Genomic DNA, 132,521 nt, shown 5'->3' on the forward strand with positions numbered 1-132,521 from the left:
CTTCCCACATTCTTCGGATTGTGGCCCCTTATTCCATCTTCAAAGGGCATTACTCCAAGTTCTGCTTCACTGTCCCCTCTCCTTTTTCCACCTTCAACTTTCTTTTCTTTTCTTTTTTTTTTTTTTTTTTTTTTTTTTTTTTGAGACAGAGTCTCGCTCTGTCATCCAGGCTGGAGTGCGATGGCACGATCTCAGCTCACTGCAACCTCTGCCTCCCGGGTTTAAGCAATTCTCCTGTCTCCACCTCCCAAGTAGTTGGGACTACAGGTGCACACCACCATGCCCAAATATTTTCTTTCGTATTTTAGTAGAGACAGGGTTTCATTGTGTTGCCCAGGCTGGTCTTGAACTCCTGAGCTCAGGCAATCCACCCACCTCAGCCTCCCAAAGTGCTAAGATTTCAGTCGTGTGCCACCGCACACAGCCAACTTTCTTACCTACCTCTTATAAGGACCACATTGGACCCACCCAGCTGATAATCCAGGATAATATTTCCATCTCAAGATCCTTAATCACATCTGCAAAGTTTCTTTTGCCAGGTAATGGAACATAGTCACAGGTGTCAGAGATTAGGACATGGACATCTTTTGGAGGCCATTATTCTGGCTAACATAGACTGCAGGTTTTGGGGCTGCCATTGACTATGACAGCCATGTTAAGAAGGCTTGACTGTAGGGTATGGGGTGACTAGAAAGAAAAAAAATAATAAGAGAGAGGGAGAGAGCAAGAGAGAGAGAGAGACAACAGCACCTTTGAACTTCTAGATTCCAATTGTCCCCGAGAGAACAACAGAGTGGGAATTCTGGGCTGCAACAGGGAGAAAGCCTGGCTAAGAGATGGAGAGAGATATGTTTATGGCCTTTAACCCAGCTTTGCCCACAGCCAATTGCACTCTCAGATATCCAGTTGCATTTTGTCACGAGGAATTAAAAGTGAAAAAGTACCATGCTTTAGTCAAGAGGGAGGTGTGACTACTAAGAATAGATACTGATTTTCTTTTAGTGAAAAGTAACTGACCCTAAAGCTGCTCCTCAAAGACAAGTACTAGAGTGAGCAATAAAATAAGTACATAGGTTTTGGGAAAGGCATCTGGCATCTCCAGATAACTGTAAGAAAACAGTGCTCATTTCAAAAGGTATGTATACTTGTAATTTTTCAAATAATTTAATGTTTTATAGAACAGACACTCATTGTTTCTTCTCCTACCCTTAATTCATCCTTAGAAAATGCATCCATGATTTATTCTCAAAGAACCACACAATAAGATCACTGTTGATTGGGTCAGGGGCTGATACCCAACCTAACCTGAACCAGTTTAATTCTCTCCAGGCATTTGAAATTGGAACTCAGAGCTACTAGTTATAATTAAATGATGCTTACCCAGAAAGTCAGAGAAAGGTGGCCTCTACAGAAAGGAACCATGTGAATACACAGAGAAACAAAGGCGGGAGGCCAAGGAGAGAGAAAGAGAAAGCAAGCAAATATTTAAATAATAATAATAACAATAATAACATTTAGGAAATCTGGGTGAAGTGTATCTTGGAATTCTTGGTATTATTCATGCAACTTTTCTCTAAGTCTGAAATTACGTTTGTTTATTTATTTATTTATTTTGAGACAAAAGTCTCACTCTGTCGCCCAGGCTGGAGTTCAGTGGTATGATCTCAGCTCACTTCAACCTCTACCTTTCGGTTTCAAGCGATTCTCCTGCTTCAGCCTCCTGAGTAGCTAGGATTACAGGAGCATGCCACCACACCTGGCTAATTTTTGTATTTTTACTATAGACAGAGTTTCACCATGTTGGCCAGGCTAGTCTTGAACTCCTGACCTCAAGTGATCTGCCTCCCAAAGTGCTGCAATTATAGGCATGAGCCACCACACCCAGCCTAAAATTTTTAAAGTTTCAATGAATAATGTAAACAATATAAACACTTCAAGTAAAAGACATTGTTAAGAAAATTAAAAGATGAGTGCAGACTAGAAAATATTTTTAAAACATGTATCTAATAAAGAACTTACATCCAAAATATATAAAGAACTCATCTAAATAATAAAGAGATTAACTCCAACTTTAAAAGTGGACAATTTGAACAGTTGCTTCACCAAAGAAGATAAACAAAAAAAGATGCTCAATATCTTTATTCATTAGAAATATGTAAATTAAAACCACCTTGAGATACACTTACATGCTCACTAGAATGGCTAAAATTAAAGACTGATAATACCAAGAGTTGTCAAGGATGTGGGACAACTGAAACTGTCATACATGATGCTGGGAATGCAAAATGGTACAGCCATTTTGTAAAAGTTTTATAGTTTCTTATAAAATGGGACATGCACTTACTCTACAGCCCAGAAATTCTACTTATAGGTATTTACCCATGAGATAAGGAAACCTAAGTTCACACAAAGGCATGCGCTTTATTCAGAAATGAAACCCAAATATGTATCAACTGCTGAACAGATAAATTGTGGTATACCTATACAACAGAATACTACTCAGCAATAAAAAGGAAGAACTACTGATACATGTGAGAGCATGAACAGCTCTCAAAAGTATTATACAAAGTGAAAGAAGTCAGACACCAACAGATACTGTAGAGTCCATTTCTATGAAATCTTCACAAAGCAAAACAGTGACAGAAAGCAGATCAGTGATACCAGCGGCCCAGGTGTTGGGAGGGGACTGGCTGCAAAGGGGCTCATGGGGGTGATGAAATGATCTCTTTCATGATTGTGGTGGTCGTTACACAACTGTGTATCTTTGTCAAAGCACATCAAATTACAGTTTTTGAACTGATACATTTTAGAGTATGAAACTGATATTTAAAGTTGACTTTTAAAAATTCTCTTCTCCCTCAAAGCAAAGAATACATCAGGCCTTCAAAATAAGAAGCTAGTCTTTCACCAGCCTTTTGAGAGAAGGAAGGAGAAAACACCTAATTTCTCTACCAGGTCATCCTGCCTCACTTATAAAGCATCTCCCTTTACTTTCATAAGTACATTGATTTCTCCTACTTGCAACCAAAAGAGCCCTAAGATATTTCTGATGGAAAGAAAATTAAGTTTCTTAACTAACTCAGGGAGTCCAAACTACCTAGAAACATAATGTCATAAAATCTTCTAATATTGTATGCAGATGGCTTTATCCCTTCTGGAATGCTAATTTTCAGCTTCCTGTCTTCCTAACATCACTCCAGGCATGTTCAGTGCAGTTCACCACCCGACTTGTACAACATCTATTCCAGGACTAAACTCATCATCCTGGTGGAATGGTCTCAACGTTCATTATTCTTAGGGATGGAACAATTTAAAGTTCAATTATCTGCAATTGCTCTGTTGAAGGAATAATCTCCATATAGATGAAGGCAGCCCAGTGCCACCCTTGCTTGGACTATAGCATTCTCAAAGCTCTGTGTTTCCAGCAAAGGGGGAAATGGCAGAGCCCCAGGTCCCATCTAACTCCCAAGGACTCCTGAGCCAGTAGCTCTTGCCTCCTAGTCCTTGGGCCCCTGTGACAGCTCCATGGAAAATACAACTTCCTTCCAGTTATGAGCCCCTGTTGCACATGCTGAGAACAACAGCACTGCCAGGCAGCAAGTGTCGCACAGGGACTACCCTTGGCCACAGCATAATGGCTCGTCATGGCATTACAATTCCATCTGATGCTGGGAGTTTCATCCAAGACCAGCAGCCAAATATTTAAGGGTTTGTATCACGACAAATATAATTATGAGACAGAAAGGGCCTATTAGTTCTACAATGCAATTTTAAATCTCAAACTGTCAAAAAAAATACACATACACACACACACACACACAAAACCCTCTTCATCTTCTCATTTGAGAAGGCTGTCATTATTCCAGGGTCCCTAACAGCTCCCTCAATGGCTGGTTAAGCACCGCTTCTTAGCTGACAAGACCTCATTCCACGTTGGTTCAGATTAGATGCAGGAGGCTGGGCCAGATGACCTGAGGAAGTTCTTGGATTCCATAAGCTTGAGTGTGGGATGCTGGATAGAAGAACATGCCTTCCTTATTTGTTTTTAATTAGGAAATTGAAATTGCCACTAACAGGTTTCTGCACATGTGGGTCCAAGTGTGCACACACTGGCATTTGTGTGAATGCATGAGTCTCCAGGGACATGTGTGTGATCATCCATGACCGATTATCCGAATGCTTTTCTCTAAGTGTAGAGTGTCTCAGGGCATGAGGACACCCTTCACAGCCTAGGCCTCCCTGCCAGCTCTGTCTCCACACTCTTATCCACTCAGTGCTGCATATGCACAGCCTTATGGGTCCTGGTGATGGAAAGGAAACTGACCTGGGCAGCAGGCCAGTCCTCCAGCACTAGGTCAGCACTAGGCAAATTGATTTACCTCTCTGATGTATCCCTATTTCTCTCTCTGCAAAATAAAGACAAGAATATTTAATCCCTAGGGTTCATGGGAGGATTTGATGAGCAAACACGTGCAGAAGCATGTTGTCAGCATGTTTATTGTGTAGTCATAATAATAATGGAATAGGAGAGTATGATGCAGCAACGGTGCTTGTCTTAGTTTGCATTCTTACACAAGTAGACTCTGTGATAAGGATTCAAGGTCAAGTAGTTTGTTTGGGGTGGGTAGTCGGAAGGAGACAGAGAAGAGAAGTCAGCCAGTAAAGGGCCTTGCCAAACCAGCCACCTTTATGGGTGACAGGAGCTTATCCCACAGGAACACTGTGGACAGTGGTATGGAATACACTCCTCAATGTTACCCTTGCCTGAGGGAAATGATGGAGTTGCACAGCAGCTCTGCCCCGGCCAGGATCTGGTGGACAGTTAGTTTCTTGGCACTTGCAGTCTGCTGTACACAAGGGCCAAGAGCTGCAGACCCTAGTATTTGGAATGTGGCCAGTTCCTGCTGAACCCCAGAGCGGAGGGCCAGGAGCACAGGCTTGGCAGCAGCTGCTTCAAGTTGGATCGTTGACACTGCAGAGCCATGTTTCACAAGCAAGGAACTAAGCTCGGGGCAGACTTGGATTCCAAAACAAGAAGTGCAAAAAGGGCAATTTCAGGAGGAAGATGAGCCAAAAAGGGAGATTTTTCAGGCCTCATGGCATTTGTGCCTCTTCACAAAAATAATTATTTTTCTGCTCTATGTAAACCTTGAACTAAGTGCTGCAGATACAATGCTGACCAAGACAGAATCTGCCCTGCCCTCCTGGAGTTCTAGTGGGAATGCCTGCCTTAAACCATCACAAAAGCAAATAAGCAATTACAAATAGTAATGAATGATAAGTACATGCGAGTGTAAGTTGAATTGTGGATGAGGGTGAGGGGATGTCAGGGAAGACATCTCTGAGTGACATTTGAGCTCAGACCTGAAGGATGAGTAGGGGTGGTGAGGTGAAGGGGAGGGAAATTCCAAGCAGAAGGCTTAGCATGTGCAAGGGCCCAGAGGCAAGAATGAGCTTGGCACTCTCCCTGCACTGGTGAAGAGAGCTGGAGCCTGGTGAGAGGGAGGGAAGGGAAATGAGGCTGGAGAAGTAGGGAGGGGTCAAACCAGACAGCCTAGAGGCATGAGAAAGACAGTGGATTTTATCCTAAGTGCTGAGGGGCCAATGAAGCATTTAAAGCAAGGGAGTGACCTGATCAAACTCAAATCCGAGAGAGCGCCTTTGTGGAAACAGGATCCCTGGAGCAGCTCTGATCATCAAATGCTCTCTGAGCCCAGCTTCATGTGGAGTGTTGGGGGTGACCACACTCCGGGAGTTCTGGTTGGCATAGTGCATGGTAGACATGCTGAATTCTATAAGACAGGTCCAAAGAAAAAGGCTCAGAGGAGTTGAGGAGGGGGATCCAAAGAGCCCTGTGGGGGGAAATGGCATCTGAGCCACGGTGAGAGTGTGGGTGATGCTGGACCTGAGTGTTCGTGTGGAGAGGGTATTCCAGGCAGAGGCGCCAGAGTGAATAAAGGTGAAGCTGACCACGCAGTTGTCCTCTCTGCTCCTCCTAGGCAGGTGGGGTCCAGGTAGGAGGTAGCCTGAAGGGGCACAGCTCCTCCACTCACTTGGCCACCATTTTCAGCTTCTTCGCTGCCAGCGCAGGTCCCAGTGATGGCTTAAACACCTGGACTGGCTGCTCTGATCCCTGTGGGGCATATGGTCACTCAGGCTGGGCTGGAGATCCAAGATACCTGAGAGACAGCAGGAAGCCACCCAAGGGCATAGTTGGGCATTGGTTGGGAAGGCTGAGTGGTGGGGTCATTTACCTTCTAAGTCAAACTCACCCTAGCCACAGTCAAACCCAATGCAACAAGCAAAAAAACGACAACTCGTTTTCTGTTGGAGAATTTCAGCAAACCTCTGTGTGTGTGTGTGTGTGTGTGTGTGTGTGTGTGTGTGTGCGCGCGCATGTATGCACGTATGTGTGTCATTGTGACTATGCATTTGGAGGGGTTTGTGAATGTGCTCCCATGTCAATGTGCATGTAAATGACGAACAGCTCACGTTCACTGAGCTAACCACATGCTCTATGTTCTCACCTGAATCCCTCTATTTAATCTCTACCTTATTAGAAGAGAACATTGTTGTCCCCACTTACAGATGAGGAAACTGCATGTTAGATTAGCTTTCAAAGTGGGATGTGAGCTAGACTCCTATGTGCCAAATGACTTTTTGCTCCTAGAATTCTAAATCATGCATCAACTCTTAGCTGGAAAGAGATTTTCACCTTTCCTCAAGGTCGTGTGGCAGAGATAAGAACCCACTTCTTTCCTGTAAAGCCCTTCAAAACACTGGCTCTGAAATAAAAAGCATAACATTTTCTAATGCAGTCTATTATCAGACAACTGCCACAAATATTAGGAAGGTGCACACAGTCCACTCCAGAGAAAGAAAAGTACTCTGGTACAACACAGCATTAAATGGCACGTCTCCTGACTCCTCTGTTTTCTAATAAAGGAGGTGATGACTCTGATCTCTGAAGACATCTGTTCTAAACCCACCATGTGACTTACCTCTTTAAAACACAAACAAATAGCATTTAATTTGCTTGTAAAGAATATCATTTTTAGGTTTCCAATGTATTAAAAAATTGTAGGTAAAAGCATTCAAATCATCTTGGCTTTCCAATCTCTTAAATCATTTCAGGTTTAGGTCTGGCATTTGACAACCCAAACTGACTTATAAAGTGCTCATGTTAATTAACATGGAGGAATTGTGTATCCGTGTGTGTGTGTGTGTGTCTGAGTGTTTGTATGTGTGCCTGTGCGTGTGTATGTGAAGTTACTGGCATTCCCTTTGTGCTGACTCCAAATAAAGCCCTGAAAGGCTTTGGAAGTCTTCCCTGCCCCTTACTCTTTTCTCTTCTTTCCTGAGAATTCTTGAAGCCTTCAGAGCAGGTCCTGGCACACAGTAAGCATCAGAAAGTGTCAGCTACTGGTCTAATGACTGTGATGGTCGGCACCATCACCACCACACCCTTTGCTCCTGTTCCTACTGGGAAACCTGCATCCCCTCAGCCCACAGTAGGAAAGAGCCTCCCATGGCCCTGCACACCCTGTATTTTATCCTAGAAGCCAGCAGAGTCCCTTCTCACCATGGCCCCCTGCATCTCTCCACATCCACCACCTTGGCCTTCCCTGACTCCCTCAAATTTGCTTCTCCCTCCCATGATAGACCCTGCACCCTCTGTTCCCAGCCTGCACACCCTTCCTCCTCTCTTCTCCCGGTTAACTCTGGCTCATCCTTCAGATGGCTGCATCAGCATCATCTCCCCAGGAAGCCTGCTTCCGTCTCCCCGACTTAGTCCACTCCCGCTATAACGGACCTTCATCACACCATGTCCTGCTCCTTCAGAGTGTGTGTCACAGGGAAAGTTCACACTTGTCTGGTGATGACCTGCCCCTCTCTAGAGCATCGCCCCTGTTAGACTGAAATTCCAACAAGGCAGAGCCATGGAGCCCCAGAGCCGAGCACAGCTGATCTGGAATGTAATCGGCACTCAGTAACATTAGTTGCATGATTTTACAGAAAGGGGTTTGAAGTAACAGTGCGAGAAGGAAGGGACTAGAAGAAGAGTGACAGTGAAGGGAGAGAGAACAAGGCCAGATGCTTGCATTGGCTCTCCTTCATCCACCCTCTAGGCCTCTCCACCCCTCAGCCTGCCTCCTGTCCCAGCCAGGAGATGCAGATCCGTTCTGGGAGCTTCACAGCCCATCTGGCTGCAGCACGGTCACTTTGCTCTGAGCTCTAAGGATGCACCTGGTACATCTCCAGTGACAAAGTGATTCCAAATAATACCCAGGCCCTCTGTCCAACCCTCCTCTCTCCGCTCCCTGCCCTGAAGGGGAGTCTCATCACATTCCAGTGCCATCTGCTTGGGCACAGTGTGCCAGGCCCTGGCTGAGGGCCCCTGCTGGCAGCAGGGGTTCCTGGGCCACCATGGAACCAGCACCCACAGGAGGCAGGCAGTGTCCAGACACATGATCTGGGTCAGGCACACAGTGCCAGCTGCTGAGTCTCACAGAGGACAAGGGGGGCGAGATGGAAGTGTCTGTGGGTGGCACAATGGTAGAACAGCCAGCTCTAGGTGAATCTGCCCTAAATTCAAAACTGTCACACAACAACGAAGGATGGCATCCTGCTGGCAAAGGTGTGCCCTAAATCCAAAGGATCAAATTAAGGAAGGAATCCAAGAATGGCAAGGTGGGGAGTCTGGCTGAGCATCCTAAGGCCCAGCCTGGCTGGAGAAAAGTGGCCTTATCGTGGTCCTCATGTACCCACTGGGGACAGGCTCACAGGTCCCACTAGCACAAGCGGACACAGGGGACATCATTCAGACAAGGATAGTGGCCACCAACAACGAATCCAGGGTGTGTGAGTCCACAGCACTGCCCACTGCAGCAAGGTCCTTGGTGTTAGGATGAGGCTACTGCCATCTGCTCTGCTCCGGGCTCACTGGCGGCCACTCCCTGGGTGCAAGAGTTGAGCTGGAATTCGCACCTCCCAGATGTGGGTGCGAATTCCAGCTCAACCCTAACCAGTAACCTTTACTGTGTGACCTCAGGTCAGTCAATGAACTCCTCTGAGCCTCCACATTCATAAAATGGGAACTATAAATCAGCCTCAGGTGGTGGAGAGGAAGAGTTGTTTAGTCAAAGCCTACTATGTGCCCAGTGGTGAGGAAGGCTCTGGAGATATCACTGTAAGCAACACCAGGCATGGCACCTGCACTGGTGGGGCATACAGCCTAATGACAAAGATGGATGTTAAGCATCTCATCGTGGAAATAAACGTTTCATCACAAACTGCAATAAACTGTAAGAATAAAAAGCACCAGATGCTGGAAAGTGTTTAACAGGAGGCCTTGACCTAGTATAGGAAAAGGAGGTAGCCAGCAGTCTTCCTGGAGGAAGTGACAAGTAAGCAGAGCTCTGATAGTGGGAGGGGGTCACCCACTGTGTCTGAGGGCGAAGGGGCCGGGGAGCATTCTAGGAGAGCAAGGAACACATGCAGCAGCTTCTGGATGGACTGAGATGAGAGAAGGCCACAGAATGCAGCCAGCAAGGCAGAAAGCAGAATCCCGGAGGGCACTGCCAACTTGACAGGACTTGGTGATGAGCATCCCAGGGCTGGCTTAGCAGCCACCAGAATGACAGCACCCAGCATTACCCACAAAAGAGCATCCTAGTTAGAAACCAGGCCCAGCAACTGACCCTTCCCGGGATGCTTTCTAGGTTATTCAGATGTTCCTTCGTGAGCATAGAGCAGCCTTAGTTCCAAAATCTTGATCCCTTTACCCCCAAATCAGGCCTTCATCCCAGAATGCCTCTCTACTATTTCTCCCGGGAAGCCCAGCACATGATTCTCAGGAAAATGGGGTTCCGGGGAGCCTGTGTCAAGATGCCAGGATTCTCAGAGTAAGTGTGCAGTGAAGGGAGGCACCTGGTCCACCTGTCCACCCCACGGGATAAGCACAGTATTCATATGTAGAAATCTCTTTGTCAAAAGACCAGCAGGGATCTCTCTTTTTTTTTGTTCATGGAATGCTTCACAAATTTGCATGTCATCCTTGCAAAGGGGCCATGCTCATCTCTGTATCGGTACAATTTTGGTATCTGTGCTGTCGAAGCAAGCATGGAACTCATTATTCAATCCTTAAGCTCCTCCTTCAAGAACCCTTTTTTCTGAGCCACTGCCCATGAACTCCAAAGGTACAGCTTCATAAAAAGGTAAACACAATACAGCGGTTTCCCATCTCTCACCTACTCTAAACCTCTGCATCTTCAGTCTCTCCCTCTGTCTGCGTCACCTCTTTTAGAGTGCATAATTAAGCAAAAAGAGCCTGAAAAATCCCTTCTAATCAATAATTCAAAATGTTGGTCTCCTGTGACTTTTTTTCATTACAATTGTCCAGGTCAGGCATTCATGAATTCTCCAGGATAGAGTTCCCTCCTGGGACACCAAAGTAGAATTTATGTTGTTTTGGGGTAATTATGCGTTTTTTAATTATCCATCTTTTTCTTTTCCTAAACAGCCAGAAAGAATTGTTTATAAATAAAGAAAAATGTTATGGTCTCACAAGTTGGGCATTTGTAAAGAAGGAGATTCAAATGAGTATACAAATTAGAGTAACAGGAAACACTTTAGGTATTTGCTGAGTCAAGAAAGACGCATTCAGAAAGAGGTGAAAATAGTTCAAGCACCGTTTAAAAACTGCTGACATGACATTTCAGCTTTACAATGAGCACCACTGAGGCATCAGTGGCCTTGCTCTCTATTTTTTTTTTTTTTTTTGAGACAAAGTCTCCCTCTGTCATTCAGACTGGAGTGCAGTGGCGCAATCTCAGCGCACTGCAAGCTCCGCCTCCCGGGTTCATGCCATTCTCCTGCTTCAGCCTCCCGAGTAGCAGGGAACACAGGCGCCTGCCACCATGCCTGGCTACTTTTTTTTTTTTTTTTTTTTTTTTTGTATTTTAAGTAGAGACGGGGTTTCACCCTAATAGCCAGGATGGTCTCGATTTCCTGACCTCATGATCTGCCCGCCTCAGCCTCCCGAAGTGCTGGGATTACAGGCGTGAGCCACCGCGCCCAGCCTTTTTTTTTTTTTAAGATGGAATCTCACTCTGTCACCCAGGCTGGAGTGCAGTGGTGCGATCTCAGCTCACTGCAACCTCCGCCTCCCAGGTTCAGGTGATTCTCCTGCCTCAGCCTTGCAAGTAGCTGGGACTATAGGCGTGTGCCGCCACACCCAGTTAACTTTTTTATTTTTAGTAGAGATGGGTTTTCACAATGTTGGCCAGGCTGGTCTCAAACTGACCTCAGGTGATCCACCCGCTTTGGCCTGCCAAAGTGCTGGGATTACAGGCATGAGCCACCACCACCGACCCTTACTCTTTCTTATGCTCTGCTTCCTCCTCTCCTGAACCCCCAGCCCATTACTCTTTCTTCCTAGCTGCAGCAGACACTGCTAGTGACTTAGCTAATACCCATCTCTCCTTCTCTCCATATTCTATTCCAACAATAGGACTCTGATTTTGTTCAGCATGGCAATATGTCCAATTAAAAATACCTCTCCAGTTCTCTGCAGCTAGACTAGGTGAACCCATCCAGCAAATGAGATGCAAACAGAAGTTTACTGTGTGAGAACTTAGGAAAACAAAACCGACTCAGCTGGCATGGTCTGTGCCTTTGCCTTTCTATCTTCTTTCTGCCTGGAATGTGAAAGTGAAGGCTGGAAGAACAGCAGCCATTTTGCAACCATGAAGATAAAACTCACACATTAAGAATGGCAAAGCAGAGAGCCAAATGAAACCTGGACAATTGGACTTTTGGTTTTTCCTTTAAGGAACTGAACCAGTCCTGAACAGCCTTCTTTAGTATTCTTGTTACATGTGAAAAACCAACTTTTGTGTGATTACACCACAGTTAGATGAGTTTTCTGTCATATGCAACCAATGCAAGCCCTAAATGACATACATTTCTATATATCAGGACACTCACAGAGCCAACTATCATCCCAACTATCATCCCAATTTGCATAAGCATCCCTCTTTTGGACCCAACAATTTTGCTGACCTTCTGTTCCAGAAAGAGGTTTTAGCAAGGCCTAATATGGAACCTCATGGAAAACTGTCCTCCACCCACTTAAAACAGGAAAGGACAATGGGCACTTCTGCAGGTTCCATCAACCTGCAGACAGGGAATGCATAATTGAATGATACAGTTTCTGAAAGCAGTAACCTCAGTGCTACAATGAAAACCGTCCATGATGGTTCAAGCTCACCTCACACTTGCTGGAGCCCCAGCTCCTCAAATCCTTTCTGCACCAGCACAGCATCTAGGTGACCCAAGCTACCTGAATTCACCTGGCCTCATAGCTCCCCTGACACAGGTGGCCACCCCATCCTTCTTGAAGCAGCTCCTTCTCTGGGCTTCTACAGGACCACTCTCCCGCTTCCCCAAACTGCAATGGCTTTTCTCTCCCTCTTCTCCCCCACCTCTATTTGGTTGATTTCCACAGGACCCACTCTGGGTGCTCTCCTTTAACTCTCTCAGTGGCCTCCTCCAGGCCCTGCACAATCACTTATGTGCTGGTGACATGAACATTAACCTCTAACCCTACCTTTCTTTAGAACTCCAGCCTCTGACATCCAACTGTCTGTCTGACACCTCCACTGGGATGTCTCACAAGAATCTCAAGCCCAGCATGTCAAAACTTAAATTTGTATTTCATGTAAGTCAAAACCTCAGTGAGGCACCATCTCACAACCATTAAAATGACTATTATTTAAAAATGAATGTTGAAAAGGGTATAAAAAATTGCAACACTTGTGCACTGTTGCTGGGAATGTAAATGGTGTAGTTGCTATGGAAACAATATGGTTTCTCAAAAAGTTAAACACACAATTCTCCTATAGTCCAGGAATTCCACTTCCGAAAAGTGAAAGCAGGAACTTCAGCCCTTATTTGTACATCAATGTTTATAGCAGCACTATTCACAGTAGTCAATAAGTGGAAGCAACCCAAGTGTTCATTGAGAGATGAGTAGATAAATGAAATGTGGTATATCTATACAATGGAATATTACTCAGCCTTGAAAAGGAAGGAAATTCTGACACATGCTATAACATGGAAGAATACTGAAGATATAATGCTAAGTGAAATAAGTCAATCACAAAAAGATAAATACTGTATGATTCCACTTATACAAGGTCCTAGAGTAGTCAAATTCATAGAAACAGAAAATGGCATAGTGGTTGCCAAGGGCAGGAGGGGGGTCAGAGAATGAAGAGTTACTGATTAATGGACACATAGTTTCAGAGTGAGATGATGGAAAAATTATGGAGATGGGTGATGGTGATGACTGTACAATAATGTGAATGTACTTAATGTCACTGAACTGTATACTTTAAAATGGTTAGGATGATAAATTTTATGTTATATATGTTTAACTACAATAAAAAATTCATTTCACCCTGTCTTTCTGCCAATCTTCTCTAGTACATACATAGCAGAGGCACCCACCTGCCCCAAACCTGACAGTCATCCTTGACTCCTCCTTTTCCATTTTCCTCTACAATCAAACCCTCAGCAAGCACTAACAATACTGCCTTCAAAATATATCTTCAGTATCCACCCACTTATTTTCACAACAATCACTTGACCCAAGGTGCCCTCATGTCTTACTGGGATGACTGCAAGGGCCTCTTGCCTTATCTCCTCACATTCTCTCCTGCCCTCCTACCAATCACTCTCCACCAGCAACCAAAGCAGCCACTTCCCTGCTTAACACCTTTCCATGGCTGTCCAATGTACCCAATGCATAAAATCCTAACCGTTTAGCCCTGCAGCCTTGCATAATCCATCCTGTGACTCTCTCTCCAAGTTTACACCACATTTTCCATGGCTCACTCTTCTCCACCCAAACTGGACTGGAAAAAACCAGGGCCTTTATCAAGCTGTTCCCTGCCTCGGATGCGCTTCCCACTGGTCCTAGCATAAATCTACTTTTCTTATTTTTCAGGTCTCATCTTAAAAGTCATTTTCTCAGAGAGGCTTTCTATGGCCCCCTAACTAAAGTAGGTCCCCTCTGTTATTTTCGATCATAGCATCCATTTGTAACTCTGTGTCTGCTGATTTGTGTAATGTCTATCTCTACTGCTAGACTGGGAACTCCAGAAAGGGAGCAACAATCTTTGTCTTGGTGACCACTGCATTCCAGCCAGTGCCAGGCACCACAGTAGGTACTTAATAAGTGTTTGCTAACTGAATAAAAATATGGAGACTGCTAAATTCTAGTATTTCCATCAGGGGTCAGCAGCTTCTAACCAGGGACAAAGTGGCTTATCTCCCTATTATCCTTAGATATCTACTAACAAAAGTTACACTTTTCATCCCAATGACGTTAGGCTCTGTACCTAGAGGTCTCACAACCACAGGGAAGAATGTTTCCACCAGGGGACACACCAGTGGTTCCACTGACCTGGATGCGGAGTCTGCCACCCAGCCACTCTGAGCCCCTCTTGTCATTGAGTCATCAGGCAAAAGGGGTCACTGCACTAGTGGGAATGATTGATCCTGACTCTCACGAGTGAAATGGGTTGGTCCTATGTAATAGGGTAAGGAGGAGCATGTCTGGGATTCAGGAAATACTCTGGGGTGCCTTTTAGTACTCCCTTGTTCTATGACTAAAGTTAATGTAAAACTAAAATACAATCCAATTCAGGCAGGACTGCTCATGGCCGTGGCCAGTGATCAGCAAACTATAGCCCACAGGCCAAATCCAGCTTGGTAAATCCTGTTTTTGTAAATAAAGTTATTGTTGTAACACAGCTATTCCCAGTTGAGTAGTTGTGATGGAGACTGAATGGTCCTCAAAGCCTACATTTTAATATATGACCCTTTACAAAAAACGTTTTCTGATTCCTGGCCTAGACCTACAACCTGCCATTCTTGCTGAAGGCAAAGGAAATGTTGAATGAACAATGAATAAAGGTGGTTGTAAATACCAGCTATGACCATGTGACCAGTTGCAGAAATAAGGATTATAATATTTGTGAGTATGTCTTTCTAATTTTTATATACATGTTCATATATATGAACCACATGTGTTTCCACCTCTGCCATTCCTTTATCATCTACATAGATGGGGTTAGTAGCAACTGCATGTGTATCTCAGGATTTAAGTTACATGTATCAAAGGGGGAGTGTGAAGCAGCTAAGACAAGAGTAGACTTACTCCAAGACAAAAAGGGGTTTTCCACCCTCTTCTGGGGAAAGGGTGAGAAAGTGTTTGGCTCTGTGTGCATTGGTTGTGTCATGTTATGCAGAAGCATGACTCTGCTCTTGTCTTTATTTGGAGAGTGGTTGAAGGCGATCCATGTGGGTGTCAAGTTGACAGAAGTGGACCACAGTGACTTTCTAATGTGACAACTTGGTTAAGATGAACTACATTTCCCAGAACTCCCTCTCCTGTAGGTTTCCCATTAGGGCAGGGCCCAAGGGAGATCCTTATGGGAGATTTGCAGAGAAGAGAAGCAGCAGCCTTTTGCTCCCGCATGCTGCCACTGATCTGACTTGCAGCCAGGCCTGCAACTGCTCCAGCTTCCCCTGCATCCTGCTTCAGCTTCTCCAACTCCCAGGCCAGGAACACATGCTTGGTTGCAGGATGAGGGGCCCCGGCTTTTGTAGAACACCTATACCATCAAGGTCAGAGGCAAAAGAAGCAACCCAGGACCCAGTCCATCCCATGGTCTCCAACTTGTGCTTGGGGGTTCCAGCACTCTCTCGCTCTCCCCTACTTCACCTCCATCTTCTCTACCCAACAACCTGGTATGTGGACTTCAAGCTCTAGCACAAGATGCAAAAGCCAAATTCCTCTAACAAATCCTATAACAAAACCTGATATGTATTAATACATGCAGGACCTCCTGGTGGTTCTGCTTCTCTGATTGAACCCTGATTGATACACCAAGTAGCTACTAAATGCAAGGTACACTTGAAGTGGTGGCAAAGAGGAACAGACATAAAACCATAAGCTCACGTTATGATGGAAGGAAAATGGGCTGAAATCGCTCAAATAAAAGGGAAGAAAAGGATAAAGCTACAATACAGGCATAAACAATGTGCTCCAGGGACATGGAAGAGGCAAACACTTTGGTGATAGCCAGACCTGAATTATAATCCTGGCACCACCTGTTTGGACGAACGGAGGCAAGATGGTGCACTTCCGGGTTCTTCTTCACCAACTTTTCCCGCGTGCGCGAAAATGCAGCCAGCACCCAGGGAGGGTGCAGACCAACCGGGCATGCGCCAGGTGACATCAATCCGAAGAGACCAAGATTTACCTGGCCGCACCTGCGGAACGCCCCCCCCCCCCGACACGCCCATGCCCCGCCTATTGCCCGCCCACTCCTAGAAAAGCCACTCCGGACGGACGCCACGCGCGGCATTCCTCAGTCCTCCACTCCTGTCGGGATGTCGGGACTGCAGGAACTCCGTCGGAGAGCCCCACCGAGGGACTCTGTCGATCTTCTTTGCTGGAGGCCGACAGACCTCTTCCCCACACCTTAGGTGACCAAAATAACTTGCAGTTTTGCTCCTACACTTGCCTACTCGCTGGTTCTTTTGTGCCCGCTCTGGTGGTCTTAGAAAAACAAATCACCACCCACCACCAGCTGTGTGACCTTGGTAAATGTCACGCAGGAGTTGCGTTTGCTCCTTCCACTTTCCTCTCTCTGAAAGGGAACTTCTAGGAAACAGAGATTGTTTTTGACAGTGGGGAACACGTCAGGAAAGATTTTATATTAAAAGCTGTCATGTTTCACCTTGCAGGAGCATGGTTCGGCAAAGCATTTTTCCATCTTGTGCAGAAGGAGTTAATGCATTTTCATGGGATAGTGTGGGAAAAGGTCATCCTGCAAATATTCAAAAGCAATTTCATGAAACAGTGGGCTCTCATCCATCTGCTGTAACAAACTGGCTGGGCGCTGTGGAGCCTTAAGCACTATAGATTCAGCGAAATTATGAGTCCCACTGGGGATATATCGTATTTTTTTCAAGGCTGAAATGAAAAGATATACAGGGTACTGTATACATAGGCCTATTATGCTGGGGAAAATATCAGAGCCAGTTTTTGCTGTTTATGGAAGATCAATAATAAATCAACCTGTATAATCTGCAACTGACTGTTTCATTTGTTCTTTAATGTTCCACTGATCTTTTGGAAATGAAGGAACTTCACATAAAACATGTAGTTTGATGAACTTTAATCTTACCCATAATTGGATAATAAAATTGGGTACGTGCAGTAATTAAAAGGATTGTGATGAAAGAGTCGATCTGCAGTTTCACATTGAGCTTCTTCCATAAACCAAGGAGTTCAGTTCAGGGCATATTAGGAATCAAAAAACAGCCCCGTGGGCTAGAAAGCTACATTTTTATCGTTGTTATTAGAGGGAAAGGTATTTATTGAGAGGATAGAGACCATGTCAGTGAGGGCTAATATTATCACCTGGGGAGCTCTGAGATAAGGACATCAGTTTTAAAGATTAGGCTTCGACCTGCTAGTGAGCAGGAAGTAAACTGCTTGGTTTTTACTTAAGTGAGTTCATTTTTCCAGGCTATCTTTAGATTGGTCCATCTATTACACATTTTCCTTTGCTGTCTATTTTACAGAAATGCAGACTTGCAATTTGCACGTAAGCCTGCATGTGCCAAATCCTTGTTTCTGGGCTCTCCAGTAATGCCTGTCATGCCTGCTCACAGCCTTAAAAATGTCTCTCCTTTGCCCAGCTAAGCCCTATGGGGCTGGCTCCCACTGTTTTCTTGAGGCCTCCAAGTACTGGTATCTGACCCCCAGGAGCCTGAGCTGAACCTCCAGCAAAGCTACCATTCCTAGAGCATCCCCTCAACCTGGAGCAGTTCTCTCAATGACTGTTTTCTGTTTTTCAACACTTTTCCTAGGCTATTTCAGTCCTGGCCTTGATCTGCTCCCAACGCCCCAATCCTCAACTACTAACTGACCCCAGACCCAACCTTGTGGATCATCTGCCCTCCAGACCAGCTGTGACTCAGCCACTGCACCAGGTCATTAGCCAGGCTACTCTAGTTCCTTCAAATGCTTGCCCTCCAATGACCCTTAAAAAACCTTTCTTTGTATCACAGTACATGAAAATAAGGTGAGTTTCTCCACTGGAGAGGAGCCTGCAGGGGTAAGAAAGGGTTCCAGAGATGAGGGTCAGAACTACACTCTAGTCCTACTACTGGTAGCTGGAAAAGAACCGAATTTGGAGATACCCAATTATCAAGTGATGGTAAAATAGCCAACAGCCCACAGAGTGCTTATCTACAAGGCACAGATGTGAGATCAAAGTAAAACAAGGGTTAGCAAAGGGACTGGTAAACCACTGAACAGACATGAATACTGCTACACAGGGCCAGATCTGCTTTAGATGAGGAAACTGCCCATCAAAAGAGCTGAGGTGACCTGCCCAAAGCCTCACAGAGAACAAGAGGCAAATTCAGGACTAGAATGCAGGCCGGCCAGTCTTCCTACATGCCAGGAATTTTTGTTTTCTTCTTCTCTTTTTTAATAATCATATTACTTAGATTTTTGTGTATGATAAAATACACAAGACAGACATAGTAACATTTTGCGTCCATTGATCTTTTTTCTATGCTGGTTCCTCCCCACCAAAATGCAATTATTATGATACACTGTTTTTATTTTATTTTTTTTAAAAAAAGAGTGTGAACATTCCTCCTCTTTAAATATTTGTGTATGATGTTTTTAATGACAATAGAGTGTACAACTGGCATGAATGTAGCAACCCCTTATTATTGTATGGTTATATTTCGCTGGGTAGCAGCAGTCATCACTATTACAATAAAACAGCCTCATGCTGATATACTCGTCTATAATGCTTTGCAGATCACATACATTATTTCACTGGGATGAATTCCTTAAAGTAGAATGACAGATTCAAAAGTCATAGAAAATTATAAGACTTTTGTTATATTCTGCCAATTTTCTCCCCAGAAAGACTAAAAAGCATGCACTTCTCCCAGCAGTATGAGTGTCCATTTCCCTGCATCATAGCCAAAACTTGACTTGTCTGATAATTTTTTACTACTCACATGGTTTCAGCTTGCATTTCTTTGATGAAATGTGAAATTAAATAGTTCTTATATTTGTGGCTATCTGTGTCTCCTCCTGTGTGAATTACCTGTTTATGTCCTTTGCCCCTTTACCACTGGGCACACTTCATTGTTTTCCTACTGATTTAAGTAGCACTTACTGGGCAGCCATGGACTAGGACAATCATAGACCTCCAAAGTGGGAAGCATCCCCACATGAGCCAGAGAGAACCACAGGAACTGGTCTTGCTAGATAGCCCTGAGAAAAGGAATTGGACCATTTTGGCCTCCTGCATGAGCTCTGCTTCTGCTGACAGCTGGTCCTAGAGAAGGCTGAAGCAGTTGAGGGAGGTCCACAAGAGGATACTACAGCCTCTGTTCTGATTTTGGAATGGGGGAAACAAGATTGGGGTGGAGGTGAGGAGAAGAGAAGGGAAGGACAAGAGAAGAAAAGGAGAAAAGAAGGTGGGCGAGAGACGAAGGGGAGGGAGTTGGTGCAGGACAGTGGGGAATCCACTGGAGAGGAGCCAGCAGGAGTGAGAAAGGGTTCCAGAGATGAGGATCAGAACTGCACTCTAGTCCTACCACTGGTAGGTGGAAAAGAACCTAATTTGGAGATACCCTCAAGCAGGCAAAGGAAACTTACATTAGTGGAGGGAGGAAAGGAAGGGGCAAGTGACTACTACAATTCCCGAGCCAAGTACCCTGGGCTTATGCCTGATCCCCAGAATCCAAGTCCCTGTCCACAATATCCCTCTGCCTTCTGCATGAAAGCCATTGCAAATTAATGTACCTCTAAGAGGCAAATAACTTCCTCTTAGATTGAACTGCTAGCAAAAGAGCAGTCATTTTTCATCTCTGATTAAAATGTCCATGGAAAAAATTAGAAATAATTCAGCAAAGAGAGCTACCACTCATGGAGTTAGAGAATGCAAAATAAAGTCGAAGGCGGTGGTAAAGGCATGCCCCTCTGCATATCAGAATAACCAGGCTCTTTCCTGCCACTATATATACAGGGTTCATTGCATGGGTGGGGTCACTAGGGTCACCAGAATATGCTTAGGCAACCATAGCAAAAAGGACTCTAAAGAGCCACTTATTCAGTGCTTCTCAAGTGTGCCTTTGTGAGAAGCACTTGCTAGCACAACAAATCAGTCTTTTTTTTTTTCTGGAAATTCTGGTTCAGTACGTCTAGGATAATACCAGAAAAATCAACATTTTTAAACAACAGCCTAAGGTGGTTCTTATGATGTGGCAAGGAGTTGATTTTGTCCAGTGCATCTTACGTTCAAATCACCTGAAGAGATTAAAAACCATTATCACGGAGTTCCATTTCTGCCTTTGATAGGCTAACATATTCAGATCAACTCTACTACCAAGAACAAATAGAAATGCCCTGTTTGAACACATCAGAGAGCTATCAAATGTGGTGAGGTCTTAAGGCACCAAGATCTCAGAGAGAAAGAAAGCACAGAACTGAACCTGATACTTGGCACAGCTTTTTGCCTCAAAGTATTTGTTGATTCTTAAGAAAAACTTAAAAGCTGAGAAGTTGTGCTTGTAGGAACTGATCAGTGAAGCCAAGAGGAGAAATGAAGTAGAAACTGGCAGCTAGGAGGCTACAAAGCTAAGCAGAGCTTTGCTGCCCCACCATCCTGGGGAAACAAAAATAGTTCAGCCATCGCCAAAAAGGAGCAGCCCTGGTATACAACCCAAGCTTTCAGAAGGAACTCCTAAAGACTGGGAATAAGCACTAACCCAAAATAAGCCAGTATTCACAAAGACTAAAGCCTGGCTCCAAATCTGCTCAATCTCAGACTGGATTATAACAATCTGCCCCTATCCTAACTTCCAAAAGCAGAAGTAAATGCTCTAAGGGGAAAATAGCATCATCCAGATGCTCGAATTCTCTCTTCAGTTTTTCATACACAATGCCTGACATTCAATAAAAAGTTACAAAAATAAGACCAGGTGTGGTGGCTCTCACGTTTGTAATCCCAGCACTTTGGGAGGCCGAGGTGGGCAGATCACAAGGTCAGGAGATCAAGACCATCCTGGATAACATGGTGAAACCCTGCCTCAACTAAAAATACAAAAAAAAAAAAATTAGCCGGGTGTGGTGGCATGCGCCTGTAGGCCCAGATACTTGGGAGGCTGAGGCAGGAAAATCACTTGAACCTGGGAGGTGAAGGTTGCAGTGAGCTGAGAGATTGCGCCACTGCACTCCAGCCTGAGCAACAGAGTGAGACTCCATCTAAAACAAAACAAAACAAAACAAAATTTAAAAACAAAAAAACTTTTTTAAATAAATGAATTATAAAGCATATTGGGAGATGTGAAAGGCCAGAAACCAAGAGAAAAAATAGACGTAGAAAGAAAAAGCTCTAAGGAGACTCTGATGTTGGAATGATCACACAAAGACTTTCAAAATAACTGATTAATATTTCCAAGAGAAAATTAATTTTAGCAAAGAGTTAAAATCTATTTTAAAAAATCAAATGAAAATTCTAGAACTGAAAAATACAATAATTAAAACTAAGAACTCAATAGATGGGTTTAATAGCAAACTAGACACAGCTGATAAAAAGATCAGTGAATTCAGAGATAGGTCAATAGAAAATATCCACACTGAAAGAATGAGAGGAAAAAAGGAATGGAAAATACAGGTGGTAGTAGAAGGGTAAGTATGGGACATAATGGGACATGGCAAGTAGGTCCAACATACATGTAATTGGAGTCCCAGAGAGGAAAACAATAAATGGGTCAGAAACAATTTTTACAGAGAAGATGATTGAGAATTTTCCAACACTGACAAAACATATCAAATCACAGATTCTAGAAGTGTTATGAACCCTAGAGGAGTTCAAAGAAAACCACATTTAGGCACATGTAGTAAAACTGCTAAAAACAAACACGAAAATCTTAAAAACAACCAAAGTTAAAAAGTAAATCAATTTTTAATTTATTAATCCATTATTTACTTTCATTATGTATTAATGGTCAATTATATCAGAATCTCTGAGAGTTAGGCCAGGGCATGGGCAAGTGGAGAGGACTTTTTACAAATATACATTCTAGAGCAACATTAGAGTTTGTGACTGAGCCAATGTGGGGCAAGGCCCATGAATCAACATTTTCAGCCATCAACAATGGAGTTGATTCTGATGTAGAAGTTCACACACTACACTTCCTCAAACCTAGCTCTGTCCTTCTCCCTTTATAACTAAGGAAACAGAGGCCCAGCCAGGTAAGACTGAGGTCAGCTCAAGGTTATACTGTGAATCAACGGCAGGGCCACAGATAGCACATTGTACAGTCACAGGGCAATTCTAAGAAGTAGTTCTCCTAACCTGGTACCTACAGGCATCCTAGTCCACAGCAGGGAAGGCAAGGGCCCCAAGTGCCTGTAAGGATTCTTAGCCACAGGAAAGATATCAGGAAGGGATTGAAAATACTTGCTCACCTCTACAGGACAGACATTTGTGAGGCACTTTTACAAATCTCTTTTGATTCCAAAAGTGGGCCCAACTCTATACCGTTTATCCAACTTACTATACTTTATTAAATGCTTGATCCATTATCTCTTTTAACATTTACCACAAGCCTGTGAGGTAGATACTATTATCATTCCTCATTTTATAGAGGCACAGAGAAGTTAAGTGACATACACAAGGTCACACAGATAAGTGGGGGAGTCAGGAAATGAACCTATTTCGAGTATACATTACTCCTCTGTTCTATTGCCCAAACCTGACTCCCCTATCCCACCCACCCACCAATTCTCACACGCTTACCCTGCAGGTCAAAGGGTGGTTTCTTTATCATCTCCGGCTCTAGACTGTTTTTGGTGATGGGATAGCCCAATGGAGCAAAAGGAGCACAGGAACTGGAACTGGACCCCTAGGTAATCACCCTAGCACTGCCACTCCACTCTGTGGATTCACCAATGTTCCTTCCCTCCCATGGTGGTCAATTTCTTCATTTGGAAAAGAGGGGTTTTCATACCTATCTCATGATTGTGGTGAGATTAAATACCTTTGAAAGCATGTCACTACTCCAAATGTGAGCTCCAGAGTATGGCTGACATGGGAGGGGATAAGTGTGGGCTCTACTGTTCTTGGAAAGACCTGGGCACCGTGTCCCATGGTGGCTGGCTGCACTGTGGATGGTTCCCAAGAAGCTGGGAGGCTCAGCCTGCAGAGTGACGCTGTGCTGCCGGCCCGCAGTGTTCATTTCCGCAAGATCCTATGCCTTCCCGAGGTGAGCTCATGCTCTGTCCACTATCTGCACAGCCGACAGTTCCCACATTATTAAATGGCTCGCCTGGCTGCACTTGTTTTATAAAATAGCATGAGCAGCCATGCAGTTATCTATAGGTTTTTCAATAAACTTAGAAATCTGATCATCTCCGTCTCTGAAATTTCCCTTCTGGTGGCTGATGTTGATGAGATTTTTTTCCCCACTTTTATCTAGGCTTTAATAAAAGTCTGACAGATTAAATGGTATGAAAAAAATGCTTTTACAAGTGATAATAATACAGACAGGGATAATTCTGGGCAAAACTGTCAAGAAAATAAAATGAATGAAAATAAAATACCCTCCCCTCTCCTTTTGTTAACTTTCGTCTCCCTGGGGATTGGGGCTGTTACCCACCTTCACCCTGAGCTCAGCGTCCTCAGGTAATTTTCTACGATATTTGGAAATCCTTTATAGCCCCTTTGCCCCTAGAAGAAAACTCCTATTGTGCTGCCTTCTACTAGATAACATGTTGGGGATTTAATAATCACGTGACAAAGATCTTTCCTTTGCAGACAGGCCTATCTCCCTGGGGTTCAAGGGGAAGGATTAAGGAGGAAGAGAGGGGAAGGTCAAGAAGAAGGTCGGGGGTGAGCAATAAGAAGAGAGAAGGAAGAAGAGACAGAAGGATAAAGGGAGAGAGGAAGAGGAAGATGGGTATGGAGGGGGAGAAGGGGGATGTGTAGTAGTTGGAACATCTGCAGAGACTGAAAAAGCAAGAAATATAACAACTTGGTGAATGACACAAAGGCTTGTAAGGAAATCAAGAGAAAAGCCAGGCTTGGGGAAAATGTCAGAGTCCAACAAAATAGACTGGCCAGCTGGGGATGGGTTGAGTCTTGGGCCTTCATAACCAGAGAGAATTAAGCCTAAAGGGCATGCCTAAGCTAATAGAGACCCCGGCGGGCCCAGCCCTTCCTTGGAAGGAGCTGATTACTGCAGACCTGTCCTGAAGGGCTGAGCTAAAGCAGCTGCTCTTGCCCTGGCCCAGTGTATCCTGGTGGGAGGCAAGGTGAGGACTTTGTGGCAGCCTCTTTGGCCATGTGAGGACAGCCTGGTCTAGCAAGCAGGTATAGGTCCTGCAGGGGAGACCAAAGCTAAGCACCACAGGAAAGGAGCCCTACTCCCAGCCTTCCTGGTACGGGCCCAGTGTTTACCCCTTCAAATCTGTCACATTCCCACAGAAGCCTTTATGGACTCAGGCACATGAGGTAACTCAAGCAACCAAGCCCAAAGTGAGCTGGCAGCTTCAGGACCCCTGTGAGGGCTGGAGAAGAGAGCCAGGAGTCCTCCCCTTCCCCTGCACTCCAAATGAGGAGCAGGTAAAGGGCACTGAAAAGAACATGGGCTTTCAGATCAGAGGACATTTGGTTCCTTGGTTCAAATCCCAAGCCAGCACTTCCTTGGAAGACGGCCTTGGCCTGTTTCCTGTTCTATAAAATGGGGACAGTGATACTTCAGAGTGTTGTGAAACTAGATATGCTAGTACATGTAAATATATGGAAAGTAGCTGTTCCAGACTTCCACTTCCCCAGCTCCACGTGCGCACATGGAAGAACCAGAGCAACACACCTATCCTTTCCCTTCTCCCCTCACTCCTGCTCACTCTGGGTGGTGAGTTTTACAGAAGGAGCAGAGCATGTTGGATTCAGCCCCATCTGGTTTCTTTCTTTTGGATCTGACCCCCCACAGGAAGAGTGCTCTATGCCATGCGCTGAGCGCCTGCCCTAATGAGAAAGCCTACGGTGTCTGGCCAGTTCTTCTCGTGACTGGTTTGAGAATGGATGTGTCTGATGCAGGAGTCTAGTACAAGGATGTAGCTGTATATCCAGGCTACATCCACCAATCCATTATCAATCAAGCTGATCTTCTGATCTAGCCCCATATGACCCCTGTGTCTGTCTGTCAGGTGGTTCTGAACTCACAGGAGGAACAGTGTTATTTGGCGGCTTTCTGATACATAGAAAGTACTTATTAGAAACGGCTACATATGCATCCCCAGAGGCAGGGTCCTTCCCCTAAATCTTCTGGTGACCCTCAGTCCACCTGAAGGGACACTTATCCCCCTATATAAAGTAACTCCAAATAAGCAAGAATTGGTCAGCAAGCCATAGTCTTCCATTTCAGTTGTATGATGGACCTTGGGAAAAACATCAAGAGTTTTATTTCTAACTTGCCTCTGTCCCAGAATCTTGACACCACTCTGCTCTTTGTCAATGTGTGATCTTAAATGAGCCACCACATCCTCTGCTTAGAGCTCCCATCCTCAACCCACATATTTATTTGACTTCCTCCAAGAAAACTTCAGATACCATGGTCTGGAAGACACAGGTTGCTTCTCTTTCCTCTCCACTACCCCAGGTAGTTCTGATCACAGGGCCCTGATTCCCAGCCCAAACAAGGCCAATCAGAGGCTTCCTTCCAGGGATTTAAATATGGAGCAGAGATACCCTGGTGGTACCCTAAGAGGTTTAAGAGGTTTAAAAGTTTCTACCACTAAGATCTCTGGGGCTCCCCTGCTTTGTGTCCTTCCTGCTGCCTATGTTTAGTTTGATTTTGCAAACTCCCCAGTATCATTCTGTTGTAGTTCAAGTTCCCCAGGAAACAGACTGAGCTGGTGCTTTGTGTGCAGAAAGATTACTGGAAAGTGCTTTCAACAACAACACCTGTGAGGGAGGAAAGGAAGCGGGATTGAGCAGAGACTAGGACCTGAAATGAAATTGTGCACTGCACATAGGCCTCAGCCAATTCCTGGGGAGCTGGAGCTAGGATGGCCCTTCAGAGGTATCCTGCCTTGAAGCAATGGAGGCTTTGCACCTCCAAAATGACCAGGTATTGGATGTAGGCTGCCACCAAGAAGGGGCTGTAACCTTGGCAAGGTGGCCCTCTTTAGCCAAGGACAATTGCAGGGGAGGCCTCAGCTCAGAGCTACCTCCAGCAAACATCCTGGGGGCTGGAGGAGAGCATACCTCAGTCCTAATGAGGAATCGGGAGGCATGCCACAGCATCTACTACTCCTTCCAATAGCCCTCTTTTTTTCTTAGTCTTTGCTTGAAGCAAAGAACCATAACTAATATAGACAAAGTAATCTTAGACTACAGACTCCAATTTAGAGACTATAGACTCCTGATCTTAGAGACCCTCTTCAACATCTAAATCAAGGTTTATCTGTCCACCTCACATTACCCCCCATTCAAAAACCAGAACAAGAACTCACATCAACAGGAACGCTGTGCAAGCTGTTAAGCAGCGTGGGGTTCTGCTTGGCAATCAGTCTATGACTGTCAGCTTTCCATTTCCAATGGATGTTAGGTGGGACTTCTCCTTTGGTCTAGAGTTTTCCACAAAGCAAGGACAATAAATGACAAGCATCCCCATATTCTAAAGAGAGGTAATGAACATGTTGTTTTAGACTGGGTCCCCAAAAAAGCAGTGCCTAGGACAAGGAATTGCATGCACAAAGTATTTTGGGAAATGATCCCCAAAAAACAGGAGTGGGGACTGGGAAGAGGGAAACAGAGGGAAGGCCAATTTGAGGGTGAATTATCTACCTGGTTGCCACCATGGGCACAGAAGTTCGCTGCAACTAGCCTGACAATCCTCTCAGGAATGATGGAGAATACACCTCGGAATTGTCTGCCTAAGGGTTGGAAGAGAAGATAATTTATCCACTGGCTTCTAATTCACACCAGCCAAGCATTCATTACCCCTTGAGGTGTTAACTACCACACATTTCCAGGTTTGTACATGCACCAGAATGACTGAGAAGGTCCTTGCAAGGGTCTCATTCAGATGTGACATTCCAGGGTTGAAAATCACGCAGGTGAGAAGTGCTGTCTGGCTTCACCTGTATGCAGCCAGTCTGCTGTACCCAATGGCTAGAGGGAAAAAAGTGGTCTGAAAGGATGTAGGTGCAGGATAAGGGATGTCCAACATATACATCCATGTAGGATTTACCAACAGAGAGCCAGAATGACTCTTTTGTCACTGCCACCATCCTTCTCCAGGCTGTATTAGAAAAAAAGAGATTAAGCAGACTCTTTAAAGAAAGAGGACTTATAAGGGTGCTGTGACATTTTCCTTCCCCTCCCCACGATTCCCTGCCATGACTCCAAGCCAAGTAAAGGCTGCTTCAGAGCATGGAAGTGTTTGCCAAAAGAGGTATCTCCCTCCTGGCAGAATCAGACACCCTAGTGCTACTATCAGTTCTGGGAGGAGAGCAGCAACAGTTCCTGGGAGAATGTGACATGTGACTTCCAGCACTTGGGGAAGTAGCAGAACTCTGATAGTTGTGGACTGTCTGGAGCAGCCCTCAAGAGTAGCATGAGAGCAGCTGACACTTCCAGTCTGATGGGGCAAGTATGCAGCCAATTACCTATTTAGCCAAGTAGTCACCTTAAGTGGAGCTATTAATAGACTCAAGTCATCCTGAAAGGACTTGGTCAAGAGGGCTGACAGTTGGGCTAGGGAACTTCAGGGGTGTGCTTCTGCAGGGCAAGATCTGAGCAGAGACTGTCAGAAGTAAGCTAGAGAATGGTGCAATACACACAGTGCCAGCAGAGGTTCTCCACAAAACCCACAAAGGAACTGGAAGAAAATCAGCTGGGCATTTGACGTGTAGAAGGCACTGATGGCCTGGTTATACTAGCATTGATTCAGGCCGGCTTTGCCTTTCTCCTTGACTGTCAGAACCTTCAAAGTCCGAAGAAAGGGTGTGGAGCAAGGAAAATGAAATTCTACACCAAGACTACATCGGAGCTGGGAGAGGAGGGGGACATAGAAGAAAGAAACAAGCATAAAGCTGGATAAGAAAATGAAATTTTGATTTAAGATTGGGCTGAACTTTTTGATCCCTGAAAATGGAACTTCTTTTCATATCTGAAATGTGGCAAAAAAAAAATAAAAAGATTTTCCCAAAATATGTTCCTGGGCAGGAAAGGCAGATCCAATCGATCTGAAAAAGGATAATTTGATTGTACCTTCCAGGATTGGGAGTCATCCTTAAAACCAGATGCAGGCTGTGGTCCTCACCAGATGTTAGCACCTGGAGAACCAGAAGGCGTATGAGACCAGAGAATATACCGGGGACCAGCTACACACCTGCAGAATACCACTGGCTTGAGGGCTATGCTTCCTCCACCCTATGTGGTTTTTTTTTTTTTTGAGATGGGGTCTTGCTCTGATGCCCAGGCTGGAGTGCAGTGATACAATCTCAGTTCACTGCAGCCTTGACCTCCCAGGCTCAAGTGATCCTCCCACCTCAGCATCCTGAGTAGCTGGGACTATAGGCACATGCCACCATGCCCAACTAATTGTTTAACTTTGTAGAGACAAGATCTCACTATGTTGCCCAGGCTGCCTATATAGCATTGGTGTCAGAAATCATCTCTGCCAGACAAAACCTGAGGCACCTGTAGACAACTAGATATGATTCTCATGACTGGCAAGAGGGTATTCCAATTTAAGCTGAGCTGCCCCATGTCTGTCTGTGATATCTGCCTATTCTCACATTAAATTGACCTCTGGATAGCAGATTTTAGATCCCCTATAGAAGTGTTCCTCTAATTTTAACATGCAGAAGGCACCCTGGAGTGTATGTAAAACGCAAATTTCCAACCCCCGTTCCCAGAGATTCTGATTTAAGAGGTAGTCTGTAGAAAACAGTTTGAAAAATAGTGCTCTAGAAAACAGTGCTGTCCAACAGAACTTTCTACAATGACAGAAATAGAGCACTATTCAATATGGTAGACACTAGCCAAATGAGCCTATGTAGCAGTTAAGATGTGGCTACCATCTTAACTGCTTACCAGGGAAGTAAGTTTTAAATTTTATTTAATTTTAATCAATTTAAGTTCAAATTGCCGCATGTGACTAGGGCTTCCACATCGGACAGTGTAGCCTAGAATCTTGTTACTCAAAGTGGGCAGCAAACAACAAGCAGCAGCAGCAGCACCCAAGATTTGTCAGAAATGCAGAATTTCAGGCCCCACCCTAGACACCTCAGACCTACTGATTCAGTATCTGCATTTTATCAAGATCCCCAGGTGATTCACGTGCCAATAAAGGTGAATACTCACTTTCTAGAATATTTTGGTGGTTCACTGACTCTTCCATTCCCGAACCATCCACTATCTGTTAACACACTTTTCTTATTCTAGACTAATTATCATATTCAATTGTATAAATCTAGTTCTTACTCCGCATTGTTGGTACCTAGCATTATTGGTCTGAAGGGTATAAAAAGTATGTGTGTGCGTGTGCGCGCACATGGAGGAGGGTGAGGAGAAATCGGGATGGGGAGAGAGAGAGAGATAACGCAAGGTTGTAGCCAGGTTGGAAAGGGCCCTATCTGTAAGCTAAGGGTTTGGACTTTATTCCTTGGGCAATAGAGAACCATCAAAAGCTGTTAAGCAGGTAGGTGGCTTGGGCAGAGTTATGTTTTATGAAGATAATCGTGGAAGTATGGAGGAGGGCCTGGAGGAGATGGCCACACTGATAACTAATCTCTACTGTCCACTGGTTCTTACATTACCTACAGGGAGCAGGACTTGCTATCTTATCTTACCGCTAGATTTGAGGAACAGCAAGTACTTAGGACTTACAGCAATGTATCCATTCTACATGGTCAACATCTACAGTATCCCAACCCAGATCTTCAGAATAATATAGTATTCTTTATCTCTAAGCTTGGGAAGAAATAACATTTTTTGCATTTCAATCCTGAAGAGATTATTCCTCAGTGATAAACCAAATATTTGCCATTTATAGTAGTGAACTCTTTGGGATCTGACTCACCATTGAAACAACAATTTGCTTTGAAAGTGTACTTTTTAAACATACTATTTTAAGACTAAAAGGATAAATACGACATTCACGGGACACATAATAAAGCAATAAAATACAATAGGTTTTCCTTCAGATATCTTTTTCACTGGCAATGATGTGGTCTGTTGTCATCATAAGCCTCAATATTAAAATGGTGGCCAGGCATGGTGGTTCACGCCTGTAATCACAGCATTTTGGGAGGCTGAGGCGGGCAGATTACCTGAGGTCAGGAGTTCGAGACCAGCCTGACCAACACGGAGAAACCCTGTCTCTACTAAAAACACAAAATTAGCCTGGCATGGTGGCGCATGCCTGTAATCCCAGCTACTTGGGAGGTTGAGGCAGGAGAATCACTTAAATCCAGGAGGCAGAGGTTGTAGTGAGCTGAACTCACACCATTGCACTCCAGCCTGGGCAACAAGAGTGAAACTCTGCCTCAAAAATAAATAAATAAATAAATACATAAAATTAAAAAAACGGTTGCAACTGGTGATGGGAAGAGGGAGAAAATGGAAAGGCGAAGAGTAGGGGGCTTAAAAAGTATTTCTAGTTTTTAATCTAGTCTTGGAAATCCTTTGATATACTCAGAGATAGATCCTGGCAGCCAGGGGAAGTCTGAAAGGGAAAGACCCACAGGAAAGGGATCTGTTGTTTCCTAGGTGACAGGGGTCTTAAAGGCACTCTGTTCTTAAAAGAATAACTTAAAGAAGTTATTCCACTCAAATACTGCGGGCAAAATAACAGCCCCAACCAGAGCACTCAGACAGAAGACAAAAAGGCTTGTATTGGGATACAAGTGGACCAGAAAGATGAAGAAATCACGGGGAGGCCAGTACCAGCAAGAGGCTACACACATACACACAGTCAGCACACACAACAGAGGAGGGACTGATGGAGTTCATGACTCTGTAGCTCAAGCAGAGCCACTAAGTGGAGTGACCAGTGAACCTAACCCATTGGGTTTTGGGAAGAAGACATTAGAACCTCTACTAATATTTACTTTTCATCTTGAAAAGACAAAAAATTGCATTTTGCTAAAAGTTAAAATTTAGATTGACATCAGCCCCTCCCTCCACTTGCAAATCAGAAGGTCCTATGTCAGGTACAATATACAAGCTGTGGTGGGAGATGGCAGGGGTGCAGGAGTTAGATAATGTGGGAGGGGTGTTTAGTTGATTTCAGCATATTGAGATGTACTGCAGTTCCTTGGTATCTGCCCAGACACAAGGGCTTACCTATTAGGTAGTTTTCACTAAACAAAGCCACTGGACAAGTAGCTTAAAAAGATTCTTGCAAAGAAACAGCAGACCAAGGATAATTGTAATACAGGTTGAACATCCCAAGTCAAAAAGCCAAAATCTGAAATGCTCCAAAATCCAAAACTTTTTGAGTACCAACATAAGGCCTAAAGGAAATGTCCTTGGGAGCATTTCAGATTTCAGACTTTCAGTTAGGGATGCTTACCCAGTAAGTATATAATGCATATATTCCGAAATCCAAAAAAAAATCCCAAATCCAAAACACTTCTGGTCCCAAGATTTCGGAGAGGAGATATTCAGCCTGTAACTGCAAGCAAAAATGACAACACTAGCTGATACTTCTGTTCCTGGTGCATGCTATTCATCAGCCAGGAAAAGAAAACATTAAGTTTTACCAAGAAGTCAGCCAAAAAAAATTGAAATTATCACAAAGATTTTTTAAAGTAGGTATCTGTGTTAACCATCGTTAATGATGGACCTCACTCTTCAGATACACACAATGAAAAGTGTGAAGCCATCACAATTAGCAGAAGCTACAGATCCAGAAGATGAGACGAACCTCCACAATGTGTTCAGCAATACTTAACATCGCGAGATACTAATTCCAATACTTGTTGAGCAATGCTCACTAAATATAGCCATAAATGTTTATAAACTTTTCAAAAGTTTTCTCACTTAATAGCAAAAGACAAAAAGTAACATACCATTTAAAAAATACTTGTTCTTCATGTCATGGAAATATGGATGAAATACTGGTGAAGCAATTTAGGGGGAAAAAAGTTCTCATGCATCTTTTTGTCAGGAAGTACTATTGGATGACAAGTAGAAAACACTGCTGACAATCTGAAGAAATAAGTACAGGAATAAATTTTTCAGGGCGTGAGGTTGAGTAGGAGAGATGTTTCCAACATGTCTCCTCTTACAGTACCACTGCAGGAAGAAAGACATTAAGGTAGCGATGAAGTGGTGAGGATATATTTCTCAAAATTAATCTACCTTAAAAAAAAAAAAAAGTTTATTTTATGAGCAAACTAAGTCTAATCCCTGATGGAATGGCTACTTTGACTGAAATGTTTTTTTAAATTTGAGATGGGGCTGGGCACAGTGGCTCACACTTGTAATCCCAGCTCTCTGGAAGGCCGAGGTGGGCAGATCACTTGAGGCCAGGAGCTCAATACCAGCCTGAGAAACATGGCAAAACCCCATCTCCACTAAAAATACAAAAATTAGCTGGGTATAATGGCACACTCCTGTAATCCCGGCTACACGGGTGGCTGAGGTAGGAGAATTGCTTGAACCCAGGAGGTGGAGGTTGCAGGGAGTCAAGATCACGCAACTGCATTCCAGCCTGGACAACAGACGGAGGCTCTGTCTGTAAATATATATATATATATATATATGTGAGATAGTAGATTCCACATTAAGAATTGAGCAATAGCATTACTAAATAATTCACAGGCAAGATGTCCCATGTGCTGAGGGTATCACTGATGTGAAGTTTATAAAATTAAGACCTTTAACATATAGTAGAATATTTACAACTCTTTGAGATGCAATAGGAAGTACCCACAAACAATCTTTGATTCACTTAAATTTCTCTGATCATCTCAAGCTAAAATACTTTTAAAAGAGCTATAAACTGGCCAGGCGTGATAGCTCACGCCTATAATCCCAGCACTCTGGGAGGCCGAGGCGGGCGGATCACGAGGTCAGGAGTTCAAGACCAGCCTGGCCAACATAGTGAAATCCCGTCTCTACTAAAAGTACAAAAATTAGCTGGGCGTGGTGGCGGGCACCTGTAGTTCCAGCTACTTGGAAGGCTGAGGCAGGAGAATCGCTTGAACCCGGGAGGCAAAGGTTGCAGTGAGCCAAGATTATACCACTGCACTCCAGTAGGAGGGGGGGACAGAGAGACTCTTGTCTCAAAAAATAAATAAATAAATAAAGCTGTAACTTAAATATTAGTTTTATGTGTATTTTTTGCACAAAGAGCAAGTATTCCACATTTTCTGACCTTTCTGAGATTGTAAATGGCTACTAGTAAACTTCAAATAAATAAATAAATACATCTCATTTGAATTTTCAGAGTGAAAGTTGTATTTCATCACTGAGACAGAAAGGAACTACTTTCAGAGACTCATAGTATGGAGAGTGCATATAAAAATGGCTATTTGGAAATATTTTCATCATTATATGACTGTGTTGTCAAAACCTATTAATAGTGTGACACCTACAAACATTTTCACATCTACACAACTAAAAAACTTGTAAGCAGAACTTTTCTAACTTGATTTAAAATCTTTGAAAGAATTTCAATAAGCTTCAAACCTATTTGTTTTTTTATGTGTTTTTGTTGTTGTTTGGGGTCTTGCTCTGTCACCAGGCTGGAGTTCAGTGCCGCAATCACAGCTCATTGTAACCTCGAACTCCAGCCCTCACTTATTAACAAAGTAAATGTACAGCACCTTCTGATTAACATGCAAAAATTACATATTCACATCAAGAAATTGGATATTTACCAGCCAGATTTAAATTAAAAAAATTTATCTTTGGAAAATTGGTAAATAGGATTGAAAATTTTAGTAGGTATAGTTTCCCTTCCATCTGAACCTGCTTCTCTAGAAGGTATCTTTTTCAGCTCTAACAGCCCTTAAGACCAAATATTGAAATAAACTGAAGTCAGAACCAGAATTTTGAATCATTCAAAAGGTGTTAAAATAAGTTTTCAAAAATAGTAAATGTCCAAAAAATTTTATTTAAAAAATATTGCTTTTTTAAAAAGTTCATTATAAATTATATATAATATATTCTACTTCAACATCATCTCATGCTGCTCTTGATCATATCGCTGTTTTTAAAAATGAGTATATTATACTTATTTGTATGTATAAAATATACACAAGTATATTATATATCATATATCCTATGTCAACATTATCTCATACTTCTTGTGTGTATATTTTATGTGTATGTTATTACTCAGAAAAAATTATTATTACTTTAAGCATATAAATAAACATATTTGGGTGGGTGCTTATAGGGATTGGAAACTACCATTAAAGGGCAGGAGGTCTATGACCATCCAGGAATAGGGAAGACGACAACCATAAAAAGCAAACGAGAGAGCACTAAGAAGGAAAAGTAGCACAGACAATGCGACACACATACATGGACTGCCCAACACAATGCAACGCAGTAATAGAAAACTTGTTCTGGAATAATCCAAGCCTGAGACAATGCCAAGGGGACAGAATCTCAGCAGCAAACAGCAACCAACATAAAAACGAGCAAGCGCACAGCACAGACAGGGCAATATTCAAACTGGTTCATTCCTTCATCAGGAATTTATTGGCTCTTCGACATTCCTGAAGAAGAATTAGGAAGGAGGCTTACCCTCGTAGCCATCAAGACTTAAAACTGTGAGAACTAAAGCAATCTGGGACTGGTGCTGAGACAGAAAAACATAGCAAAGGGACAATGAATAAGCCAGCAAACAGATTCACATATATTGGAGAACTTAATCTATAACTGATAAAGTTACATATTCAATAAATGTTGCTGGAACAATTAAAAAAAGAATTTGTTGGCTCTTTATTTTGCGTGTCTGTGGTAGATACTGGAATAAACCATGAACTTGGCAGAGAATTTGCCTTTGAGGAGATCGTAGGGTAGTGGAGAAATTAAGCATGTAAATATACGACTAAACAGCAGTGTGATCAACTGAATTTCAATGATCTCTGTAGGGAAAAAAAAAAAACTGCGACCAAGAACTGAGCTTCTGTAGCAAGACACTCATGCCTAGACACATTTATCAATCTCCTAGTTAGTAAGACTTTGTGATTAAATGTGTAATGCTCTTGACTAGAACTTTATATAGTTTACTTTCTAATTAAATTAAGCACAGTTCTGTAGTATATACAGCAAGCACAGACCTATGTTGGGGCCCTGATATATTTCCAATTTCCCAATACTTGAAATTGTTTTTGTTCAGATCTAGTTGCTATTTCTCTTCTACTCAGATTGTCCCCTCATCTGAGACGCTCACCATTCTTGCTTCATGTTAGCCTGTACTGAAGTGCTTGCCTCCTGAGTCTAAGGCCTTGTCTTCAGCCTCTGTGTATGCCCTAATCAGAGTTACAGTGTTGTCATCACCTGCATCATAGGGGCATTTTCTCCCTTCCAATACCCTCTGCACAAATACTGTGCATTACTGATCACGAGGGAGTGCTTTTCTTTCCAGGCCAGAGACCCCATGGCCCTCTGACTTTCTTGAATCTCAGCACCCTGCATTTTCTGGCCAGTTAACTCGGCATTCTGTCTGCACTTGAGGAGCTGGTAGAGTGGTTTTTAAATGCTCTCATTTAATAGAAGAATAACATAGACTGAGTTCAACAATACGAAACTTTCTAGACCTGCAGTAGGTCAGGAATTTTACTGCTCAACCATTTCAGACCAACAGTCATGTCAGCTACATTAACATTCATTTTAACCTTATAGTCAAAATAATACTTACCAATATTTTTAACCAGTACAACAATGTGACTTCATAGCTTGTACGAATTCAGTTTCCTTCCCATTTCTCATCGTAAATATTATATTGTACAAATCCATATTTAGCCTAATATGGGTTTTTCAAATGTATTTTTCAAATGTTTTTACTTTTGCGCATAAAACATCAAATCTATGCTATTATCCAAAGAATAATGAATGAGTGTTTTGAATGAAACACTTCCAATGTATTCAATTATTTCATTAAAAAATTATCACACACACACACTATATGTCTAGTTGTCTACTAAGCATAAGAAGTATAAAGATCACTTCTCTTCTTTGGAGCTCACAGTATGGTAAAGGGGACAGATATGACAACAAATAATTTGATACCTAAGACAACATGATAAGCAGATCAATGGCCAGGGCCATTCAGACAAGGGAAAGAACACTCACTCTGCTTGGGAAAGTAGCAGAGGACTTCACAGAAGAGATGATGTTATGGCTGAGTTTTTAAGGGTAAACAGCCTTCTAGATGAACAAAAGAAAGAGCATTTCAGACAGAGAGAAATGCATGCTTACAATGTGCAAAGGGCAGAAGAAGCCTGCAGTGCTCAGTGTTACAGAAGGAGAAGATGAGAGTGGGGAGACAAGAGGCTAGAAAAAGTAGATGAGGAGACCTCTCTTAAGGGGCTTTGTATACAACAGAAGCCATCTGTTTGCTACCCAGGAGGCTCTGAACAGCCACTGAAAGACCTTAGTCAGGGGTGCTGCACGATTAGATTCGTGTTTTCTAAGATCAGTTTGACCACAGCTTGAGAAATAAACTGGAAGAGGCAAGATGGAAGGCAAGGGAAGCAGGTGTGACACTCTTGCCTAGTCCAGCTTAGAAATGCTAAAAGGCTGGACAAAAAGAGTGACAGGACAATCAAAAGGAGAGAATAGATTTAAGAGGCATTTCAGAGGCAAAATCAACAAGACCTGGTGACAGGATGGACGTGGGGTGTGAGTAAAAGAGCCGTGTCTATTAAGATTCCTGGGTTTCTGGAGATGACCAAATCATCCCCACAACAAAATTATTGCTCCCTAGCTGTGGTGCCATCTGCCAACTTTCAACTCACAGCAAATTTCATTTCCAAAGCAGAAACCATGAGTAAACAGAAATAATTTCTAACTTATAAGATACCAGATCTTAAACTCATCAGGGGCTGATACATGCCGTAATGGTAACCAATAAGTGGAGTGAAAGTATTTAAATCATAAAAGGTTTCCCTCTACTAACCACCAAAAGCTAAAAAGTGTCCAACATAAAATTCTAGAGTGAGTAAAGGAAGTCATGATGAAGTGAGATAATATTCTTAGGGAATTCTGTATCCAAAGCAAATACCAACAAATCAATTAATAGTCCCCAAGTCTCCATGCGTGATCAGGTCACGACAGGACATAATGAAATACAGTGTCCACTCCCAGTGAGCTTACCTTCCTCTCGCACTCAGTCGGAGCACAGTTCCTCATAAATATTTAACTTAAATTGCCAAGTAGACAGATCAACTTGTCACATTAACACCAGGAGGTTAAGCTGAAAATCACTAGGCTGATAGCCTCCATTTTAATTAATATTCTATTATTCACACTTCTATTGGTTTTTAAACATAGTTTTATATAAGGTATTTTATAATTACAATTTTAAAATGCAGTCTGTATTCACATTAATGTACAATTTCAACTAATTTTTGACACAGGAAAAATACACATACTTTGCTTTACTCTCATATAAAACACTGATTATTTGGCTGTAGTAATCCAGATTTAAGATGCTGATGAGTCTTCGTAAAGGACTTCATCTACTTTCATGTCATTTTCATTCACTGGGACCTGCAGGCAAATCTGTTCTTTGAAAGCCAATGCTAGGGTGTAGGGTTTCACTTCCTGATGCTGCAAACAGCGCTTCAAGTAGGTATCATAGTAGCCCTTGCCCCTCCCCAGTCGGTTGCCATGTTTGTCAAACCCAAGGCCTGGCATGAAGATGAGATCGAGTCCCCCTGCAGAAAAAAGGAACAAATTTAAGAGGATTAACTGTTTCTGAAAGATCATTTCAGGATGTGTTTTTTGTTTTGTAATGACATCTATTCTTTCTCTGATTTCTAAAAACAATTTGTGACCATTAATAGCCAAAAAGCACAGAGTTGGACAAAAAAGGAAATAAAACTTACTCAGCAACTCAGTTAAGTCTCTTATTCATCCTTCCAATAGATATTTTACATATATCTGTACAAAAGTGCCAGATTCCCAGGCCTCATTCATAACTAGTTAAATAAAGAGAATCTCCAGAGATAGATAGGGTCCTCTTTTTCTAGCATCCTGGTGATTCTCCATACCTGTCAGGTTTGGAAATCAATGCCCCAGGATAATGACAGTTAGAGGGCGGGAGAGGGTCGAGGAGGAGCCATAAAGGACAGAGCTGTTCTCAGGGTCAGTGAGCAGAAAAAGTCCACTGTCAGGCATACCAAGCAGTTCAGACAGCCTACTCCCTCCTCATTTCCCCTCCCATTGGAGAGGCAAGGTCAGGCTGCCGGGCTTCCCCAGATTCATGTGAGAGCAGGCTTTGACCTACTCAGAGACATTCCAAAGGTACAAGATGGGGACCCACAACTAATCCTCTAGCTAGAACCCTCTCAAGTAACACAAAAACCAGAACTGGCTATGACATTATCAGGACAGAATGCTGAAGCTCAGGGTGGGAGACAGGGTCCTGGAGGCTGTAAAAACCCAACTGCAGGAAGGGTGTGTGGGGATTCCCATGAAGATGGCAATAAAGGTCACTAGGTGAAGGACCTCCATGAGGGAATGGTACCACAGCCTCTGGCAAGAAACATGGGGTACCAGTGTTAGCACCAGAGTCACATTACACGTGCAACCCAGTGGTCCGCCCTGTGGCCTCCTTGTACTGAGTCTTGGCCTCCTGACAGCTGTCCTGGGAGCTTCTGGGTGACCTATAGCTTAGTTGTGGACTAACCATTCATAGAGCATTGCTGGCAAGATATACCAGGGTTGGAAGCCATGAATTCTCTGGAGCAGGGTGTTCAGAGTAGAGAAGATCAGACTGCTAGCACGGCTGGCCCCCGCTATCAGCAGATATTCTGACTACCTGCAGAACTGTGAGGTGAACTCAGCTTCTCTCTGGCTCCCAGCATACACCAGTCACCCCTGCCTGCCAAAATCCAGCAAAGCATGCCTCAGATTATAGTAATGACCTTCCCCTGTAAACCTGCTTGTCCATTTCAATCCCAACTTGCTAAAAAGATCCTAGTCACTGACTTTTGTCTTTCCTCCCTGCCCCATCCAGATCATTGATAGTGGACTGTGAATTTGGACTTTACTCCCTCGTGTCCTCTTTCTGTTGCCAGAGCACTATCAGGCTTGAAGTTCAGTTCTGTCTTCCACACCTAGAACACACAATGCGCACACCTTTCTTTTTATTTTTTCTTTTTTTTTTTTGAGACGGACTCTCGCTCTGTCGCCCAGGCTGGAGTGCAGTGGCCGGATCTCAGCTCACTGTAAGCTCCGCCTCCCAGGTTCACGCCATTCTCCTGCCTCAGCCTCCTGAGTGGCTGGGACTACAGGCGCCCGCCACCTCGCCCGGCTAGTTTTTTGTATTTTTTAGTAGAGACGGGGTTTCACCGTGTTAGCCAGATGGTCTCGATCTCCTGACCTCGTGATCGACCTGTCTCGGCCTCCCAAAGTGCTGGGATTACAGGCTTGAGCCACCGCGCCAGGGCCAATGCGCACACCTTTCTAAGGATTCCTGCCTCTTTACAGTATGACAAGGTGCTCTGTAAGGTCCTCTGGAGGACACACAGTCTCTTCCCTTCATGAGGTGGCAGTTCAGTTAGTACAAAATATACTCACATGTAATATCCATTCCAATGCACAGCAGCAGTCTCTGCCAAATGCCTCAAAAGCAACAGAGACAAATACTAGAGACCTCAGCAGCGGGAGAGCAAATACTGGGTGGTCAGGGAAGAATTCATGAAAAACTCAACTTGACCTGGATTTTTAAGATGTGTCAGAGTTGGGTCTAAATATCTTTCAGAAACCAAAAGAAGGGTGGCAAGAGCCGAGTGAGGGAATAGGAAGTGGGGAGCAGTTTACTTGCTGGGACAGAAGGATCAAGCTGAGGAGTAGCAGAAGATGTAAGTGTAGAGTTCACCAGGTACAGGCATGGAGATTTGGGGTCAAAGGCACAGAGACCCCCTAGAACACAATAGCAAAAAACCAAATAACCCAATAAAAACTGGGCAAAAGACTTAAACAGGCTGGGCACAGTGGCTCATGCTTGTAATCCCAGCACTTTGAAAGGCCGAGGCGGGTGGATCATGAGGTCAGGAGATAGAGATCATCCTGGCTAACACAGTGAAATCCCATCTCTACTAAAAATACAAAATATTAGCCAGGCGTGGTGATGGGTGCCTATAGTCCCAGCTACTCAGGAGACTGAGGCAGGAGAATGGCGTGAACCCGGGAGGTGGAGCTATCGCACCACAGAACTCCAGCCTGGGTGACAGAGTGAGACTCTGTCTCAAAAACAAAAAAGACTTAAACATACATTTGTCCAAAGAAGACATACAAATGGCCAACAGGCATATGAAAATATACTCAACATCACTGATCATCAGGGAAATACAAATCAAAACTTCAATGAAACATCACCCCACACTCACGAGGATGTCCAATATCCAAAAAATAGAAAACCACAAATGTTGGCAAGGATGTGGAGAAATTAGAACCCTTGTACACTGCTGGTGGGGATGTAAAATAATGCACCCATTAAAGAAAAGAGTATACGGGTTCCTCAACAAATTAAAAGCAGAACTACCATATGGCTCCGCAATCCCACTTCTGGGTATCTATCCAAAAGGATTGCAAGTCAGGGTCTTGAAGAGATATTTGCACTCCCACGTTCACTGCACCATTATTCCCCAGAGTCAACATATGGAAACAACCTAAGTATGCATCGATGGATGAACGAACAAACAAAATGTGGTACATATATTCAATCAATATTATTCAGCCATATTAAAGAAGGAAATTCTGCAATATGTAACCCATGGATGAGCCTGGAGGATATTATGCCAAGTGAAATCAGTCGGTCACAAAAAGACAAATACTTTATGATGCCACTTACATGTGCTATCTAGAGTAGTCAAAATCTTAGAAAGCAGAACGATGGTTACCAGGCACAGGAGAAAGCGGGAGACAGACAGTTGCCATTCAACGGGTACAGAGTTTCATTCATGCAAGATGAAAAAGTTCTAGAGATCTGCTGTACAACTGTGCTTACAGTTAACAATACTTTCCCAGACACTTACAACTTTCAGGAGGGTAGATCTCACATTATATGTTATTTACCACAATAAAAAATTTTAAAAAGCAAAGAGACCAAAAGAGAAGCCAGGAGAATAGTCAGGATTCCCACCAGAGTCAATACACAAGAAAGAAAAGGCAGAATTTTGGAACATCCACATTTAGGCAGTTGGAGGAAAAGAATGAAGAAATGAAACAGAGATAAGAAAACAACGTTCTCAAATCCCTTGAGCAAGAGTTAATCTTACTGCCTCTTTTCTTGTTACTCCCTGTACTTTGATCACAGCTCTCACTGAAGTCTACCTTGTACCACAGTTGATGGTACACATCTCTGTCTCCCTCACCAGACAGAAAATTTCTTTGAGTGCCATAATTTTTCCAAGTCCTCTTTCATCCTTGGATTTTAATAGAATTTTAGGCCAAAGAAACCCTGAAAAATGAGTATTTGGCTTGCAGAATGGATCAATCCCAGCATGACATCCCCTATTTTAGTAATTCCAAAGTACATAAATTTAGCTCAAAGAGGCAAAAAAATAAAATAAAATAATAAAAATACAACTTTGTATGGTTGCTTTTTCAAAATGAGTTTTACACTTGAGAAGCAAGAGAAGAATGGTTTTTGGATTCCCAGGTAACCAAAGCTCAGAAAAGGCCCTTCCTACGTGGAGGTCCTTGCATCATACATGGGGTGTTGTTGTTGTAGCCCTGCCCACAGAACTGTTCCTGCTGCTCCTTTCAACCACAGGGATCACAGGTTGCTCCTGGCCTCAGGTCCTTAAGATATACTTCCTAGTCTGCTCCCACTTCTGCTACTTGGTAAATCCAAGTGTTCTCCCTGAAACACACTGTGTATTCTTTGTTTGACTTTATTTGTTGTCACCCTTGAAGCTCTTCCTGTGCCTTACCACCATCCCCACATGCATCACCTACCCACCACACACACCCCTGCGGGTCCTCACACTTTGGGAACACTATGCTGGATGTTTTTCCTCCTCAAAGGTGACGGCTCAGTGGGGCTTAAAAATCATGCAGAGGCTCAACAAGCTTCCCTCACACACACTGGTCCCACTAATAGAGGTAGACACCAGAGACACCTTCACACACCACCAGGTTAGAATTCAATAGGGGAGACAGAAGAAAAAACTTAGTCCATGCACAGTTCATATGCCTCTGGTATGGCTCTATTTTCAAATCACCAAGGGCTCATTAATAGTGTCCACTGACAGCGCAATGTGCAAGAGCCAACCTGCTCTAATTTTAATTCTGTGTGCACTTACTTCACACTCTGTGCTAGTGGGCACAGAGCTCTCTAGATGTCACAAGATTGTTCTGCAGAGTCATGGTTTGTTGAGTGTTTTTCTCCAGGTTTCACTAGCTTTCTAATGTGATCTTGCATTCCAAAACTGCAAAGGTAACCTTTGGAAAACTCACCCAACCCCACACACACTGCATTTATTTGCTCAAAAATGTCTTCTGTCTTTTCATTTGGTGCTGGCTCTGAAACAGCAGTGCCCTCTGGAGTCAGTCTGATGTGGTGATTAGGGGCATGGGCCCTCAGGCTATTTCTTAGCTGTGTGATCACAAGCAAGCTACTGCAATCTCTGTGCTTCCATTTGTTTTCTTATCTGTAAAACGGAGGTGGTCATGAAAACTGTATTAGATAATGCAGCGTTATCTGTTCACAACAATTGTATTTATTAGGATAACTTTCTATTTTTTTTTAAAGACATCTTAGGCACTATTTCTTGAACCAGGTAGCAGGGAAACGGGTATAGTTTCTCCAATACTTCAAGTATTTTTTGACCAGAGCTTTTATAATCTTACCTTAGAACTGGCTCTTACATGTTCCCTCAGCAAAGGGGTTCAGCAGAGCAAAAAAAAGGAGGAAGAAAACCAGGGGAGAATGAAGGTATAGGATGCAGATGAGCAAATTTTTCCTACAAAGGACCAGAGAATCAATAATTTAGGCTTTGCAGGCTTTAGGGTCTCTGTTGGAACAACATAACTCTGCTGTGTAGTATGAAAGCAGCCAAAGACAAATGTAAATGAATGAGCTTGGCTGTGTTCTGATAAAATTTTATTTACAAAAACAGATAGTGGGCCAGATTTGGCCCGTGGGGCTGCAGTGTGATAACCCCCATCATAGAACATAAGGAAAGAGAGTTTCAGGGACAGAGAAGTAGACACAGTGTCAAATGTGGCAGAATGGACAAGTAAGGTAAGGACACAAAAATATCTAATAGATTTGGCAACTAGGGAATCAACGGGGCAAGGATAATATAAGTGGAGAGAGGGGGACAGATGCTGAGCTGCAGAATCTTCGTTGACCAGGAAAAAAGCCTAGGTAGTAGGCCTTGAAAAAAAATGAAGAAGTAAGATTCTATAAATGCCTCTACTTCCTGAGACAGAAGTATTAGGTTCTGAGGATTCAGTTCACCTTCACAAAACATTCTTATTAATTCTGGCAGCAAGGCAGCCTGGGCCCCTGACACCTCCTAAGATGTCCTGAACTCAGACTCCCTGTCCTGAGCTTTGCAGAATATAATCAGTTCAGCCAGTGGACTGTCTTTACTGTAATACTGAAGAGAAGGCTGAAAATAAGTGTTAGAGCCCATGAGGTATGTGGGCACCTTCCTACCTGCAAACCTTTGCTCCTGTGATGCTGTTCTTCATTCCTGTAAGGGCCTTCTACTCTTTTTGTTAACTTATTTATCATAACAATTATAATATCACAAATCTTAAACTTCCATTGAGTCTGCCCAGTCCATGCAGTTTGGTGTGACCAGCTCTTATCCTATACTGTAAGAATGCCTGTTTTAAACAGCAGGAATCCTTCTCCCTTCCTTCTGGGAGCAGAGCTTTTGTCTTTCCCCAGAGAATTTGAGCTCAATTCTATTTACTGTGAAAAAAAGAATGACAGTGAAGGATGTAAGGGCTATAATGAGTAGTCCCCTTGTTATATTTATTTTAGCTTCCTGACTATATCCAAGGAGTGACTTGTTCAGATTACCCCATGAGACACCTAACTCTTAACCAAAGTCCTGCTTCTAAAAGAGAAGGACAGCACAGAAACTAACATTTGTACAGTGCCTACAATGTGTCGGGCAAGATGCCATACCCTGGAAAGAGAAGGATAAATAAAACCAGCTGGTCAGTACATCTACCTAGGGAGGCAGGAGGGTGGGAACTATTATCCCCATTTCACAAAAGAATAAACTGATGCTCAGAGAGGTCAAATTACTCCCTAAAGTCATTCAACTCATAAGAGACTCAGCTTATAAGAGATGAAGCTGAGGGCTTGCTGTTCCAAATGGATAATGATTCAACAATATACATGGCTTCTATTGCCAAAAGATACAAATGAGATTAAGTAAAGATATGGAGGAAACACACAAGGCCAAGCATCTTGGAGGCAGTAGAGGAGAGGGGTTTAAGTGTGTAGGATTCTAGACAGCTGCCTGGGTCTGAATCCAGCACTACCACTTAATAGCTATGAAACATCAGTCAAAATTACCTTCACCCAAAATCTAGAATGGATAAGCATATTAAGATGTAAAGAGTCTCTAAGCTATTAATACCAAATGTCAACTTAATCAACTGCTGCATGCCTACTCCTCAGGCCACATGGCTGATTACAGAGAGACACAGGCACTTCCATCAGACATGCTTCTAAAACATGAAGAAGCTGAAATCCTAAAATAAAATACAGAACCAATAATTCATGATAGCTCTTAAGGCAGAACTGTCAAAAATCAATACCTTATGTTTTGAACTCATTATGATTGCCTTAGAAAGAACAGACTGAAGCACAACCTCCTTGAAACACTCTTCATATAAAACAGTACAGCACATAGAAGGTAATAAAACCTTTTACATTACGGCAGCAATAAAATATATTCAACTTCTGATTATATATAAAAATTGAGTTTTAAAAATATATGGTTCCCTGCAAATCTATAACATACTTAAGGAGGAGTTAACTCAGCCACCTATTATAGACCGCTAATTTTTTAAAATTACATTGTAAACACACTTTCACTCTTTCTGCTATGAATGGTCACAACCTATTTTGGTCATCTGGGAATATTCACACCGAATGAAACACATTGTAGTAAGAATCATCTATTAAAGACATGATCATCATAATTGATCACTTCTGCATTGTTACTATAAAATTCTTTCTTTTAACTCGGATACTAACATTTGCACCAGAATATAGGGACATCTGTCACAAAAGCATTAGAAATAAGTACCAACCCCATGTAAGATAGCCCTTCTCCTAGTATCCCTGGGTGACACAGGTCATTCTGCTAATCAGTTAATGAGGTATTCAGAATATAAGACAATCTGTGTGTGTCTTATATTTAAAACCTAAGTGTATTATGGGTTCAAGGCTTTCACTCAACCTTATGAACACTACGTGTTTAAATGAAGGAAATAGGAGGTGACAGGAATTTAGACTCTTCTAAGTAAAGCTGAAAAAGCAAATAAGAAATGTGAATAATATTTAGCGACTTGGCTGCTGAAGATCTCACAGCAGCACTCTCCTCCTACCTAGTCCAAAGAGCCTAGAAAAATATCAAGGACAACAGCCAGAAGTCAAGATAAAACGGGTTACAGAAACCAATCCTTCTATCCATAATACACGTTCACCCCTTTAAGGATACCACAGGAAGGATATGAAAGAAGAGTGGCTACCTCTGAAACAAGGTATTAAGTAACAGGAGACTTGGATGGGAAGAATATTTTACACTTTCACAGTACTCTTCTGTATGGTTTAAATTTTTATCATGTGCATATGGAATCAAATTTTAAAAAATATCATCCTTATAGCACATCAAGGACAAGAGCCTTGGAGGCAGTCCTGCACAGCAGTTTATCTGTGCAGGCTTCTACAGAGACTGCCTGGGTTTGAATCCCATAACTACCATTACTAGGTAAGAAACATTAGTAAAGTTACTGAATTAGTAAAGTTACTCTCTTTGAAACCCAATTTCTTCTCCTTCAGACAAAAATAATGCTATCTATTTTATAGGGACTAAATAAAGGAGGTAAAACTCTAGTAAGTGTTCAATAAATTATAGCTGTATTATACTTGGGGATATGAATAATGCCTATCCTCTTCCTGTTGACTCTGAAAGTTATTTCTTGAGTCATAATACTAACACTCCAAGAGCTATCTTGCAGATTTCCTATCAGCCCAAACCATGGGCAAGGGTTGGCCTAGCTCTCTACTGCCACCTCCTGTCAGCTAGAAACATGCAGGTGAGAGCAGTCCGTAAGAAACTGCTCAAGCCTTAGGCAGAGCAGGAGCCGTAATGGCTCACTGAAATACAGTCTCCGAAACAGGTGTGATAGGAAAGCATTCCTCTGTTAGAAATAGCCTTTCTCTTTTAAAGGATCCTTTGAGGTGTATCTGTTTACAAACCAAGAAAAATGAAGTTGCTCTTTTACAATCCCTTTCAGCACATTCAGCTGTGTGCTAGACACTGTGCTAAGCTCTTTGCAAACATGACTTAATTTAATCTTACCAACAGTTCTGTGAGGTATATATTGTTATCCCCTTTTTTCAAATGAGAAAATCAAGATGATGTAATTTGCCCAAAGTCATACAGCTAGGATGTGCAGGCATGGGAATGTGAATGGTGGTGTAGCTCTAGTGAAGTGTGGAAACTTTGTTCTTTGCCTATGAAATTAAAGCAGACAGGGAAAGCTCTGCTTATTTGCCTTGCTGGCGGAATCAGTCAAACTGGATGCAGCAGCTGTACCAGTCAGGTCAGGACCATGGTGAGGGACAGATGGCACACTCAAACCAAGAAAACGAGAAAAGATTAATAAAGAGATGGAGATGCTTAGAGAAAGCAAGAGAGATGGTACAGTCCCTGGGGTAGCTGACCGTACCATCAGCTTGGCCTGAAGGTGCAAGGGGCAGGAATGCGGAGGGCATGGTTATAAGAACCCGCAGAACTGCGATGAGAAGGCTGCCTGACTGGAGTGTGGATGTACACTGGGGGTGAGGGGTAACACCCTGCAGCCTCTGGTCTTCATTGCTGCCTGCTGATGTAGTCCACAGAGGCTGGTCTTCCCCACCACTGAGCAAGTAGAAAAGATAGACAATGGATCTAGAGGAGGCCAAGCAAAATCACCTAGCAAAAGCCCGAAATGTGGTTATTATCAGTGGTTACTCTTGGCTTGGATATTTGGGTTTATTTTTAATTTATTCTTTATGTCTTATCTTTATAATAAGAACAAAGTTATTTCCTTTAGAAAAAAAATTTTTTATCAATACTCAGAAAAATTTCCAGTCTTCTTTTTGAAGATGTACTTCAAACATGCTAGCTATTTTCTTATGTTTTTTATATCTTAAGCCTACTACATTGTCTAGAAAATAACTCTAAAATTATATCAACAGATAATAATAATTTGATTTATATTATTTTCTTAGTCAACATCATCATCACCATCACCATAAACAACTACAATTGTATATGAAAGAAGCAAGCTAGGTTACTGCAGACTGAAAAGTGGGAATGGTGTCCCAATACTTTACCACTGGGGTTTGCAAACTATAGCCTGCAAGTCAAACCTGGTCCACTGTATGATTTTATAAATAAAGTTTCAATGGGACACAGACATGCTCTGTCTTCACACTAAAACAGCAGAACTGAATCACTGCAACAGACACTGTATGGACCATGAAGCCCCAAATATTTACTATCTGGCCCTCTACAGAAAAAGCACCCTGCCAATCCCTACTTTACAGTTTCTGCCATAAGGTTTTTAACAACAACAAAAAAAATCTATGTATCAGCTTATCCTATCTTAGCAGATATTGACAAAAATAAATCTTACTAAAAAAATATAATTTAAACTCTCTTTACTGCAGATATGTAAAAATGCTCTGCAGAAAATAGGATCCACATCAGCACTAGTTTAATCTAAATGGCATTTCTAAATGTTATATTTATTTGGCATCTGAGTTGTTGATAATCAGATGGACCTAAAAATGAAACGGAGAAGACATTACAAAACTTCCTATAATTTTTCACTAACTGTAGGCAACCCCTGCTCGTCTGATTTTACTCATCTGTAAAATGGGTGGATGGAACTTTTCAATATCTTTTTTATTAACTTTCATATTAGGTTCAGGGGTACATGTGCAGGTTTGTTATACAAGTAAACTCATGTCATGGGGGTTTGGTGTACAGACTATTTCATCACCCAAGTACTAAGTATAGTACCCATTAGGTACTTTTCCTGATCCTTTCCCTTCTCCCACTCCCCACCCTCAAGGAGGCCTCAGTGTCTGTTGTTCCCCTCTTTGTTCCATGCGTTCTCATCATTTAGCTCCCACATATAAGTGAGAACATGCGGTATTTGGTTTTCTGTTCTTGTGTTGGTTTGCTTAGGATAATAGCCTCCAGCTCCATTCATGTTGCCACAAAGGACATGATCTCATTCTTTTCTATGGTTGCATGATATTCCATGATATATATGCACCACATTTTCTTTATTCAGTCCACTATTGATGAGCATTTAGGCTGATTCCATATCTTTGCTATTATGAATAGTACTGCAATGAACATATGTGTGTATGTGTCTTTATGATTGAATGATTTATATTCCTTTGGGTATAGACTCAATACTGGGATTGCTGGGTCGAATGGTAATTCTGTCTTTAGTTCTCTGTGGAATCGCCACACTGCTTCCCACAGTGGCTGAACCAATTCACACTCCTACCAGCAATGCATAAGCATTCCCTTTTCTCTGCAACCTCACCAGCATCTGTTATTTTTTGACTCTTTAACAATAGCCATTCTGACTGGTATGAGATGGTAACTCACTGTGGTTTCGATTTGTATTTCTCTAATGGTGAAAAAATTTGAGCATTTTTTCATATGCTTGTTAGCTATGTATATGTCCTCTTTCAAAAAGTATCTGTACGTGTCTTTGCCTACTTTTTTAATGTGTTTGTTTGTTTTCTTCTTGTAAATTTGTTTATTTATAGATTCAATATCTCAGATCTCTTTAGAATCAAAGCTTAGTGACTCTGAGAATTTAAGGAAAATTCCTTGTTTATCTGTGTGACTCAATCAAGAAATAAATTAAGCCAGTCACACACACAAAAAAATTATATGATCCTAATTAAATGAAGTCTTGAAAGTAGTCAAACTCACAGATTCAGAAAGTAGAATGGACCAGAGGCTGAAGAAAGGGGGGAAAGAAGAACTGTTTAATGGGTATAGAGTTTCAGATATGCAATATGACAAATTCTGGAGATCTGTTGCACAGCAATGTCAATATACTTAACACTCCTGAACTGTACCTTTAAAATGGTTAAGATGGTAAATTTTGTTATGTGTTTCCTTACGAAAGAAAGAAAGAAAGAAAGAAAGAAAGAAAGAAAGAAAGAAAGAAAGAAAGAAAGAAAGAAAGAAAGAAAGAAAGAAAGAAAGAAAGAAAGAAGGAAAGAAAGAGAAATTAGGCATTGAGGGAAGAGTCTAAAGGGCAGTCCATCCTATGCTCATGTTCATGTGAGGGTGTACTCAAGAAAGAAAAGTCTCTTGAAAGCAGTGAAGAACAATTTCTTCAGATACAGAAATACAAGGGTATTTTGGGAGCTATTTCTGTTTTTCTCAGTTTTTAGAAGATGAGCTCTCAAAGTCACTTTTTTTTTTTTTTTTTTTTTTTGAGAGAGTTTCACTCTTGTTGCCCAGGCTAGAGTGCAGTAGCGCAATCTCGGCTCACTGCAACCTCCACCTCCCAGGTTCAAGCCATTCTCCTGCCTCAGCCTCCCAAGTAGCTGGGATTACGGGCATGCACCACCACACCCAGCTAATTTTTGTATTTTTTTAGTAGAGACAGGGTTTCATCATGTTGGCCAGGCTGGTCTCGAACTCCTGATCCTCAGGTGATCCACTCACCTCGGCTTCCCAAAGTGCTGCGATTACAGGTGTGAGCCACCGTGCCTGGCCCACTATTCTTAATTAGTTATTGTATCATATGATTTCCAAGCCTTAAGAGTTTAGTAAAATGGAAACTTCTGTCTGCCTTTCACCATTTTGTTTTTTACTGAACTGTTAAATGAACACTTGAAAGTCCTGCAACCTCTCTGGTTCAGTACATTTAACTAAAATAAAATTACACAGTACATTATATTTCTTCAGCTTGCTCTCTTCCTGCACACCTAAGAGGACTCATAGTTCAGCTAACATGAGTCTTGTGCCATCTAGAACAAATTCTATTACAGCAAGTCTATGATAAAGTAACCTATTACTTTGAAATAATAGTACCTGGATTTTATACAATGTCCTTTTCCAGTGAGTTCCAAGTGTCTTTTTCACTGCAACTAGGCTTGTTATCTGCTTCAGTAAGTCTTCTTCTGGTGGCGGAGAAACTTGCTCTTAAAACCCAGAATCTGGGCCGGGCGCGGTGGCTCAAGCCTGTAATCCCAGCACTTTGGGAGGCCGAGACGGGTGGATCACGAGGTCAGGAGATCGAGACCATCCTGGCCAATACGGTGAAACCCCGTCTCTACTAAAAAATACAAAAAACTAGCCGGGCGAGGTGGCGGGCGCCTGTAGTCCCAGCTACTTGGGAGGCTGAGGCAGGAGAATGGCATGAACCCAGGAGGCGGAGCTTGCAGTGAGCTGAGATCTGGCCACTGCACTCCAGCCTGGGCGACAGAGCGAGACTCTGTCTCAAAAAAAAAAAAAAAAAAAAAAAAAAAAAAAAAAAAAAAAAAAAAAAACCCAGAATCTGGTAGGGCACAGTGGCTCACGCCTGTAATCCCAGCACTTGGGAGGCCAAGGCAGGCAGATCATGAGGTCAGGAGTTCGAGATCAGCCAGACCAACATGGTGAAACCCCCGTCTCTACTAAAAATACAAAAATTAGCTGGGTGTGGTGGCGTGTGCCTGTAATCCCAGCTACTCAGGAGGCTGACACAGGAGAATCGCTTTAACTCAGGAGGCAGAGGTTGAAGTGAGCCGAGATCGTGCCACTGCACTCCAGTCTGCGTGACACAGCGAGACTCCATCTAAAAAAAACCAAAAACATAATCCTCCCTAAAACCTTCTAAAACAGCTTGACAGGAAAAAAGAAGCAGAAAAAAGTTTCTAACGACTGGTACCTCAATCAAAATTTAATGGATTCAAATCAATAAATAGTCATTACTAATACCTCACTTTATGGAAGGCCATGCCCAAGGAACTACAGAGAACACAGAGATAAGTTGCTATCAATGTCCTCTAGGACCTAAACACCTGGTCAGCTAAAAATGCATCTAATCTGTTGTCTGTAAAGAGATAATTAAATAATTGTAATAAGGGGTAGAGTAGTACAAGTTCCAAGGTAATAGGTACAAAGGAAGAAAGCTGTATTCCTTTGAGAAGGGAGAAACACAGGAAAACCTCTCTAGGAAGGTGGCCTGTTATATCAACCATGAAAGGATGAGTCTTTTAGAGAGGAAAAGTCTTTTGGAAACAAGAACATCTGGGTTTTATCCCTTCTCTGTTTGACTGTGTGACTGCAAACAAGTCATTTCTCACCTAGACCCATTCTCTTATCTACAAAATGAAAAATTGACTTAGATGATCTTCAAATCCCTTCCAATTCAGATAATCCCCTGTGCCAATTAAATAACTAAAGGATATACAAATTGGGAGACTGCAGACAAATCCATCGCCTTGGACTAACAATAAATTTGTCAAACACTGACATCTGCTGGAAATTGAGAAAACTACTTAATCCATCTCATAAATAGCCTTTAAAACCCTAGTCTTGGAGGGCGGAGCAAGATGGCCGAATAGGAACAGCTCCAGTCTCCAACTCCCAGCGCAAGCGACACAGAAGACCGGTGATTTCTGCATTTTCAACTGAGGTACTGGGGTCATCTCACTAGGGAGTGCCGGACAATCGGTGCTGGTCAGCTGCTGCAGCCTGACCAGCGAGAGCTGAAGCAGGGCGAGGCATCGCCTCACCTGGAAGCGCAAGGGGGAAGGGGATCCGTTTTCCTAGCCAGGGGAACTGAGACACACAACACCTGGAAAATCGGGTAACTCCCACCCCAATACTGCGCTGTAAGCATACAGGCACACCAGAATATATCCCAATCCTGGCCGGGAGGGTCCCACGCCCACGAAGCCTCCCTCACTGCTAACACAGCAGTCTGCCACGATCTATCCGCAAGGCAGCAGCGAGGCTGGGGGAGGGGCGTCCGCCATTGCTGAGGCTTAAGTAGGTAAACAAAGCCGCTGGGAAGCTCGAACTGGGTGGAGCTCACAGCAGCTCAAGGAAGCCTGCCTGTCTCTGTAGTCTCCACCTCTGGGGACAGCGCACAGCTGAAGACCAACAGGGGAAGTAGCAGGAGCCGGTGCAGACGCGAACGACTCTGTCTGACAGCTTTGGGGAGAGCCGAGGATCTCCCAACGCGGAGGTTGAGATCTGAGAACGGACAGACTGCCTGCTCAGGTGTGTCCCTGACCCCTGAGTAGCCTAGCTGGGAGAAATCCCCCACTAGGGGCAGTCTGACACCCCACACCTCACAGGGTGGAGTACACCCCTGAGAGGAAACTTCCAAAGGAAGAATCAGACAGGTACACTCGCTGTTCAGCAATATTCTATCTTCGGCAACCTCTGCTGCTGATACCCAGGCAAACAGGGTCTGGAGTGGACCTCAAGCAATCTCCAACAGACCAACAGACAGTCCTTCTGACTGTCAGAAGGAAAACTATCAAACAGGAAGGACACCTATACCAAAACCCCATCAGTACGTCACCACCATCAAAGACCAGAGACAGATAAAACCACAAAGATGGGGAAGAAGCAGGGCAGAAAAGCTGGAAATTCAAAAAATAAGAGCGCATCTCCCCCTGCAAAGGAGCGCAGCCCATCGCCAGCAACGGATCAAAGCTGGTCAGAGAATGACTTGGACGAGAGGAGAGAAGAAGGCTTCAGTCTATCAAACTTATCAGAGCTAAAGGAGGAATTACGTACCCAGCGCAAAGAAACTAAAAATCTTGAAAAAGAGTGGAAGAATTGACAGCTAGACTAATTAATGCAGAGAAGATCATAAACGAAATGACAGAGATGAAAACCATGACACGAGAAATACGTGACAAATGCACAAGCTTCAGTAACCGACTCGATCAACTGGAAGAAAGAGTATCAGCGATTGAAGATCAAATGAATGAAATGAAGCGAGAAGAGAAACCAAAAGAAAAAAGAAGAAAAAGAAATGAGCAAAGCCTGCAAGAAGTATGGGATTACGTAAAAAGACCAAATCTACGCCTGATTGGGGTGCCTGAAAGTGAGGGGGAAAATGGAACCAAGTTGGAAAACACTCTTCAGGAAATCATCCAGGAGAACTTCCCCAACCTAGTAGGGCAGGCCAACATTCAAATTCAGGAAATACAGAGAACGCCACAAAGATACTCCTCCAGAAGAGCAACTCCAAGACACATAATTGCCAGATTCACCAAAGTTGAAATGAAGGAAAAAATCTTAAGGGCAGCCAGAGAGAAAGGTCGGGTTACCCACAAAGGGAAGCCCATCAGACTAACAGCAGATCTCTCGGCAGAAACTCTACAAGCCAGAAGAGAGTGGGGGCCAATATTCAACGTTCTTAAAGAAAAGAATTTTAAACCCAGAATTTCATATCCAGCCAAACTAAGTTTCATAAGTGAAGGAGAAATAAAATCCTTTACAGATAAGCAAATGCTTAGAGATTTTGTCACCACCAGGCCTGCCTTACAAGAGACCCTGAAGGAAGCCCTAAACATGGAAAGGAACAACCGGTACCAGCCATCGCAAAAACATGCCAAAATGTAAAGACCATCGAGGCTAGGAAGAAACTGCATCAGCTAACGAGCAAAATAACCAGTTAATATCTAATGGCAGGATCAAGTTCACACATAACAATATTAACCTTAAATGTTAATGGACTAAATGCTCCAATTAAAAGACACAGACTGGCAAACTGGATAAAGAGTCAAGACCCATCAGTCTGCTGTATTCAGGAGACCCATCTCACATGCAGAGACATACATAGGCTCAAAATAAAGGGATGGAGGAAGATCTACCAAGCAAATGGAGAACAAAAAAAAGCAGGGGTTGCAATCCTTGTCTCTGATAAAACAGACTTTAAACCATCAAAGATCAAAAGAGACAAAGAAGGCCATTACATAATGGTAAAGGGATCAATTCAACAGGAAGAGCTAACTCTCCTAAATATATATGCACCCAATACAGGAGCACCCAGATTCATAAAGCAAGTCCTTAGGGACTTACAAAGAGACTTAGACTCCCATACAATAATAATGGGAGACTTCAACACACCGCTGTCAACATTAGACAGATCAACGAGACAGAAAGTTAACAAGGATATCCAGGAATTGAACTCATCTCTGCACCAAGCGGACCTAATAGACATCTATAGAACTCTCCACCCCAAATCAACAGAATATACATTCTTCTCAGCACCACATCGCACTTATTCCAAAATTGACCACATAATTGGAAGTAAAGCACTCCTCAGCAAATGTAAAAGAACAGAAATTATAACAAACTGTCTCTCAGACCACAGTGCAATCAAACTAGAACTCAGGACTAAGAAACTCAATCAAAACCGCTCAACTACATGGAAACTGAACAACCTGCTCCTGAATGACTACTGGGTACATAACGAAATGAAAGCGGAAATAAAGATGTTCTTTGAAACCAATGAGAACAAAGATACAACATACCAGAATCTCTGGGACACATTTAAAGCAGTGTGTAGAGGGAAATTTATAGCACTAAATGCCCACAAGAGAAAGCAGGAAAGATCTAAAATTGACACTCTAACATCACAATTAAAAGAACTAGAGAGGCAAGAGCAAACACATTCAAAAGCTAGCAGGAGGCAAGAAATAACTAAGATCAGAGCCGAACTGAAGGAGATAGAGACACAAAAAACCCTCCAAAAAATCAATGAATCCAGGAGTTGGTTTTTTGAAAAGGTCAACAAAATTGACAGACCGCTAGCAAGGCTAATAAAGAAGAAAAGAGAGAGGAATCAAATAGATGCAATAAAAAATGATAAAGGGGATATCACCACTGACCCCACAGAAATACAAACTACCATCAGAGAATACTATAAACGCCTCTACGCAAATCAACTAGAAAATCTAGAAGAAATGGATAATTTCCTGGACACTTACACTCTCCCAAGGCTAAACCAGGAAGAAGTTGAATCCCTGAATAGACCAATAGCAGGCTCTGAAATTGAGGCAATTATTAATAGCATACCAACCAAAAAAAGTCCAGGACCAGATGGATTCACAGCTGAATTCTACCAGAGGTACAAGGAGGAGCTGGTACCATTCCTTCTGAAACTATTCCAATCAATAGAAAAAGAGGGAATCCTCCCTAACTCATTTTATGAGGCCAACATCATCCTGATACCAAAGCCTGGCAGAGACACAACAAAAAAATAGAATTTTAGACCAATATCCCTGATGAACATTGATGCAAAAATTCTCAATAAAATACTGGCAAACCGGATTCAGCAGCACATCAAAAAGCTTATCCACCATGATCAAGTGGGCTTCATCCCTGGGATGCAAGGCTGGTTCAACATTCGCAAATCAATAAACGTAATCCAGCATATAAACAGAACCAAAGACAAGAACCACATGATTGTCTCAATAGATGCAGAAAAGGCTTTTGACAAAATTCAACAGCCCTTCATGCTAAAAACGCTCAATAAATTCGGTATTGATGGAACGTATCTCAAAATAATAAGAGCCATTTATGACAAACCCACAGCTAATATCATACTGAATGGGCAAAAACTGGAAAAATTCCCTTTGAAAACTGGCACAAGACAGGGATGCCCTCTCTCACCACTCCTATTCAACATAGTGTTGGAAGTTCTGGCTAGGGCAATCAGGCAAGAGAAAGAAATCAAGGGTATCCAGTTAGGAAAAGAAGAAGTCAAATTGTCCCTGTTTGCAGATGACATGATTGTATATTTAGAAAACCCCATCGTCTCAGCCCAAAATCTCCTTAAGCTGATAAGCAACTTCAGCAAAGTCTCAGGATACAAAATTAATGTGCAAAAATCACAAGCATTCTTATACACCAGTAACAGACAAGCAGAGAGCCAAATCAGGAATGAACTTCCATTCACAATTGCTTCAAAGAGAATCAAATACCTAGGAATCCAGCTTACAAGGGATGTAAAGGACCTCTTCAAGGAGAACTACAAACCACTGCTCAGTGAAATCAAAGAGGACACAAACAAATGGAAGAACATACCATGCTCATGGATAGGAAGAATCAATATCGTGAAAATGGCCATACTGCCCAAGGTTATTTATAGATTCAATGCCATCCCCATCAAGCTACCAATGAGTTTCTTCACAGAATTGGAAAAAAACTGCTTTAAAGTTCATATGGAACCAAAAAAGAGCCCGCATTGCCAAGACAATCCTAAGTCAAAAGGACAAAGCTGGAGGCGTCACGCTACCTGACTTCAAACTATACTACAAGGCTACAGTAACCAAAACAGCATGGTACTGGTACCAAAACAGAGCTATAGACCAATGGAACAGAACAGAGTCCTCAGAAATAATACCGCACATCTACAGCCATCTGATCTTTGACAAACCTGAGAGAAACAAGAAATGGGGAAAGGATTCCCTATTTAATAAATGGTGCTGGGAAAATTGGCTAGCCATAAGTAGAAAGCTGAAACTGGATCCTTTCCTTACCCCTTATACGAAGATTAATTCAAGATGGATTAGAGACTTAAATGTTAGACCTAATACCATAAAAACCCTAGAAGAAAATCTAGGTAGTACCATTCAGGACATAGGCATGGGCAAGGACTTCATGTCTAAAACGCCAAAAGCAACGGCAGCAAAAGCAAAAATTGACAAATGGGATCTAATTAAACTAAAGAGCTTTTGCACAGCAAAAGAAACTACCATCAGAGTGAACAGGCAACCTACAGAATGGGAGAAAATTTTTGCAACCTACTCATCTGACAAAGGGCTAATATCCAGAATCTACAAAGAACTCAAACAAATATACGAGAAAAAAACAAACAACCCCATCAAAAAGTGGGGAAAGGATATGAACAGACATTTCTCAAAAGAAGATATTCATACAGCCAACAGACACATGAAAAAATGCTCATCGTCACTCGCCATCAGAGAAATGCAAATCAAAACCACAATGAGATACCATCTCACACCAGTTAGAATGGCAATCATTAAGAAGTCAGGAAACAACAGGTGTTGGAGAGGATGTGGAGAAATAGGAACACTTTTACACTGTTGGTGGGATTGTAAACTAGTTCAACCATTATGGAAAACAGTATGGCAATTCCTCAAGGATCTAGAACTAGATGTACCATATGACCCAGCCATCCCACTACTGGGTATATACCCAAAGGATTATAAATTATTCTACTACAAAGACACATGCACACGTATGTTTATTGCAGCACTATTCACAATAGCAAAGACTTGGAATCAACCCAAATGTCCATCTGTGACAGACTGGATTAAGAAAATGTGGCACATATACACCATGGAATACTATGCAGCCATAAAAAAGGATGAGTTTGCGTCCTTTGTAGGGACATGGATGCAGCTGGAAACAATCATTCTTAGCAAACTATCACAAGAACAGAAAACCAAACACCGCATGTTCTCACTCATAGGTGGGAACTGAACAATGAGATCACTTGGACTCGGGAAGGGGAACGTCACGCACTGGGGCCTATCATGGGGAGGGGGGAGGGGGGAGGAGGGAGGGATTGCATTGGGGAGTTATACATGATATAAATGATGAATTGATAAAAAAAAATAAAATAAAATAAAAATAAAAATAAAAAAATAAAAAAAATAAAAAAAAAAACCCTAGTCTTGAATACTCTGTTTTGAAAACACATTATCAAAGATCCAAGTTTCTTATGAAATTAAATCTTTTAATATTATTTTATCAAACTTAAGAAAATTTTGAAGAAAATAACTTTAAAATTACTTCAGAAACGTCTGTTTCCATTTGGAAATCTGGGCCTGTGCTCCTATGCTTTCCTGTGACAAAAATAACCAGCTTAACAACACATTGTGACAAACTTCTATTCATAAGAACAACAAATATAAACTGATCCGGAATACACTTAACCAAGCTGTCAAGGGGATTTTGGAAGAGAAACTAACAAAATTCTTTTAAAGTTAATCTTAAAAAATACACGTAGAAGAGTCAGCTAAATTTTTCAAATTAGAATAATGGGGCAGGACTCATCCTGCCAGGTATTAAAATCCATTGAACAGCCATTATACATCTGTATTAATCAAAATACTATGGCAGTAGCGCCAAAATAGGCAGATTCCAGAGATAGGTGGAAAAGACAAAAACAGCCAGATACAGGCCCAAACATATGTAAGAATTTTGTTCATGAAAATGGTGAATCTCAAGCCAGCAGAGAAAGGGTAGATTACTCTTTAAATGTGTTCAGACACCTGGCTAACATTTATTCATAAAACATATTCTTGGTCGGGTGCGATGGCTCATGCCTGTAATCTCAGCACTTTGGGAGGCCAAGGCAGGCGGATCACCTGAGGTCAGAAGTTCAAGACCAGCTTGGCCAACAGGGTGAAGCCCTGTCTCTTAAAAAAATACAAAAATTAGCCAGGCATGATGGCGGGAGCCTGTAATCCCAGCTACTTGGGAGACTGAGGCAGGAGAATAGCTTGAACCCAGGAGGCAGACATTGCAGTGAGCCAAGATCTTGCCACTGCACTCCAGGCTGGGTGACAGAGCGAGATTCCATGTCAAAAAAAAAAAAAAAAAATCTTATATTCTCTCCCTATATACATAGGGATTCAATTATAAATTCAAAAAGGATTAAGACTTTAATATTTAAAAACACAAAATACTAAGATAAAACGATGATTTATATAAACTCAAGAGAAGTAAGACTTCCTAAAAATAAAACCAAAGGCAAAAATCCTAAAAGAAAGGATTAATAGACTTTACTAATAACACTTTAAAACATCTCTATCCTCCCCCACAAAATACAAAAAATTAAGAAAAAGGTTTAAAAATGAATACAAATTGACCGGGCACAGCGGCTCACGCCTGTAATCCTAGCACTTTGGGAGGCCAAGGTGGGCGGATCATGGGGTCAGGAAATCGAGATCATCCTGGCTAACATGGTGAAATCCTGTCTCTACTAAAAATACAAAAACTTAGCTGGGCTTGGTGGCGGGTGCCTGTAGTCCCAGTTACTGGGGAGGCTGAGGCGGGAGAATGGCGTGAACCCAGGAGGCAGAGCTTGCAGTGAGCCGAGATCACGCCACTGCACTCCAGCCTGGGCAACAGAGCGAGACTTCATCTCAAATTAAAAAAAAAAAAAATGGATACAAATTATTTGCAGCATACATGACAGACTAATGGTTAATCTTTTAATATGTAAAGAATTGTTACAAAATAAATGAATACCAAAAGAAAGATAAATTTCTGGAAAGAAATGGGGCAAAGAACAGCACTTTACAAAAGATGAATTAGAAAGGTTAAAAAACATTTTAGAAAGCTTAGTATATATTTTGAAACTTTCATAAGGAGTATATTTTAACCATTGTAACTTTTAAAAGAAGTAAGGAGAAATTAAAATTTAAGGATTTTTTTTTTTATTAGTACTTCAAAACTGATAAGACAAAATTAAGTTACTTCCAAGGCTTGAAAATTCACACAACAGGATTATAAGATGCCCCAAATGAATTTCTTCTGAGAATAATTTTTTCAATATATTAATGAGGTTTCCTGTTACAGTGTACTTTCTTGAGAGACTTATTAAAAGGGGTATATTTCCTTCAGGATACAACCTCATGGAAAACTACTATTCAAAATTAAAGACTTGACTTAATTATCACTTCCTTCTGAAGCCTTCTCAAGCATTTTAGGCAGAGAACTCTGCATTCCTGGGTCCCCTGGAGCACTCTAGGCACATCCCAATGGGATCCTTAGCACCAGGATTGAAACCACTAGTTCACGTGGAATAGTCATCGGCGTCATCATCATAATCAAGCACTTATATGCAGTGGCATTATACTAAAAGCTTTATGTAAATTTCCTATTTAATCTTCAGAACAATCCAGTGAAGCAGATATTATTATCCTCATTTTCAAATTATTGGAGGTTTAGGTGAAGGGGTTTACTCATGTCACTCAGCAGGATGCAGCAGAATCAGTAACTAAACTCAACTCTACCTGAGACCAAAACCTTGATCCTAACCACTCCTTATCCATCATCCCCTCCATACACCTGTCTTCCCCAACGAAGTGTGAACTCCTGTGGCCAGACACCACTGCCCCTTATTTATCTTTTTGTTTCCAGGGCATCATATGGAGGCTGCCACACCATTGGTAGCCATTAGTGTATGTTCATTAGTTATTTCGGCCATTCATTCACTCAGGGAAAGGTCAACATACTCTCATGTGTTAGTGATGAGTATGTAAAGTGGCATAACCTTATTTGGTAAGCAATACAGAAACATCTATAAAAATTTAGAATTCACAGCCATTGCATGGATAGAAGTTGATCCCATGGACTTACTTGCATAACTATGCAGAAACATATCTATCAGGATGTTCTTTTTTATTTTTATTTGTAATATCTAAAAAACAAAAGCAACCCAACTAGCTATTAACAAAAGACTGGTTAAATAACTTAGAGCACCTCAATGCTATGTAACCATTTAAAACACTATGCTAAATCTATATGTGTTGCTATGAAAAGAGTTCTACAGTTTATTAACAAGTGAAAAAGCAGGATGCAAAACAAAATGTGAAGTCCGATCTTATCTGTATAAATTTTTTAAAAGGATACAAATATATGCATCTGGAAGGATACCCAAGTATGTTAACAGTGGTCACATCTGGGGAATAGGCTGGGAAGAAGAGGGGTGGGACTTTTTCTTTTATACCCTTCTAAACCATTTAAATGATTTACCATGTAATTAGTTAGACTGGCATGTAATTACTTTTATGAATGAATGAATTGTTGCTCTACTGTTTGGGTTTTTTTTTTTTCCTTTTTGTTGTTTTTAACACCAACAAAGACTAAGATGAAGTACAGTTAACTTGGGTTGGCCAAGATGGCTAGCTGTGAATCCATCCTCTCATATTCCTGCTTTTTCATTCAAAGACTATATCCTTATCTTAAAGATATGGCAGCTTGTGCATACATATCCCTCCTTCCCACCCCCAAAAAACTAACACACTCTATAAGTAACATCAACCTTTCCCTCAAATTTTATTTGTTAAACCTTCAAAGGGTACATGAGAAAGGCAAGTCTTACCTGTGGTCAGCCAATTAAATCTGTTTTATTTATGGTTTATCACTAACTAAACATACAGCTAAAAGTACAAAGTTAATTACTACTCTTGAAAGGAGAAACTGAAAATGCTGATGGGTGAGCAGCAGGACAATTCTTGTATTTCTAATGTCTTACTCTCATTGATCATATCAGCACTCACAAAAGACTGTCTTGCCTAAAGTTACCATTCCTTATTCCAGCATCCCTTTTTCATTTTATTCTGCCCTTTCTACAGCAAAAAGAGTTACCAAAAAAGAACTATCTTTACCTGTAGTCTCTTAATTCTAGCAAATTATTATCAATTTCTATATATTTGAAGATTCTGCTATTTTCTCCTTTTAGCTAATCCCTTCCAAATTTATATTTATAGTTTCTCTCTACTTTTATAAATTATACTAGGCTACAAAATAGTTTCAAAAACATTTCACCTAGAAAACCTCATCTAGAAAGGCAAATTGATCTTGGTCTGTCTACATTTGCCATGGCCTCATCCCCTAGCCACTAAGATCACTGTTTGTAATCTCAGGTCTCACCCCAAGACCATACTCTGGCAAGTCCTGAATCAATATCTCTTATGTCCTGACCTCCAGAGCTATATATCCAACTAGCTATCCACCAGCATTTCTGGGAGGTCCCAGAGCAACCTCAAATGGGATTCACTATGTGTCCCCCAACCCCCACATCTCCTCTCTCTTCTGCATTCTTTGCCTAGGTTAAGAGCATCACATGCAGATGGCAAAGCCAGACTGTCCTTCAACAGCCTCAAGTGGCCTGGAGACTCTACATTCTGCATATGTCAGAACTTGTTCCATCCTCTCCATTTCTAAAAGTGGTCATCATTTCTCATCCATTCGAATCCATCAGATTCCCAAGGGATGGCCCACACCTCATTTCTTTGGCCTTCATCTCACCTAGCCTGCCCTCCTTATTTCTCGCAGAAAAACCTTTCACAAACGTAGAACTAGTCATGTCACTCCTATGATTAAAGTCTTTCAATAACAGCACCTACAAAATAAAGTTCAAATCCCAGATGCCTGACATACAATACCCTTCACAATGTGGGCCTCCAGCCTCAGCTCAGGCCATGACACCAACCGAATCACAACCTGTCTTGAGCTGAGTGCAGCAGAGGCTGCTGGTTGCCCATCTGGACATCATTCTCTCTTTCTCCCTAGTAGTACAAAACAAACTTTATTCAGGAGGCCATGAATCCCACTGCAACACCACATTTCTCACCTTCCCTGGTAGTTATGTATGACCTTGTGCCTAAGTTCTGACAAATGGGACTTTCAAGGTAAAGGATGCTCTTTTTCCCCCATCACCCTCTCTTTCCTCCTGCTGACTAGAATTCAGAGTTGACAGCTGAAGCTTGAGATGCCAGGCAGGACCATATGGCAGATGTGGCAGATTTGTCCCTGATGACTGTGGGGCCTCTACAACAGCCACAGACTATAAATACAACTCCCAGACTTCTCTCCCAAGCATCTCACTGATATTTTGCAGTCTTCACTGATATTTTGGAGTTTTCTGCTATATACAACCAAATCTGATTTTAACTGATAAGCTGAGCATGCCCTCCTTTTACCCACCTCCACAGCACATGACGGCAGCAAGGAAAGGCACTGTGTGCCATGCCACAAACTGCATGCCTTTGGGGAAAGCAGACCTGGCAGGAAGACCTGGCTCTGCCTTTTAACTGTGGCATGTCCATAAATAATGCTCTCTCTGAGACTTACTTTCTGCAACTGAGAGAATAAGAATCTAGAAATTCTTACAAGATAATAATATAGTCATGATGATAAGCTTACATATGTAAGAGCACTTAGCATAAAGCTTAGCACTTAGTAGACAAAGGGTAGCTACTAATAATTTACCCGTATCACTGTCTCTGTACAAAAACTCCTTGGGGCCAGGTACGGCTGCTCACACCTGTGATCCCAGTACTCCGGGAGGCTGAGGTGGGTGAAACACCAGACGTCAGGAATTTGAGAACAGCCTGGCCAACATGGTGAAACCCCATCTCTACTAAAAATTTAAAAACTAGCTGAGTGTGGTGGTGCGCGCCCATAGTCCCAGCTCAGGAGGCTGAGGCAGGAGAATCACTTGAACCCGGGAGGTGGAAGTTGTAGTGAGCCTAGATCGTGCCATCACACTCCAGCTTGGGCGACAGAGTGAGACTCCGTTTCCAAAAAAAAAAAAAAGTCCTTGAGAGTAAATGTCCAGAAACTGAGCTTTCATAGTCCTGTACACACTTTCTGGTGCTTCAATACAGTGTAAGAAACTTGAGTCCTAAGCAGGGTCCAGGCTCATGACAAATTAGTACCCCCATGCTTGGCACAGTGTCACACACAGTAGGACCCTCAGAATATTTGTTACACAAGTGAGTGAACCAATACAACACTTTAGAAAGGAAAAGAAAAAGGCAGAGTGTACATAATTGATCACTGGGTTCAGCTCCTGATTTTCATTTGCCTAATTCTGATTTCTTTTTGGCCTTAGGCAGATAGAATAGAGAGTATTTTTATACTAGCATTTACACTTTTTTAAACAACAAAAACTGGTTTTTAAAAAGTCAAAAAGAAAACACTCAAAAAAATAAACGTTCACTCCAGGCAAACTTCCAAATATTGTGATATGTTTTCCCTTTGTTTTAGGGGAGAGGTTCACAATGAAACAAAATATTACAGCAACCTTTTGCAGATTCAAAAGGTTAAATTCAAAATGTTATCAATAATGTAACTCCCACTGTTTTTACAAAGAAAATCTTGATCCATAAAGATACATAATTTCTATTACAAGAAGACGAAGTGGAAATGTACCTGAACTTGTAAAACTGTCATTACTTAAATATCAGTCTTAAAATTCAAGATAAAGACCTTGGCACAAATACTTGACTTTCTACTTTCATTTCCAGTGAACTGAACAAAGGGAAACAAACTTGAGAAAAATGTCTATTATGATTAGAAACCAGGGAAGAATGCCATACCTAAGTCGGAAACTTTGAGGTATTTCTGCAAGATATAATTTAGGAAAAAGGGAATTTGATAATGAAGTACATGTTAAAGAAAAGGCTGCCTTGGGAAGAGCCAGAAGGAAACCAACGTGGAACTGCAGTCAAGCCCCGAGCCAGGAGAAGCAGGTATATATATTGTAACAATGGGTCTCTGGACAGCAAGCTGCTAAAAAGCAAATCTTGACCCTTCTTGGGCCTCAGATACCTAGTGCAAAGCAGATTTAATGAGGAAGACCAACTCAGCCCTCATCCTTGCTTACCCTCAGCAGTGTAGCACACTGTGGCAAAATGTGGGTATGGCCATGACTCCTAACAAAGGCTCCATGTTTGGATCTTCTGCCCCTGTAAGTATTGGGCTATGCTGAAAACAAACAACTATAGAGAACAGTGGCAAAGCTCCCTCCAGCAGGTGCCTACAATAATTGCGTATTCCCTTCCTCCCCTCAGTTTACTGCATCTTTCTCAAGCAAAACGAAATGTAGCAAATTTAAATTATTCCCTTCTTTCTTTCTCTATCTGGGCCTGAACACCAACCATACAATCTCTAACAGAGCCCATCAGAACTACCAATAGCAGGCAAACCTAAACTTCTTTAAGGTGAGAAGAGAGAAAACAGTCACTGCAGTTTGAAATTTTATACTTTTTTTTTTGTACTCAATGGAGTAAAATCAATATGCTCTTTCTAAGGAAATAAGACCACGTAGCAAAAAAAAAAAAAAAAGGGACAATGAAGTTTCCTTTAGGCCTCTGTATGTATATTACCATATGTCACATATGACAAATTTATCCCATTTTCACTCATTATTGTCTAAGTATTTTTCTTGTAATCCAGCTAAATCTTTATTCTCTTGTAGCTTGTTATAACTATCAAATTCTGAAATATTTCCAAACATTTTTAAATGTAGATAAATGAAAAAAATAGAAAAAAATAGAATGATGATCATAAAAAACAATCAAGTTTTCCAAACACATTTCTTAACAATGCCTTAGTCACAGGTAAATTACTAGAGCTAGTATACATGAGACACAAATTTCTTATTAACGTACTAAGATAATTTTTTAGAGAAAGTTTCTATCAGAAATCTAAAAAGGACAATTTTCTAAATATACAGATAAAGAATCAGCACTAAAAATCTAAAGTTCTTTTTTAAATCTTCAACTTGGAAGAATATCTCCAGTCAATACAGAGACCTACAATCTACTGGGATCATAGAAGAATGAGCACTGAAGCTTTGAGTGGTGTGTGTGTGTGTGTGTGTGTGTGTGTGTGTGTGTGCGCGCGCGCGTGTGTGTGTGAGCAAAAGTACGAGCGAGAGAATGAGAGAGATCACACACATGTGAGAGTGAGCCCAACAATCCAACGTTGGTATAGACCATGCTAATATTTTTGATTTTTTATTTCGAGCGAGGTCCGAATTTTCTCTAAATATTTGGCAGTCTGTAGCACAGTGCTAGCAGACAGTAAAAGTGATAGCCAAGGTGTTGCATGCAAAATCAAGTATCTAGCTTGTTTTAAGCAGACTAAACTTAAATAGGAATTTCCAATGAATAAAGCAGATTAGGGAGAAGCACAAAATATGTAACAGCTTTTACTTTATATTAACTTTTTCTTTCCCATTTCAATGCAGCATTCAATATACAATAGTGAATTTTCTGCAACTTCTAATATAATTTCATGATGTTGAAAATAAGTCATTATTGAAAGAACTCTGTATCAGGTTTCTGTGTGGAGCAGATTATTTCTTCATAGAAGATAATCTTCTTAGATTCAAAGTGAAATACCGCACATACTATGAAGAGTTTGGGGAAAGGAGAGGTATTTCTTGGTGTGATGGTTACTTTTATGCATCAACTTGATTGGGCCAAGGGGTGCCCAGACCAAATATTATTTCTGTGTGTGTCTATGAGAGTGTTTCAGGATGAGATTAACATTTGAATGAGTGGACTCAGTAAAGTGGACAGCCCATCTCAATGTGGGGTGGCCTGAACAGAATAAAAGGCAGAAGAAGGAATTTGTCCCTTCTTTCTTGCCTAACTGCATGAGCTAGGCCATCTCATCACATTTCCTGCACAAGGACTAGAATTTACACTATAGGGTCCCCTGGTTCTCAGTCCTTCAGACTTTGAGTAAAAACATCACCACCTTTCCTGGGTCTCTAGCTTACAGACAGCAGACTTTGAGACTTCTAGGCCTCCATAATTACATGAGCAAATTCATTATAATAAAGCTCCTAAAAGTATAGATAGAGATGTATATAGATGCATACACACACGCACAAACATAAAACTTACTGGTTCTGGGAACCCTGACTATACACTAGGTACATTTTTTTTAATGTAAAACTTTTCATGAAAAATGAAAAAACAGTGAATGTTGGTAGCTTATTTGATAATACATACAGTACTTTGGGGTACTATGGCTACATCAGGTCATAAGTAATAAAAGTAAATATGTATTTATGCCACCAGCATTTAATAAAATATACAAAAGAAAGGAAAGCAGACTCTTGACAAACAAAGTATTTTTAGTCACTGTACTTACTTAAAGAGAAAACAACCTCACAAGTATCCTTACTTTGTTGTGGTATTTAATTACTATTTTAAAAGTTAAATTCTATATCTCTCACAATAAAGATGGGGGAAGGACCAGTCTCAAGAATCAGTGCAAATATTTCCCATTAAAATAGACATATTTCAGGACAAAGCTTTTAACAATCAGATTTGAGAATATGCTGCATCTATAATATAAAACTAGAAAACACAGTCACACAAAAGAATAATCTGAGATTTGTAATAATTGCTTAGAGGTTCTTTTGAGTTTTTGTTTTATTTTTTTGAGACAGAGTCTTACTCTGTTGCCCAGGTGGGAGTGCAAGCATAGCTCTCTGCAACCTGGACCTCTTGGGCTCAGGAAATCCTCTCACCTCAGCCTCCCGAGTAGCTAGGACTACAGGCACATGCCAACACAGCCAGCTAATTTTAAATATTTTGTAAGGATGGGGTCTCACTGTGTTTCCCAAGCTAGTCTTGAATTCCTGGGCTCAAATGATCCTCCCACCTCGGCCTCCAAAAGTGCTGAGATAACAGGCATGAGCCACTGTGCCTGGTCCACTTAAGACATTTTTTTTAAAGATTAATAATTTTAAAATTTTAATGATGGCAAAGGAATAACAGGATAGACAGAAGAATAACCCAAATCAATAAAATAGACAAGATAGAGAAATTCTGTTAGAAATCCAAATGATTTTGAAAGTGATGGGCATAAAAAGATGAGAGAAATATATTATAGATCCAGAAGAACCAAAGTAACTATAATAATAATTTCAAAAACAGATGAAAGAAGGCATTATCAAAAAAGATAGTTGAAAATACTTCCCTGGAGTCAAAAAAGACATGAAACTTTAGGATGAAAGAGACGACTAAATACCAATTAATTCACAAAATTAATGAATATTAAATTTGGAAATTTCAAAAATAATAAAAATTCCTAAAAGAAGCCAAGCAATGAAAAACCAAGTTTCTTACAAAGGAAAAAACAAATATGACATCAGACATCACCTACAATACTAACCACCACAAAACAACAGACTAGTTGTCTAGAACACAGGTCACAAACTATAGCCCTAAGACTAAATCTGGTCTGTTGCTTGATTTTGTAAATAAAGTTGTATTGGAACATTGTCTGTTTTGGTACTGTCTGTGGTTTCTTTCATATTGCAGTGGTACAGGTGAATTATTGTCAAAGATTCCATGGCCTGAAAAGCCTAAAATATTTACTATCTGGCACTTGACAGAAAATAATTGCCAAATCCTGGGCTAGAATTCTGGGTGGACAAAAGAAACAAAAACAAAAAGTTGCGACCTGAGAATTCTATCCTATTCAAGAATTCACTGATGCATACAAAGACAGCCTCAAAAATAAAAGCATTGTGAAAACATACCACTCCATGGTCCATGCTGAAAAAATTACTTAAAGGAATATTCCATCTGACCAAGAAATTAATCAAAATATATAAATCAAGAATAAGGAAGATATGCTATAACAGCAGGAACAAGGAACCATGATGGACCCAGGAAATTTAGAGTTCAGTTTAAATGACTGTTCTCTATAATATAGTAAGAAAATAATCAAATGTCAATGAAAAATATTCCTTAAAGAATATACACATCTTTAAACTACTATTAATTTTAAACACCAGTTTGTGGTGACAAAAGCTAGAAAGAAAAAGCACATTGGCTGGGTGTGGTGGCTTACGCTTGTAATCCCAGCACTTTGGGAGGCCGAAGCAGGTGGATCACCTGAAGTCAGGAGTTTGAGACCAGCCTGGTCAATATGGTGAGACCTGTTTCTACTAAAAACATAAAAAATTAGCTGGGTGTGGTGGTACATGACTGTAATCCCAGTCACTGGGGAGGCAGAGGCAGGAGAATTACTTGAACCTGAGAGGTGGAAGTTGCAGTGAGCCAAGACTGCTCCATTCAACTCAGCCTAGGCAACAGAGCGAGACTACGTCTGAAAAACCAACAAGAACATTGGGAAAAATGGCCAAAATCAACTTTTTGAAACTCTAGAAATTAGCCAAAGGCTTACAACAATCCAAATGTTTATTCTCTGTAAGAACAGTGAGCTTTGTGTCTTTTCAACTTGTCCCATTCCCATCCCCCTCTCCCCAGCTTCATGGTAAACTTGAAAATCAGCAGCCTCACAACTAAAGTACCTGGGACAACCACCAACAGCCTGGCAGCCAATGGAGGGGCAGAACAGGTTTGGAGCTCAACAAAAGCTCCATCCCAGAAAACTGTCACTAATTAATCTGTCTGGCAGTTCCCCAAAAAAATGCATTGTCAGGTCTTATCTTTACTTGATCTGACTCATAGCTCTCTCTGTGCAAAAAGCCCTATCCCTAGGACATTTATTTTAAAAATCAATGGCAATTGTTTAATATCACAGCTGTCTGGGGCAGCAATCCAGTTAGAGCTAACAAGAGGCTAACCAAAAAACTTAAAAGGAAAAACTGGGGAAGAAGATGTCCTGAGGAGGCTTTGAAAAGCTCCGACATATTCCAGGGAATCTAGAAGGCTGTCTATGCAAATATGCATGGCTGTGTGAATGCCCATAGAACCTTAAAAGACCCTAATCTCTGATCTCTGGCTGACCTTGAAGTTCTATGCAAGCAGGAAGTGAAAGTTAAGGCAAAGTTGTTAACTTACCTTTAAAAATGGTGAAAGTAGACCCCAAACAGAGGCCCTCTAAAAACAATGAGAGATTGGCTCAAGGCATTTAAGGAAATCTCTCACTGATTAGCTGAAAATTAACCTTAACAAGCACAAATGGCAACGGCTACACATAAAGAATACCGACTTCACAAAATTGATCCAAGAAAATCACTCAACAGGTGGCTGAGAGCAGTGGCTCATGCCTGAATCCTAGCACTTTGGGAGGCCAAGGTGAGCGGAAAGCTTGAGCTCAGGAGTTGAAGACCAGCCAAGGCAACATGGCAAAAACTCATCTCTACAAAAAATACAAAAATTAGCCAGGCATGGTGGCATGCACCTGTAGTCTCAGCTACTAGGGAGGCTAAGGTAGGAGGATTGCCTGAGCCTGGGAGGTTAAGGCTACAGTGAGTCATGATCACACCACTGCACTCCAGCCTAGGCAAAAGGGTGAGACTCTGTCTCATTAAAAAAAAAAACTAAACAAATAACAACAACAAACAGCAACAACCAACAACTATAATAGGATAAAGGGATCTCACAGCCCTGCCACGTTTGAATACTTTTGTCCCCTCCAAAATTCATATTGAAACTTAATCTCCAGTGCAACAGTTTGGGGAGAAGTGCCCTTTGGGAGGTGACTGATTCATGATTCTTGAATGGATTAGGGCCTTTATAAAAGGGCTGGATGAAGGGAGTTTTTCCCTTTTTCCCCTTCCACTTTCTGCCATGTGAGGACATAGCATTTCTTCCCTCCAGAGAACACAGAGTTGGAGACATCATCTTGGAAACAGAGACTAAACTCTCATCAGACAATAAACTTGCTACTGCCTTAATCTTAGACTTCCCAGCCTTCAGAACAGAGAAAATAAATTTCTGTTGTTTATAAATTACTCCATCTGTGGTATTTTGTTATAGCAGCACACAGGAAAAAAATTGGAATTACCAAACAAAGAATTTAAATTAGCTCTTGCAAATATGTTCAAAGAACTAAAGGAAAGTGTGTATGAAGAATTTTTTTAAAGTATGAGAATAATGTATCACCAAATGGATAATATCAACAAAGAGATGGAAATTGTTTGTTAAAAGAAGGAAAAGAAGAACCACCACCACCAAATAGATATTCTGGAATTCAAAAGTGTAATAACCAAAGTGAAAAGTTCACTAGAGACACTCAAGAGCAGATGTAAACTGGCCAAAGGAAGAATAAGTAAACCTGAAGGTAGGTAAATTAAGACAATCCATTCTGAGAAACATTAAGAAAAAAGACTGAAGAAAAACAAACAGATCCTCAGAGACTTGTAGAACACCAACAGGTATACCATAATACATAACAGATAACACATACGAAAACAAGTAAGACATACATGTGCTGGAAGTCACAGAATAAAAGCAAGAAGGAAAAGAGGAAGAAGTATGTTTGAATAAATAATAGCTAACAACTTCCCAAATTTGATGAAAAACATTAGTATGAACTTCCAAGAAGTTCCACAAACTTCAAATAAGATTTAAAAAAAGCACACCTAGACACATCATAATCAAACTGTCAAAAGAAAAAGACAAAGAATCTTAATAACAGCCAGGCACAGGGGCTCACGCCTGAAATCCTAGCACTTTGGAGGCTGAGGTAGGTGGATCACTTGAGGTCAGGAGTTTGAGACCAACCTGGGCAACATAGTGAAATCCCATCTCTACTAAAAATATCAAAAATTAACCAGGCATGGTGGCATGCACCTGTAGTCCCAGCTACTCGGGAGGCTGAGGCACAAGAATTGCTTGAACCCAGGAGCCAGAGGTTGCAGTGAGCGAAGATCACACCACTGCCCTCAAGCCTGGGTAACAGAGTGAGGCTCCGTCTCAAAAAAAAAATCTTAAAAGCAGCAACAAGAAATAAAACATAAATCACTAGAGATCCTCAGATCCTCACAAGATTAACAGCTGAATTGTCAATGGAAACCTGGAGGCCAGAAGGCAGTGAAAATAACAAATTCAAAGTGCTGAATGAAAAACACCGCCAGCCAAGAATTCTATTTCCAGCAAAACTTTCCTTCAAAAACAAAGAAGATAGGATGCCAAGACAATGTAATATGAAAAGAATCATCTTTTTAAAGATAGTGCTGGGACAACCAAATATCCATATACAAAAGAATAAGTTGACCCCAACTTACACTATTTACGACAATTCATTCAAAATACATCAAAGACCTAAATGTAAGGCTAAAACAATAAAGCTCTTAGAAAAAAACAGAGGCATAAATCTTCATGATCTTGGATTAGGCAATGGTTTCTTAGCTATGACACCAAAAGCACAAATAACAAAAAATTATTGCATAGGACTCCATCAAAATTAAAAACTTTGCTTCAAAGGATACCACCAAGAGAGTGAAAAAACACAATGGGAGAAATACTTGCAAATCACGTATCTCACAAGGAACTTATTATCCAGAATACATAAAAAACTTCGATAACACAACAGTAAAAAGGCAACTCAATTAAAATTGGGCAAAAGATGTGAATATTTGAAGAAACAATCATTGGCTCACCAGTAAGCTATACAGACACAGGAGCAGCACCTAGGAAGCCAGGCCAAAAAATAAATCTAAGCACACAGAAATTGAGCAGAGATATCTATAGACACATATCACAGGGAGACAGATTCTACAGGCTAACAGCAAGCTAGTTACCAAAAAAACAAACAAACCAACAAAACACTTTAAAAAGTAAATCAGAATCCAGAGATACTACAAGATATTGTCAAAAAGATTTCAACAACAAAAAAAATATAGGACATGCAAAGAAACAAGAAAGTGACCTATAATCAAGGGGGGGGAATCAGTCAAGGAAAATGAAGTCTAAGTGGGCCAAGATGTTTAATTTAGCAAAGACTTCAAAGCAGCCATTATGAATATGAGCCAAGAATTTAAAAAAATTCTGTTCAAAAAAACTAAAGTAGGCCAGGCGCAGTGGCTCACGCCTGTAATCCCAGCACTTTGGGAGGCCGAGGTGGGAAGATCACAAGGTCAGGAGATCGAGACCATCCTGGCTAACATGGTGAAATCCGGTCTCTACTAAAAACACAAAAAGAAAAATTAGCTGGCCATGGTGGCAGGCACCTGTAGTTCCAGCTACTCAGGAGGCTGAGGCAGGAGAATGGCATGAACCCGGGAGGCGGAGCTTGCAGTGAGCCGAGATTGCACCTCTGCACTCCAGCCTAGGTGACAGTGTGAGACTCCATCCCCCCCCAAAAAAAACTAAAGGAAACTAATGTTCCCAGAATTAAATGAATATATGACACCAATGACTCAACAAATAGAGAATATCAATGAAGAAACTGAAAATTTAAATAAGTATCAAACTCTACAGTTGAAAAGAACAACTACTGGCCAGGCACAGTGCCTCATGCCTGTAATCCCAGCACTTTGGGAGGCCAAGGCAAGTGGATCACAAGGTCAAGAGATCAAGACCATCCTGGCCAACATGGTGAAACCCCATCTCTACTAAAAATACAAAAATTAGCTGGGCGTGGTGGCACATGCCTGTAGTCCCAGCTACTCAGGAGGCTGAGGCAGGAGAATCACTTGAACCCGGGGGCCGGAGGTTTCTGTGAGCTGAGACCACACCATTGCACTCCAGCCTGGGCGACAACAGCGAAACTTCGTCTAAAAACAAAAGAAAAGTACAACTACTGAAATAAAAAATGCATTACATGGACTCAACAATGGGTTTGAGATGATGGAAGAAAAAAGGCAGTGTACTTAAACAGATCTATAGAAATTACCAACATGAAAAAAGAAAGAAAAGAAGACTGAAGAAAAATTAACATAGTCTAAGTGACTTGTGGGACAATATCAAGAATACCAATATACTATACATGGAATAAGAGTCCTAGAAGGAGAAGAGAGACAATGTGGCAGGAAAACAAATTTTTTTTGAAAAATAATGGCTGAGAACCTCCTATAGTTGATGAAAAAATTAATCTACAGACCCAAAAAGCTCAATAAATCCCATGTAGGATAAAACTAAAGAAATCTACATACACCAGGCATGGTGGCTCATGCCTTTAATCCCTACATTTTGGGAGGCCGAGGCAGGTGGATCACAAGGTCAGGAGATCCAGACCATCCTGGCCAACATGATGAAACCCCGTCTCTAATAAAAATACAAAAAAACTAGCTGAGCGCAGCGGTGCACAACTGTAGTCCCAGCTACTTGGGAGGCTGAGGCAGGAGAATTGCTTGAACCTGGGAGGCAGAGGCCGTAGTGAGCCAAGACTGTACCACTGCACTCCAGCCTGGCAACAGAGCGAGACTCCATCTCAAAAAAAAAAAAAGAAAGAAAAGAAAAGAAATCTACATTTTTACACATCAGAATCAAACTGCTGAAAGAGAAAAATAACTTATTATAAACAGGGAAATACAAAACTACAATGAATGACTGACTTCTCATCAGAAACAATGGAGGCCACAAGGCAGAAGAATAACACTGAAAATGCTGAAAGGAAAAAAATATATATGTCAACTAAGAATTTTATCTTCAGCAAAACCCTTTCAAAAACAGAGGCAGAATAAGACATTCCTAGATAAACAAAAACTGACAGAATTAATTACTGGCAGAGCTGTACGAGAAAGACTAAAGAAAGTCCTTGGGGCCAAAAGGAAATTACACTGGATGGTAACTCAAATTCACAGGAAAGAATGAAGAACACTGGAAATAGTAAGCAGGAAGGTAAACACAAAAGACTGTTTTTTTCTCTTTTCTTCTATTCCTTTTTAAAACATAAGAGTTCTTAAAGCAATAATTACAATACTATTTGTTGGATTTATAGTACATACAGATGTAACTTATATTGTTGTGTGAATTAGGAGGAGAAGAGAGACCTTGGGGTAAAGGAGAAGGATCTTTTCTGAGTGCACTCAGACCCAGCAGACTCAACATCCAAAAACTGGGCCCAGAACAAAGACAGCACTTGACTCTTATACATACTTCTAAAAGGGGATGGGCTAACTTGAGTCAGGCTTACACTGGCACAAAGCGAAAGCAAGGATACAGAGGCAGGACTGTTGGAAGCAAGTCCCCCAAATCTGGCCATAAACTGGCCCCAAAACTGGCCATAAACAAAATCTCTGCAGCACTGTAACATGTTCATAATGGCCCTAACACCCATGCCGAAAGGTTGTGGGTTTACCAGAACGAGGGCAAGGAACCATGGCCTGCCCAGGGCAGAAAACTGCTTAAAGGCATTCTTAAGCCACAAGAAATAGCATGAGCGATCTGTGCCTTAAGGACATCCTCCTGCTGCAGTTAACTAGCGCAACCTATTTCTTTAATTGGGCCCATCCCTTTGTTTCCCATAAGGGATACTTTTAGTTAGTCGAATATCTATAGAAACAATGCTAATGACTGGCTGGCTGTTAATAAACATGTGGGTAAATCTCTGTTCGGTGCTCTCAGCTCTGAACGCTGTGAGACCCCTGATTTCCCACTTCCCACCTCTATATTTCTGTGTGTATGTCTTTAATTCCTCTAGCGCCACTGGGTTAGGGTCTCCCTGACCCAGCTGGTCTCAGCACAGGACAAAGAGAGTTAATCAAATTGTAACAGGTTCAGAACTCAGGATTACACATGACCATTGCTATGCAACTCAGATGGCCATTATCTAGGTTTGCCCTAGTGTCTACCAAGCCTTATTCCATACCCTTCACTATGGTGCCAGGTGGCCGTATCTCAGGCCTGCTCAGTCGGTTTATGACCTTCACTCTACTCCTTAGGTAAAACAGAATACTTGAAGTCACTAGTTACAGAGAACAGGAATCTATAAACTCATACTGTAAAACAAAGGAAAATTTGTTTTTCTTCTCTCTATGTGGAGTGAGTGGTGAGAGAATCTCCAGAGCACATTCTTTTGTTTCCTGGCTTCTTAGATATTACTATCAAGACTTTTCCTGGGTCTGGACTGTGCCTGTTGCTGCCTCTGAGACAAGTCAGCCTAATACAGGAAAGCTTATTTCTTTTTCTTTTTATTTTTCTTTCTTTCTTTAATTTCCTGCCTCAGTATGACAATAATAACATAAATGGGGAAGGAAGAATGGAATTATATTAAGAACAAAATTGCTATATTTTACTGGAATCAGGTGAATACTAATCTGAAACAGACTATACTAAATAAAAGATGTAATCCCTCCAGCAACCACTAAAACAATTTAAAACAGCTTAAAAATCAACAGAGGAAATAAAAGAGCTCTTTAAAAAAAATTCAACACAAAAAATTTTCTTTTTCATTTGTATCACGCTTTTGAAATTCCACTAAATGACCAGTACTTCCCAAATTTTTCACTAAGGTAACTGCAGAGAAAGTTAAAATCCCTGGAGGGTCTGCCTGCAGGCCTGCCCACAGAGCCAGTTTTTGCTTTAATATTTTGTGTTTTACCTTTAAATTTTTATCCTTTTTTTTGAGTTGGAGTCTCACTCTGTCCCCCAGGCTGGAGTCCAATGGTGTGATCTTGGCTCACTGAAACTTCCGCCTCCTGGGTTCAAGCAATTCTTCTGCCTCAGTCTCCTGAGTAGCTAGGATTACAGGCACCCACCAGCATCCCCAGCTAATTTTTATCCTTAAAATTCGTGAATTTTATTTATCTTCTATATGCTACCTTTGTGATTGTGTTTGTTATAAAAATAATGCGTGGTTTTGTATGTCTGTATGTTTGTTTTTCTGGTTTGTTTCTGCTAAAATGTTTAAGTCAAATTAATAGTTGAAGAAAACTTACCCAATAGGGCCTGTAATAGATGCCTTCTTGAGAAGCAGAGGCCTAAATCAGTGGCTTTCAAACATTTTAGAACCTACATCATGACCCATTTTATACACAGCACATGCATATACACACACACGCGCACACATATATACACACAAAACTCGGACTAAAATCAAAATTTCTTTCCTAGCTCTTTCTTGTTTTTTAATTAATCACAGGACTTCTTGCAAGTGATTCTGGTTCCCTGTGTCACTACACCCAAAGAACACTTAAATTTTTACAGTGGATTTGACTGCTTTAACCAAGTAATGACATGGGCAGTTAGGAAGATATTTTTTGTTTCTGTTCAATTTCCATCTCATAATTTGCTGCCTACTTCATCTAACAGTAAATTAGCTTATTCTGCTTTTTTTTCTTTTTCTTTTTTTGAGATGGACTTTCACTCTGTCACCCAGGCTGGAGTGCAGTGATGCGATCTCAGCTCACTGCAAGCTCCACCTACCGGGTTCACACCATTCTCCTGCCTCAGCTTCCCAAATAGCTGGGACTACAGGCACCCACCCCCACGCCCAACTAATTTATTTTTTTTTTGTATTTTTTAGTAGAGATGGGGTTTCACCATGTTAGCCAGGATGGTCTCGATCTCCTGACCTCGTGATCCACCCGCCTCAGCCTCCCATAGTGCTGGGATTACAGGCGTGAGCCACAACGCCCGGCCTCTGCTTGTTTATTTATGGATAATAATCAATACAAATCTGATTTTGTAGATGACGATTAGCATAAAAGATAAACATTGATGGATCATGTGCTATTATATCTGCATTTCTTTGTAGTACTATCAGTCATTCACTCAATATACAATTTTCAGGTGTACTTTAAAAAGGATATTTAAGTTACTGAAGAAAAAGATGGTACCTCAGATTCATCAGGGCACTGTGCTAAGCCCAAACATACCAAAAAAAAAAAAAGTTTGAAGATGATTTATATGTTTCTCTAAAGTACCATCAGGTGAAAGTTATATGAAGCCATAAGCTTAATATGGAGAGTAATTTTCTAACCTTTTATAAAGTGGGGTAAATGAAAAGGGATTCCCTATTAAATGGTGGACTCCTAATCCCTGCAAGTAGTAAAGCAAAAACTTTTAAATTACACATATAGGATATAATAAAGCAAATCCAATAACAAAAGGTATGCTAGGGTGTTAAAATACAGGGAGAAAACAAAGGAAGAAGTGTTTAGATATGACTAAGAAATCTAAGAAGACTTTTGGAGGAGGCATCATTTAAGCTGGGCATTCATTTACACACAAGTCTTTACTACCCTAGCTTGAAATTTAAGGTTCAGAGGAATAAACTAAAAAAAGAGTTTATTTTTTCTAACACAACTTCACTCCTCTTAAAAATTCTGCCCTTCCTCTGAATTAAATGTATACAGAAATATATATAAACCTAATAGACATTTTAATGTCTCAATAAGGTGATAAAAGTTGACGGCCGGGCGCAGGGGCTCACGCCTGTAATCCCAGCACTTTGGGAGGCTGAGGCGGGTGGATCATGAGGTCAGGAGATCAAGACCACCCTGGCTAACACGGTGAAACCCCATCTCTGCTAAAAATACAAAAAATTAGCCAGGCGTGGTGGCGGGCGCCTGTAGTCTCAGCTACTCAGGAGGCTGAGACAGGAGAATGGCGTGAACCCAGGAGGCAGAGCTTGCAGTGAGCCAAGATCGCGCCACTGCACTCCAGCCTGGGCAATGAACAAGACTCCATCTCAAAAAAAAAAAAAAAAAAAAAAAAAAAGGTTGAATTGGAAAAGCAGTTTAAACACCTGAAGTTCTATATATAGCGAGGTTTAAGTCACCTGGGTTAGTCCTTTTAAAGATAGTTAAGTGTTCAATAGTACACTCAATGAATCATTATGCTTGAGTAGAACATTTAGCAGGCTAGCCCATCTTGGGAAGAATAATAGGCCATAACTCCTAAGGAACTATCTTTTAATCTTAATCGGCTGGGAGTTAACAAGAAGTAAATTACCATTCTCTGAAATGAGGATATATTCTAAAGCCGCTACAAAAGATAAAATAGACAATTCTGGAACAAGTCCAAGGAAGCCTATCATGAGTGCACTTATAATTCAAATGAAAGGCCCTGATAGAAATCAAAGCTGTAGCTGGTTCTTCCTGTGTATTTAGTTGAATACAAAATGACTGAAAAAAAAAGCTTAACTTTGAGACCAGTGTACTTTTAGATACATATGACTCAGTCCAAGTTCTTACTTGGAAAATATAACAATGTTCCCATGCACACAATTACCAAAGGTACCTGTGCCATGAATAATGGTTTTAATGCAGTATGCTGTCAGGAGAGAGAAGAAAATCTAGGTAGTAAAGCAATCTTAATGAAAGAAGTGTGAAGAAAAATGGCACTTCAAAGGGCACTGGAGTGGAAACCAGAACTGGGTGACCTCGCGTTATCATTAACTGTCTTTGTGTCCTTGGGGGAGTGACTTAACCTCCCTGGGTTGCAGTTATCCCATCTGAAAACAAAGAAGATGAAGCAAGGACAGTAAGGGTTCACTCTCCCTCCCACAGTGCCTAACTCAGGAGGCAGTGTTCTCAATTGTCCAGAGAGGGAGGTCACCCAAAATGCCTACAATGGCATGTGCGATGTGAAAAAGCACATTCCAAAATTACAGTTGCTTTCATTTACTTTTAGTCATAACTTATTTCAAAAGTTCAAATACAATTAGTGAGGAGGACTTTTGTTAAGCTAAAGAAACACGTGTTAAAGGTTTAGAAACACTTTCAATGAGAAGATAAGCTGTAACTCATATCAAAATATCATACCATGTAGGATCTTATAACTACTTATTTTTAGGCTTAGTAAAAATTAAACATTCTCATAGACATGCTGACAGTCACTGGTGGGACCAGTGGTGTTAGAGTCTCCACAGAATATTATTAAAAATACCCAGACTGTCAGAAAATAAATGTCTGTTATTTAAGCTGCACTGCCCACTCCCCACAAAAAATAAAAAACAAACCCAGAGACTATATTGACCCAGCAGCTGTTATAGATTTGACTTGGCACGTGGTCTCAGGAAACAATCTAAGTATTATTCCATGTACTTAGCCTTACAGAAGAACACAAAAGAGAAGATATGGCAGGTTCAGCATATTTACCTCATCCAGAGCCCAGCAGCTACCTCACTACACTGCTTCTTTTGCCTTCTCACTCACACAGGGTGCAGCAAGAGCCAAGGGGCACACAGGTCACCTTCACACAGAGAAGCTGCAACCTCCATTTCCTGCCCATCTTTTGTAGAGATCTAGTTCCACAGACCCAAGGCTTCCATGCCAACTCACAGCTCCCAATTCAGGTATAGTAGCACACAGTAACAGGCAGGTACAGGTACAGGTACATCCCACGTTATCACAACTCTATGGCTTCCCAAAAACTAGTGCTGAGAGAAGATAAGTTTCAAGGATATTCCCCCAGGCAGGTCCAGCTTAGTCCAGGACTGATGTTAACTCTTTACTCACAAATATAAAAAATGTTGGTTGGGTGCCGTGGCTCACACCTATAATCCCAGCACTCTGGGAGGCCAAGGCAGGAGGATTGCTTGAGGCCAGGAGTTCGAGATCAGCCTGGGCAACAGAGTAGACCTGTCTCTACAAAAAATTTAAAAATTAGTTAGTCAGGCATGGTAGTGTGCATGTGTAGTTCCAGCTACTCAGGAGGCTGAGGTTGGAGGATCACTTGAGCTCAGGAGTTCAAGGTTACAGTGAGCTATGATTACACTCCTGAGCTCCAGTCTGGGTGACAGAGTGAGACCTTGTCTCTAAAAACAACAAGTTACAGCACCTTATAAAACAACTGACTCTGATATACTTTTTAATGTGTCCCTGTGTACATGCATATAGTTTTTTAAATCCAGCTTTTCTTTTATAGCTATAAAGTGTTGATCATCTATTCATTTACACAGGCATTCTTTGAATTCAAAACTGTTAGCTTCACCTCAAGAAACCTTTACTGAAAGTCTACCACATAAACCACATGACTATGTACCAGGGATACAAATGATTTAGAAGAAGGTTTCTGCTCCTAAAGAGTCTAAGTGTATCAGCAAAGAAAAGGGAAACACTTCCAAAAAGAATTAATAAAACATGGTAATATATGTAAAGTGCCACGTACATAAGAATTAAGGAAGAAAGAGACTAGTACATTGTAGGCAGCCAGGGAAGGTTTGGGGAAAATAATTTCTGCTTAATGTTAATAACTACCATGTATCGATCTCTGACTACATGGCAAACTATACTAGGCACTTTATATATATCATCTTACTTTATCTTCTCAACAACACAGTTAGTCAGTACTGTAATTATCTCCAATTTTCAGATGGGAAATTTGGACTTTGAGATGTTAAGTAATTCTGCCCAAGTGGTAAAGGCCAGATTCAAACTCAGATCAGTCTGACTCCAAAGCTAGTGATCTTTTTTTTTTTTTTTTTTTTTTTTTGAGACGGAGTCTTGCTCTGCCACCCAGGCTGGAGTGCAGTGGCCGGATCTCAGCTCACTGCAAGCTCCGCCTCCCGGGTTTTGTACGCCATTCTCCTGCCTCAGCCTCCCGAGTAGCTGGGACTACAGGCACCCGCCTCGTCGCCCGGCTAGTTTTTTTTTGTATTTTTAAGTAGAGACAGGGTTTCACCATATTAGCCAGGATGGTCTCGATCTCCTGACCTCGTGATCCGCCCGTCTCGGCCTCCCAAAGTGCTGGGATTACAGGCTTGAGCCACCGCGCCCGGCCCAAAGCTAGTGATCTTAAGCACCAGACTAGAAGAGACTATCCTGAAGAAACATATAATATATTCTAGCCTGGAAAATGGTATAAACAAAATCACTTTCACAGTAAAGCACACAACATTACCCTATGCTTGACCACTCAACATCAGCAAAAACAACAGCAGCCACAGCAGCAACAAGGGCATTTTTACTGAGCACCTACTATGTGTCAAACACTATTCAGACATTATCTCATTTAAGCTCCATAACAGATATGCAAGGTAGGTCTGAATCCACTTACAGGTAAGAAGACTGAAACTCTGAGAAGTTAAGTGATCTTCCCAAGGTAACACAATTAGAAAGAAGCAAAACTAGAATCCAAATCCAGGTTGGTCTGATTCTCAAATCCATATTTTCCATTACTAGGAAATACACTCTTCCAGCAGACCACTTTGGCTGAAATAAGGAACTGTACCAAGGAGGCACAAGTATTAAGGCAGAAAGGCAGGTAAGGCCCAGAAAGTGGCCTCAATGTTTGGATTTCATCCAATGTCCCTTCTTTTGGCAACAACCAGCAGGAATCATTGTTTGCTCAGGTACACAGATCTATTCAGCATACAGAGAAGGCCTGAATAGGGTAGATGACCCATACAGAAAGGTCCTTTGGAAAAGTTAATATGGCCAGGAAACCAATTTAAAGTTTACTCCAATGGAACAGATACGAAGAATGAAAATTGTAGACAAAGAATTCTCCCAAAACTGGAATTAGAGAAAGACAAGTGACAAAAACATTATAAAGAAAAATCTGGTAATAACTGGATGGTGGGAAGGAGGCAAGGATAATTCCATGTCTACAAAGGGGCTGCTAACAGAAATATGAAAAACACAAAAAGAGTAAGAATGAATTTCAACATGCTGAAAATAAGGAACAGTGAGACATCTAAGTATTCAACGAAAGCTGAAAAAAGCTAAAAGTTCAACAAAAAGTTGAACAGGAGAGCAAAAAGAAGAGAGCCCTGTGACATGCCAGCACAAACCTGCTTCTGTGAGAACAGGCTAGTTAACTCCACAACACTGGGAACCAAGTCCATGCTGTTCCCTGCTATGTCCCCATCACACCTCCCACAGAGCAGTGCTCTACACATCTTTTCTGAATAAAGTATTATGAGCCAATACAAATTTCTCCAGCATCCCAAGGGTATCATGACTCCATCAAATATGCCTTGATGAAATCCATACCCACTATTTTTTATTATATTCTTGCAGATGCCATGCAATCCTAACAAAGAAAGAAATGAAGTCAATGTGAGCTACTTATAGTGAACCAATCATAACCCTCCCAAAAGTATTGATCATGAACAACCTAGAAGGGTAGTTCAAAGACTCTGTCCTTGATGATGCCTCACTCGATTACTTTAAAATGTTTTATTTGAGGACTAGAAAGTCTTCATTATGATCATTAAGTTATGGCTCAGGTACCTACACATAGATATTAATTCCCAAAAAGCCTCCAAGAGGATCATAAGTTAAAAATCAGCACTGGCAAAGCTATGACTGCAAAGAGCCTATTATACTCTGCAGAATTTCAGAAATGATTGATAGCAGAGGTGAGTTTAGTTTTGACTCTCCAGTATCCATTCCCCCTTGTTCTGGAAACACAACAAACACTCTCACCCTACTCTCAGCTCAGTGGTTTGGGTAGGGCTGCCGAGCTGGGCATATGACCTAGTCTAAGTCAATTGGCACTTCTTTTGTTCCTGGTCACAAAGAATGGGTCAGGGACAGGCACGTAAGACCCAGGCCTAAGCCAGTCAGCCAATTCCATATCTCTGGCCATAGTGATTAATTTCAAGATGCCCATTTGGGTCAAGAAGAGTTAGGACCAGGACTTTATCAGACTGTTAGAAAACAAACTTGTTCTTTATTGCTAACAGTAAGGATGCCATGGAACCTAGAGCTGCTATGGGCCACCATGTGGCACCAGTAAATGAAACTGACATAGATGGAAGCAAAGCCAAAAGGCAGAGATAGACTGGATCCTAATGCCACTGACCCAGCCAGCTCTTCTGTGAACTTTTCAGTCTCTGGGCCAATAAAATCTCATTTTAGCTTAAGCCAGGTTGAATCAGACTATATACTTGCATTGGAAAAATTCCTGCCCTAATCTAATCGCCCAAGTAGCCCTTACCTTAAAGATAAACTTGGGAAAGAATCCGACCCTCTATTTCATTTAGCAATCTATTTCTTTTGCTACATATATAATACAAGAATAGCCCATGGGAAATTTTTGCTTAGGAACTTATCATTGCAACTGAGGACACAAAAGCTCACTCTTTTCTAAGCTCTGATAATGTGAGCAAACAAGAAAGATAAACAGACAACGAAAGCTACACCAAGGACAGTCTGAGCTCTGATCAGCTTGTCCCAAACATTGTAAAGCTAGATTTATGCTTAAGCACTGAAGTTGCCACATTTTAAGTTGCTGATGCAAGTAGACATCCACATTACAGAGGGTGATGTTAGGAGACAACAAACAGCTGAGGCTGCCTACTCAAACATTTCTATAAACAACAGCAGCAAGCTTTGACCCCAGACTGTAGTTTCGAGAAACTGTGGGTATAATCCTCTATCCCTCTGCAACCCAGATTGCAAGTATCTGCAAAGAAAAATGCATGGGGGAAAAAGGTCACTGTTACTACAAATACAGCATGAATAAATGCTATAAAGGAGAAATAAAAAAATGAACAACCAGTTGTGGGGTATTTTTGGTGGACTTTTTTCTATTCAGAACCATATTCTAAATTTCTGTTTTTAATATTCAGTATCTTTTCATTTGACACTTATATTTAACAAATACTACAGGTTAGGATATACTGTTTATGTTCATTTTCTGTCTCATCAGCTATAGTGTGAGTCCCTTCAAATCAGGGCCTTATCTTTCCAGACCTAAAATAGTATCTGACACAAAGTAGATGTGTGAAAATATCTGCTGAAAATTACCAAAATATTAACTACTTGGCTAGTAACGAGTTTATCTTACAATGAATAATTCTGACTTCCTTGCTTAAAATTAATATATTACCATTTATTCGATAGCTCCTATGTGCCAAACGATGTGCTAAAAACCATACACAGGCTGAGCGTGGTGGCTCACGCCTGTAATCCCAGCACTTTGGGAGGCCGAGGCAGGTGGATCATCTAAGGTCAGGAGTTCGAGATCAGCCTGACCAACATGGTGAAACCCCATCTCTATTAAAAATACAAAATTAGCTGGCCATGGTGGCACATGCCTATAATCCTAGCTACTTGGGACGCTGAGGCAGGAGAATCGCTTGAACCCAGGAGGCGGAAGTTGCAGTGAGCTGAGATCGCACCATTGCACTCCAGCCTGGGTGACAGAGCAAAACTCTGTCTTAAAAAAAAAAAAAAAAAATCATACATTAATGATTGACTTACTTATTTGGATTGAGATTATCCTAATCAGGAAGTGCAAATAAGTTAAAAGGAAAAATAATGCTGCTTCCTTACTCTTTTCACCTCTGTACTTGAATAGAACTAGAACAAATGCACAGGAGTTCAAAGTGACATACTTTAGCTCAACCCAAGGAAGATGTTCTAGAAGGAGCAGAGCTGTTCTAAAAGGAATGAGCTGCCTCTAGAGGAACTGGTTACTGGAGGAAACCAAGTAAAATTTCAATTAGAGATGATGCAAGCATTGAAGGAGCTGTTAACAGAGTCAATTGGAATTGGGACAGTATCCTAGGTTCCACTATTAAGCCTGCAAATCTGGAGTAGCTACATTAAGTTTGAGCAAAGTCAGTAGTTATAATTTCCCATCTTTTCTTATCTATAACCCTAGACTGTTCTCCAAATATTCTGTATTCCCGTATTATCTCATTGCCTTGAAATGCTTGCAAGCTTTCCCCTTGAAAATATGAAAGAGTTTTAAAATGTTGACATTCATCTGGCCTATTGATGCAGGACATGAAGGAGGTAGATCTGAATATATTTTTGGTGCCTAAACATCTAGCAAAGCCCAAGACTGGACAATACAGGGAAAATTAAACTGGCAAAGTACATAATCCCTCTACTGTTATGAGTCCTTGACCCTCTCCCCTCCCACTCCATCATACTGACTTTATAGGCAATGGCATTGTATTAGAAGGGGCAGAAACTGAGTAAAGACTGCATAAAGTTGTGCTGGGGCTTCTTTGCAACCATTTAAGTCTCAGTCAAAAATATACATCTCTAAGATGGGTTTCAGGCATTATACTAAAAAATAATACCCTTAGCTTATTTTGCTTTCAGCTCCTTACCTGTTTCATAATGATAAAACTTCCCAAGCAGCTGTTGGCCAGAAAACAGCATGTATTAAGACCCAGTAGTAGAGAAGGCAAAGTGGAGTTGGGAAACAGAGATACTCAGAGTGGCTGGAACTCAGACTATGAAGTGGGGAGTAGAAAGATGTGAAAATAGAAAGATAGCAGGGCCAAGATCAGGAAGAACCTCATTAAGTAGTGTTTACTTCAACCTAAGGGCAACAGTAAGTCACAGAAAGACTTTAAGGAGGGGAGAGAAGTGGCAGATTTGTGTTTTCAAAATCTTGTTTCAATTACTTTTAAATAACCAATAAAGAGGAAGGAGAAGATGCAAGACATGGAGAGAAAGAACAGTTAAAAGGCCTTTCCAGGAATGCAGGCAGGAGGAGATGTCAGCTTAGACTGCAGGTAGTAGCAGTGGGTTAGAGAGAAATGGACAGATTCACTAAATATGCAATAGGTAAAATCATCAGGACTTAGCAATAGACCACATGTGGGGCACGAGAGAAAGAGGGGAGTCAAGGATGACCTGGAGATTTCTGGCATGGCCAGCTGGGTAGCTGGTGGTGCCATGTACTGAGATAAACACATGGTAGGTAGTCGACACTGAGGGGACCATGACTCAGTCTGGAACATCTCATGTTTGAGATGTATATGTGACATCCAAGTAGAGATGTACAGAAAGTAGTTTTCAGGTCTGAACTGGAGATATAAGTGCTAATTAGCATTAATAATAATATGCTCATTAGCAAGCAGGCCATAACTGAAACCACAGGAAATAATGATCCAGGAAAAATACATAATTCAGCCCACAAGGTAGGGCAACAATATGTGAGAAGTCAACAATATTATTCGTTTACACTTCACAGTTTTCAAAAGGCATCACATCCTAAACCAAGTAATACAGGTGTCTTGGAACGTAGGCAAAATACAAATTAATCCCTACAGGAAAAGCAACTCCCACTGACCCACACATAACAGGTGAATCTGAGATCTAACAACTGGTCATAACCTAACAACATCCTAACACCATAATACTCACCTGTGGACAAGGCCTCCTCCCGAACATCACCCTCACCAGGCTGAGGGATATTCCAGGATGTTCTGGGAAGTAAGGAAATTTCCTCTGGTGATTCTAGTCTCACCATATCCATGTGATTGCTCTGGAACTGATACCGAGGGATGAAGCAGACTTTGCCTCGTTGGAAAATGTCCTTGATAATCTCTTCTGTCTCAATTTCATCTTGCATGCTCAGAAAGATGGAAATTCTTTCGGACTTTTGATACTCACTGTGGGCAATCACCTAAATGGGAAATTATGGCAATTATATTTTCCAAGACTATATTTAGTAACTCCCCTTAACAGTTCTTCCTTTCTCTCTCAGCCTTCTCCAATGTCTTTAAATATTAAAAAGAAAAAAAAGGTGGGCGGGGCAGAGTGATATAGTGGGTCAGACAGTGTTGCATCCTGAAGCCTGACTTTTAGTTTGGGACCCAGCACTTACCTGCTCCTTTTATCCCTTCCTGGTACACCCACTCTGGTAGGTGTGAAAACCCATTAAAAGGTCACTGTGGAGACAAGCTGTTTATCTAGAGAATTCCAGGCTTGATCCCCACCTACCCATTTTAGTAGTCTTCAGTCATTTCACATGCTTTCCCTAGAGTCTGCTTTACTTTATCTCTGAATCTTGGCTCCCACAAGCTTCTCCACTCCTTGGATTGTCAGGCTTCTCTCTCCTCCCAAATTCTACCCATTTAAAGTCCAACACAAGCCCTAACTTTTCCTAACTTCTGCCGAACCCTTACTACATTTAGAGTTAATATATAACAATAATGTATTGTCATGAGTGGATCACTAATTGTTTCATGTGCCCTAAATGTGGTATCTCTAACTGGTCCACGAACTGAGCTCTCTGAGGCAGAGAACATGCCTTATAATTCTCTCTTAGCTCTGCCATCCCCATCCCATTTCCTAAAATTCACCTGTTCAAATGAATATCAAAATATTCACAATTATGGGGTGAGAGCAGATCCTGACGAAAGAAATCATTTTCAATTGAATCATCCATCAGGCAGGAGAAGGGAACTGAGCTTTGCTCATCATAGAAATGTCAACAATCTCAGGAACTTATCCAGACTCAGAAGTTAGTCCTTCACTCTCCCTTTTCCTTTTTTTTTTTTTTTTTTTTTAAATATATATATATAGACATGGTCTCCCTCCGTTCCCCAGGCTGGAGTGCAGTGGCACAATCTGCAACCTCTGCCTCTTAGGCTCAGGCAATCCTCCTGCCTCAGCCTCCAGAGTAGCTGGGACCACAGGTGCAACCACTATGTCCAGCTGATTTTTCGTATTTTTTTGTGGAGACAGGGTTTCACCATGTTGCTCAGGCTGGTCTCAAACTCCTGAGCTCAACTGATCCACCCACCTGGACCTCCCAAAGTGCTGGGATTACAGGTGTGAGCCACTGCGCCTGGCCAGCTCTCTTTTTTTTCCCTTCCTTTTCTGTTCTTCCCTGTTTGCCAAACTAAAAAGAAAAGAATACTTTTCTTATTCTTTATCAGACTTTTTAATACTTTTGTTATTATTATATAATTGTAAGCCATAGAAGTAGCTTATAAATATGACTAGCAAAAAGATACAGGAATAGAAAGTCAAGTTATTACTAATAAAAAAGGAAACACAGAAATCAAGTAGATAGAGCACATCAAACCAGTCTAAGAAAGAAAGTTAACTCTCACATTCTGAAAATTTACAAAATTGTTTTGAGGCCTGAAATGGGCAAAGAAAGGAAATGTGAAACCTAGACCTGGGCAGGCCTGGGGCTTTGGGCATCCAACTACTATATGAGAAAGTTAAGTATCCTTTTTGCTCTCTTTACAGCAGAATATAGAAGATCGAGAGTTGAATAAGTAGTAATAAACATCAGTTAACGTTCAGTGTGAGACTGTGCATACATATTTATCTTCCTTCCTCAAATACCATTAATGTGACGGTAAAGAAGCACAAAAAAGAAAATCCATTAGAGTACTGAGAACAAGGGAACAGAGACCTAATTTCTGTAAGACAAAGAGTGGATGGGACAGTATTTTGCTGACAAAACAGCAGCAGATCACAACACTCAGAGAATAAGGGTGCAAGTCAGGCAGAATCCATTCCTCCCTTGAAATCCCAAAACAACTATAAAAGGCAGAGGAAATCCCCATTAGCTAAGACACCTTCATTCACAAATATGTACAGACAATAAAGGATCATCAAACATTTTGAAAAGTCAAAATACAAAATAGAAGGATGGAAAAATAAAACAAGAAGGGGAGAAAAAATGGACAAACAGGACAGATAATTTTTTGAAATTCTAATTAGTTTTCTCAGACAAACTCAAGAAGATAATTCCATTTCTAAAATAACAATAGACTGCTAGGGGAGGAAGCAATCAGGGAATCATGAAATAATCAATGGAAACTAAAATTGTGATTAGCAAAATTAAAACAACTTAGGAGACAGCCTTGGAGTAGGGGAAAAGACAAAAATAGGAAAAATGAAAAAAATGTTAAGAATACAGAAGATCAATCTATGATTTTTATTATCTGATTAACAAGAGTTCCAAAAAGGCACAAAGGAAAAAGAAATAATCAAAGAAGATACACTTGGCTCACACCTGTAATCCCAGCACTTTTGGAGGCAGAGGCGGAGGCGGGTAGATCATCTGAGGTCGGGAGTTCGAGGCCAGCCTGACCAACATGGTAAAACCCCATCTCTATTAAAAATACAAAATTAGCCAGGCGTCATGGCGCATGCCTGTAGTCCCAGATACTTGAAAGGCTGAGGCAGAAGAATCCCTTGAACCCAGGAGGCAGAAATTGAGCCAAGATCACGCCATAACACTCAAGCCTGGGCAACAAGAGCAAAACTCCATCTCAAAAAAAAAAAAAAAAGTAAAACACGAGTCTCCATATTGAATGGGGGCCATGGGTACTGAGCAGAACAAAGAAAATAATTTTAAATTTGAAATTCAAACTATCAATCTAGTATGAGGGTAAAACATTTCCTAAAGTATATTTAAAAGTTTACCACCCCCATAGATACTTTCTCAAAAAAAATTATCTGAAGATATACTCTAATAAGATGAAAAGAATCCAAGAGAGAAAAAGATACTAGACTCAAAAAGTGGTCCTAACTCAGAAGTGGAGTAAGGAGGAACCCCAGGGCAATGGCAGTGCAATAGGCCAGAGGCAACCAGACCAGAAGAAGCAAGGGGCTGGAGTGTTTTCAAAAAGAGAGTGGATTTATTTTAACAGACGATGAAAAAGAATATATTGATAAGACAAACAGATATTTTTGATTTGTCAAAAAAAGAAAAATAAAGGCAATCAGAAGCTCCTGGAAAAATACAGAACTAAATTAGAAATATGCTCCAAATGGGAACAAAGTAAAACAGAGAATGATTTTGAGCAATTATGGAGGAAAAGAGAAAAGCTTTGGTACTAACACTTGAAACATTACCTTCCTAGTTACACATATCTAGTGACATAAAGTTATGTCTTTTCTTACATATTCAATCATACAACTTGGTTCTATGATGAATACCATCTATAGAACAAAAATACAGCTGGGCGCGGTGGCTCACACCTGTAATCCTGGCACTTTGGGAGGCCAAGGTGGGCGGATCACGAGGTCAAGAGGTTGAGACCATCCTGGCCAACATGGTGAAACCCTGTCTCTACTAAAAATACAAAAATTAGCTGGGCGTAGTGGTGCATGCCTGTAGTCCCAGCTACTCGGGAGGCTGAGCCAAGAGAATCACTTGAACCCGGGAGGCAGAGGTTGCAGTGAGCCAAGATTGTGCCACTGCACTCCAGCCTGGCGACAGAGCGAGACTCCATCTAAAAAAAAGAAAAAAAAAATACAAGGTATGTATTCAGTGCTTTACATATTTTTATAAATACTGTTTACTGTAAATACTGTTTACTGAAATCTCAAGTTTGGAAATCGGTCACAAATACTGCTGAGTAGACTCATTATAGTTACAGAACAAAGTTTAAATATTACAAAACCTGGCTGGGTGTGGCGGCTCATGCCTGTAATCCTAGCACTTTGGGAGGCTGAGGCGGGTGGATGATGAGGTCAGGAGTTCAACATCAGCCTGGCCAAGATGGTGAAACCCTGTCTCTACCAAAAATATAAAAATTAGCCGGGCGTGGTGGTGGGCGTCTGTAATCCCAGCTACTCGGGAGGCTGAGGCACAGAACTCCTTGAACCCGAGAGGCAGAGGTTGCAGTGAGGCGAGATTGCGCCACTGTACTCCAGCCTGGGTGACAGAGTAAGACTCTGTCTCAAAAAATGAAAAATTACAAAACTTGACAACATAACAATATAAATGTCAGAAACTGACAGAAGGAGTAGAAAACATAGTGAGTAAAGGGGCACTAATTTCCTCATCTTAATTAGTTAGGGAATCAAGATACGACATAAAGCTGAATTTCTTCACCATTTAAATTACTTCTCTGATAAATTTCTAAGTTATAAAAAGGTACAGTGACAATAAGAATAATATGCTTTTCTAAATGAAAGACATCATTTAACACCTTTATTGAGTATTCACTATGGCAAAACACTACACAGTACACTGATGTTTCCAGAGATGATCCATTGGTTAGTCATGAAATCAATAGCAGGCTATAATTTTTAAATGAAATAGAATAGCAAATATTAAAGTTCGAGTCAGGCACAGGGGCTCACGCCTGTAATCCCAGCACTTTGAGAGCCAGAAGCGGGAAGATCACGAGGTCGAGTTCGAGACCACCCTGGCCAACATGGTGAAACCCCGTCTCTACTAAAAATAGAAAAATTAGCTGGGCATGGTGGCACGTGCCTGTAATCCCAGCTACTTGGGAGGCTGAGGCAGGAGAATCGCTTGAACGTGGGTGGCGGAAGTTGCAGTGAGCTGAGATCATGCCACCGCACTCCAGCCTGGGCGACAGAGCAAGACTCTGTCTCGAAAAAAAAAGAAAATATTACATTTCATTGTATGTGGTAAGAGCTGTAAAATGTTCCTTGTATGTGTATATTTGTACAGAGTAAAATGTATTTATTACTGAGGGTCATGGGTCTGCTTTTTAATTTTTCTCTCTCCTCCTTTAATGCCAGCTCTCAATTGTCATTCTATTGCTGTCAGTGCTGTATCTATGTAGCCACTATTCCCATCCACAGTTTATGAATTCTAATCTTCTATGGACAAAGACAACATAAAAGATTAGAAACTGAATTCATCTTTATTTCCCCCATGCTCCTCCAAAATTTGTTCCACTTCCTACATTCTTTATGCCCAAGGTTAAACACCATTATACCCAGCTCTAAATTTTGGAATCATAGGTGACTCTTGCTCCCCTTCCAGTATTCTCTAACCTCTTCCAGTTGCCAAGTACTGCTGTTTCTCACTTAACAGTCTCCCATTTGCCTCCTTTCCCCCCATCTCCATTGCCCATGCCCTGGTTTGCATTTTTTTCATCTTTCACTTGAATTGGCACAACAGCCCCTTACTGGTCTCCATATTTTTTTTTCTTTCTTCATTCCTCAACCCATTATCCAAATGCTGCCAGTATACTCTTCCTAAAGGACATATCAAAAAATAGGTAAAGCACTGAATACATCCCTTTACACACTTCTTTAACTCTCACAATCGACCTACAAGAGTGATATTATCCATTTTATAGACAAGGAACCAAGGGTTCTGAGAGATTATGAGACCTGTCCAAGGATATACAGTTAATAGACAGTGGCGCCAGATTAAACCCAGATCTGTGTAGTTCCAACGCCCATGCTAAACTGTATCCTGTCATCTCTTGCCTAAATATCCCTACTCACACTCCCCTATCCCATCTTTCCCTTCACCTGAAAAAATTCATCTTGTTCTCCAAAATTCATCTCAACATTTTGCAATAGAAAGCTTTCCAATTCCCCCTCCCCAAGGCTACATTTCCCAATATTGGTGTTTACCTTTATCATATATCTGGCTTCAATGCAATTCTTTATTCACGTCTGTTTCCTCTTTGAGGCTATCTGCTCCTTCAGAGCAACAATCATCTTTTTCATGTCCACAACCCAGCACATAGCCAAGTGTGCACTACTTAGGTGTTCAACATATGTGAATGAATTAGCTAAATTTTAAACAACTAGTAAGGACAAGAGTCTATATCCTTTACATATACTAAAACACCCAGCAATGCTTCCTCATAATAGCTAAAATAATTGTTTGAACGACCGAATTAACATCTGTATAGATTCCCTCATGCACACCTACATAGATGAAGAGAGGGGTGAAATAAGTATATTTGAGTTACTGCTTTAACCCATTGGCACCTTGAATTTGAGCAAATAACGGATAATAGAATAGTGAGGCGTAATTAAGAAAGCCTGATGGTATAACTAATTCCAAGGAACATCAAGTCTCCAAATATCCACTGGTGTCTCTGAGGCATGATGCTGGGAAGACAGATCATCAATTTGACTTACAACAGAATTACACATACGTACTTATTCAGGGGACATTAAATTTTTCTTCCTCTGCTGTCTAACAAAAATGAGTCCCCAAAAACTCTTTAGAACATGCCTTCAAGACAGGATATGACTTCCCATTTTATTGATAAGAAAACTGGCATTACATAGACAGACTAAAAATATATAACAGTGCAGTCGGTGAAAGTAATAAAACAGAGGTCTGCTAACCAACAAACAGGGACCCTCACTTATTCCTCTCATTTCTCTCTTCTGTTTCCTATGTTCTTGGGAAGCCTGGGTATGACAGCCACGTCTTCCTTTCATTCACTCAAGAAAAAGCATTTAATGTTGACCAACTCTGAGACAGGAAAAGCGTAGGCCCTGGAGCTACTGAGACACAGCCTTAGCCCTCCATATGCTTGGTGAAGTGCAGTCAACATCTGAGTTCTGACCTCTGGCATCTCCACACTTTTTTTGGTGTTCCCTTATCTGAAGCACCTGCATCTTTCTCTGGCCATTTCACTAATGTAACTGGAGTCTGACTTATAGCTCATTAACTTTAGGACTCACTGAAGGAACCTGGGCACTCAAGAGTTCACCCATCTCCTCTACCACAACTTTCTGTTCTCACCCTGCTCTCACCACAGTACCGTCATCCCCACGGAGGAGTTTTCGAGCACCAAAGGTGCCACCCATGCAAACGAACTCCCCTTCCAGAGATAAATCTGTCAGCCCCTGCTGTCCTCTCGCTCTTTAGCCTCACAACTTTCACTACCGGGCCCTCTCTCCGCCACAGTGCGAAGAACAGCCAGGCAACGACGAGGGGACGTGCGCGCGCCAGGAAGGGCCGTGCGGACGCCGGGAGGGGAAACGTGCGCGCGCCTGGAGGGGAAACGTGCGCGTGCCGGGAGGGCCTAGCCCTGCGCCTGCACTGACCATGCGCGGATCAGCAATCGCTGGCCGCCAGGCCTTCAGAGAGTCTGTCCGCCGCGGCTTCAGCTACAGGCGGTCTCGCACCTTCTGGGTCAGTACGCGGGACTGGCGTAGCCTCTCCTCTGCGCTCATCGCCCGCAGACGCTGCTTCAGCTCTCCTCGCAGGGACCGCTTGGCGCTGCTCACCGCTGCCGCCGCCATCTCACGCCCAAGCCCAATCAAATCCCACCCTCGGCGCCCTCGGGTTCGGTCTCCGCCCCTGGCCGCTCCCAGGTGGATCCGCGGCCTAGGGGCGGGTCGGGACTCGGGGAAGCGCCCCCACCCCGCTTCCGGGACGCGGGCCCTCGGCGCGCCGCGCGCTTACCTCGCCTCCGGCCATTGGGACCCAGCCCTCGTGCGGCCCCGGTAGTCCGGCCCGCCCTCCCCGGTTCCCGGGAGCTGTGGCGAGGCGCCGTCGCTGCCCGGCCGCCTGACCTCCCCCAGCCCGAGCCCTCACCCGGACCGCGGAGGCGGCAGCGCCACTGGCGGGGATGGTAAAGACGGGCCGGCAGTACCCACGGTGCCTGGCATCTCTTGTACTGTTAAGTACTGGGACTTCAGGGGCCAGAAAAGAAGGGCAAGGCAGGACAAGTAGCGAAATCGTCACGAGTCGCTTAACTACAGGGATATGTCTGACAGATGCCCCGATTTCCTTCTGGTGCAAACATAAAGAGTGTAGTTACAAAGTTACTACACACCTATGCTACACACCTGTACAGCGTATTTTGTACCAAATACTGTAGGCAATTGTAGCACCATGATACTTGTGCATCTAAACAGAAAAGGTAATGTGTTGGTTGGCTACCACATCAGTAGGTATTAGGAATTTTTCAGCTCCATTATAATCTTAAGAGACCACAGTGGTTGATGGAAATGTCCTTACGTGATTAAATAGATGATACATAGTCGGGAACATTGTTAAAGCAGTAACTGTAGTGTAAAAGCCAAATTTTGTGGATTCTAGTGTGAATGTATTCCAGGTAATAGTGCCCATATAGGTACTTCCTGTTATAACCATCAGTGACTGTTCATTCCCACCACTCAGCTCTGATTAAAACACAAAAATGAATTAAAACTGAAAGCAGTTTGGGGGGTGGGTGAGGCACTTGCAGGAAGAGGTAAAAGAAACTGTGAAGTCTTGAACTGCTCCCGGTAGACAGGCGCCTCAGATTGCATAGATGGTTGCCTCTCAGATGTGACTTCCTAAAACCAGAGCTGCATCTTCCAAAACTGCTTCCCTACTGACCGCCCCAGCGTCCTAATCCCCACCGTTAAGAATCACACCTCCTAAGTAAAGCATAAAAGTGCCCGGCGAGAATGCACGTGGCTTGAGAGGGGAGATCTGGCTTCTTTATGGAATCGATCAACAGCTTCCAGGGAAAGGTAATGCAAGTCCCAGGGGGATTGTGTTGTAAGAAGAAGGGAAGGCCAGGCAAGGTATAGCGTATACATATTGCAATCGGATTTGCTGACCTAAAAATTAGAACACGAGGTCTAACAAACTACATAATTTTCTAATCTGTTCATTTTTACCAAAAAAAAAAAAAAAAAAATTAACACTTGCTCCACGTTGAATCACTTACCTAATTTTCTTTGTTCAGAATATCGCAGAGTATCCTGCATATCAGGTTGCCATATCCATCAACCCCAAATGGCAAGCCAGAGAGAGAAGGCTGGGAGGAGGCATCAGTGGAAACTCTTAAGCAGCCAGGGGCACTGGAAACTGCAAACAGCATGGGAAAGAAGGAAGGAAGGAGGGAAAAGGGAAGGCGACCTGAGTCTGCTTCTAGCTTGAGTCTTGCTTCTCAGTCTAGTCTGCAGTCTAGCCTAGTGACACGGAGGACTTTTGGGTAATGGGCACACCTGGAGTCTGCAGAATGCCGGGCGCGGTGGCTCAAGCATGTAATCCCAGCACTTTGGGAGGCCGAGACGGGCGGATCACGAGGTCAGGAGATCGAGACCATCCAGGCTAACACGGTGAAACCCCGTCTCTACTAAAAAAAAAAATACAAAAAAAAAAACTAGCCGGGCGAGGTGGCGGGCGCCTGTAGTCCCAGCTACTTGGGAGGCTGAGGCAGGAGAATGGCGTAAACCCAGGAGGCGGAGCTTGCAGTGAGCTGAGATCCGGCCACTGCACTCCAGCCTGGGCAACACAGCGAGACTCTGTCTTAAAAAAAAAAAAAAATAAAGTGCAGAAAAGATACTGCCTTCCTAATCATCATCCCATAATTAATTGCCTGGCTCCTGTTTTGAGCTTTACCCTTTGGCTGAATTTCCAGGCAGACTCCAAAAATGAAGACAAAAATGGCATATAGAGAAAATTACATACAATTTATTTATTAAATAGGGATAAAATTTCTGTAACTCTGGAAGGTCAAGTTACATCATCAAAGTTGTTTATTTAAAAGTAGAAGTATGTGTGGGCAATCATTTTCTTAAGAGTCAGAAAAATTAGGCCGGTTTCACAATATGGAGTGTCCTTTCTGGTCAACAGTATTGCTTCAGAAGAGATAGCATTTCACAGATCTTTCCTGTAATTTCTAGAAAAGTCATCCAGCCAGATTTAGGCTCAAGCTTCTTTACAAAGCCATTTTCCTGAGAGAATAAATTTAACATTTTAAAAAATCACTGGAGATTATGCTGGAATAAAAAGCAAAAATATTTTCATTTAAATAATGCAAATAGTTAATCTTCTACCCCTTCTGTCCCTCTAAAGGAAGCATTGTGTAACAGAAACACAGTGTGACCTACATCTGTAATTTTAATTTTTGGTAGCCACATTTTAAAAAGTATAAAAATCAGAAAAACTAATTTTTAAGATATATTTAGTGATGATTTCAATATGTAATCAATGTCAAATCACTAATGAGATATTCTTTTTTTTATAACAAACCTTCAAAATCTCATGAGTATTTAGTACTTACAGCACATTTTTTTTTTTTTTTTTTTTTTTTGAGACGGAGTCTTGCTCTGTCACCCGGGCTGGAGTGCAGTGGCCGGATCTCAGCTCACTGCAAGCTCCGCCTCCCGGGTTCACGCCATTCTCCTGCCTCAGGCTCCGGAGTAGCTGGGACTACAGGCGGCCCGCCACCTCGCCCGGCTAGTTTTTTGTATTTTTTAGTAGAGACGGGGTTTCACCGGGTTAGCCAGGATGGTCTTGATCTCCTGACCTCGTGATCCGCCCGTCTCGGCCTCCCAAAGTGCTGGGATTACAGGCTTGAGCCACCGCGCCCGGCCCTTACAGCACATTTTAATTCAGACTAGCCACATTTCACTACCATAGTGGACAGCAAGCACAGCTCTAGAGGATAAAAAGTCTTTTGTTGTTCTCGTTCTTGTTTAATTGTCCATTGATTTCAATGCACTTATATTTGCAATATGAATTCTATTATACAGTAAACTGCATTGTATTGAAACTCATGAGAACTCACAGTAAATCCAAATTAAACCAATACCTTTGAAGCTATGAAAAGGTTGATGGTTTCTTTTATAATCTACTCTCTGTGATCGGACATAGTTTTAAAAATGTAGGATAACCCAATTAACTGGACATTTTATTTAATTTACAATCTATAATCATAAAATCCTCACTAAAAAGTACCTCTGAGATCATCTAGCCTAATGAACTCTCTTAACAAATGAGGAAAGTGAGGCCCACAAAAAAAATAAGTTATCTAAGATTAGGCAACCCCTTGGTGCCTGGATCTGGATTAGAATGCAAACACCCTACTTCTTTCCATTCCATTTATTTCCAAACAAGTGCAAAAATATTCAAAAATTGTTAAAATAATTCTTTTCAAATATTCATTTAGCAAACATTTGTGTCTGCATCTTATAGGTTCCAGAACCTAGGGTTACAAATACCTGCAAGCAGCTCAGAGCATACTGTAACTTAATATTGAAACATAAACCAAGCATAACCCTTTGATAGTTGGGAGAGATTCAAGAGCTCTGTGGTGCCTTGGAATCATTTTATGAGCATCACTGGCAAAGCACATGAATACCACCAACCAGGGGGATTTCATTTGAAAGATTGCCTAAGAAAGCCATTTTCTGCCTACGTGTTAAGTGTGCACTGTGCTCTGAGACATGCTGTCATACCTTGAGAGAGGAGGGAAACTGCCCCTCTCTCTTCTTCCTCTTTCCCTCCTGCCAGTATATACTCATAGATTACACTCTAAGGAGGTATCCACTTCATTATGCTCCTTCCTACACCCCATGTTTCACAAGTATGATGAGGCCCTCTGAAATGATTTTTATTATGATGATAATCATTGTTTACTATCATTGAGCAGTTAACATGTCATATACATCAATGTCTAAAGAAAGGACAGTGTACAAAGAAAATATTGATGAATTCAGCCAGATGAAGATTAAAAAATTTTTTTAACTATGAAAAACTAAAACGAACAATACACTAGGAAAATATTTACATATACCATGAAAGTGGTCATTCAAATGTGAGAGAAAATTCTCAGGCCCTTAATAGTTTAAAAAGGACAGACCATTAAAGACAGAAATATAAATCATTCACAAGTATATGGGAAAAACATTAATAGTAGTTAAAGAAATGTACATTTTAACAAAGTTTTATTGTTTTTTCGACCTACTAAATTGGCTTTATTTGATGCCTATTAAACCCTCAAAATTATTAATAGTACCACCCACACTGATAAGGTTGCTATGACATTGTTCTATTGATATAATGCTTTTGGAAAGAAAATATGTTTCCCAGTATGCTAGAATATTGTAATTATACACACATCTTATGAACTGGTTATTGCACTGTTAGAAATTTATCATGAGGCAGTCTTCTAAAATATTGGAGGGTAGGGGGCACCAGAAAAGCATACCCATGCTTCACTATTGAAGTATTATATCTAAAAGGGGAAAACTAGGCTGGGCGAAGTGGCTCAGAACTATAATCCCAGCACTTTGGGAGGCTGAGGTAGGGAGATCACTTGAGGTCAGGAGTTTGAGACCAGCCTGGCCAACGTGATGAAAGTCTGTCTCTACTAAAAATATAAAAATTAGCTGGACGTGGTGGTACATGCCTGTAATCCCAGCTACTGAGGAGGCTGAGGCAGGAGAATTGCTTGAACTTGGGAGGTGAAGGTTGCAGTGAGCCAAGATCAAGCCACTGCACTACAGCCTGGGTGATAGAGTGAAACTCCGTCTCAAAAAATTAATAAATAAATAAAAGGGGAAAAATCAAAACCAAATTGTCTAACAATTGGGAATTAGTTAATTATATGACAAATTAATGAAATATTCTGTAGACATTAGAAACTAATGCCTAATGTTAACAAGGAGTGAGACAGCGTTGAAAATATTTATATGTCACACCAAAAAACTCTTATGTACACCCTAATTATAACTGCATACAACGTCTGCATGTGGGTATGTTAGGGTGATGGGAGTGACTTTTCTTCCTTTCAAAAATGTTATTTTCAAATATATTTTCTTTAATGATGCTATTTGTATCTCAAGACCATTATATGAAAATAAATATACAAATAAGGATTCAATATCCTATCAGTAATGTAGTAGTAAATAAGAATTGTTCAGGCCTTATTATTTCTGGGAATAGTGATAGTTTGTTAAATTCAGCTACCTTGGTTTCAACAAAACCTAAAGCATAAAATAATGGTAATCCAAAGAAAATCAGAACCTCATAATTTTTAAAGATACAGGCAGCCAGGCACAGTGGCTCATGCCTATAATCCTAGCACTTTGGGAGGCTGGGGTGGTAGGATTGCTTGAGCATGGTAAGTCAAGGCTGCAGTGGGCCATGATCACACCACTGCACTCCAGCCTGGGTGGCAGAGCAAGACTTTGTATGAAAAAAAAAACAGGCAAATATCATGCTTTCTCACTTCTCTAAAGACTGTTCCTTTGTTCACTCAGGAAATAGTCATTGAGCATTGGCCACATGCCAGTACCAGTTAAAGTGCTGGAAACACAGTGGTGAAGAAAGCATACAGGATCTCTGTCCTCACTAAGCTTATGTTCTCATGGCGGACACAGACGATAAACAGATAAGCAAATAAATATGCAATGGGATGTCCAGTCATGAAAACTATTATGAAGGCAATAAAGTAGGGTAGGGAGACAGAGAGTGACAGTGGTACTTTCTTAGATGGGGTGATCAAGGAAGACTTCTCTGAGGAGAAGAATTCCTTGGAAGGGACACCTGAGCACAAAGAAGAGGGAAGGCAGGCAAACTTCGGGCAGAAAATTATTCCAGGCAGAGGCAACAGCAAGTGCAAAGGCCTGGAGGATGGAGTGTGCTTAGCTTATCCAAGGAGGCTGCAGCTGTGAGAACACAGAGGGATTCATAGAAAATGAGATTTGAGAGACAGGTAGAGGCCAGGTTATAAAGGGCTTTGGGTAACTTATACTCAGGATGTTGTACTTTTGTTCCCAGGGTGAAGGGGCACCTTGGAGAGTTCTGATTCGGCCAAGATCCAATCTAATTCAAGTTTGTAACATCACTGTGGGTACTATGTGGAGAACAAATTATAGCAGATAAAGGATGGAACCATGGAGTTTGGCAGGAGGCTACTGACAGAGTCAAGTGAGAAAGGAAGGTGGCCTAGATGCACAGGGGATTACAGCATTTCAAGGGGCAGCCAGGGGGATTTGCTGATGGATGGATGTGGGCTATGAGAGACAGGAGTCCAGGCTGACTCCCAAGGTTAGAGAACTAGCACTTAAGAGAGCTTGACTGAGAGGGCCCCAGGAAGGTGCTTTTCTCTAACTTCTGTGTCAGTATCATACATTTCCGCCTGACCTGAGGGTCATTTATTTTTCACTAAATGATTTTAAAATCTCAAAAATTCAAAAGAAACAGAAAAATTTTGCCCCAAAACTTATTTAATAAAAGGATATATATGAATACTTGGGATTATATCACCTTGCTGCTAGATCTTTATATGTTTGGAAATGCCTTTGCCAAACTGAATGCTTAGTCAATCATCTATATGTCTCTGTGTGCCCATTTATTTGGCCTCAAATTAACCAGACTATTATTTAGGGTAAGAGGACAACAAAGAAAATAGAAACCTCTTGGCCTAACTCTATGACCCAAGCTTTAAAATGGTGGTTACTTGGAAAGCACCAACTCTGACTGTATATCCTACTTTCAGAAGGGCAAAGAATTACCTATCTAAACTTCCTGGAATTTCCCATATAACCCTCATAGTTGCATAGTATTTGACAGTTTGCAAACCACTTTAAAAAAAAATGTTTTATAATCGTTTAACTTTCCATTAAAGATAGGTATTATTGTTTTCATTAATTATATATAATAAATTATCATGTCATATTATTATATACATTATATAAGGAATCTGAGTCTCAGAGTACCTCAGTAACTTACCCAAGGTTATACCTCTAGTGAGGGAGAAAACCAGAGTTCAAATCTCCAGTTACAGTGTTGCTTCATTGAATCATTCCATCAGTAAATATGTTACCTTCTATGCAACAGGTCCTAGGCATGAGGTACACAGTGATGCATTAAGTAGACATGATTTCTCCCATGTGGAGCTGAGTGCCAAGCATTCTTTCTATTCCCCCGGCATATGCAGAGGAGAATGCTTCATTGAAGGCGGAGAAAGTAAGAAGAGCCACCTGGTTCAAAAGGAAGGGTGATCCCAAGGGAAGAGACATGAGTTTCATCTCAGGATCATTCTAATGGTTTTTAAGAACCATCCTTTCCTTGTGAATGCTGAAGGCAGCCAAATGGCACTAGCTCTCCTAGCAGATCTTGTGAGAGCACATCCTTTCTCAGCACTTCAAATTAGGAGAGGGAACAGGAGGAAATCATGGTAAATGTGGAAGAGGAGAAAAAGAGAGATGAGAAGCCACAAAAAAAGAGGGCAGAAAGGCAGGCAGGCAAGAAAGACAAGCTGATAAAAAGGAGAAAGAGAATAAGGAAAGAGATTATAAGTCCTATTACTGATAGACCAGTCTTGGTTCTTCCCATTAGGGGATCTGTTTTACATGGTAACTAGTATCTAACTGTATTTGATCATATAATTTATGGAAACAAAATAATAGATTCTCTCAATGGAAGCTAGGTAATACTACTACTAACAACAACAACCCTAAACTTGTATTGAGTACTCATTTTCAGGAATTGTTCCAAGTGCTTTGTTTACATTAACTGATTTAATCCTTATACAAGTCCCAGGAGATAGGCTGCAATATTTTCCTGTTTTTACAGGTGAGGAACCAAGGCTTAGGGAAGTTAAGAAACTTGTGGAAGTCTGAGGTCAGGAGATTGAGACCATCCTGGCTAACACAGTGAAACCCCATCTCTACTAAAAATACATAAAAAAAAAAAAAAAAAAAAAAAAATTAGCCGAGCATGGTGGCACGCGCCTGTAGTCCCAGCTACAGCCTCCCAGCTGCCTGGGAGGCTGAGGCAGGAGAATGGCATAAACCCAGGAGGCGGAGCTTGCAGTGAGCAGAGATCGTGCCACTGCGCTCCAGTCTGGGCAACAGAGGGAGACTCCATCTCAAATAAAAAAAGAAAGAAAAGAAAAGAAAAAAGAGAGAGAGAGAGACAGAGACAGGGAGGAGGAAAGGGGAGAGAAGGAAGGGAGGGAGGGAGGGAGGGAGGGAGGGAGGGAGGGAGGAGGAAGGAAGGAAGGAAGGAAGGAAGGAAGGAAGGAAGGAAGGAAGGAAGGAAGGAAGGAAGGAAGGAACTTGTACAAGTCACACAGGTAGTAAATACTTGAGTCCAGAAATGAAGCCAGGTCTGTCTGCTTCCAAGTTGGTGCTCCAAATATCTATGCTGTACTCACATACTACATTCTTAATGCAAAGTTTTCATAAAGTCTCTGGGCACTTTTAAAATTTAAATTATAGATTGTATGTTTTATGATCAGTGATTTCTTGAGAGTTTTTTCAGGCAAGTTAAAGCCAGTGCTCACATCTTGATAAAGTTGTGAGTGCCTCCTCTACTCTTACCTCTTCTTGTGGGCCACTGACTACTAGCATAAGGAAGTGATTGTGCCGTTTCCCCTGAAATGAATCATTCATGAGTAAATTCATTCATTTGAGCAGATTTGTCAACATCGCTATGAAAAGAAGGTAACAGTTTTCCATGCCAGTTTGTACTGACCCAAAAAAGCACTGCCTTTCCTTAAGAAGATGAATGTCTCATCTGAGCTGGAAAAGGAGCACATAGATTGCTTTGAAGTGACATCTTCAAGAGTATTTATTTCATGTCTACAACCTGAACTAATCAGGTGCTTTTTTTAAAAAAAAAAAAAAAAAAAAAAAAAAGAGAGAGAGAGCTTGGAAACTTTAGAAAGGCTGAATGTGCGCATGTGCAGGCAATGTGTGTATTTGTATCTACACTCGGGAGAGCTTCATCCCACCACACTCATGTTTACATCTGTACCACCCTCGAAAGATGAGGATACTGCTAGAAATTCTCAGAGACAATTCCACACCCTTTGCATGAGTTCCAGAAGCTCACAAAATTTACTGTGGAGAAGTTAAATTTTTAAGTAACATTTATTCACTGTCTGTGTGTTCCAAGTACTAAGCTAGGCTTTGGGAATACAATCTAAACCCACAAACCTACTGCAAACTAGTAGAGTATTTCTCTGCAGGCTCATCTGTGGTCCTCTGTGCTAGAGAACGTTTGCCTTCACCTTGAAATAACCTAAACAGCTATCAGCTACAAATGGCCACTCTATAGCATTTACATACAATAGAATATACATAGCACTCTTAATAATACTATTTTAAATAACTTTGGATAAAAAAGTTTGCAGAAGTACTACCATGTACTGTTTTTACATATACCCATGTAAATATATGTATGCAAAATCTTTATGTATATATAAAATACATAAACATGCATATATATATATGCTTACATAAAACATTTTACATAAAACATTTACAAAAAGTTTTTTTTTACAAGGAAGTATTATGTTAGCCTGGCCAACATGGTGAAACCCCATCTCTTCTAAAATTAAACACCAAAAAAATTAGCCAGGCATAGTGGCAGTCACCTGTATTCCCAGCTGCTCCAGACACTGAGGCAGGAAACTCACCTGAACCTGGGAGACAGAGGTTGCAGTGAGCCGAGATCGCGCCATTGCACTCCAGTCTGGGCGACAGAGTGAAACTGTCTTAAAAATAAATAAATAAATAAATAAATAAATAAATAAATAAATAAATAAATAAATAATATATAAGAAAGAAAGAAACAAGAACTTATATTACCAAAGCCCTAAAACCTACATTCTTTTACAAGTTCATTTTTGCTACTAAAAACTAGTGCAACAGGAGTCACATACAATGTGCTTTGGCTAGTACAGATAATTACTACAAGAAACAGTGTATTATGGTAACACAAACCATTTACATTAAGACATTACTTAATTCTGCTATTTACTGCCAAAATTGTCTTTTTCAAATATCATGCCAAAATTACACGAATGTATATAGTTGTAGACATGTTCCTAGCAGAAGGGTAGGGAGGCAGGGGTCTGGGTAAGGGGAAGGAGAAGGCAAGTAGCCCTTTTGGGCTACCAGGGCATCAGGACCAGGTTCCCTGAGCAATTTGGCACAGGGATTTGAATGCAGGGTAGCCTCAAAGATGGGACAGAGGAGCAGTAGCAACATTAGCGATCCAAAAGATTCATAGGATGTGAGCAATACTGCTTTGGGTTCCTTATCTGATATTCCTAAAAAACAAAGTTGCTGTTGTTTTTCATGAAAACAGACTACATAGTTTATTTAGGTAGATATGATAAACATTTTAATAGTTACACTTATGCAATTTCATTTTCTAAATGTAAAGTTAGGCTGGACACAGTGGCTCACGTCTGTAATCTCAGCACTTTAGAAGGCCAAGGCAGACGGATCACCTAAGGTCAGGAGTTCGAGACCAGACTGGCCAACATGGTGAAACCCTATCTCTACTAAAAATACAAAAATCAGCCGGACACGGTGGCAGGCCCCCGTAATCCCAGCTACTTAGGAGGCTTAGGCAGCAGAATCACTTGAACCTGGGAGGTGGAGGTTGCAGTGAGCCGAGATCAGGCCACTGCACTCCAGTCTAAGCGACAGAGTGAGACTCCATCTGTAAATAAATAAATAAATAAATAAATAAATAAATAGTTAAAAACAAGAATAAGAGGCATTCTAAACCACTTTTGGTCATGGGTGCTATCCAATTCAAAAAATTTTTTTTGTACAATTAAATTGTTAAATTTAAAACAAACAAGTATAATAGATCATAAGATCATATCAGCTGTCTTGGGTTCCAATTCTATCAAAAATGCATATCTAAACTTATTGAAACCAAAATTTCTCCATCTGTGACATATAATCTTACTAGCACTAGGTAACAAGGAAAACGTCAATGGCTTTTAATGTATCAGGTTATATTGTGATCCCTACATGACCATGGGGTAATGAAACTGACAAATTTTATCTGTAGGATTTTTTAAATTATAAAAGCAGTTCATGTTCATATGAGAAAACTTAGAAATCACAAAAAGTACAAGGAAGAAGTTTAAAACAAAGTGCTTCTGTAATCCTACGAAACAGAGCCATGCCAGTATTTTGGTTAATTTTAAAACTGATTTTTTAAATCAGACACTAGATCTAGACAGTATTTTCTTCTTTATTTCATCATGGGAAAGTACCAATTCAATACTGCCATTATTCAGAATCTGTGTGAAATACCTCATCTGTAACTGGCATAAGGGTCATGTAAGAAATTTGGTCTCATCAGTTTATAGCTTCACCTCATTTTAACCTAAATCACTGACAGATTGATTTCATTTAAATTACTATAACTGAAGTCTTACTATACTGTGGTTCTGTTCAGAAACATAAAGATGAATATGGTACTGTCTTCCTGCTTAAATTGCTCACAATCTAGACTACACAGACCAAAGCACAAGGTGGCTGTGTTAAATATACTCTAAGAAAGGAAATATAAACAGTGATAATGTGTCCAGAGTTGGTTCCTTCCAGTGGGTTCTTGGTCTCACTGACTTCAAGAATGAAGCCACAGACCTTTGCAGTGAATGTTACATCTCTTAAAGATGGCACAGATCCAGAGAGTGAGCAGCAGCAAGATTTATTGTGAAGAGCGGAAGAACAAGGCTTCCAAGCAGATTGCCTCTGCTGGCTGGGGTAGCCAGCTTTTATTCCCTTATTGGTCCCTGCACATGTCCTGCTGTTTGGTTCATTTTACAGAGGCTGATTAGTCCAATTTACAGGGTGCTGATTGGTGCATTTTACAGGTGCTGATTGGTGCATTTTTACAGAGTGCTGATTGGTGCATTTACAATCCTTTAGCTAGACACAGAGCACTGATTGGTGCCTTTAAAATCCTCTAGCAACACAGAAAAGTTCTCCAAGTCCCCACTCGACCCAGGAAGTCCAGCTGGCTTCACCTCTCAATGGGTTAACATTAAAGAGGAAGTAAACCGGCCGGGCGTGGTGGCTCAAGCCTGTAATCCCAGCACTTTAGGAGGCCGAGACGGGCGGATCACGAGGTCAGGAGATCAAGACCATCCTGGCTAACACGGTGAAACCCCGTCTCTACTAAAAAATACAAAAAATTAGCCGGGCGAGGTGGCGGGCGCCTGTAGTCCCAGCTACTCGGGAGGCTGAGGCAGGAGAATGGCGTAAACCTGGGAGGCAGAGCTTGCAGTGAGCTGAGATCCGGCCACTGCACTCCAGCCTGGGCCACAGAGCGAGACTCCGTCTCAAAAAAAGAAAAAAAAAAAAAAGAGGAAGTAAACCAAGTTAAAAATTCAGGAGAATTTCACAATGGAAAGAAAATCTGCATTATGCTTGAAGAATAAGGAAAATTTTGGTAAGAGGAAGAGAAAAAAAGGTATGAAAGAAAAAAAGGTATGAACATCAAATGCCAAAGGACGTAAATGTTCATAAAGGTTCTGGGAAAAGCAAGTAAATCTAGGAAAAAGGCAAATTGGCATTGGACTGCCGAGGACTTCTAAGTATCTTGCTACTCCATTTTTATTCACCAGGCATGATAAGGACTTCCAATGGTTTTCAAAATTCAAACCTATCCTCAAGAGGAAAACAATTGGCCATTACTAAGGATATTCAGAGAAATGTGCCATAGACTTAAAAATAAACATCCATGATGCTTCCATTGCTAAAGATCTCTCCCACACTTAAGCTTAGCACTTTGTCTTGAAGGTATCTTATGCTCCCACGGAGACCGCAACAGAATTAAAAGAACACTTAGAATTCAGATAACTCAACTTTTTTACTTCTTTGTAACATCCCCTGCCACAGGAACATGTGGCAGTCTTCTGAAGGTTATTTCCACAATTTTTTCCAGTAGTCCATATCATCCAAAAACAGCTCTATTAGAAAATCCTTCCTTCTACTAAATCAAAATTTGCCTGCCTCTAATTTACACCTATTAGTGTAATGATGAGGAGTTATATAAGTAATAATCCTTATTACAGTCCTTCAAATATTCAAAAAGTTCTCTTCCCAAGCTAAATAGGCTAAATAAAACAAGATCAAACGTTCTTCATTAGACATGACTTTTAGGTTTGGTGTGAATCTTAATTGCACTTTATTAGCTATGCGACTTTGGGTTTAGCTTCTTTTACTGCAAAATGGGGATAACATGACACATTCTATCACATGGATACACTGTGAAGACATTATGCTAAATAAGCCAGACACACAAAAAAAAAACAAATATTGTATGATTCTATTTATATGAGGTACCTAGAGTGGTCAAAATCATAGACACAGAAAATAGAATGGTAGTTGCCAGGGGCTGGGGGCCATGGGAACAGGCAATTGTTGTTTAATGGGTACACAGTTTCAATTGAGGAAGATGAAAGTTCTAGAGATGGATGGTGGTGACGATTGCACAATGTGAATGTATTTAATGCCACTTAACTGTACACTTAAAAATGATTAACATGTTAAATTTTGTTATGTACATTTTACAATAAAAAAAGAATAGTAAGTATGACAAAATTGTAAACTTTAAATGATTTAACATGTGTAAAGGAGCTGGGTACAATGGCTCACGCCTGTAATTCCAACACTTTGGGAGGTTGAAGCAGGTGAATCACTTGAGCACAGGAGTTCAAGACCAGCCTGGGCAACATAGTGAGACCTTGTCTCTACAAAACATAAAAAATGAATTAGCTAAGCGTGGTGTAATACACCTGTGATCCTAGCTACTCAAGAGGCTGAGGTAACACAATTACTCAAGCCTGGGAGGTCAAAGCTGCAGTGAGCTGTGGATTCCACCATTGCACTCCAGCCTGGGTAACAGAGTGAGTCTCTATCTCAATTTAAAAAAAAAAAAAAAAACAGTGTGTGGCCAGGTGCGGTGGCTCACGCCTGTAATCTTAGCACTTTCTGAGGCCAAGGCGGGTGGACTGACTGAGCTCAGGAGTTTAAGACCAACTTGGGCAACACAGTGAAACCTCTTCTCTACTAAAATACTAAAAATTAGCCAGGCGTGGCGGCATGTGCCTGTAATCCCAGCTACTCAGGAGGCTGAGGCAGGAGAATCGCTTGAACTTGGGAGGTGGAGGTTGCAGTGAGCCGAGATCACACCACTGCACTCCAGCCTGGGCGAAAGAGCAAGACTCTGTCTTAAAAAAAAAAAAAAAAAAAAAAAAAAAAAAAAAAACACACACACACACACAAATCATTAAATGCCTTACACTAAGTGTCCCCAACCCCCAGGCCATGGACCAGTAACAGTCAGCAGCCTGTTAGGAACCAGGCCACATTGCAGGGTGAGTGGCTGGGCAAGTGAGCAAAGCTTCATCTGTATTTACAGCCAGTCCCCATTGCTTGTATTACCGCCTGAGTTCCACCTCTTCAGGTCAGCGGTGGCATTAGATTCTCATAGCAGCATGAGCCCTATTGTGAATTGCGCACACAAGGGATCTAGGCTGGACACTCCTTGTGGGAGTCTAATGTCTGATGATCTGTTACAGTCTCCCATCAATCCCAGAAGGGACCATCTAGTTGCAGGAAAACAAGCTCAGGGCCCTCGCTGATTCTACATTGTGCTGAGTGGTATAATTATTTCATTATATATTACATTGCAATACTAACAGAAATAAAGTGCACAATAAATATAATGCATTTGAATCATCCTGAAATCAACCCCCATCTGCCACCCTCAGTCCGTGGAAAAATTGTCTTCCACGAAACCAGCCCCTGGTGCCAAAAAGGTTGGGGACTGCTGCTTACACAATACTTGCCCTATAAAACATGGGCACACAATAGTGACTATAATAGACTGTTACCAACTATGGGGCCTTGCTTGGCTAAATTCTATTTTTTAATAAAGTAAGAACTTGCATTATCATGTCTCTCAGTGTTCCCAACACCGTGCTGCACACAGGTACTCTGAGAATTTGTTCCATTAAAGAAAAAATTTTAAAGCCATTTTAGGATGACTGGAAAACCACTGCAAACAAGGGAATAGAGGGCCAGACATGGTGGCTCGTGCCTGTAATCCTAACACTTTGGGAGGCTAAGATGAGCAGACTGCTTGAGCCCAGGAGTTTGGGACCAGCATGGGCAACATAGCAAGACCCCATCTTTAAAAAAAAAAAAAAAATTGATTAATCTAACACACACACATAAAGAAACCACATTACTTTAAAGTAACATCTCCTTGGTACAGAAGAGTCTAGAAAACACAAAACTTCCCAAGATGTTAGTGTGTTAATCAGTGAATGACTGCCAAACTATTCAGATAAGTGGTGATAAATACACAAATTGCTTTATTAACTTAGGCTTATCAAATTAAATTATAGGCAAATTTTACCAATGGCCCTCTACAAAAAGCATACATAAACAAAGAAGTCGTGTAATAAATAAACTCTCAGCAGTGAAGAGCCACAAGTGACAAAAAAGTATAAAAACCCCAGAGCTACCTGTCTCTGAATTGGGACATTTATCAACAAAGGTTATTGATGAGAAGTCAGTATGACTTTAAAGCATCTTTATAAACTTAAGATAAAATTGATCCAGTGAGCCAGGATGCAGCTTGACATGGGTTTAGGCATATCACTCCCAGTGATGGAAAGCAACAGAAATTTTATCACTAATATCATGGTGAACATTGACAGAATCAAGTCTGGATAAAAGGAAATATGAGAATTTCTCAAGAGAAAAAATAAGCAGTGTCTAGAAAGTCCAGACCAAACTGATTCCTTGCAAAATTCAAAATTAGATTAAAAAGAACATTTGGAAGTTAGTAAAGGAAAAGTGAATACATGAAATCCTAGCTAGAAGATTCACCATGAACAAGTTCAACCAAATCAACTGCAATGGTTATTTTCATAGCTTAGTAATGTAGTATTCTTCGCTGTAGGTGAGAATATTGTAGGCACAGTATAGCTTAATTATAGTAGGGCATTTGACAAAATCTTTCCTAATATCCACACAAAATGTCATATGAGCCTGACAATAATAGATAGAACAATGCCGGGCACGGTGGCTCAAGCCTGTAATCCCAGCACTTTGGGAGGCCGAGACGGGCGGATCACAAGGTCAGGAGATCGAGACCATCCTGGCTAACCCGGTGAAACCCTGTCTCTACTAAAAAATACAAGAAACTAGCTGGCGAGGTGGCGGGCGCCTGTAGTCCCAGCTACTCGGGAGGCTGAGGCAGGAGAATGGCGTGAACCCGGGAGGCAGAGCTTGCAGTGAGCTGAGATCCGGCCACTGCACTCCAGCCTGGGCGACAGAGTGATACTCCATCTCAAAAAAAAAAAAAAAAAAAAAATAGATAGAACTAGTAGTTATTGAACTACAGGCGCCCGCCACCTCACCGGCTAGTTTTTTGTACTTTTTAGTAGAGGGGCATAGGCTGTGAGCTGGAACGTGCCTGAGAGCATGTCCAGCACAAATACCTTGGTTAAAGTACAAGGACATAGAATATACTTATTCCCTTACATCTAACAACTACATAGGATAGGGCTTAACAAAGAGTTTTTAGCACAAAGCAAAGAAGGCTTGAAGGAAGTTAGTCTTTAAAAGAAACGATTACTTTTAACACTTACAATTTATTCTTTAACAAGAAGGGAAACTTTGAAGAGGAAACCTTTTACTTTCTACAATTCCCTCCTCTTGATTTTGTATTTTTCTTTAAACCTTTTTTTTTTTTTTTTTAACATGTTTTGGCTTAGTTGTTTTGCTTGAGTTTTTAAAAGAAAAAGTTTTCTGATTGATGAAATGTGAGAGTAAAAGGGATAGCCAATCGAACTAGAGCACAAGTACTGCTTTAATTACTTGGCAGACTGTCCAGCAAAGGTCCTTTATAATACTACCATACATCTGCTTGGGGATGAGTAAGGGTGGACAGATGGGTCAGCTTTTGGAAGTGCCTGACCTTACTGCAGCCTGTTAAGTCTCCAAGGAATGCCAAATGTTCCCCTTGTCATTGGAGACACGAGATAAAATTGGTCTTGGAAGATGGAGGCTGAATGGGCCTTGAGGACTGACCCCCACAATACTGCACTTTAGGAAATAGCAGAGAATCTGGCACAGTTTACTATCCTAGGCTGCAGGATCTTGAAAAAGAGCTACCATGCAGTCCATGTCTTGTCGATTAGTGGACCTTCTGAGTGGAAAGGAGACAACCTGAGCTTCTGGCCTACCATGTGCACAAGCATAATAATTGCTTTTATTTACAGTGCGGAGGGAAAATTTAATCCATTTTAGCTAGGCATCTACATCCTGATACCCTGTCTTAATTGCTATGGCTTGCCTTAGGTATTTTATTTCTACTACAGAGACTTTAGTTTTGTCGCTATGTTTGGGAGAAGTGATTGATGGAGAGGTTGGAGCAATAAAGCATATTTTAAAAATTCCTTTAGGATCCTTTCCTGAAATGTCAGTTCCCATATTATAAATACGACTTAATGAAAGGGAGGAGTTTTCAGATGTTGCAATAGTAAGCTGTATAGGATTACACCGGTTATGCTGACAGCTAGAAAGAGCAACTCTTGGTGAAATGGATATACAGTTTTAAGGACAAAGACCTCTGGAAGCAGTCCACCTTAGACTTTTAGTGTTCTATAGGATATTAGACCAAGTAGAATATAGAGATTTTGTTTTAGAGGGACAAGAGTCCAGTTTCTACAATTTATATAGCTACTATGCTCTGGATTATTAGTATCCTTACAGGAAATTATGTCTTTCTAAACTAAAGAAGTCCAAGAGGGACAGAAATATTTTTCTGAAGTAGTAAGCTGTCTTTGGTTATTTAAATCTTCACAAGGTATAACTAAACAGGCATCAAAAGTAATAACTTCAGGTGAGTTAGATCTAGTTACATGAATAATAAGATGGGGAATAAAGGGAAGAAAAAGATAAAGCTTCTCTTAGCCTTAATTTGGTAGGGCTTGACCTTGGAACAATGGCCCATGATTTTGAAGGTGATGACGCTTTCTTGACTCAGGTATGATATGTCCATCCTTTTTCTGCTGTGTGAACAGCAGTCTCAGTGGTTAGCAGCACAAGGTAGGGTCCTTCCCAGGCTGGCTCGAGTTTTTCTTCTTTCTATCCTTCAGTGAGGATGTGCTCCCCAGGCTGCTGCTTGTGTACTAGAAATTCTAGGGGTGGTACCTGTGCTAAAAGATTTTTAGTTTGGAGAGAAGGGAAAGTGGAAGATAAACTAAGTATATAATTTCTGAGAAACTGATCTTTTGTTTTAAATGTGGGGGCATCAGCAGTGGAATGTAAGGTATCTTTTTGACTTTACAGTCCCTAATGCCTTTTTGCTAAGAAATTTCTTTTTCCTTATTTTTACTTATGTTGTTTCTGAGGGACCCTTTGGGCCTCCTTATTTTGTCAGAACTGCATATCCTGGGGCGTGAGGCCCCAGCATGACGCCTCCTGCTCCATCCCAGCTCAGCACTGCCTAGGGCACGCTGCAGCCCCACTCCCTCTTAAGGTCTTGGCCTCCCTGTGGTCCTCACCGCTCCCACGCATTGAGGCCTTGGGTATGAAGGGGCTTGTGATTCACCAGGCCACCCCTGGACCTTGCTCCTGCCCGAGCCCCTGCCATCTAGCCCCTGGCCTTGGGTTGGGCTGGGCTGGCTAATGGCCGCGCGGCCCCCTCCCCTGCACAGGAAGTATCTGTCTGTGGTTAGGTCCTCCAGCCAGCTCACACCACAGCCTCTCTAGGAGCTGCTGGAGGTGGAAACTCGTTGGCATTAAGCCTGAGCTTAGAGGGGCCCCGCCTAGGTTCCTTGATGCAGTTGGAACAAGATTTTTTTTTTTTTTTAATAAGATGTTCAGATAATATTTCTTTTTGGTTTAGTAATATTCCTTTTCCTTTTGAATTTTTAGCACCTTTTTATAACCTTTTAATGTAGGTAAAAATCCATATTCTTATGCCTCCTTATTTTACTACATTTTACTTTCCCTACATACTCTGCACATAAACTGTTTAATTTTACATTCAAGATGCCAACTTTTAAATTATACACTAGTTCTTGCATAAATCCTCTAACTTTTTTGCAACTTTCACGATCACTGACATGCCTCAACTTTTTGACTACCTTTTGCCCTATTTCTCTCCCCAGTCTCCCCTTCTGTGTCTTTCTCTGATCTCTGTCTCTTTCAAGTCTTTCATTTATTCTCTCCCTTTCTCTCTCTCTCTCATTTGGGCTCCTTTTCTGTCATCCCGTTTCCTCTTTCTCTTACACTTAGTCTTCTGCGCTGGGTGGGATCTGCGTGGCCACAGACCGGACCCTGGCCACCGCCAGCCTAGAAGCTCGGCAGGTGACTGCCCCAAGTTGCATGAGTCATGCCCCTTCGCCTCCTTTGCTCTCCTCCTGGGGGCCGATCCCCACCCTCTTCTTCCACACAGAGCCAGGCTGGGGAGAGGGACCCACCCTCTGGCGCGCCTAGCTGCCTGGCTGCGTGGCACAGGCTCCTGGCCCCAAGGCGCTCATACTCCCCCACTCGGCTCCCACTTGCAGGCGTCCAAGGCCAGCCGGCCTCCGAGGGTGGTGAGACACACCCAAGCGGCGCACAAGGTGCGGGGCTCAGGGACCAGCAGGCTGGGTGGCTCTGGCTGTGCGGAAAGAGAGTGTCCCAGCCACCGCTGCTCTGCCAGGTGCCAGCGATCTGCAACAATGTGGAGCCATGCTCACCGCTCTCGCTTTCTCTCTGACTTCCTTTCCTAGTTTCTCTTTCCTCTCTGCTGGTCCTTCCCTTGCCTCTTTCTTCTCCCAAGAAGAGGGGAAAGGGAAGTTATGAACATTTTTCCTATGACCGGAAGTTTGTGTGAGGTTCAATCTCCCCCAACGGGGATTTTTCACCTCTTTTTAACCTCCAAGACACCTCGACTAAGGAATACTTCACCCCCCAGGCCTCCCTGTGGCTTTTCTTTCCTTAGTCCTGACTATGGAATGCTTTACCTTGATATGTACCAACCAAAGAATGCTCCACCGCCCCGTGGCTTCTTTTTCCTTAGTCCTGACCACCAGGGAAATATTTTACTGGCTCCCATGGCGTTTCCTTCCTTGGTCTGTGCAGAGTTGCCTGGTCCACATGGTATGTGAGGATCTTTTACTCCAGGTCACCAGCCGGTTTCTTTCCGCATTGCTGAGACTCCAGTTTATTCGTCACACCTGGTAGGTCTCGATTCCTTAGCTGGAGGCCTCAGTAACAAGGCAGTGGGGCACCTTCCTCGTGAGAGAGGACCAGAGACCACCACCCGCCCCCCACCCCCGCACCGCCCCCGGAGCAGAATGGCTTCCCATACAGGCCACCATCATTGCTATAAGTAAAATGTTTATTTAGAAACAGAATGCTTGCTCCTCAGTACTGCAAGGAAAAATCAGCATTTAGATTAAAAGTTTTTTCAGCAAGGCAATTTTACTTTCTGCAGAAAGGGTGCTCCTCACAGATGAAACAATGGTGACAGCACACCCGAACAAAAGAGGGAAGCAGTTTTTATCCCTTATGCAGCTTGTCCCTGCTACTGTGTCCTGTCTCTACTGGCTGGAGCTGGACCTCACAATTTAAATTAAACTCGACTGGCTAATAACTTAAAACTTTCCTAAATAGGGAAAGGCAATCGAGAACAAAGGAAAAGAGGAAGTTGCTTGCGAAAGGACTTAGAAAAGTAATAATATTTTCAAATAAGGAAGGGGCATAGGCTGCGAGCTGGAACGTGCCTGAGAGCATGTCCAGCACAAATATCTTGGTTAAAGTACAAGGACATAGAATATACTTATTCCCTTATATCTAACAGCTACATAGGAGAGGGCTTAACAAAGAGTTTTTAGCAGAGCAGAGGAAGCTTGAAGGAAGTTAGTCTTTAAAAGAAACTATTATTTCTCACTTATCATTTATTCTTTAACAAGAAAGGAAATTTCGAAAAGGAAACTTTTTACTTTCTACAGGCTGATGAGTGCAGCTAATCCTCATCATTATGAGCATCACTATTATCATCACTTGCAAGAGCCATGTGACAATATTTAGATGATTCTGGGTTCTTTTAAAGTACATACATACTCAGGATTCCTTTGGGAGGATGCAATTTCACATTTATATGAAAAACTGTCACTACCATACTCAGCTCTAATAATATTTGATATCACTTGGTAATAAAGGTTTATCGGCTAGGCACAGTGGCTCACACAGCACTTTGGGAGGCCAAGGCAGGCAGATCACGAGGTCTGGAGTTCAAGACCAGCCTGGCCAGTATGGTGAAACCCCATCTCTACTAAAAATACAAAAATTATCCGGGCATGGTAGTGGGCACCTGTAGTCCCAGCTACTTGGGAGGCTGGGGCAGAAGAATTGGCTTGAACCCAGGAGGCAGAGGTTGCAGTGAGCTGAGATCATGCCACTGCACTCCAGCCTGGGTAACAGAGTCAGACTCTGTCTCAAAAAAAAGGTAAATAAAAAATAAAGGTTTGTCATCATATACTCAAAAGTACTTCTGTTATTCAAATCTTCCTAACTGGGAGTTAAAACTATCTCTGACTCTGTTCTTGTAGCTGTCAGAGCATAAAATGCCCTTCCCACTCTTTCCTCATTTCCAGACTCCAAAGCCATCTCCTCCTCAAAGTTTGGCCCATCTACTTTGGACTACTGTTTTCTTACTGAGCACTGACAGTACCTTTTGTTCTATCTCTCTTTTGGTAATACCTCTCTTTTGGTAATTCACTATACACTTTCTTTTTTTTTTTTTTTTTTTTTTGAGACAGAGTCTCGCTGTGTTGCCCAGGCTGGAGTGCAGTGCCGCGATCTCGGCTCACTGCAAGCTCCGCCTCCCGGGTTTACGCCACTCTCCTGCCTCAGCCTCCCAAGTAGCTGGGACTACAGGCGCCCGCCATCTCGCCCGGCTAGTTTTTTGTATTTTTTAGTAGAGATGGGGTTTCACCGTGTAGACCAGGATGGTCTCGATCTCCTGACCTCGTGATCCACCCATCTCGGCCTCCCAAAGTGCTGGGATTACAGGCTTGAGCCACCGCGCCCGGCCTCACTATACACTTTCTAGTTTATTTAACTGCATAAAACTTAGTTCTCAACAAGACTATAACTGCCTTATGAACAGGGATCAACACTTGAGAGTCTTCAGAGTCTCCTACTACATCATGTAAGAGCTCACTAAATGTTTGATTTAAATAACTAGGCTTAAGAATAATAGGCCGGGCGCGGTGGCTCAAGCCTGTAATCCTAGCACTTTGGGAGGCCGAGGCTGGAGGATCACGGGGTCAGGAGATCAAGACCATCCTGACTAACACGGTGAAACCCCATCTCTTCTAAAAATACGAAAACAAAAAATTAGCCGGGCGTGGTGGCGGGCACCTGTAGTCCCAGCTACTCGGGAGATTGAGGCAGGAGAATGGTGTGAACCTGGGAGGTGGAGCTTGCAGTGAGCCGAGATCACACCACTGCACTCCAGCCTGGGCGACAGAGCCAGACTCTGTCTCAAAATAATAATAATAATAATAATAATAATAATAATAATAAGCAGCTAGTTTTGGAGAGTTTACTATATGCCACATCCAGTGCTAAATGCATACATGGATTATCTTACTAAATTTTCTGAACTCTATTATAGAGTAAGTGCTATTATTTGAGAACGAAAGTGAAGCTCAGAATAACTTGCTCAAGGTCATACAGCTAGTAAGTGGCAAAACCTGGGCCTGAATACAGCAAAGCTCTTAATTACCTCAGAACACTGCACAGTTCCAGCCCTGCTATACTATATAGTCCATGAATGATTTCGATTTCACTAAGTTAGAAGTTTGAATTTCAGCTGAGCAGAGACATTTTAGCTAAAAAGTAAAATTTTTAAAAGGACGAATTAAGAGAATTTCCCACAGACATCTTTATAATAAAACGAGGGGAAAAGCCTCCCATGTCCTATTTATGAAAGTGATATTAAGGTGTGGGTCACAATTTCGTCAAGAAGTGGCCTATGACAATACAGCTTTGGTTTAGATATTTAAATAGGACTCTTTCTCTGCCCCTACGAGGACGTGGAAATGAAGGATGGATGTGATAACTGTCAATTCAGAACTCTGCAAAATGCCAGACTCAATTCTTGTTTTAAGAAGAGCCAGGGCTCTTGTTCCACCCTGGATTCTTCACACAAAACAGCACCATTCTCTGACCTCTTCACACAGAGAGCGCTTTACCCCACTACCCAAAGGGGAGTGCTGATCCACATGGTCTCTCCATCCCCGCTAGAAATTGATCCCAAACACCAGCCGCTGCACAGACGTAGGCTACTTTGGTCTGCAACCCCCGAACTTGGTGATACCTCATCAAGCCGACCCCTCCCCAACATTCAAAATGCCCAGACCACCATCCGAAAGCCAGTCTCTTATACAAAGGAGAATCCCTGCCTACAAAGTAGTTTTCCACCTCCGACTCCTCCCCACAGCGAACAGTCCTTCTGGATCCAACTAACCCACCGACTCCCAACAGGGCCCAGCACCCACAGGGTTCACAATCTACAGAAGGAGCTACATGCCCTGTTACTCGCAAGTCTCGAGCGCTCAACTCCAACTGACCTTCCCTCTGCCAGAGCAAGAACACCACGAGTACCCGCCGAGAGCGAACCTGGCTACACAAAGCCAGGTGCCCGACCAGAGGGACCCTCGGGGATGCCCTCCGCCCCTGGGGCTTCCGCGACCAGCCCCGCCCGGCCCCGCGCTCACCAGCTCTCCTCCCCCTCCTCCCAGCCTGACAGACGCTCCAGCTAGTCCAGCAAGCCGCCCTCCCCCGCCGCCAGCAAGGAGGTGACGTCCCGCAGCTTCTGGTTACTCTTCCGCCTCGGGTACATACGGCCCCGCCACCCTACTCGGCGCTGAGGCCCAAGGGGAAGCCCCGAGGGGACCCCGCGCCGTAGGAGGGAGTAGAGGCGCTGGCGAACAACCCTGCCGGGCCGATGGAGCCGGGGCCCCGCACAGCGCGAGCGGCTCCTCAGCTGTTCGTGCTGCTTCCCCAGCTTCTTCACCGGCTCCTGCAGCTTCCGCACCTCTTGGTCCGCGTTCACGTTGGAGTTAACGTCCTCCATCCCGGCCCGGCTGCCTCAGTCGCCCGCCGCCCACTCGCTCTCGCAGCAACAGGGAAAGAGCCGGAGGAAAGAGGCGTCCCCGCCGCTCACTCCAGCCGAAGCGCTCGCATGTAGCAGGGCCAGGCCCCGCCGCCAGGGTCCCCCCAGCGCCGGTCCCGAAGTGCCGCTGGCCTCAGCCGAACTGCCTCCTCGGCGCCGGTCCGGGTTCAGGGAGGCAGGACCAATATCCGCCCTCTGCCGCCATCTTCCCTCCGTCCCTCCGCCCCCCGAGGGTCAGCCCTGTAGGTGACCTCAAAGCGTCGGGGGTGGGCGTGGCCGCTGGCGGGCGCTGAGAGACCCCGGCGCAGAGAGGATCACTGAGCTCCGACAGGGCAGGGCCAGGTGTGTGAGGGGCGGGGATTGGGCCAGGAGGGGCGTGCCCGGACTGCTGGCTGAAGTGGCACGCTACCGGACCCGCGACTGAAAGTCCCTGCGGTCCCGGGGGCGAGCAGAAGGTACGCCGCGAGCCGGGCCGAGGTGGTGAACATGGTCCTCGTTCACCCCACCTATTGGTCTGGGCTTGTGGGGTGTTCTCCACCCCCTTAAACGGCTTGTGGTTCCCACTGGCCAGTCCCGCCCGACTCCGGGCCGGATCTCGAGTGGGCACTCAACGGGGTCCGGGGAGAGACAGTTAACTTTGTTCAGCAAATGTTTAACCCATGCCTACTTTTAATTAGAGATTGTCTCCGCTGGCGGGAGCCTCAGAGACAGCCTGTGTCCTCTTTCCTCCCCTGAAAGAAACCCAAATTTCAGACAATTAAGAGAGGCTTTTTGTCGCCTAGGCTGAGTGCAATGGCGCGATCTTGGCCAGTTGGATCGAGTATTTTCCTAGCTATACAGACCTAGTCAAAGAACGTATCTGTTTGCCAACATAATTGTCAAGTTGTCAAGTAATATATATTGTCTGTATAATGCACATCTAAAAATCATTGCTGTTTCTGACCAGTCTGAACTTGTTGCCAGAGGGTTGAAAATCGTGACTACTGGCCAGTCACGGTGCCTCACGCCTGTCTGTAATCCCAGCACTTTGGGAGGCCGAGGTGGGCAGATCACAAGGTCAGTATATAGAAACCATCCTGGCCAACATGGTGAAACCCCATCTCTACTAAAAATACAAAAATTAGCTGGCCGTGGTCGCGCACACCTGTAGTCCCAGCTACTCGGGAGGCTGAGGCAGGAGAATCTCTTGAACCCAGAAGACAGAGGTTGTAGTGAGCTGAGACTGTGCCACTGCACTCCAGCCTGGGGACAGAGTGAGACTCCGTCTCAAAAGAAAAAGAAAGACTACTTCATGTATAGAAGTTTTCACTTGCATTTAATGATTTGTGAAATAGATTCCAACTAGTCAGTGTCTGTAAGGAGAACCCTTCCAATATACTCCTTGATAAGAATAGTTCACTGGACATATGAAGTTAGCACTAATGTTTGGAGCAAGAAGAGCTTGTTGTAGTGTGGAACAATGAATTAAGAATCAGAAAGCCTGATGTTGGGTTCTAGCTGTAGCATAAATGTGCTTGACCCTGATCACTGGTCTCTTAATCTCTGGTCCTTAACTTACTTTAGATGAGTTGGAGGATCTCCAATATTTATTCCAGGACCAAAAAGTAAAGGATTCTGATGAGTCCTCATGGTTGCAAAACATAAGAGTAAATATACTTAAATATATAGAGAAGTTCATAGTAGATAGATATACTTGGATTTTTTAATTCAGTTGCGTTACTCAATATGTTACCTTTTTCACTCGATAAATATTGAGCTTCTACCATGTGGTAGGCACCAGTCTAGGTATTTGGATGTTTAATAGGCCGTGTAAGTACAAGACAACTTTCGTGGGGGTTTTTTTGTTTTGTTTTTTGGGGGGCGGGGACAGAGTCTCACTCTGTTGCCAGACTGGAGTGCAGTGGTGTGATCTCGGCTCACTGCAACCTCCAACTCCCAGGTTCAAGCTATCCTTCTGTCTCAGCCTCCCGAGTAGCTGGGATTATAGGCACACACCACCATGCCTGGCTAATTTGTATTTTTAGTAGAGACGGGGTTTCACCACGTTGGCCAGGATGGTCTTGATCTCCTGACCTCGTGATCTGCCCACCTTGGCCTCCCAAAGTGCTGGGATTACAGGCGTGAGTCACCGTGCCCGGTGACAACTTTCAACTCAAACCTACAGACACACACACCCTCAAGTCTGCTGGTCCTGTAGTTTTCACCATTCCAGTAAATGGCAGCTCTTTTCTTCTAGAAAAGAGCTTTTTTGCCCTTCCAAAGTGTTGGGATTACAGGCGTGAGCCACTGCGCCCGACCTACCAAATCCATTCTTTAAGCAAATCATGCTGGCTCTGCATTCAAAATATGTGTGATTATTTCCCAGTACCCCCACTGCTGCAACTCTAATTCATGTCACCATCTTCTCTTGTCTAGATTACAGTGGTACCGTTTTAATGAGCTATTCCACTTTGCTACTTATAGTCTCTTGTGTACACAGCAACCAGATGATCCTTTGTGTAAATCACATCAGGTTACTCTCCTGCTCAGAATCCTCCAGTTGCTTCCCAACGTATTTCAGAGTCTTTTCCCTGGCCTATAAGGCTCTGGATACTTGGCACCTTCCGCAGGTATCTCATTAAACCACCCTTCCCCTTCTCAATGTATCGCACTGGCCTTCCCAATGTTCTTCAAACAAGCCAAGCGTGTTTCTATTTTAGGAACTTTGCACTTGCTTTTCCATCTATCTAGCATCTATTCTTCCTCCACGTTGTCAGGTGACTGACTCCCTCACTTCATTCAGGTCTCTGCTCAAATATCACCTAAGTTCGCTATCCTCGTTATGCTGATTCTCCATAAAATAGCATCCCTACACCCCATCCTCTTAATATTGTTCATTTTTCCTCAGACACATCTTTCTTTTTCTTTCTTTCTTTCTTCCTTCCTTTCTTTCCTTCCTTCCTTCCTTCCTTCCTTCCTTCCTTCCTTCCTTCCTTCTTTCTTTCTTTCCCCTTCCTTCCTTCCTTCCTTCCTTCCTTCCTTCCTTCCTTCCTTCCTTCCTTCCTTCCTTCCTTTCTTTCTCTCTCTCTCTCTCTCTCTTTCTGCCTATCACTCCCCAATAGACTGTGAACTTCATGAGAACGGAGTTCACTTACATCCCCAGTGCCTACAACAGGGCCTAGGACATGCTAACTGCTCAATAAATGTTTTTTGAGTGAGTGAGTGAATGGATTTAGGTTAAGTGAAGCCTCCTAAAAGAGATTTTCAGATAATGTGGTTATATCTCAAGTCATTGAAGGGGAAATTTGCAATTATTTTGAATGGCTGACTTTTTTTAATTTTGAATCAGAGTTTCGCTCTTGTCACCCAGGCTGCAGTGCAATGGCACAATCTCGGCTCACTGCCATCTCCACCTCCTGGGTTCAAGCGATTCTCCTGCCTCAGCCTCTATAGTAACTGAGATTATAGGCACCCACTACCATGCCTGAGTAATTGTTGTATTTTTAATAGAGACGGAGTTTCACCATGTTGGCCAGGCTGGTCTCAAACTCCTGACCTCAGGTGATCTGCCTGCCTTGGATCCCCAAAGTGCTGGGATTACAGGCGTGAGCCACTGCGCCTGGCCAAATGATTAATGGTTGACTTTTTTTGGTTTGTTTTTTGAGATGGAGTCTCGCTTGCTCTGTCGCCCAGGCTGGAGTATAGTGGTGCAATCTCAGCTCACTGCAACCTCCGCCTCCTGGGTTCAAATGATTCTCCTGCCTCAGCCTCCCGAGCAGCTGGGATTATAGGCATGTGCCACCATGCCCGGCTAATTTTTGTGTTTTTAGTAGAGACGGGGTTTCACCATCTCGACCAGGCTGGTCTTGAACTCCCAACCTTGTGATCCACCCACCTCAGCCTCCCAAAGTGCTGGGATTACAGGCATGAGCCATCACACCCAGCCGGTTGACTTTTACAATTATATTTTCCCCTTCCAAAAGAGCAGCATGTCATACTATATATGTTGTCTTTAAAACTAGGTCAGTCTCCACCTCCTGAGAGCCAGCATCCCTTAAGAGTTGCTGAGGAGGGCCAGGTGCGGTGGCTCACGCCTGTAATCCCAGCACTTTGGGAGGCTGAGGCCGGCGGATCATGAGGTCAGCAGATCGAGACCATCCTGGCTAACACAGTGAAACCCCATCTCTACTAAAAACACAAAAAATTAGCCAGGCATGGTGGCAGGCGCCTGTAGTCCCAGCTACTCAGGAGGCTGAGGCAGGAGAATGGCGTGAACCCGGGAGGCGGAGCTTGCAATGAGTAGAGATCACGCCACTGCCCTCCAGCCTGGGTGACAGAGCAAGATTCCATCTCAAAAAACAAACAAACAAAAAGAGTTGCTGAGGAGAGAGTGTGAAGACAAGAATATTTCCTTTCTATCCTTAACCTTGGCAGGATCTTCCTCTTTCAGGTTAATTATGATACCCTGTCCTCTCTGGTGACTGAGAAGTGTTACAGCGTTTTTTTTAAGTCACTCTAAATGTGACTGTTATATAGATACAAGAACTGTTATATAGATACAGAGCTGGTAGGTGTCTGAAGTATGCATCACAGTTAGCCCAACTAGCTTTTCAGGTGTTGTATTTTATGATAACCTTGCTTTCTTACTGAAAGAGGAACTTTCTTCTTTTCTAAGCAGGTGTGGCCATTTTCATGACTTGCTCCTACATGCATGTTAGCTCTTAGCAAAATTTCTGACAAAGTGGAAAATATTACAAGCCACTAAAAGCATTTAGAATGAAAAACTATTCGTCAGTGGCTTAAACATATTTAGCCATTCTAAATCCTAAATCAAAGTGTGTGTATGTCTGTCTGAGCACATGCTAAAATTAATTTAGAAATTACTAGACACAGAAATATTTGCATTTCCTTAGAAAATGCTCACATTCGGGCCGGGCGTGGTGGCTCAAGCCTGTAATCCCAGCACTTTGGGAGGCCGAGACGGGCGGATCACGAGGTCAGGAGATCAAGACCATCCTGGCTAATACGGTGAAACCCCGTCTCTACTAAAAAATACAAAAACTAGCCGGGCGAGGTGGCGGGCGCCTGTAGTCCCAGCTACTCGGGAGGCTGAGGCAGGAGAATGGCATAAACCCGGGTGGCGGAGCTTGCAGTGAGCTGAGATCCGGCCACTGCACTCCAGCCTGGGCGACAGAGGGAGACTTCGTCTCAAAAAAAAAAGAAAATGCTCACATTCTTTGACAAAACCTTTGCCATCCAACCCATCCATTTTTTAAAATAACAGATAATTTCACTAGACAGTCTGTTCATTTAATCTTCATGGGTACACGTGGTCAGGAATTTTCTATTTATCCTCTTTCATCTATTCCTTACCAGCATCCTTCCTCCAGATGTGCCTCCCTCTGGTCTATCAAAGGGCCTCTTCTTCACTGTCTTGGCACAATGCAATTTTACAAAGGAATCCCAGGGGAACCTTAAAGGTTAGGTATATAAGAATTGAATTGAAAGCTTGATGGCAAAAAGAAGGGGGACTTTTTAAGGGAGATTCTGTCTAGACGGTGGTCCTATACCACACTGTTAGGGGGCATATATTATATAGATGTAGGGGTGAGTAAGTCTGTGATCAGAGCAGAGGGTGAACAGGTTCTTGAACTGTTAGGAAACTGCTGTCTTACCCAAAGTGAAACAATACCTTGTATTTCACCGTTTTTCTGGCAGGAGATGGGAAAATAAGATTCTTAAATAACAGCTACTATTTCTTTTTTTTTTTTTTTCTTTAAGTAGTATATCAGTAGGTCAGTGAAGTTGGAAAAGTGGAATATGAACCACTTCTGAATGTCTTTGATGTTCTAGAGAAACTACAATTCAAAGATGGAAGAAAACATACTAGGAATAATCCAAATCTCCAATCTCCAAGTCAATAAGATAAGTCTCAATAATCTGCCCTAGGATTTAAAATATATTATTCTGAGTATTGACTTGGAGATGCAATGGAGAAAGTAGATTATAAATAGAAACTTGTATCAAGCAAAAGTAAATTAAGCTGCCATTAAGATAATAGCCTTATAATTAGCCTTCTAGGAAGTTGTAGAGAATTCCATTTCTGAGTCTTTGGGTACCCCTGGAGTATTACACAGACTGAAGGACATCATCAACTATTCAATTTGACCAAGTATGTCCACAAAGTTACTTTCTATTCATCATCCTTCTTATGTAGACAAAGTTATATGTGCCCTGGAAGTTTAATTCTGTAAATATCCAGGTCTCCAAATTGGCCCAGTAATAACAGTAACTAATAGCTATTGACCACTTTTATGACACGTAATAATTCATTTAAAACTCACAATAGTCTTTGGAGGTAGCTGCTGTTATCATCATCATCTCCATTTTACAAATGAAGAAACTGAAACACAGAGAAGTTAGATAATTTCCAGTCCCATAGCCAGGAGGTAGTGGATCTGAATCTGAACCCAGCTGGTCTGACTTCAGAATTGCACTCACAATCGTCTTTGGCCCATGAGCATGATGAGTTCTCCATTCTTTTACTTAAGAGAGTATTAATACCTAGTTAACCACCCTCTGGGGTGGGGATTGAGGAACAATGTTGAGAACTTAAGGGTCTTTGCCTTTGTGAAACCCAACAACTCAATCTTCTCCCTCTAAGAGCAAGTTTGCAAATGTTGATGTCTCAGCACCTCTGGAACCCAGCACTGAAGGAATCAGTTCCTTAGAGAGGAAAGTAGTTCCTGGTTCTCTTACTCGAAAGTTGGCTGTATATTTGGGCAGTACTCCAGGTACTAGAGAGATAGGTGGGAATGCCAGGAGACCCATCAGTCAGCAGTTTGCTAAAGTGAAACTTCAGTGTCCGGGCACAATGGCTCATGCCTGTAATCCCAGTATTTTGGGAGGCCGAGGCAGGCAGATTATTTGAGGTCAGGAGTTCGAGACCAGCCTGACCAATATGTTGAAACCCCATCTCTACTACATATACAAAAAAATTAGCTGGGCGTGGTGATGCATACCTGTAGGTCCAGCTGCTTGGAAAGCTGAGGCAGGAAAATTGCTTGAACCTAGGAGGTGGAGGTCGTAGTGAGCCTAGATTCCACTACTGCATTCCAGCCTGGGTGACAGAGTGAGACTCTGTGTCAAAATAAAAATAAAAATAAAGCTTCAGCATCTGAGCTTCTCATTGCAAAGGTTAGTAAACTAGCCCAGCCTGTAGGAGTTTTATGGGGGCAGAAGTTAGTGGAAGGAGTCTTTTACCCAGGGCAGTAGTGCCACCACAATCAACAAAGCAAGAAGATTTGAGAGTCAGAATTTACTGGCAAGAGTCCTGGGCCTATACACCAGAGAAGAAAAACTTGAACGGGTCCTGAAATAAGATTAGAAGCAGATCTGAAAAGTCAAAGTATAGGGCCAGGGAAACAAATGAAAGCCAGGAGCACTGGATTCAATGCTAGATGAGAGGGTGATTCTTTGCGAATGCCAAAAGGAAGTGGTTGCAGGCAGTTGCAACCTTTGCTTCCATGCCCTTTGTAGCAGGGCATTTGGAAGAAACAGTTGCATTTAAGGGTTAGGGATTCTGTGCCTTGGCAGGATTGTGAGTTTCCAGCATTGAGACAAATTGGTAACCAGATCTGCTGGACTAGAGCCCAGTCTGCAAAGCTCCCTAATGCAGAAGAGTCCACCATTGTGTAATCAGATTATATCTTCCCATAGTTCCTAGAAACCAGATCGCCTTCATTGCACATCTTCATTCTAGTCTAGAGAAATGAGGGCAAGGTGTTGGACAGGGCAGGTTGGAGATGAATAGTCGGGTATGGCACCAGTGGCTCCCTGTTATCAGTGGGTATGGTTTACTTCACATGGGGCACCTACAAATGAAGTAGTAGCCAACAGAGCTGCTTTGTCTGTGGGCATGTTTGTTGTCTACCTGCATTATTAGAGGACTTGTTTCCTCTTCCCTACCACAACAATCCTCCCAAATTCTTTGAGCTTTTTCTACTGCCTATTTTTGCAGCCGATGTCAGTTGATCGAGAGGTGTGTCCTGGTATTTAGTCCACCTTGAGTCAGATGCAGGTATCAGTTAGCAACTCTGCTTACTGAGTACTTGAATATTGGGCTCAAATGATGTTATAGTAAACCAGCAAAATTCTGCTGTGCAGTAACAGCAGGGCAGATCATGGTGTTAAATGTATTTATCTTGGCAGGGAGAGGGTGTGTGTATACTTTAGGACAGCTGGAGTGTGTGTATTGCTTTTCAAAGGGGCGATTGCAGGCTACATGAGAGGCAGTGAATTTCCCCAACCTCTCCAACAGCCAAGATAAAAGACATGCCTTTCTATTGCTTCACCTTTGATGCATTCAGAGCTACATCATCATGTTGCACAAGGTCCCTTTTAAGAGTAGGCATAGCCTGGGCCAGGCATGGTGGCTCACGCCTGTAATCGCAGCACTTCAGAAGGCTGCGGCGGGTGGATCACTTGAGGTCAGGAGTTCAAGACCAGCCTGGCCAACATGGTGAAACCCCATCTCTACTAAAAAATACAAAAATTAGCTGGGCATGGTGGCAGGCACCTGTAATCCCAGCTACTAGGGAGGCTGAGGCAGGAGAATTGCTTGAACCCAGGAAGTGGAGGTTGCAGTGAGCCGAGATCATGCCACTGCACTTCAGCCTGGGTGACAGAGCGAGTTTCTGTCTCAAAAATAATAATAATAATGCTGCAAAAATAACATTCTCATTCACCAATCTCACTCAGTTGTTGGAGAAATTACTTAATTTTCAAAATTGTGGGGTAAGATGTGTAAGACCTATGCACAAAGCTATTTATTATGGTATTATTGCAATAGCAAAAGACTGAGAACAACCCAAAATTATCAATGTGGGACTAGTTTTAAAAAACTACGATACGGGGGGGGCGGAGCAAGATGGCCGAATAGGAACAACTCCAGTCTCCAACTCCCAGCGCGAGCGACACAGAAGACCGGTGATTTCTGCATTTTCAACTGAGGTACTGGGGTCATCTCACTAGGGAGTGCCGGACAATCGGTGCTGGTCAGCTGCTGCAGCCTGACCAGTGAGAGCTGAAGCAGGGCGAGGCATCGCCTCACCTGGAAGCGCAAGGGGGAAGGGAATCCCTATTCCTAGCCAGGGGAACTGAGAAACACAACACCTGGAAAATGGGGTAACTCCCACCCCAATACTGCGCTTTAAGCAAACAGGCACACCAGGAGAATATATCCCACACATGGCCAGGAGGGTCCCATGCCCACGGAGCCTCCCTCACTGCTAACACAGCAGTCTGCGGCGATCTATCCGCAAGGCAGCAGCGAGGCTGGGGGAGGGGTGCCCGCCATTGCTGAGGCTTAAGTAGGTAAACAAAGCCTCTGGGAAGCTCGAACTGGGTGGAGCTCACAGCAGCACAAGGAAGCCTGCCTGTCTCCGTAGACTCCACCTCTGGGGACAGCGCACAGCTGAAGACCAACAGGGAAAGCAGCGGGGGCGGTGCAGATGCAAACGACTCTGTCTGACAGCTTTGGGGAGAGCCGAGGATCTCCCAACGCGGAGGTTGAGATCTGAGAACGGACAGACTGCCTGCTCAGGTGGGTCCCTGACCCCTGAGTAGCCTCGCTGGGAGACATCCCCACTAGGGGCAGTCTGACACCCCACACCTCACAGGGTGGAGTACACCCCTGAGAGGAAACTTCCAAAGGAAGAATCAGACAGGTACACCTCGCTGTTCAGCAATATTCTATCTTCGGCAACCTCTGCTGCTGATACCCAGGCAAACAGGGTCTGGAGTGGACCTCAAGCAATCTCCAACAGACCAACAGACAGTCCTTCTGACTGTCAGAAGGAAAACTATCAAACAGGAAGGACAACTATACCAAAACCCCATCAGTACGTCACCATCATCAAAGACCAAAGACAGATAAAACCACGAAGATGGGGAAGAAGCAGGGCAGAAAAGCTGGAAATTCAAAAAATAAGAGCGCATCTCCCCCTGCAAAGGAGCGCAGCCCATCGCCAGCAACGGATCAAAGCTGGTCAGAGAATGACTTTGACGAGATGAGAGAAGAAGGCTTCAGTCCATCAAACTTCTCAGAGCTAAAGGAGGAATTACGTACCCAGCTGCAAAGAAACTAAAAATCTTGAAAAAAGAGTGGAAGAATTGACAGCTAGACTAATTAATGCAGAGAAGATCATAAACGAAATGGCAGAGATGAAAACCATGACACGAGAAATACGTGACAAATGCACAAGCTTCAGTAACCGACTCGATCAACTGGAAGAAAGAGTATCAGCGATTGAGGATCAAATGAATGAAATGAAGCGAGAAGAGAAACCAAAAGAAAAAAGAAGAAAAAGAAATGAACAAAGCCTGCAAGAAGTATGGGATTATGTAAAAAGACCAAATCTACGTCTGATTGGGGTGCCTGAAAGTGAGGGGGAAAATGGAACCAAGTTGGAAAACACTCTTCAGGATATCATCCAGGAGAACTTCCCCAACCTAGTAGGGCAGGCCAACATTCAAATTCAGGAAATACAGAGAACACCACAAAGATACTCCTCGAGAAGAGCAACTCCAAGACACATAATTGCCAGATTCACCAAAGTTGAAATGAAGGAAAAAATCTGAAGGGCAGCCAGAGAGAAAGGTCGGGTTACCCACAAAGGGAAGCCCATCAGACTAACAGCAGATCTCTCGGCAGAAACTCTACAAGCCAGAAGAGAGTGGGGGCCAATATTCAACGTTCTTAAAGAAAAGAATTTTCAACCCAGAATTTCATATCCAGCCAAACTAAGTTTCATAAGTGAAGGAGAAATATAATCCTTTACAGATAAGCAAATGCTTAGAGATTTTGTCACCACCAGGCCTGCCTTACAAGAGACCCTGAAGGAAGCCCTAAACATGGAAAGGAAACCGGTACCAGCCATTGCAAAAACATGCCAAAATGTAAAGACCATCGAGGCTAGGAAGAAACTGCATCAACTAACGAGCAAAATAACCAGTTAATATCATAATGGCAGGATCAAGTTCACACATAACAATATTAACCTTAAATGTTAATGGACTAAATGCTCCAATTAAAAGACACAGACTGGCAAACTGGATAAAGAGTCAAGACCCATCAGTCTGCTGTATTCAGGAGACCCATCTCACATGCAGAGACATACATAGGCTCAAAATAAAGGGATGGAGGAAGATCTACCAAGCAAATGGAGAACAAAAAAAAGCAGGGGTTGCAATCCTAGTCTCTGATAAAACAGACTTTAAACCATCAAAGATCAAAAGAGACAAAGAAGGCCATTACATAATGGTAAAGGGATCAATTCAACAGGAAGAGCTAACTATCCTAAATATATATGCACCCAATACAGGAGCACCCAGATTCATAAAGCAAGTCCTTAGAGACTTACAAAGAGACTTAGACTCCCATACAATAATAATGGGAGACTTCAATACTCCACTGTCAACATTAGACAGATCAACGAGACAGAAAGTTCACAAGGATATCCAGGAATTGAACTCATCTCTGCACCAAGCGGACCTAATAGACATCTATAGAACTCTCCACCCCAAATCAACAGAATATACATTCTTCTCAGCACCACATCACACTTATTCCAAAATTGACCACATAATTGGAAGGAAAGCACTCCTCAGCAAATGTAAAAGAACAGAAATTATAACAAACTGTCTCTCAGACCACAGTGCAATCAAACTAGAACTCAGGACTAAGAAACTCAATCAAAACCGCTCAACTACATGGAAACTGAACAACCTGCTCCTGAATGACTACTGGGTACATAATGAAATGAAGGCAGAAATAAAGATGTTCTTTGAAACCAATGAGAACAAAGATACAACATACCAGAATTTCTGGGACACATTTAAAGCAGTGTGTAGAGGGACATTTATAGCACTAAATGCCCACAAGAGAAAGCAGGAAAGATCTAAAATTGACACTCTAACATCACAATGAAAAGAACTAGAGAGGCAAGAGCAAACACATTCAAAAGCTAGCAGAAGGCAAGAAATAACTAAGATCAGAGCAGAACTGAAGGAGATAGAGACACAAGAAACCCTCCAAAAAATCAATGAATCCAGGAGTTGGTTTTTTGAAAAGATCAACAAAATTGACAGACCGCTAGCAAGACTAATAAAGAACAAAAGAGAGAGGAATCAAATAGATGCAATAAAAAATGATAAAGGGGATATCACCACCGACCCCACAGAAATACAAACTACCATCAGAGAATACTATAAATGCCTCTACACAAATCAACTAGAAAATCTAGAAGAAATGGATAATTTCCTGGACACTTACACTCTTCCAAGACTAAACCAGGAAGAAGTTGAATCCCTGAATAGACCAATAGCAGGCTCTGAAATTGAGGCAACAATTAATAGCCTACCCACCAAAAAAAGTCCAGGACCAGATGGATTCACAGCTGAATTCTACCAGAGGTACAAGGAGGAGCTGGTACCATTCCTTCTGAAACTATTCCAATCAATAGAAAAAGAGGGAATCCTCCCTAACTCATTTTATGAGGACCAACATCATCCTGATACCAAAGCCTGGCAGAGACACAACAAAAAAAGAGAATTTTAGACCAATATCCCTGATGAACATCGATGCAAAAATCCTCAATAAAATACTGGCAAACCGGATTCAGCAGCACATCAAAAAGCTTATCCACCATGATCAAGTGGGCTTCATCCCTGGGATGCAAGGCTGGTTCAACATTCGCAAATCAATAAATGTAATCCAGCATATAAACAGAACCAAAGTCAAGAACCACATGATTATCTCAATAGATGCAGAAAAGGCTTTTGACAAAATTCCACAGCCCTTCATGCTAAAAACGCTCAATAAATTCGGTATTGATGGAACGTACCTCAAAATAATAAGAGCTATCTATGACAAACCCACAGCTAATATCATACTGAATGGGCAAAAACTGGAAAAATTCCCTTTGAAAACTGGCACAAGACAGGGATGCCCTCTCTCACCACTGCTATTCCATAGTGTTGGAAGTTCTGGCTAGGGCAATCAGGCAAGAGAAAGAAATAAAGGGTATCCAGTTAGGAAAAGAAGAAGTCAAATTGTCCCTGTTTGCAGATGACATGATTGTATATTTAGAAAACCCCATCGTCTCAGCCCCAAATCTCCTTAAGCTGATAAGCAACTTCAGCAAAGTCTCAGGATACAAAATTAATGTGCAAAAATCACAAGCATTCTTATACACCAGTAACAGACAAGCAGAGAGCCAATTCAGGAATGAACTTCCATTCACAATTGCTTCAAAGAGAATAAAATACCTAGGAATCCAGCTTACAAGGGATGTAAAGGACCTCTTCAAGGAGAACTACAAACCACTGCTCAGTGAAATCAAAGAGGACACAAACAAATGGAAGAACATACCATGCTCATGGATAGGAAGAATCAATATCGTGAAAATGGCCATACTGCCCAAGGTTATTTATAGATTCAATGCCATCCCCATCAAGCTACCAATGAGTTTCTTCACAGAATTGGAAAAAACTGCTTTAAAGTTCATATGGAACCAAAAAAGAGCCCGCATTGCCAAGACAATCCTAAGTCAAAAGGACAAAGCTGGAGGCGTCACGCTACCTGACTTCAAACTATA

General features: G+C 42.0%; 1 protein-coding gene, 2 non-coding genes and 1 pseudogene across 8 annotated transcripts; 1 reads left to right on the top strand and 3 right to left on the bottom strand.

Moving 5' to 3' along the window:
* Positions 1 to 10,020: 10,020 nt before the first annotated feature.
* On the bottom strand, positions 10,021 to 10,124 carry LOC115897822. Its single transcript, XR_004057607.1, has one exon. It is a non-coding gene; the product is annotated as a U6 spliceosomal RNA (small nuclear RNA).
* A 27,446-nt stretch (positions 10,125 to 37,570) lies between these two features.
* On the bottom strand, positions 37,571 to 95,962 carry LOC104678092 (5-formyltetrahydrofolate cyclo-ligase). 5 transcript variants are annotated; one of them, XM_030930388.1, is made up of 3 exons: positions 95,858 to 95,962; positions 86,850 to 87,111; positions 37,571 to 38,038 (listed from the first exon to the last, which is right to left on the bottom strand). In XM_030930388.1, exons 2-3 carry the CDS (start codon positions 87,055 to 87,057, stop codon positions 37,806 to 37,808), a joined length of 441 nt encoding a protein of 146 aa, XP_030786248.1. In that variant the 5' UTR covers positions 87,058 to 87,111; positions 95,858 to 95,962; the 3' UTR covers positions 37,571 to 37,805. The 5 variants fall into 5 exon arrangements, with proteins under 5 accessions (XP_030786248.1, XP_010381596.1, XP_010381595.1 ...); XM_010383294.2 differs by lacking the exon at positions 95,858 to 95,962 and adding an exon at positions 94,600 to 94,811; XM_010383293.2 differs by lacking the exon at positions 95,858 to 95,962 and adding an exon at positions 94,320 to 94,488.
* Positions 95,963 to 96,584: 622 nt separating this feature from the next.
* LOC104678093 lies at positions 96,585 to 104,413 on the bottom strand. Of its 2 annotated transcripts, XR_004057277.1 has the most exons (3): positions 104,351 to 104,413; positions 101,750 to 101,906; positions 96,585 to 96,869 (listed from the first exon to the last, which is right to left on the bottom strand). It is a non-coding gene; the product is annotated as an uncharacterized LOC104678093 (transcript). The 2 variants fall into 2 exon arrangements; XR_004057276.1 differs by lacking the exon at positions 101,750 to 101,906 and having other exon boundaries at positions 96,585 to 96,914; positions 104,351 to 104,400.
* Positions 104,414 to 118,295: 13,882 nt separating this feature from the next.
* Positions 118,296 to 119,130, top strand: LOC104678106 (annotated as a pseudogene).
* The last annotated feature ends 13,391 nt before the right edge of the window (positions 119,131 to 132,521 follow it).

The sequence above is a fragment of the Rhinopithecus roxellana genome, chromosome 5 (genome assembly GCF_007565055.1).
Source record: "Rhinopithecus roxellana isolate Shanxi Qingling chromosome 5, ASM756505v1, whole genome shotgun sequence".
Lineage (NCBI taxonomy): Eukaryota > Metazoa > Chordata > Mammalia > Primates > Cercopithecidae > Rhinopithecus > Rhinopithecus roxellana.

Excerpts from the sequence above, each read along its gene's own strand:
- LOC104678092 (XM_010383293.2), bottom strand. The coding sequence starts at position 94,436 with ATGGCGGCGGCAGCGGTGAGCAGCGCCAAGCGGTCCCTGCGAGGAGAG. Across the intron at positions 87,112-94,319 it reads CCCGCGTACTGACCCAGAAG|GTGATTGCCCACAGTGAGTA; the intron begins GTGCGAGACCGC and ends TTTCCCATTTAG. Across the intron at positions 38,039-86,849 it reads GGAGGAGGCCTTGTCCACAG|GGGGACTCGATCTCATCTTC; the intron begins GTGAGTATTATG and ends TTTTTTCTGCAG.